Source organism: Lissotriton vulgaris, chromosome 12 (genome assembly GCF_964263255.1).
Source record: "Lissotriton vulgaris chromosome 12, aLisVul1.2, whole genome shotgun sequence".
Classification (NCBI taxonomy): Eukaryota; Metazoa; Chordata; class Amphibia; order Caudata; family Salamandridae; genus Lissotriton; species Lissotriton vulgaris.
In genome coordinates, this window is record NC_141700.1 from 726,769,390 (window position 1) to 726,913,568 (window position 144,179).

General features: G+C 46.4%; 1 protein-coding gene across 1 annotated transcript; it reads right to left on the reverse strand.

The window, feature by feature from the left end:
* Positions 1-6,672: 6,672 nt before the first annotated feature.
* On the reverse strand, positions 6,673-80,876 carry GPC2 (glypican 2). The gene is made up of 10 exons (XM_086945988.1): positions 80,447-80,876; positions 38,614-38,772; positions 37,661-37,971; positions 26,877-26,957; positions 24,885-25,050; positions 22,354-22,484; positions 21,875-22,015; positions 10,689-10,825; positions 9,298-9,476; positions 6,673-8,760 (listed from the first exon to the last, which is right to left on the reverse strand). Exons 1-10 carry the CDS (start codon positions 80,598-80,600, stop codon positions 8,540-8,542), a joined length of 1,680 nt encoding a protein of 559 aa, XP_086802114.1. The 5' UTR covers positions 80,601-80,876; the 3' UTR covers positions 6,673-8,539.
* Between the last annotated feature and the right edge of the window lie 63,303 nt (positions 80,877-144,179).

The following is a 144,179-nucleotide window of genomic DNA, read 5'->3' on the forward strand; positions in this document are numbered from 1 at the left end:
CCCAGGATTGAGCTAAAGGTTAAATCCTAAGGGTCCTAAAGGGGATGCTAAGTATATTACACAATAAGGTTGCACAACCACAGCATATAAAACACCCCATTTACTCACAGGCCTATTTGTAAGTAGTGACTCTGCACATTTCAATGTGTGCCTGTGATGGAGGATATCAAGCCCCAACCTGTGCAATGTCACATCTAATTCTGGAGGTATTGTTGGAACCTGTCTCTCTCTGGCAGAGTCAAGCGGAAAGCTCAATGGCGTCAGGTTTGTTTATTCTGATCATGAAAACAAGAGAACTGTCATTGTTAGATTAGCCTCTCGGCTGATTTTGTTCCCGGATGTAAGATGTCTGTGATTCATAGTTACATATAGCTCAATTTTAGCTTTGGTGTGTATGGTGCCTATGCCACTCGTGGAGAACATACTTTGCGGCATATTTACATGCCACATTCACCACTGGAGCGTCACTTTTTTTGACGCTCCGGTGGCTTAGTGCAATTTCACATATTTACAAAGTGGCCCCAAGTCACTTAACGTGGCTTAACGCCACCTTGTAAATAAGCCCCTTTTTGCCACACTCCTCTGCGGTAAAGCAGCTTACAGTTTGTGTTGCAGTTAATGTTCCACCGCAAAACCCGTTGCTTTTTGATGCTGCCTCAGATTTACAAGGCTGAAACAGCACCTAAAACTAACGCCAGGGAATGCCTGGTCTTAGCATAGCGATATGAGGAGAAATGAATAATTTGTCCTCACTTTTTGCTCTATGTGTGCTGCATTTTGTGAATACGGCGCATCTGTTTGTTTAAAAAAATGTTGAGTGTAGTGTAGCCGAATTTGGCTTAGCAGCGCAAGCTGAATTTTTTTGTAAATATGCCCCTATATTTCGTATTTACTTCGAAGGGCTTTGGGTTAGCCTCCTTCATCTAATGGCTTTTTTTCTCTCCAGAACATTCCGCCTCTGATTTGAGACATTGTAAAGCACACCTTGGTTTAACATACAAGAGTATTTGTGGCTGGGTGTCTTTCTGTTGTTGGCTTGGGTGTGTACTTCGATCGACAGAGGGCACTATCTTAGATTATGGACTAGGAGTGTGTACTTGCACCTCCATGAGGAAGTATTTTGGATCCTAAATTAGCTGGCAAGTTGCTCAGTAGCACTGAGGTAAGAGCCCTCACAAAAGCATCTGAAAAATTAATGCTACTGGAAAAAGCGTTGCTTTCTTTTTTGCAACATCATTTTTTCAGATGGTTTTCCTCTTCACTTGCTTCACATTGCTTCCACGCAACCAGCATTGATAAAGTCAATATGATGGTCGTACTATGAGCACATGCCATATCTGCAATCCATACAAATGTCAAAGCTATTTGCTTTGTCAACGCTTGTTTGAGTTTGCCACCTGTATTTCGGGTATGTCTTTCACCTTTGAAAAGCGCTTAGGGACCAACGATTTCTGTTTATCAGCGTTGAAGGCTTTGCAGGTGTCATGATCTTGGATCCTGAACATATTCTCTTCCTCAAAAGACATATCCATGGTTTTTCTTTAGACCACAGGAAGCAAGGTGGTGTTTGTGTGCCAGCCATTGCACTCTTTGATTGTCCTTTTCGCTTAAACTGGCCGTAGAGGAGTCCCTAGAAGGTCAATGAGTGCTGATGAGGTCAGTTCACCCTCTTTCAAAATATCTTTCACCTGAATTTTTTCCTCTTTACGGCTTCGCAGTAAATGGAGAGATGTCATGCCATAACTTTCATTGGTCAATAAAATGGCTGAAGGGTTGGTTATCATGACTGAAGTGACAACCAGGATCTTAACATGTTTGCCAAATGGATTCCCATTTACAACTTCTTTATCAGTTGAGACACTGCAAGGAGATAAAAGGTTCCTCAAAGGTCACTGGTCCATTGTTGAAATGTCAGACAGGAGTTTGGTCTAGAGCCTTCATTGTTTTATACAACCTGAAGAGAGTAGCTGAAGCTAAAGTTGGGCTTCTCATTTTTGTCTGGACAAGAATTAGGATCGCTTTAACATCTAAGAGACTGAAAACACGCTTCCTTAGTGGATGAGACGGGTAGGACGAATGTCTGCAACGCACTTCGGAGCAGATTATGGAAGAGACCAACATCATCGATGGCAAACCTCATAGGGATCGGTTAAAAACTGGCATCATTCAGAGCGAGGAACAGAGCTCTGTCAGAATACTTGGACCTCAGGTTGCGTTGAGCATCAGCACCTGCATTTTCTCCTTCATTGTTGTAAAATCTTCGTCCACATCCTACTAATCATGATCTGTGTCTTACCGCTTCTGGCGTGGAGAAGGAAGAGGTGCTACAGGATGATGTGGTGATGGAAGTGGAGGAAGAGGTGGTGGAGGAGGAAACACAGGTTGTGGCCATGTCTAGACAGGTATAAGTGCAACAACTAATAGTACTGAAGCCTGCTGTGCTGGACTAAAGGTATCTACCCTTAAGGTAAAGGAGAGGGTATTAGACGAAAAAAAGCTTGGGTATAGGTCTTTTATCATAGTCTGGAAGGAAGTCAATAAGTCGAGTGGAACCTGAATCATTGTAATCTATAGGCTGCTTGTCATGCCTGCTGTGTGGCTGGAGAGGTAGCTCATAAAAGTGCACTCTGTGTTCAAACCGCGGACGTAGCTCCTCCACCTCTGATTCAACTAGCACATACTGTTGTATGGCGTTTTAGGATTCGAGCGAAATTTACTGATTCATGCCCTTACATAGGTACAATTCACATTGCCCTTATATAGGCATAGAAATCCTAACCATATTTAGACATAGCCCATGCTGTCCAAATACAGGCATGGCTACTTCCACCCGATCCAAAAAGACACAACGATTTTTTGGGAAAATCCGCGTAAGCAGTCAGGGACATCCCCTTGCTTGAATATTGATTTGTCCTAGAATTCATGGAGTTTTCAAAGAACTACCATTCCCTTGGGGTTCTTTGATGACGTTATTATGCCCGACTTTACGTCAAACTAGGCACCTTCAAGGTATAAATATGCCTACACTTGCTCTAGCAAAGACACTGTGGTTCGGAGCAGCTCGACTATCTACTTGCCCGACGCAACTCGCTACAGCAAGTGCCGAAGGTAGCCGACCCTCCAGCTGACGCACTGATCGAGAGGCTGCATTTCTCTCAGCGAGAATCCAGCTCCAGTGTTTTCAAGTTCCCCTTGCGGGGTGTTGGGAAATCGGGTCCAAGACAGAGATACCAGACCTCCTTCATTCTAAAACCAAGGTACCGAGCTGATTAGACCCTAAGAGAAATCTTGGATAGATTCTTGGCAAAGAAACTAAACCTATGCTACACCACACTTACTTCTTCCCTCGTACTAGACTTAGGTTAGGTACATTGGGGTAGGCGTATTTTAGAAGCACCAGTTGAATACGTTTAGCCTTTGTTGTTTATGTATGTATTTATCTATGGTTTAGAAACCATACAATGCTTTTACAGTATTATTTTATAATACTCTTCTTGCTGTACGCATTATACTTTGCAGCCAGTATTACGATTGTAGCAGTTCACTTTACTTGCATGAGAAAGAGGACTGTTCAATAAATCCTTTTATTGAAAATGCCCGTCTCTCTATTTTCCCTGCACCTCTGATGAAACGAAGCATGCACGATTGACTGAGTAAAATATCTATCTATTGTTTCCACGACTCTGAAGTTACGTTTATTCTTGAGGAAAGAAAGTTGTCAAGTTTATGCGGTTGTCAGAAACTAATCCCTTCTTGTGAATTCGAGAACGTTTCTAGTGACTGCTGAGCTAGCTGGCACTCACAATTAAGTCTAATGTATTCAATAGAGACCTAGTCGACCCAAGTCCTACGTCAAACCTATTGGATATATTATTCCAATGTGCAGAGCCTACTGGGAATATAGGAACTAACTACAATACTTAAAACATTAAGTCTTCTGCTCCAGTGTCTCTTTGGTCACTAATATCCTATCATCCTCCACTTCACAAAAAAATAAAAGGGTCTGCGTATCCCAGATCCTGCTCCCCATCATCCTGGTCCAGGGCCTCCTCTTCCATTTCACCGGCCTGCACTGAGAAGAGGTCATCTGGAGGTCCGAAAGGTACGCTGATGGGGAAACATGTAATTAAAAATTTGACTAAACTGGTAAAATGACCATGGCAGAAGATGCTAAAAAGACTCGAGCAGCACATGAAACCACTGTTGATTGAAGCACCTTCAGTTTAGAGGCAGACGCTCAAAAGTCTCCAGAAGATGACAGCAGTGCAACATCTGACTATGAAGGAACCACAAACAATAAAGACACTGTTGATGGAGGAAGTACCAACAAGGGTTGGTCTGTAGATGCGGTTGTCAACTCAAGAGCTGACAGGTGAACAACTGACGGTGCGGCAAGTGACAATGCACGCTGAGCGAGTTTACAAGTACATCACAATTAAAACATTGACTAGAGAGGATCCTTTGTACGACGACCTGTAATAGTTCAAGCATGTGAATCTGTGAAAAGTTAAGTGCTGGAGGTAGCGTTTTAATTTTCGCTAATAGACTTCGGAAACCAATCTATGAATCAAACACTCCAGAGATTAAATATGTTCCATTATGAAAAATCTAAATCCAAATTTCATCAGAAGATCATAAAAAAGACTGTATAAAGATAAACATCAATTTGTCTTAATTTTGGATCCACATGGATTTATGATTATTTGGCTAAATACTAGCAATACTGTTCACTTAGCATTAAGAAATGGCATTCTGAATGTAGATAACCACATGCACTTAATATTGGGTGAACCAATAAGTTACTTAAAAAAAAAATACATTCAATTGTAACAAAATTATGTCAGAGAATAACATTCAAAATCTGTACAAAAAGATAGATGCGTGTTTTAAAATGCAAACACATACAGGGTGTAACTTAAAGTTGTTATTGCATGTACAATATAGACAGAACATGAATAAAGCACAATTACAAAACGTGAGACTACATTCCTCTTGAACATGTGTGCTTCATTCAGTCCTCTTCAGGAACCCTTTACATTTGTATAATAATTGTCCTGATTCCTAAAGATCACAGCAGTGCCTTATACCCCACAGCATTACAATATGTGGAAGAAATTCTTTACATTAAGTGGCTTGGTTGAAATCTTGAGACAGCTTTGTATATCCCCAAATACTAAGGTCTGGGATGAAGAAGAGATATCAAGGAATAATGGTTGGTTACTGATGAGTAATGTTTATTAACAGGAAACTATGAAACGGAACACGAGGTAAATATGTTGATGGCATAAATGCTTTTTTCCTCTGTTTCGGTATTCTTTTGTTGAGGCTTGCATGAATTTCATTGTTAGGCTTTCTTTTTTTGCTTTAGATATTATGCATGATGGATTCTGAGAAGTGACATAGTGATACACGTAACTATTGGTAACTGATGTTGGAGAGGCTTTTGAGAGAATTTGGAACGATTTATAGTTGTGTGTTGAAAAATTCTTAATAGTTGTGTGATGAAAAATTCTAACTAATCGGTAAGAGGGAATTTAGTCGGTAAGAGGGAATTTAGGACGTTGGAATTTAGGAATATTAAACCTGGAGATTATTGCTTTTTTGTGTTGTTTGACTATAGATTTCTTGCAGTTTTCTCGTGATTACTTGTCATCAGTGGTACTACACAGAGCATCAAGTACCCTAAGCCCCTCCAGTCAAACTAGTTATAAAATCTAATCTTATCAGAGGTTTAGCAATTAATATACAGATAAAAACGTTCCTAGCTAAGCCGATAATATAAATTCTCACTTTAATACTTTCCCTTCATTTCTCGGTTTCCTCTAATTCTAGTTGAGGAGGCCTCTCTTTGGGTTTATATTTACAAACAAGCATAAATGTTGTGTCGTAGCATAGTGCTGTACAGACATCCACTTTTATGTGGCTTCTTGAATATCAATATTATGTTATTTATTAGTCTAATGTGTTGTTTTATTCATTGAAAATAGTAGAGGTGCACAACTCAAGATGTTAATCTGTTATCTTACAGCCCTAAAGAAGCAGTGGTGTTAGCGCGAAATGCGTGTTGGCTGTTCTTGTGCTGTTATGCCTCTGAATATTTCATCTATTTTATATGAACAATGGACTTTACTACCAATACAGTCTGAAGAGACAAATAGAATCTGGAGCTTTGATAATTAATTGACATCATTGTTCAATTTTGGTTTTCATGAGTATTGATCTGATGAATGTTCCTTGTGTATAAAGACTTTTATTTGTCAGCCATTGATGAATAAATGAATCATCATGCTACATGAAATGTATTGTTGGTTGTGCAGAATTTAGCATTAAACTCCATGCTCAAGTATTCATTGTTAGAAATGTTTTAAGCCAGAGGGGTATCTAGTTTAGCAGGTGAGTGCACAGGGCCTATTGTTCGGTTGTCCCCAAATTAGGGGATATATTCAACAGGTGCCAAAGGCGAGACCTACTGGCTTTTTTTGTCTCCACAGTAGTGGGGTACATGCGTTACTAAATACTTCGCAATCTCAAAAAGTCAATCCTTTTTATTTGTCCTTCAATTGATTGGGACTGGACCTGGAATTAACCTGGGATGTAACTTAATGATGTGCTTATGTCTTATTCGTGAAGTGTACGGTTAGGAACATTTTTCGACACAAAAACACAAGGGAAGAGGTTTCAAAATCAATAAATTAATCTTTATTTATCGTGTATTTAAAAAAACACAAACGCACACTGACCCAAGGCCAACTTTCAATTATTCAAATAAAAACAGCACCTACTAGAGAAAGAGACATTACGTTGTGCTACTTAGAAAGTCTAAGGAGAGAAACAGAGAGAGAGAAAGACTGAATGAGACGCAGTGCTGAAAAAGGATAAAGAGCTGTGAGGCGACATAACAAGCAACAGAGGGAACAGATAAAACAACTCAACAGAGAAGACCTGCGGTCTATATATAATATTGGAGGAAGATACACGTGCAGACACAGAGCAAAAGAATAAGGGAAACACTGGAGGTGAGGAGGCTGTAATGTGATGTACTGAGGGTCTCCTTTGGTTCCAAATGAAATTCTGGAGACGATGAATGTGATGGGATCTCCCAATGAATCAGTAACTAACTATACAGGAGATAATTCATGAGAATGCAATGAATTGATCGACCAAATGTCAATACCTAATGTTAATGGCAACACTGTGATACATGGATGTGAAATGGTCTATCGAGTTTCACTTCCATGGATCAATTAGTGGATAGAAAGGGAATAATGGAGGAGATAACTGAAGTGATATCCCAAGTTTCCCCTCATGAGTCTGCGCACTGGCTATATCGGGGCCACTATGAGAGACGGTGATTTCCCAAGAGTCACCCCATGGGTCTATGAGTGGGCATAGTGGGGTTGATGGCACAGAGTGTATCTCCTAAGGGTCACCCATGTGTGTAACAGCCTAGAAATAATGGGACAATTCCTGCATGGTTCAGCCCTTGGGATTGTAATACTGAAGGAGGTGGCTGTATAACGACCTCCTGAGTGACCCCAACTGGTTGTAAGGGCAATACTGACAAAGATAGTTGGGAAACTACTCTTGTAAGTATCTTTCCCTACTGTGGCTACTGGATTTATTGAGAGACACTGGGGGGGGGGGGGGGGGGGGGTAACTGTTGGGATAAACTCCCCTTTGATCTCACAATCTCATGGATGATTTGGATGGCTACAGGGCCAAAAATGTTCTCACAGCCTGTCCCCAAAGCAGTCTCTCTGCACTCCCTTCTTAACATTACTGGAAGACATAAGATGCACTAATATAAGAAACATCCCACCCAACCCCTGGTATAAGACACTAAGCCAAGCTGGGCACAGCCCTGATTCAGCAGAAGTGAGCCCCAATCCCTATCCCACCCCTTAAAAGAAGCACCCCAAACCCCTCCATGGAACAGACACATTCTTGTAGTACGCTCCCTGTTCCTGCTTAAATGGGGGGGCAATCTCAAATATAAGCCCAGAATACTGAAAAAGAACCCTGACTGAGGTGGCAGAAAAGAGTCCAATGTGCTCCAGGCACGCATTGACCATGGTAAACATTCACACTGCCCTAGACGACAATCGTTGAACACCATCCCGCCTCCAACATTCTCAAAGTGCAGACCCCAAACCCACTTTCTTGCTAACTGAAATGCCCCTGGTGTAGTCCAAGGTCTGCTGGCAGGGTAGTGTCACTATAACGTAAGTTGCCCATGTGCTCTGATTTCTGAATGGGCTTCTCCAGCTGATATACAGGATATTGTGGCAAAGCCCCAGAGTAACTGGCTCTGTGAGCTTTATACCATTTAAATAAAGGAAGGTCCAGGATACAAGGGATAAGGGAGCAATGTTTCCAACTGGAGAGGCATCTGAGGCAGGAGAAAGGAAAATCCGACAAAGTCCATCCTCGAGGGGTCTTGCTGGAGATGGCCCCACTGGACAGTGCTGAAGGAAATGGTCCTCCGCCATTGTACCGTTTAGCGAGCTTGCGGTCTCCCTGTGGGGCAGAGATACCAGGGCTACCGCCAGCACCAGGTGAGCAGGAGGAACCCCATGAGCACTAACATAGGGGAAATCTCCACAGTGACGCCACAGTTAGCTTGGTTTTGCCTATTGCCCTTTCCTGGTCGCTCTTTGCGTGTAGTGCGGCCTTCGTCTTGCCGGACACCCGGCTTTGGTCCCAAGGGCCGGTCCTCGATATAACGCTCACCACCGCCAGATCCACCGCTGCCATCGTCATCTGTGAAAAGAAAACGGTAATTCATTATAAAGTCCACAAAGCAATGGCATAGCTGCTTTCTGCACTGCACTGTGCATTCAGTCACCGAGCTGCCTACTGCAATACCTACTGGAACATCAGACAAATCATTACGCTGCTTACTGCACAACCAATCTCTGAGGTGTTCAATAGACTTTTTTGGTTTCGACAAATACAAACAGACCCACACCTATCCCAAAGAAAGGCAGGCCAGACACATTGCACCTACTGCGCTTGCAGTGGCTCTACTCATGTTTTACTTATTCTATGTATGACAGAAGATTTCACTGTTACCAGTGATTTCACTTGTTGTCAGCGAGGGAAGCTTGCATTGAAATCCTGCATGTGACAGCACTGGTGTTGTACTGAATGCTATGGAATGGGGTGAAGTCACACTCTTATGTTCATTGTGATATTTATGTACAACTCCAGATTGTCAGTAATAAGTAGGGAACAGCCTGCATTTATGATAGGGAAGGACTGGAATGATTGACTACAGTAGCCGGCTTAAGCACTCACAGGCTCCATCCTGAAAGTCCACATCGTTGCCGCTGTAGGCGCTGCGTAGACGGTTGGTGGTAATGCGCAGTTGCATTATCTGCTGGCGAGTGCGAACATCCAACTGTTCAATGTTCACTTCCACCTCAGGGTTGTTTATCTGGTTCACCAGCCCATCCCCAGTCACATCTGGCAGATACCTGGCAGAGACATGAGAGACAGCAAATGAGAGAAACAGCAAGATAAAGTGAAAACTAGATGTGAAGCTCGGATCCCATGATTCCAGAGTTTGGGACAGGTAGACCCAATCAAACTGTTCAACACAGACATTCAGCATTACAGATGTAGAATTCAGCATTCTTGTATTTCCACCCAATCTCACCCACCTTGCCCATACTTCCCTGCATTACGACATCTATCCATCCACAAGACAATGTTGCTGTGATTTACTACTACGCGAAAAATGGGTCTCCTTCTGGTCCCCTGATTGGTGGCCAGTTGATCTTGGATCAGTTTCGACCCCAGTAACAAAGGTGAAGAATCTGGGGGTGACATTTGATAACCATCTGTCTTTTGACAAACCGGTAAATGCAATCACTTCTAATGCCTTTTTGACGCTAAAAATTCTGAGAAAGATTTTGCCTTTTATTCCACTGGAGCTGAGGAAATTAGTAGTAACCGCACTTCACCTGTCCAAAATAGATTACTGCAATGGTCTGTACATCAATCTAAAGAAACGGCTCCTCAATAAGTTACAGATCCTGCAGAATTCGTCGGCACACTTACTGCTCGGTATACCCAGACACAATTCAGTAATGAACGCATTATTGGAGCTTCATTGGCTGCCAGTAAAGCAGAGAATAGACTTTAAGGCGCTTTGCATAGTCTTTAAAGCCTTACATGATGATGCTTCCAACTACTTTAAAAAGAAATGTGTTCGATACACTCCTTCGAGGCCACTTCGATCCTCTTCAGCAGGCAAACTTACAGTGCTCAGTTTTAAACGAGTTTGCTGGGGGGAAGAAGTTTTTTTTAGGGCACAACTAAATGGTGGAATGCCCTACATCTTCACTTGCAGACCATTCCATCCCCGTCTGTTTTTAGAAAGAATCTCCAAACGTAGCTTTTTTATCTATAGTTTTCTAACCGGGCTCATAATCTTTATCCTTCCGTGTTATCCTAGCGCCAAGACGCACTCGGGCAATCGAGTGCTTTATAAAACTTATTTTCATTTCAGTTCATCTGCCTTGTGAATTTGTTGCAACTTATTTTTCTCTCCTTACCATGTCTTACTTGTTGTCTTAGTTTGCCTGGATCTATTGACTTGTCTTTGATCCTCAATCACCCCACCATTATGTGTCCCTGCAGTGGCCACCTCCCCATCTCCTCTTTCGCTTTTCCATTGCAGTTACCTGCCCCGGGCCTGACCGTTCCAGCACTTGTCTTCATTAGTCACATCGGCTGCCACCTTGTCATCGCTGCAGAGTGTGTGTGGAAGTGTTACCCAGAAGCGTTTCATGAGCTTCAGCTTCTCCTTGACGTCTGTGATCTGAGAAAGAAAGCGGCAGAGATATATACACTGATGGTCATCATCAGGGCATTTGTGGCATGTCAATACTTGGGCAAGCTTACAAGATAACGTTTCCTCTCAACATAAACAAAGTTAAACTTTGAAGCACTGTCTTTTGTACCAAGCATGTCCTCTTTAACAAACATAACTCGGATGAGGTAGGTGAGAGTAACTTTTAGAGAAAGGTGGACGAATGACTATCAGTATAATAGTCACTAAAATGTGCAACTTGTACTTACTAGTACTTCCTCGAGATTTTAGGAGGATTTTAAAGCAACAATTTAACCTCTTAAGCGCTGCTGACGGCCAACGGTCGTCACGAGCGCTACCTCCCCAGTGCTGTGCACGACCATTGGACGTCCATTCAGCACTTGTTCCAATGGACAGCGCAGCACTGGGGAGGGATATTTGAGAAGCAGCTAAGGTGATAAAGAGGTGGTTCACAACAAAGGCAATAATCTTATTACACTGCAGGAGAAAGACACAAGAGTCAAATACTGCTGCCCTGATTGACTCCCTGGAAATAGGAAGATTAACAAAACAAATAGACAAGAACAACAGAAAGCCACAAGAGTGCAGCTGACCCAGCCAAAAGGGTAATACACAGGAACATGTTGGCTACGCATTATCGAGATTGCTTGACTCTTGCAAGGGTTAGGATACACACAAGAAAAGTGAACTAGAACTATATGATGATAAACTCATGATGAATGTAGAATCAATACCAGAGTGGAGTAAATTCACAGGGCAGATCACACTGGGCCACAGAAACTCAAGTAGTTGAAGGGAATCTACAGACAAAAGCCAAGTCCTAAGTCGAAAAATTCCTCAGTCACAAAACTATTTGTGCATGATATAGGAAGGTCAGTTCACAAACCCTTCATTTACATTCTTAAAAGGATTTATTCACATGCAGTGTTAAACCAGGATAGTGCAAAATATTGCCTCAGCAAATCTCCTGCCAGAGGTGAAGAGCGGACTTTGCCTTGGAAAGTTGGTCAACAACCACAAACATGAATTTGTTGATATTCATAAACCTTTCCAAGGTACGTTCCCATTCTGGATATGGTTTAACCAAGTCAACAACAGAAGCAAAATCTATATCAAGGGTGGCAATGGGACTATGGACACATCCAAATTTGTTGGAAGTATAGGTGATGAGGTTAGTTCATGTGAAAACATTTGCATAAGAGAACAAACAGCAAGGGCAAATCCCTGTTCAAAAGCATTTACACATGTTTAAAAATATACAATATTGATCCCTAAAAATGCTTACAAACATGAGGACTCATGGACAGCTGCAACAATCGCAGCTACCCAGAAGTACCATGGAGTGTTTGTAAATTCAAAAATTATATTAAAGATAAATCTCTAGGAGGGGTGCGTGGCCAGGCACTGAAGATGGCGGACGCGTCTTACTAACGCTCCGCATCGTATCCCCTGGTTATCCTGCGCATCCGGCGTTTACGGGGCTCTGCTTGGCCCCTGTACACGCATGCTGAGGCAAGCCGAACCTGTGCTGCTGGGGAAGACCCGCCCGGGACCTGGAACTGCTCCGCAGCGGTCCCGAGCATTGCGGCCTGCTGCGTGGTTGTACTCCGGGCACGTTAGCGTGGCCGCGCTACAGCCCGTGTGGGGTGACTGTGCAGCCGAAGCACTCCTGACGTTGCCTGATGCCCCTGGCCCCTGCCCTAGTAATATTGCGGGCTGCGGGGGCGCCTCCTGCCCTGTGCAGCCCGGTGACGGTGGAGACAGCTGGGCAGCTTGCAGGAGAGACCTGGTCCCAGCGACGAGTGCTGCGGTTGCGGAAGGCTGCTGCTACGGCGCTGGAGTGAGGTGCACCCAACGGAGATAGGACTACAAGGGGAGCTTGGGGTTCCAGCTGGTGGTGGTGGGGGACCACGGGGGTCGGTCAGGCCTAGGGGCCCCCTGCCTGCCCAAGCGCGATTGCTACTGCTGACCTGCCGGCTGGTGTGAGCCACGAGGGCAAGTCGGGCCTATGGCTCTGTGGAAGTTCCTTGTGGGGGGATATCCCATTGCTTGATCGCATTCTGGGGCCCATGCAGATCTCTTGACATTGCGGCGCCAGTGTGCGGTGGGGGTCCACAAGGGTCGGCCGGGCCAAGGGGGCCCTCACCTCCATGCGGCTGGGGCTGAGTGGCTGCACTTGTTGTGGCTGCAGTGAGGTGGTTGCTGCCTGTATCCTGCTACTACTGGCGCACAGTTTCACCCTTACTGCTACAGCTGTCGTGGTCCACTGGGCCGTGGTGCCCTTTTCCGGGGCCTGGCCTTCTGGTGTGGAGGTTGGTGCAGGCCGCACTGGAGCCACTGGGTGTGACATACATCATTGAGGTGGGTCTGCGGGGAGCATTGGTGGTGCCGGCTGGTGGCAGTGGGGGGCCACGGGGTCGGTCAGCCCTAGGGGGGCCCCCTGCCAGATTGCAACGAGGCTGCTTAGGCGAGTCGGTCGGCTGGTGTGAGCCACGGGGGCTGGTCAGGCCTAGGGCTCATGTGGAGATTATTTGCGGGGAGGAGACCCCACTGCCTGGGCGCGTGCTGCGGCCTCTACAGGGTTCCTGGTGCTGCGGAGCCCGTGTGAGGTGGGGGCCCCCCGGGGGTCGGTTGGGCCCAGGGGCCCTCGTTACTGCGGGATTGGGACTGAGTGGGCGTGCTCGCTGTGACTCTGGAGGGGTGATCAGGTTTGTGCCTCGCTGCCCCTGAAGCTAATATTGGCGCTCAGTGTCGCCGACCGCTTCGGACCCTAGCCTTCTGGAAAGGCCGCTGTCGGAGTGTTTTAATCTTGCTGCCTATGAAGAGCGCTCAGCAGATCGCCATGGGCCGCTTGCACAACAACCCCTCTTGTGATACACCTTCTGGGGGGCCTGCTGAGGCATCACTAACGACCTCCGGGGCAGCGGCAGAGATGGGCCCGTCTGACATTGCCACCAAACTAGACTCTGTGCTGGCGGCGGTGGAGCGTATCGGCGGCACCCTGGACCTGACCCGTGCCTCCTTGGAGGGCCGCATGGACACTATTACTTCAGACTTTACACTTCTCCGGGCAGACCAGCACAAACTCTCAGACCGTGTGCGGGATGCGGAGGCCGCACTGGCAGACCTTCGACCCAGATCCCAGAATTGCTCCTCCGCGCTTCAAGATCTCCTGGATCGGGTGTGTACGCTGGAGGACAAGGTGGACGACGCGGAAGGTCGCTCGCGCCTGAACAATGTGCGCGGGGTGAATCTTCCTGAGGGTGAGGAGGGGCTGAACCCAGAGACCTTTACGGAGACCTGGATGAAGGAGCTCATGCCCCCCGGATTGCTTTCCCCACAGTTTGTGGTGGAGCAAGCCTGCCGAATACCTGCACGCAGACACCCTCCTGAGGCGCACTCCCGCCCCTTCCAGTTCAGGGTCATGAACTTCAGAGACAGGGATGCTATTCTGTGAGAGCTGGGCAAACATCCTGGTCCTAATGTGCAAAACGTATCTGTTTCTCGCTTTCCCGATTACACAGCTCAGGTGCAGAGGAGGCAAGTCACCTTTACAGCAGTGAAACAACAACTTTGGGATCTAGACCTCCGCTACTCCTTGCTCTTCCCGGCCCGTCTGAGAATCATCAAAGAGGGTGCTACTAAATACTTTGACTCCCCCGCTGAGGCATGGGAATGGCTCGAGGAAACGGGGTTGGCTACTGCGCCCAAATCATCCAATGAGTCCCGGCCTCGTGATGCGCTCTTGCGGCGGCAAGCGCAGAGGGGGAAGGGCCAGGAGCATGAGGCATGCAGTGACCATTCCCAGCCCGACCAAATCAGATTGGAACGTCAGGGGGCCCTGCGGGCGACGTCGGCCCTCCAGCCCCCCAGATATCTGTCCCCGACTTACCCTGTTGCCTCTCCGCTGGGATCCGGAGCCCCTGACACCACGCCAGAGTGGTCATTAGACACAGATTTCCCCCCGCTCCGGGGTATCACCCCACAAACGGCATTATCTGATGCTAACTTTGAGTACATGTTGGACTATCATACTACTTCAGGACTTGTTTGTTTCCTTCTGGCAGCTATGCGATGGCCCCCCTCACTCCCCTGACGTTTGGCGGGGTGTGGCATATATTGACTATTTCCTCTCTTAGGCCATTTTTCCCCCAGAGACCCCAACGATAATGGCCTTGGGCTGTATAAGCCTGCTAGGGCACTGTGGTGGCTCAGCCTATGTTTTCTCTTGTACCATTCTTTGCGATGCTCTACCTCCTGTCTTACTGGCGATAACTGAAGGGGAAGCTCTACACGTTGCCTCCTCTTACTCGCTGGTCTACCTTTTCCCCACAGTTGTACAACGAGGATAGTTCCATAACCATGCCTTGGATCGATAGTTTGGGTAGTTCCTCACGTTGGGGTTCCGCTCTTGTCCTGTTGGAACTTTCCATATTACCCCACCTTCTTAATTTTGTTCCCCTGTACGAGTCGCCGCCCATGCAGACCTGCCGCCTTCACGTCCTTTCCGCCCACATAGGGAGCCCTGCTGCCCTCGGGTTGGACGCACTGACCTTAGTAGCCCCGATGACCGACTTAAACGTCCTAACCTGGAATGTTAAGGGCATACAGACACCTTCTAAGCACTATGCCATTTATGCTTACTTAGAGCGTCACAAGACACATATAGCACTTTTACAGGAAACACACCTAGTAACTACTGAAGCCACCCGCTTGCGCCGGCACTGGCGTGGTCAGATATACAGCACCAATTAATCGTCCATGGCTAGAGGGGTGATGGTATGGTTTAAAGCTAGGGTCCCATGGGAAGAAAAGGAAGTTCTGGAAGACCCAATGGGGTGGTACGTCCTGATAAATCGCAGGTTGAACGGTCAACCGATACTGCTGGGCTCCCTATAGGCCCCAATGTTGCTCAGGGCACCTTTTTGGGTGGTCTCTCGGAGATATTGCTCCGGTGGAGGGACAACCCGTGGCTCCTGGGTGGGGATTTTAATGCAGTGCTTGATGTGTCCCTTGACCATTCCTTTACCCCCCTTACTAGTACTACAGCTTCCTCCAATGCTCACCTTTTAAAAACGTGGCTAGGACATTGGGCCCTTTCAGATGTTTGGCGGAAACGTCATCCTTGTTCCAGGGTATACTCCTTCCATTCCCCAGTCCATAAACTGCACTTACGCCTTGATCAAATACTCGTATCCACAGCCCTCCTCCCCTTGATACGAGCAACGGATTACCTTTGTCGGACACACTCCGATCATAACCCCTTATTGATGCAACGGGCCTGGGAGGCGCCGTCCCCGCCGGTTCGGACCTGGCGCCTGCAGACTGCAGCCCTGGAGAACTCCCTCTTCCGAGGGTCACTGGAGGGAGCAATAGCTAACTATTTTGCAGCAAATACCGGCTCCACAGACTCGATCCTCACTGAGTGGGAGGCCTTTAAGGTGGTGGTTAGGGTCCATTGTCTGGGACAGACTTGGAGTATTCATAGGCAACTAGACACCTCATTGACCCACATTGAAGGACAATTACTTCTACTCGAGTCTCAAGTTGTCACCGACCCGACTAGGCAGCGACACCTTGATGCGGCCCACGCCGAGGGCGTGGTACTTCTCGATCGCCTGCGCTGCCATAACTATTTAGAACACTGGATCCGCTCCCACTCGACTGCAGACAAAGCCGGGAGACTCCTGGCCTATTTGATTAGGCAGGAACACCCCCAGCGCCCCAAACACTTCTTACTTGATGACCATGGTAGGGACTTGTTAATATACGCCAGGGATCTTCATGATATTCCCCCTCCCTCGATCAAGCCCTTAGCCACTTTGCGCGAGCCTCCGGGCTGAGAGTTAATCCGGCAAAGTCCATACTCTCCCCGTTCCTGAGGAATACACCGAATCCGGCTTCACACTCGGAGGTACACTAGTGACCTGGTGCACCGACCCTTTTTGTTACTTAGGGGTTCAGATTTATTGCGCTAAAGCCGACCTCTTTGACGGGAATGTGGTCCGAGCAACCATGGCGACTCGATCTCAGATGAGTTCCTGGAAGACTCTCCCATTGGCAATCTCTGGTAGGGTTGCGCTGGTTAAAATGGTGATCCTTTCCGCCTCCTTTACTATTTTGCCATGCTACCCCTCATTAGCTCCCCCCCCTTCTTTAAGCAATGGGAGAGGGTAATACGAGATTTCATATGGGGGACTTCACGGCACAGAGTGTCCATGGGAAAGCTTTATCTACCTGCCGAACTGGGTGGACTTTCAGTGCCCAATTTTGAGCATTACTACCTGGCCTCCCAGCTGCAGTGGGTCGCCAGGTGGATGTCCTCTCGTTATCTACCCGATACGGCCTTTCTGCAACCCCCGCTACTACTACAAACCCTGCTTCAGATTTTCCATCCCTGCTCTGCATTTAGGCCTCCAGACATTTTCCTCCTCACTGAGGCACACAAATGCTTTCGCAGATGCCTTTTCCTCACTAGAGCCACCGTTCCATACGCACCTGCAATCCCTCTTCTGGGAACTCCAAGGGGGACACCTACACGACGGCAGCGGAGTTACATCACTGGACTTCAGACGGGGGAGGGGTCGGGGGGGGGGGTGCAAGACGGGGGGGGGGGGGGGGACTCTTTCAAGAAGGCGCTCTTATTCCATTCCAGGACCTCATAGTAGGAGAAAATATACCTCCGGGACAGTTCTTATTACACAGAGCACTCATAGCCTCATTAGGGTCCAAATGGGGTACACTCGTCCAGGAACCTCCCATACACCATACCTTGCAATACCTATACGTGATGGGGAGGGGGAAACACCTTACGCGCTGGTTCGCATCCTCTCTTCGACAACATACGGACATAGATCTCACTCGTCTTCGGCTTCACTGCGAGGGGGCTCTGGGCAGAGCATTTATTGCTAGGGAATGGCTTGCTGCCCGTGGTGGTCCGACCCGCATCCCACGGAATCAACGGTTCCGGCAGATACAATTTTTCATACTGCACCAGGCCTACCTTACCCCCGCTCACATAAACAGGTACTTACATCGCACAGATGCGGCTTGCCCCCGCTGTCGGCAATTAGACGCTGACTTGATACATATGCTCTGGAGATGCTCGCCCCTGACTGACTACTGGCGTGCTGTGACAAACGGCCTCATAAGCTGCGCAGCCCACACCATTCCTCCGACATGGGAAGCTCATATACCACATCTCTTTAGCAGGAACAAGAAATATAGAGGAGCGACACGTTTTTTTGACCTAGGCCTAATGACGGCCAAGCGCATACTCACTAAGTGCTGGAAGTCCCCCTACCACCACACCCTCTTGCTTGGCGCCAATCCTTCTCTAATTGGGCGAGGGCGTGGTGCTGAGCAGAGAGGATCTGCTTGGCATTTGTATGTTCCCCCCTGGCGCCTCAGTGGGATGCAATGGTCTCCAAACTCGCAGGGGTGGACAGAGACCCCTGCCTGCATCACCAAGGGCTATCACTCAGGGTGCCCCCAACCCCTCCGCCGACGCGGATCAAGACTGACACCACTTCCCAGTGTGCCATTAACCCTATGCCGTGGTACTCCGTTACTGCTGAGTCTTAGGGGTGTTTGAAGTCCTCCAGTGAATTTAGCTATGGCGGCAGGTCTTGCGCGACTCTATCCTATCCTTCAATTGCTTTTGTTGCCCTCATTTTGTTGTACTCTATGTCCCCGGTTACGTTTGAACTGCACTGCCCCTACATTGCTCGCACATTGCTTGATGCTGAGGCTTGTCAGTCCCACTCTGTCTTTCCTGCGATGTTTCCGCAAGCTTTGCTGTAATTACTGTGCACTGACTTTCTTATTGTCATTAAGCTATCAACTCAGCTGTACACTGTCACTGGCAATCTGTTTTCTTTCCTCCTTTTCTCCGCCTGTTGCATCAGTGATGCCCTACCTATATGCCCTGCTAATTATAGTCTTTGCGTATTACCTAAAGCCGCACCTTGGCAGCGCCATCCCGCTTTTGTTTAAGGCACTGTTGTAAAGTTGAATGTTCATCGCCATATTGTAATCAGTCCAAGAGTGCCTAACTGTTGGCAATTCATCGCTCTGTTACATGAGTATCATGCCGAATGCATGTTTTATTGACCAATGGGCACAAAAAAACAAAAGAAAAAATTAATAAAAATGATTTAAACAAAAAAAAGTTAAATCTCTAGGAGTAAATTAATGATTTCTTTGGAGGTTCCAGCCCTAAAAGGTGAAGATGAAATTGGAAAAGCTAGGTAAGTAAGGGCAAAAACACAGCCAGCCCTAAAATGGAAGAAACGATTTTCTTACCTGTACTAGTAGTTATTATCATGATGCTATTGAAGATTCACGTGTCATGCATTATTCAGCCGTCCAGTGAATGGGTCCAGAAATCACAGAAAATGGTTGAGCAATAAGTTACAAAATTACTACCTGAGAAGATCGTTTATTATTTTTTCAGCCTTTGGAGTCTCTACCTTAGCAGTGGCTCCTTCCTAAAAGCCCCCTTTCCTAGGGACAGAATGCTAAGTAGCAATGGAAGGTATGGGTTCTTCCTTTCACAAGGAATGAGTATTTCCAAGAGAAAACAGGATTTAGTTTCATCTTCCTCTAATTTTATGGCATAATTCTCTGCAGCTCTCTTTGTGAATATATGTGGCAATGTCCTCTGGTGGTGAAAGTCTTAAGGATAGCTGTCCCGACATTCTGCTATCCTTCTTCAATTGAGCTCTCTCTGCCAAAGAACACATTTAAACTGACCTTCACAGGACTGCCCTTCATATTCACAGATCTCCTAGTCTTCTGGCTCCTCTGTAGGTTCAGAGGTGCCTGATGCCTTCAGTTCTGGTTGCTCTATCTCTGGTTCGTTCTCTTGAAGACCTTTCCCTCGAGGAGGAAGGCTGAGATGTCTTGTATACGTTGAAGGAGTCATCAAACTCCTTTGCCAAAGCCTGCATTTCTGCTCTGGGTCACTGTTTCTTTCGCTCGACCTCGAGAGTCTTTAGTTTGATGTTGACAGTCACCTGTCTCTTCTTCAGGATTGAGGGTTCCACTTCATGGACTTCCTTCTCCCTTCCATGTTATTGATCACCTTTTGGAGTCAAGATCAAATTTGAGGGTTTGCCATCAGCAGTATCCCTGGTCTTTGATGATATGTGATGCTCTTAGTGTTTTAGTTTCACGTTGATTACTAAAAAGTTCGGTGACGGGTGGTTTTGGAGTGTTTTGACTCGATGCTCAAGTGAAGTTATGATGTTACCTGACACTTGTCCTCATTAATTGATTTCTTCAGTGCTTTCTCCTTTTTAATGTCGACCCTTTCTTATATGTCTAAAGATTCTCCCTGGGCCAGCCAGTCCCCTCTGGATTTTCTTTATCGCAGGAGAGTTCAAGTTCTTCCCTGGGAGTGTTTTTGTGCCTGGGCCATCGCGTGGTGAGCCCACCTTTGTTTCCCCCCTACCTTCAGCATCCTAGGTTAAAATTCAGCAAAAACGCCACAGTCCTACAACTGATGGTCCCAGCGCAAACAGAGTTTACACACCTCATGGCTATCTTTTTGGTAAAATTTGTGATGGCAGTTAGGGCAGAACTGTAAAGGTGTGTGCTCTATACCCTCTCTTCATTTTATGACCCATGTGGTCAAAATCCTTGTGGTAATTGTAGGTTCTTCGCCTAATCCAGTGTTTTTCAGTGCTTTTCCCCAACAAAGTTTATTTTTCTGCTTTTTGACCGAGAGGTCTCGCCCGTGATTGCAGATTCAACAGTGGAAAAAGGATCTAAAGATGGCGACCACGCAGAGCAGCTTCACGGGTGTACGGCTCATAGCACCCAAAGAGGAACACCGCATCGAATGGCTGACACCAATACCCACATTAAAATAAAAATAAAAAGAGTCTAAAAAGACTATTCAAGGCTCAACTAACAGATGACGGAATCATGCACAGCATGTGAAAACAGAAAAGATTTACACTCCAAAACACCTATTGCAAATGCTGCACAACTAACAAAAGCCACAGCCATAGAACAACCCTTTGACTGACATTATTGCCACAGGTCATCCTCTTTCTCCTAGTAGCCAAAATTTAGTTTTGGGAGTTCTGCGCAGGGTTCCCTTTGAGCTGGTTGTCTTTCAAATCTGTTTTTGTGGTAGATTGCCACTTACGGCAGAGGGCTAATGAGAATCAAGTCTCTCAAATTGGTCCTCAAGACAATGTTTTTTTTTAGGCAATTATTTTGCACAAATTAATTGCTAAACTTTTTTCAAGCAATCACAGTATCTCTGCCAGGCTCTTTATATGTCTCAGAATCTAAGACTGAGAAACTCCCTAGATGTGAAAGGGAACCCTTGTTTGTATCTTCAAGGTGCAGAATATATCAGGCATGAAGAAACCCTTTCTAGAGTCCACAATAGATGTCCCACACAGCAGTTATCAGATTTTCTGCCCACAGCATGACTTAGAGTAGCTAGAGAGCAAGGGGCAGAGGAATTGACATCATTTTAAAGGGACAAGTGAATTGTTCAATTTCTGGGTAAAGTATATTTCTAAATGTATCCCTCTATCTTCAGACTCCAGGTCCTGTACTTCTTATACAAGTCTCCACTCTTCAGAATGCACCTGCTTTGTTTGCTAGCTTGAACTAGTATGTGTTAAGAGTAAAAGGTTTGTGCTTTACATAAATCATCTAATCAGCCTTCTGGCCCAACAACTACTGCATAACATACAAGCACTGCCCTGTTTTTTAACCACATGCCAAAAATAACATCCTATTTTCTGGCTTCAGACAGAAAATCCTGAACATTTATGTTCTCCCTTAAGCTTTCATCTGACCCCAGGAGCTGTGGCCCTCATAGCCCAAAGACTTTGAATTTACATGTTATCCTTCTCTTATCTTCAGACTACAAGACCTGTATCTCACATATGATACCACTGTCTACCTTCCACTCCCCAGGCCTGTACATCACATGATATCCCATGCTTTGCCTTCAGACCACAAGCCTTGGCTCTCATTCATGCTCTGATGTCGAGCCCTTGCTTCCCTTACCAGTCTGTCCAGGTTTGTTCCAGCTGCAGTGGTGGGCTTCTCTTCAGGAGAATAGGTTCGAAACCTTCGTTTTGTTTCATCCTTGGGAGCCCGCTTGGTTCGGCCTGGGGCTGGTCGTGGATTTCCACATCCTTGGTATACCTGCAAAGAGAAACCAAAATCAAATTATCCTTATATTCTGTGACGAATTTCAGATGTTTGTTCGTCATGTTGTTAGATCTACGCACTACAAGAGCCATATTGTGAGTGGGGGCAGGATTTCTAAATAACTACTTTTGCCTACACTCCTGCAAATGCAGAGGTTCATCTTCTTGCCCTGTGCACTGATTCAAAACCCAAGACAAATGAACCAATGTGACACACCCGCACCCTAAATGCATCCATCCACATATTTCAATGACAGTCATCTCATGGAGTGACACACTCCTGTGCAAATGCAACTTTTTTCAGAACGCTGTTTTCAGTGTTTACTATCTCACCTTGGTTGACGTCTGCACTGTGTTTTCCTGCATGTACATTATCCCTTCTGAGATCTTCACTCCGATAGAGTCTGCAGCCAGCTCAAAGTTGAAAGGGCCTTCCAGTCTCTCCGCCACCTGAATCAGAGCATCTGGTGGAAAACACACACGCCGGTGAAACTTTACAGCTCAAGACCACATGGGCACCAAGCCCTTCCTACAGTCTTAAGACTACCTGTCACCTAAGAGTGAAACTAGATCTATAACCAATAATTACACACCCACTGTAGTCTCTGCCCTACCCCAGCAGCCTGCACTGCAAACTTATAAGATCTGGCTATTATCCACGTAGAGGTAGTAGGTACGCTATCTCTAAGGGGGCATTGTTGAAGACGAGGCATATGCAAGCAGTATTTTCCTCCCCTCACTGCTCCAGGGAGGAACTTCTCGCCTCCATTCTTGCCACTGTATCTGTTCTACCACCAGCCTAGAGAACAGTGGTGTGCACATGGCAGCTTCCACCCTCAGCACTCCCTGCTCCAACTCTCTCGTCAACGCTATATGAAAATATATTGTGCAGGCAGTGGGATCAGGGATGCCTTTTACACTCTTCCTATTTCATAGTATGCAACCAATTTAAAGAAAATATGATTCAATTATTTTATATACATTATTCTCTTAAACAAGTTTCTGTATTGCAGGCTAGTGTTTGACTTCTTGACATGGTTTTGGTTGCGCTTGCCAGACAGCGCAAGCCTCATGGTTGTGAAAGAGCTAATGTGGCCTTACCAAGAACTTACATTGGGGTTTCAACCCACCTATTTCTTTACCATTGGGTGACTTTATTGTCACTCTCATTTGCTTGCTTACTACTTGATGACTTTCCTGGTCAAGCTTGTGTTTTTCCCTCCCCAGAAGCATAGGCTCTTTACCATTCTCTTGCCTGGCTGACTTGTGTCATTCTAATGCTCACTTTTCGGAAACTAATATTTTGTTTTGGTTAAGTGCTCCATCAGAGTTCATTTGTTTTCCAGCTCTCTTCCTCTTATCTTTCTTCCCACTCCGTCAAATACCTGCCTCCCCATAGTTTGTGTGAGCTCTCACTCTCTCTTTCTCTCGTGGCTGCACACTCTCTTTCCTGTGCACTTCGTGTGTATCACCCCACGCCCCTTGTGTTTCCCTCATGTGCTTCTCTCTGAGCATTGCTGCCTCCGTCCTGTGCCTCTCCCCCTATATTGCTCTGTAAGCTGCTCCTCCATTGCCCCCCAACCTCTGCTATCCTTTTTTTAAAATACACTTTTAAAATAATTTTTTTGCAGAGCTTAGCTGCCAATAGCTGCTGGCCCCACACAAAAGCATGTTTTTCCCTCTTAATATTTTTTTTCAACTGACCGATCTAAGTGATGCCCGCAATGTTGAGTCAGTCAATAAAATAAAATGGCACCTGCGTCATTCTGTAGACTTGAAGTGCTGAGAATGTTAACTTTTAAAACTACATTTCATTCAGCGACATGTACTTGAAATTGTGGTGGTACATCAATTGAATATAAAATTTGGTTTCCTTATTTTCAGATTGTCTTAACTTTGTCTAAATGTATATCTAAATGCTTCAAGGTTTTAAGGTGAGAGACAGAAAACCCCCAAAATGCAGTGGTTTCAATGGCTCATCACCCCCTTGTCTTATGTTCCCATTTTCTTCTACAAGTCCCATGACCAAACCCTTAAAATGGATCTACAGTATGAAAACCCATATCCCTTTAATTCTTTGACTCATCTGTTTTGCAAAATCTGCTTCTCTAAATGAATCTTTCAAATTCATAGAGTCCTTAATTTAAAATATACCTATATAATCAGACTAGAGCGGTGCGGAGTGGTAAAATAATTTGGAAAGCCCAACCTTATATGACACTTTTAGGAAAGACCCACTTCCTCCATGGGGCCAAATCCATCGGAAGCCTTATAACCAACAAGTGCAACTCAGCTAATTAAGACAACCAACATCTCCAAAGATAGGCATAACAACACAAGGCTCTTCCTCTGCAAAGTCAGTACTTCGGAGCGCCCATCAAATTGACTTCTGCCACATGGATGTTGGGGTTCTCGCAAGATGAAACATTTCTACAAGGCTCCTGTAGCGAAACCTAAAAACTGTAGGTATCACTTTACTAAGTGAAACTGCCAACCATGACAAGAAGACAGACATTATGGTGTTGCAAGACCAGACAACACCTTAAAGGGCTCTGACTTTGGGAATCCCTCAGTACGACATTGCTCAGTTAACTAAGACACCCACCAGCACAAAGTGATACAGGCCTGACCACTAGGTTCCTCTGCACAGGAACCTTAATCAGACATCCCCAGACATGAATGCCATTGCGGTTGGGGATGACCGCAAACCCAAACCTGAATGCCCGCCCCCCTTACTGGCAAACACACAATAAGTAGGTCAATCTGCCAGTCTGAGACAATCAACCATGGCAAGTTGGTTTACAGGACAGTCAAACTAAACAAGAACCACTAATGTGACATAATCACAGCCACAGAACACTCACCTATGAAGTTGTTCCATTCTATGTCCAGATCGGCCAAGTTAGCCAGGCAGCCCTTCATGACGTTAAGACAGAAACCATTGCAGGGCTTGAGGCTAGGCATACCCCGACAAAGAGGGCAGTAGGTCATCCTCATGACAGCACGGAGGCACTCACCCGTTGGGCTGATCTGTAGAGAGTGAGAGAGAAAAGATGTGGAGCTGGAGTATATAATAAGATGCAGACTAAGTATCATAATGAAACCCTGGGGTGGGTGGTAAAAAAGAAGAGCTTCTCAGTTGCTGTGTGAGCCCCCTCTGACAACTGCTAAAACAGAATTCGACTTTGAGCAGAGAGGACAGAGATAGCAAAAGATATAGCTCCACACTTGCCTCACCTCAATTCTTGTTGATTACATTGATGAATGTAATGATACACACTTTGATGTGTCCGAAGAACATTAAAACTAAACACATGGATGTCTGTGGCATGTGCTCCTCTTTCTCTTGCTTAGAGGGAGAGATTCCAACCTATCAAGCACACCACTGTTGTTCAAAATATGAAAACAACAGCAGACTAGAAAGATTGCACCTCAATCATAATTGTTTAGTGTATAATGTTCTGTGCACAATTTCTCCGGCACCTGCAGCTGTTTTGTGCCATTGTCCAGCAGATCAAAGATTATAGCACATAGGAAGGTGCACGAGGAACTAGTCGAACTCCAATGTGTATTCAAAGTATAACCTTTATTCTCTTTTCTTCAATGAAAAAGGTTAAAATCCAGCCATTGCGTTTCGTTCCAAATGCTCCTGGAACTTCATCAGGGCTCTAAATAGTGACCTCAGGTATGAGATCTTCTAAGACAGATGAGCGCATGAGATACTTATTATGGAATCGAAAAGAGTGTTCCACACATTTCCTCGGTACTATCCGAAAGCCATTAATCCGGCTGATGAACTTATGTGGAGGACTTTCAATCTATAAAGCGTGAATGGACTTTCATGTTATAGGATCTAAGGAAACACTTGCTTGACACTATTTAGGGTCCTGATGAAGCTCCAGGAGCATTTAGAACGAAACACGTTGGCTGGATTTTAACCTTTTTCAATGAAGAAAAGAGAATAAAGGATATACTTTGAATACACATTGGAGTTCGACTATTTCCTTGTGCACCTTCCTATGTGCTATAATCTTTGACACAACTTTAGTTCAACTGGTTTAAGGGTGACACCATACATTGGGAAGGGAGAAGTGGTACAGAGAAAGGGTGAAATGTATGCTGAAGGCTTAGGTGAAACTAAATGAAACCCATTGGATAAATGACAAACAATCATATTCAGTAAATTAATGAATGTGCTTAACTATTCCTGATGGTGGCCTTATAGTACAATCTAGATCAGTAGTGGTGGATCCATGGAAAAACCCTCACATGTGTGCAGGTTAAAGGAACAGTCTACCGCAGCATGGGTGGATACATAGAGGAACCCCCAAAAGAGATCGAGAATCCACCGAACACGCCCAGACGGTAGAAGTAGATACACAGAGAAGCCTCTAGCGGAGACTTTGGATTAAAGGGACATTCTTTGCAGAGGAGGTACATCCAGGAGTGGCAAATGAAGTACATCTAACAAACAGTAGAAAAAGGTGAATCTATAAATGGCTCCAGCCGTTGTGTTCCCAAGACACAAAAGAAAATAGAGGTGGTGTATAAAGAAAACGAGGCAGATATATACAGAAAAAAACTCAGAGTCAGAGTATCAATGGAAAAGGCCCAGACAGTGAAGGTAGACTTGTCAATACACCTCTGACACCTCTGGATGGATGGAACAGCCTCCAGTGAGTTGGTGGATCAGTGGGCCATCTCAGCTACAGGTGGTGAACACCACACGGATGTGGTGGATCCATCCACAGCACAAGTGGGGATCCAATTGAAGCGTAGCTCCACAGAGCTAGATATTCTGCCTCTGCATCAAATCTACTCCCTGAAAGCGTCTTGTTCTAAAAAAAGTTCCTCACCTTGGAAGCCTTGGTGACAATATCGCGCCCCGTTGCAAGTCCTTGCATGAATGCCCTGGCTGCAATGAATGCCCGAGTCACCTGGGGGTAAAGGAACAAAACCATTAGACTTTATTATGCACTTCATTTATGTCTGCCATCATTAGCTCTTTGATTCAGTATTAAACATCATGAATAGTGAGTATTCAATAAAATTCATAATCTATGTTTATTCCCCCTCATTATGTGATATTATTTACATTCAATATTGTTGGCTATTACTTTCTGACAAGAATGAGGGTCATAGTTAAATATTATTCAGCAACATAAAATGTGTGTTTAATAATAGTCATCATTCTATGAAATGCCAATAATATTGATTCTTCTTTAATATTGTTCAAATAAGTCTTTTATCAATCCTAAATCATATTAAGGGCAATAACTGTTATTACCTGACATTGTTAACATTTCAATACCATTTTATTATCCCTGATTCAAACATACAGTTCTCAGCCATAAGATAAACCGTGTTTACTTAGCACAACCTACTCATCCCAGATGATCTCACCTGTGCAAGATTCTATCCTCACATCACAAATACAACAGGAAGAAGAAGAAGCAGCATCACATTAACTGCTCCTGAAGCTGCACTTCCTGCTGCCTTCCAACTACGGAAATAAAATTGTTTGAATTCATCGCTAAACCAAAGGGGATGATGGACGGAGTGTGGAACATTGCAAGCACTCACCCCCCTTCAACTGATCTGGGTTTAATCCATCATCATTCTTTAGCTCACTCCGCCACCCCAGTTCAGACACGGCCATTTACAAATCAGTCTGACCCTGTGTCTCATGGGAACAGTCCAGCCCGAACATCGCTGCCATAATGCAGGATGCCCATATACTCTCGCCACCAACACCATCAAAAGGCTTGTAACCCAAACTCTTCGTTCATAGAAGAAAATCCTAGGCACTAGGACACTGTTAATTATATAGGCAATAAAAACATTATAGCAGGTAACTTTAATATATGGTTGAAGTTAAAAAAACTCTACTGAGTCCTCAAAGTCTTCCACAATGCCAACACCTGAGTTTAGCTATCAAGGCCTACACAGACCAAAGGACATTCTTTCATAGGATTTCAAATCAGCATTCGACAACCTGCAACAGACTGCTTCCACAGCATGTCAAATGAAATGAAAAAAAGACAACCCATCTTTTACAAACCCTGATCCAAAGTATCAAAGGATACCTTGTTATACATGTTTAACTGACTCAACAACTCAAACGTTTATCCACTACAACATAAACTGACAAACACTTAGTTTATGATTAAGAAACTGGTTTCTTATTATAAGAGAACTGAAAACCCCAATGCCCACTGCAAAAACAAATGGTTTAACTAAAAACTTTTCAAAGCCAAGCCGGTTTGCAGGCACATAGTTGGAAAATGTGGAAATCTGGATATGTTAAGGATTGACTTGGCTGCTAAATTTAAGAAAGACCTGAAGAGTGCCAACACAGTGGCAAAACAAGCTGTCGAATTACATGCAACAGAATCATCTGAAGAACACAACACATAATGTCTCTACCAGCCAAATATACAGACTGAACACAGTATGTTTGCACATGATTCTGGGCCTTTTCTTACAAATATAATCTAACTTTTCTAAAAACGGAACCAACACCTTTTATATCTTTGCTGATATTCACCCACTCTATGTTCCATTAGTTTCTAAAACATCTTCATCTAATTCTGAAAGCAGCTCGTTCAATGGCGACTCACCTCACCCCCCCTACCAACAGCAGATAGCCACCTGTCAGGGTTTTCAACAGGACTCCAGAGATGGACATTCTCTAGATAATTCATTAACTGTTTGAAGAGGGCACAGTTCCATCTACCTTGAAACACTCCGTAATCACCTTGCCTCTCAAAAATCCCTGTTTGGGCTCAACTCACAAGCCAGTGGGGACCCATCTGAAATCTTCCTCACATCACCGGGATATGGGCATATTATCTTTAATATAAATTCAAGACGGCATCAGAAATAACACACTATTGAGCATCAATCATGATTTTGACCTAAACATGGAATCAAGTCAACACTATGTGACATCAATGAATACGTTCTATAAATCCTAGATGAGGGCCAGCTTACTATCTTCATCCTGCTTGTGCCCTTCAATATGTCCTACCACAATACCTTTATTTTGGTTCACCCGCTCAAACACTTTCCTACAGTCCTAGATTGGATCTGCTTCTTTCCCTCCAACAACCACCAAATAGCCAATTTAAGCTGCTATTGCTCGCCAAGCAAAATGCTGACATACGAAGTTCTACACAGCTAACCACATTTTCCTGCACTGAATACTTTTTCTGTTTTTTTAAAACAACGTAGCAGGATTTTTATAGAGTACAGCAATCCCACGTGGCACACATGTTAAGAAATAATTTGCGGTCACTAGACATTTTCATGAGGGAAAGGGCAGCGTCTGAGGGAATAAACCGAGCCAGGAATGGCTCTTAAACAAGATGAATAAGAAAAAGAGTGCTCCTTTCCAAATGTACTTAGCTGTGTGGAGCTCCAAATCTTGCTGCTGTATCTACAGATCATGGTTCTAAACCCTCATAATTATCAAGCCTTGCTGATTAAGCTGTAACATAGTACCTATGCCGCCCTCGCAGAACAGGCCCCAGCCAAATAAAGATAAATAAAACAAGGCATCAAACCCACAAACAAATAATTCAATATGGACCTAGCAGAGTGGAAAGGCACCAACCATAGGTTTAATCATAGAGCATGTACTTTCATTTTGGTAGAAGACAACCTCCTCTGTAAGAGACACATGAGAAACTACCACAGAACCATCAGGAGAGCCAAAAAAGCCTACTTTTCAAATGCACCTACAAGGTCCCTAACAAAACAAGAAGAAAATCATCATCTATTAAGAAATGGCTAAGCCAGATGACCTCAAAAGTACCTCAAACACCTCTCTACCATATTATAAAGATAGACACCCTTGATAGTTCCCTTATGTCTGCACACACTTCTTTTAAGAAGAAGAAACTTTATTGCATGATTTGTTAGAACCCTTGCAAACAATACAAATAAAAATGTTACAATATGTAAAATTGATAATAAATCCCAGGTTTCTGTAGCTAAAATCACCCAACATATTAACATAATAAAACTCTACTATAAGTACACTATCCATAACTCCTATAGTGGTGTTACATTAAGGAGACTACAGTCCTTGTTTAAAATAGCGTTTAAGACCTGTGGGCTACTCCCCTTCTGATGAGAATTTTATTTTGTTTTTTGTCCAGAAACTGTCCGTGTGCCTGTCCGCTCCGCACGAGGAGTTTGTTCAGCAACTAATATGGTAAGCAAGGGGTCTAGGTCTAAGGCCTAGGAAGCGTTGAGCCTCTCCCCTCTGCTATTTTTTTTCAAATCAATTGATTAACCTAACCAATGCGCAGTTTAGGATGATGTTCCGGGGATCAAAGCATGCCAACACTGCACCTCTGCCTTGTCGATCCAACCCCTTCGTAGAAAAGCCCTTAGATCCTTCAAGAGGTTAGGACACAAACACAGTAAATGCAACAGATCTTCCTTGTGTTGGCCGCAAAGCCGGCATGTTTCTAGGGCACCGTCTATTTTCCATTTGGGAACATGGCAGGTCAATGGAATCACCCCCATTCTCAGATTTAAGAAGCGGAGCTTGGTGCGAGCATTCAAAGTGAGAGTTAGATAACTCTGAGGTTTCAACTGTGTGTAAGTGCTAAGAGACATCTAACCGTGACTTCTAGCAGAGAGGCTAGCCCTGTCTTATGCTGAGGAAAGGCTTTTCACGTTGAGATTTGCTAGCCTCTTGAATTCATTTTGGCTTGCATGTAAGTCCCAGAGCTCGCTCAGGCTGAGGATTCTAAGCCAACAGGACCAATAGCGGTGCCCCGCTGGCCATTGTCTTGTGCTCAGCTGGGCTCATAAGTGGCAAGCCAGACTGCTCTTCTTTGACGCCCTCAGCTTGTGACAGCTCATTAGAAAAGTTGCAATTTGGCCCATTGACTGTCTACAGATACCGAATTCCAGCCTAATTTGTGCTGGAGAAGTGTGGGAAGGTAGCTGGAAGATTGTTCTAAAAATATTTGCGACTAATGTGTCTAGTTGGCCACTGTCTAGCCCTTTTAGCACCTCACTTCCATAGGTTAGAGTTGGAATAACTTTTGCCCGGGCCGCCCGAAGGGTTGGTGCGAAAGTTGGGCCAACTAATTTCTTGTGAATGGAGCTGAGTGCAAATGCTAACGCAGTTCCTTTCTTTTTTTTGTTCACCCAATTGACTCTTGTATCTGCCGTTATTATTAGAGAAGACTCCTAAGTGCTTCTGGCAGCTGGTTTCTTCTATTCTTTTCGAGTTTAAGACCCATGCCAGCTTCTTGGGCCTTCCTGAGGGAACCGCCAGGATTTTAGTTTTCTTGTTATTGATCTGAAGCCCGTTCTTGTTTGAATATATGGCGGTTGCATCCTAGAGCCGTTGTAGTCCTATCTTTGAGTGGCTTAAAAGAACCACATCAGGGGCATACAATAGGTTTGATAGGTGAAGACTACCTATTTTGGGTAGGTGCGAGTTAGCTAGATTAAGAGATCAGATGAATATGAATTAAAAAGCGTGGGGGCCAGAAGCACAATTTACTACTTGTGTAACCATATATCTGTAAGAGACATTAGTTAGTGATAGATTCCTTACCTTAGAATATCCCCAGGCGTCAGAATGGATCCGGAAAGTTTTGCTAGCAGTAATCCTGCGCGTCTGTAGGTGGTGTCATGCGGCTCTGCGTCCGTTGCTGGCGTCGTAAGCGCCGAGATGACGTCATGGAGACTACTTAGGCGCCACCCATGCGCGCTGGCGTCAGTTCTGTGCATGACTTTCTGTGCCAGGAACGCAGAGCCATGCAAGAAATCAACTACTTGTGCCATGAAACTAGGGCACTGAAAGGGATGTCCTTAACCCTAGTAATCAGTTCGCAGAACGGGGAGGATGGGTGGGGCGGTAAAGAATCTATCACTAACTAATGTCTCTTACAGATATATTGTTACACAAGTAGTAACTTGTGCATCTGAAAGAGACACGTTAGTGATAGATTCCTTACCTTAGAATAGATACCCCAGCAATACCAACCCGGGTGGTGGGTTTGCGAACAAAATTACACCAGGAAGTCACGGAGGATAGAACGACCATAGAAGCCGTCTCTTCGGACCTGACTGTCAAGGCAGTAATGCTTGGTAAACGTGTGCAGCGAGGCCCAGGTAGCTGCCTGACAAATGTCCTGCAAGGGAACGCCGTGTCCCAAGGCAGTAGTGGCTGCAGTTGCCCTGCTCGCATCGGCACGCAGCCCCACAGGAGGCTCCTTTTTAGCCAACGAGAAACAGGTCTTAATGCAGTGAACAACCACCGAGAGATGGTCCTTTTGTGCATGGCCCGACCTTTTTTGGCACCCACGTAGCCAACAAAGAGCTAGTCATCCACCTGGAACTGTTGTGTGCGGCTCAGGTAGAAGGAGATCACACGTTTTGGGTCCAGACGGTGGAGCCTCTCTTCCTCTCTGGAAGGATGCAGAGGCGGAAAGAAGGTGGGCAAAGTGATGGTCTGCCCGATGTGGAAGGACGTAACAACCTTTGTCAAGAAATAAGGTCAGGTCCTCAGAACCACTTTGTCCGATGAACAGAGCTCACTCACTCTTCTGGCAGGGGTGATAGCAACCAGGAAAGCAGTCTTTAAGGAGGTGAGAAGACGCGAAGGACAGTTATGAAGGGGCTCGAAGGGAGCGCACATCAGAAACGTCAAGACAAGGTTCAAGTGACATTGAGGCATGATGAACGGCACGGGAGGGAACGTGTGCGTAATGCCTTTCAGAAAACAGTTAACAACCGGGGACTTAAAAAGAGAAGGCTGATCAGGAAGCCGGAGAAAGGCTGAAACGGCCGAAAGATAACCCTTGATAGTGCCCAGAGCAGAGCCCTGCTGGGCCAAAGAAAGAAAGAACAAAAGAACCTCGGAAAGAGAGGCAGAAAGGCAATCCACAGCCTTCGCTGTGCACCATGCTACAAACTTGTTCCACCTGAAGGCGTATACCGTTTTTGTGAGGGACGCCTGACTGCCAGAATTACATCACAGACTTCGGGAGGAAGATCAAAAGCTGTCAACTGTTGCCACTCAATCGCCACACATGGAGGTGGAGGCTGGACAGGTTGAAGGACCGTCCCCTGCTGCTGCGACAGAAGACCCTCCCGAAGAGGAAGTCCGATCGGGGGATCGATCGCCATGCTGAGTAGCTCGGGATACCAGTATCTTCATGCCCAATCCTGAGCCACAAGGATGGCTTGGGCCCGGTCACACCGGATCTTCTTCAGCACTCTGGGCAGAAGTGGTATAGGCGGAAAGGCGTACAACAGACCACAAATCCACTCACGATGAAAAGCGTCACTCAGCGAGTGCCGCCTTGGAATTCCAACACGCAAAACTGATGACATTGCGCGTTCTCTTCGGGGCGAATGGATCTAACCAAGGGTCTCCCCACTGCAGAAAGAGACCTTGCACCACGTTCGAGTTCAGACGCCATTCGTGATCCATCAAGCACCGACGGCAGAGTTTGTCCGCTCTGCCGTTCAGAGAACCTACCAGATGTTGAACCATCAAGGAAATGCATTGATGTTCCAGCCATGTCCAGAGGCGCAGAGCTTCCTGACATAGGGTCCAGGACCCCACCCCACCCTGTTTGTTGCAATAACACATGGCGGTGGTGTTGTCCGTAAACAACTGCACCACTCTTCCCTGGACAGAGGGGAGGAATGCTTTCAGTGCAAGTCGGATAGCTCAAAGCTCCAAAAGGTTGATATGGAGGCGGGACTCCGCCGGAGACAGAGGCCTCTGATCTCCGCCTCTCCCAAGTGTCCACCCCATCAAAGGAAGGACGCAACCGTCACCACTGTGTGCTCCAGTTGGGGAAGGGAGATGGATCTGCCATTGACCTAATCGCGATTCGTGAGCCAACACTGCAATTGGCATGCAGTGCCCTCTGAGATCTGGACATGATCGGACAGATTGCCCTGATGCTGTGCCCGCTGGAACTTCAGGTCCCACTGCAAAGCCCGCATGTGCCATCTGGCATGTTGCACTAGCAGGATGCAGAAGGCCATCAGGCCCAGGAACCTGAGGGTCATCCTGCCTGAAACCCAGGATGGAGGCTAAAAAATCGGAATCATAGCCTGAATATCCCAGACTCGCTGCTCGGGAGGATAAACCCGAAACTGCGCCGAATCCAGAGCAGGGAAGCTTCTGAGAGAGACTCAGTGCGACTTCAGCACATTGATGGAGAACCCTAGCAAATACAGGAGGTCGGCTGTAGTCTGAAGGTGGGTGACGACTGCCTGGGGCGAACCCGCCTTCAACAACCAGTCGTCGAGGTAGGGGAAGACTAATGCCCCTTACCTGCGCAGATGGGCTGCGACCACCGGCATCACTTTCGTGAACAGGGGCGCTGGTAAGGCCGAAGGGGAGCCCGGCAAACTGAAAATGCTCCTGGCCTTCCGTGAACCGCAGGTAACGCGGTGGGCCGGAAGGACGGGAATGTGATAATATGCGTCCTGCAAGTCCAAAGTTACAATCCAGTCTCCAGAGTTGAGGGCAGCCAGGACCTGAGCCAGAGTCAGCATTTTGAATTTCTCCTCCCGGAGGAAGCAATTGACGTTCCGGAGGTCCACGATGAGGCGCAGACCCCCCTTGTCCTTCTTGGGGACCAGAAAGTAGTCGGAATAACAACCACTCCCTACTTCCGGCCCGGGAACGCACTCGATGGCCCCCTTGGCCAAGAGGGCTGTGACTTCCTGCTGGAGAAGCGCCAAGTGATCCCCCCCCCTTGCGATGGTACCGAGGTGGCATGCCTGGAGGGAAGTACTGAAAGGGAAGGGAGTAACCCCCCCGGATAATCTGCAACGCCCACTTGTCTGATGTGATATCACGCCAGTGGGGGAGGTGGAGGTGGACTCTGCCACCCACCGGCGTGGGGTGCTCCATAAAGCTCGGATTAGGAAGGTTTGGAGGTAGAAGCAGCAGGGGCGGAGGTGGACTGACCCCCACGCTAATTCCCAGACGTCCGCGCTGAGGCTAGTTCTGCACAGGCTTGCTGGAGGAAATTGCCTGGGCGCCCATGCCGTGGCCACGAAAGGAACGAAAACCAGGAGAGGCCTGGCTCTTGGCAGAAAGGCCCATGGACTAGGCAGTGGCCCTCAAGTACTAAAAACGCTCCAGTGTACTGTCAGCCTTTTCGACAAACAGGCGAGTGCCATCAAAGGGCATGTCCCTGGGCGAACTCTGGACATCGTGCGAGAACCCACTAGAACGCAACCAGGCCTTGCGACGCAGCACCAGTCGTAGAAATCGCCCTGCCCAACGAGTCAGCGGTGTCCAAACCACACCGAATGGCGAACTTAGCCATATCCTGCCCCTCAGCCACTGCTTGGAAAAGAACAACCTGAACTTCCTCAGGACACTGAGGCAATACCTGCATCCCTACGTGCACCAGGAGAAAAGAGGGGGGAAAAATGTCTCAAAAGAGTAGTCAAAAAGTGACTAAGGTACGTGCTCTATCCGGATCTGAGCCTGCTGGCGCGGAAAAAGAAAGAACGGACGTCAGCGCGCATGGGTGGCGCCTAATTAGTCTCCGTGATGTCATCTTGGCGCTAACGACGCCAGCGACGCCAGCGACGGACGCGGAGCCGCAGGACGCCACCTACTGACGGGCAGGGGTACTGCTAGCAAAACTTTCCAGATCCAGTCTGATGCCTGGGGATATTCTAAGGTAAGGAATCTATCACTAACGTGTCTCTTTCAGATCGCACCCTTGCTTGAAACCTTTCGTTGTCGAAATTTGTTGTGACAGTCTTGAGCGGTCTCCAATCTTGATCCTGACCCACGTGCCCTGATGCAAAAGCTGCACAGCTCTCAATAAGCTGTTTGGAATGTTCAATAAGGAAAGCTTCTGCCACAGCTGTGGCCTGTTGACCTTGTCAAAAGTCGATTTATAATCTAAAAACCCCATATAAATGGGGCTAGTACTGATCTCTGCCTGGTCGATTAAAAGGGAAAGTGCCATAAGATTATTGACCGTAGTGCCAGTATTGCTTGTGAATCCGGTTTGGTTTGGTGGAATTATAGAACATGCTTCGGCCCATGCCCGTAGGGAGTTTAGCAGTATCCCTACGAAATACTTTGCTTTGTTGTCGATTAAGGCAACCAACCGATAGTTGCCTGGGTATTTTTTATCTCCTCCTTTGAAGATTAGGACGAGGATCGATCCTTGCCATGAGGGCGTAAAGATGTTCCTTTGTAGGATGGTAGAATAGAGCGGAGCTAGCTGAGAAGCCCAGAAAGCTTATGTCTGCACATGACTCGGAAGACTATAACGTCTTGACTTCCTAGACCAATAAGCAATGTGTGTCGAATGGGTGGCTGCGGCGAAGCTCACTATAGCTATCCGTTGAGTGGGTCCATTAAACTATACCCAACTGAGAACGTTAGGCAGAGGCAGGAGTTCGGGGGGGATAGAGGTGGTGAGGCTAAAAGATTGTTGAAGTGAGGGGCAGAATTCCAAGTGATGATTCGTATTATACAGTTAAATGTGAAAACACGGTCATATTCGTAACTGAATAGATATTAATGTACAACATATGTGGGTCTCTGTGTAACTTGGTCTTTTGTCCTGGACTTCTAATGTTTTTATGGATGACGCAAACCAATACAATTCTGTATACAGAAAAAAACAATATTCCAAAGATCTCCTAGATGTCCTCTGATGCATTGGTATTACATTCTCTAACAGTGCTTCACTATCTTGCTACTAACTAACCATTCCACCTCTACTCAAGACACTTTTAAAACTTTTAGTTAGCTGGAAACCGAGGCCATGTGGGACGTAGCAATCCATGACTCAAGCATCTAACTAAACAACTGATCTATGCCTGGCTGAATGTATCAAACATTTTTTTACCTTCTTATTCGATGTATCAATAATGTAATAAACAACTTTCTTTTCCACGGAGCAGTTGCTGGCCCTCTACAACATGCCTCATCACCCCGGTTTTGAAACAAACATCCTGCAAATGTACTGACTAATCTCTAACAAGTCATATCCAAGCAAGCTCTTGGAAAGGGAAGTTACAAGAAACCTGTATGAAGATATGGAAAAGAGAAACCACCTCCATGATCACCAGTCAAGATTTAGTCACTCCAAAGACAAAGAATCAGACTTAGTCAATATCAGAGACTCTATTTCCGCCCTTACGGACAAAGACAAAAAAGGTGACTAAAAACTCCTCACACTCTCTGCAGCCTCTTGGTGGCCAATAGAATATTTCTGGTAAAAGTTGATGAACTGGAGGGATTGTCTGGAACTGCCTTGTCCTCCAATACAATTCTTCTTGTCCAATCACACTCAGAAAACAAGAATCGCTTCAGTGGGCTCACCTTTATTCTGCTAATTTCAGCGTTTGTGATCGCAATTTAGCTTGATACATCAGGCCTTACAATCTTAATTTGCACTGCTTAGAAGTTTTAACCGCAGAGAGAGCAAATTACTAATCGCTGTGGATCTGAGACAGCGGGCCTCTGTGTTTAGTGGGCTCACTCACGTTATAAGCATTGACTCAATATTTTCAAAGTATGGGTCACTGGCATCTTAATCACCCAAAACAACCGGCCCTATCTTTATGTTTATGACCCTAGAGTGCAAGTAAGCGTTGTCCTCACCTGGACCTTCAGCCTGCGCGGTACGTCCCCAAAAGGGCGCAGCTGCTCGGAGTGCTTGCTGACGCACTCCAGGTAGTCCTCTGTGAACTGGTACTGGGGGTTGACGAGCTGGAACATGCGCTCCAGGAGGCGGGTCCAGAAGTCCCCCAGGGTGTCCTCCAGGTGCACCTTCCCCCCCAGGTAGTATTGGTGCAGCTCCTTGAAGAGCTCGTCGAAGACCTGGGCGTTCTGCGTGTACAGGCGCCCGTAGGTCTGCGTGAACATCTGGCTCATGGACTTCTCTGAGATGTAGATCAGCTCGCGGAAGAACTCTGCAAAGAGGAGGAGGGCATGGGACAGGGAGTTAGAGAACATCTGGATGGTCTGAAGGGTAGGAAAAACAATCTGCAGGTGGAGAGAGAAAGGGAACTTTCAAGCAGGTACAAAGGGCAATGAGGCAGGCAGAAGGGCCAAAACGGACATTTATCTGACGTAAAACGGAGCCCAAACAACAAGCATCATTGATAATCCTCATGTCGCAAATATTAAAAGTTTGTCACTTGGACTATTGTAATCTTACAGACTTTGGCCTCAGACAGAAGAACTTCTCTTCAGATTATACAAAGCTCAGAGGCTCAGGCCTCAGACATCTGAGCCATCCCTCAAGCTTTGAAGATTTAACAGTCTTAGGCTTCAGAAAGGAGCGCTGCTAATCAGATTATCCGTTCATCTAAGGCTCTGGCCTGACATAGCAGGGCCATCCCTTGTGCACCTGCTTCTACAGTAAGACATGGTCCCCTTCCTTTATTCCCTAAGCACACCTAACCCATGCCCTCTGCCTCTGAAACATATGGTTTCAGGAGCAGGATAAAGCAGATATTGCCCACTTTCCAGACATTTTATGCTGTCGCTGAGCACACTCCACCCCTCACTCCCCCACTGAGTGACAGGCGCTAAAGCTGTGTCCCCCTCACCGTGAAACTTGCGGTGACGCTCTGTGAATACAGTGAGGAGGAAGCTGCTGCTGTCCTCCACCAGCGCCTTGAAGTCCATCTCGCTCTGCCAGTTGAGGCGCTCCTCCGTCTCGCTAGCGCAGCAGGTGTAGTCCTGAGGACAGATGCGCAGGTGCTCACCTGGAGGAGGCAGAGAAGAAAATGCAGTGTGAGGACCATGCTTCAAGCACAAACATTCATCAACTCAAGAAAAGTAGGACCTCTGCCAGCATTATCGGCACCAAGAACAGTCAGACTAGATAAAAACCACCCTGAGAGGCCAACAAGGAAGATCTTTCTGTTTTCAGTATATTCAGATGACAGGGAGCGGTGACGCTAACAAACTATGTAATGTTTCTTATAGATTCAGCTTGCTCACATATGCTATGACCTGAAGATGATCTCAAGTCACTGAGATGGAAACGCCGTCAACCCCCTACAACAAAAACTCCATATTCCCTTGTGTGTTGTCAATGTGACGCATATATTTTAAAAGTCACCCTCACTTCCCACATCACGCTTGTCACTTTTTTATATGAGCACCTGAACTATTGTTTGCATATTGTTGTAAATAAATGACAAATGTTATTCTGATTTGAAGATGTCCCTGACTACACATTTCATTGCTCCCGCTGGCATTACTTGCCTATCCTAACTCAGACCTAGTGTTCTCATTTCTGACGCAACCCTGACGTCCTCCTCTTGGACCATTTTGGCCACATAGTAACCTTTGTCTTCTAAAATACTATTTCACCCCAGGTTCCAATATTGGGATACCCTTGTTCACCATACTATGGAGGCAATAACATTGCCACAAATGGAGCACAAGATGACGTTTTCTACACCTGACACGCCTCTGCAAAATCCCTTGTCGCTAACGGCCCAATGTTATCAGGTGCTCCTGCAGCGGCTGAAGCTGTTTGTACATCACATTGTTTTCGACTGAGATGTTGCTGGATTCAAACCAAGAGGCTTGATACTGCTTTTGGTCAAACCTTGCAAAGAGCACAGCACGACCTGTTGTTCATAGAGGGTCCCATTTTAGTCAATTTGGATTAGTGAGGGTGTGATCATGAAAGGAGCTGGACAAATGTGATTTCTATGTGCTCTTCGGAGCCATGACTTACCAAGATTACACTAAAGTAATCCAGTTGGTTACGAGACACAAAACAAGCAAAGGTAAAAAAAAACACATCTTTCCTCTACAGAAAAGAATGATAACGAAGCCCTAGATGTAAGACGACAGCTGGGAATGCAACTCTCTAAGCTGGTGCCCACCCAGGTTACGGGGAGACCATCACAGAAGGGTTTTTGAAAGCGCCTTCTATGAGGGGCATAGGTTGTGGGGGGCAGTGGAGAGGGCCAAGTTCTAGGGCACAATCTGGTGCTGTAGGACAACCAGTGGGACAATGACGGCACTGGTCCACCGGGGGCATAAGGGAGGCCCCTCATTTCAGGGTGGCCCCTAGGTTTTCTTATTTTGAAGAGGGCCCCTAACCCTCTAAGCCGTCCCATTGCACGCCTTGCAGAGTGCGTGCAATGACATGGAATAAGAAATAGTTAAACGCTTGGGAAATCCACTCTGCTTTACCCTAGCAGGCCCCTGCGGTGTAGAGGGGCCAAACCGCTCAGGGGCCCCCACTGGGCCCATTCTGCAAGGGGGGCATCATTTTGTGTTATGCCACTGTGGTTCGAAAGAGAAAAACAGACCGCCAAGGAGAGCTGGGGCCAGGCAGTGCTGATTTGCACAGCGATAACTCGAAGGAGTTGAAGCATACAAGGAGCAGTGCCCTCGCTGGCTTGTGGTTCATGAGCGCAGAACATGCTGTTACTGTGTGGTGAAGAGGTGGAGACCTGGCATCCTCTGCCGTCAGCTCAGATGGGGGAGCAAGAAGAGATGCCTGTTGGCATGCAGAAAGGGTGCAGTGAGGGCTGGCAGAAGAAACCCAGGACAGGGTTTGGAGGCTGCTTTGGTGCCTGGAAGGGGTTTCATCTAGCAAGGCTGGCTGGGGCGAGCGCTGACACTTGGAGGCGAACAGAGGAGCTAGGGAGCCACAAGACAGAGGAGGCTCTGGCAATACTACACCGGCCATGGGGGGGCTGGAATGGAGGGAGATGGAGTCAAAGCATTTGGAACTGGCAGAAGGAACAGGGGTAGATGATGCAAACTGCCGAGGCGGCCTGACGACGACCCTGGCACTTATGTTTTTACAAATTAAGCACTGTTGCGGAGAAAGATTAGTTAGCCAGTATTCGAGAGAGCTAATAATTTGACGCTAATCAAGAAGCAAGATACACTGAGGTGGGGGCGGTTTTTCATTAAGTAGCAATGGCAACAATTAGAAAAGTGTAATACTCGAGTCCAGACTTACTTGAAAAAACTTCAGCTAATTTCCAAATCCAACCCAGGCTCCACATTGATTTAGAGCTCGGAGAACAGACGTCTAACAATAAACCGAACTCATGAGCACAAAAAATTCCCTGGCAACAGACACATTTCTGGAAATGACAGTGGTGAGAAATTCCAGTCGTGGGTGACTCAGGAGGTACACAGGCCCTGGGAGTGTAAATGAGACCAGCAACGAGGGAAGAAGGCCTCAGTGGTATATCTGACTTAGATCTCCCATCACACTGCAGGTCACTGGAGTTGGAAAAACACCAGCCTCCAACTAAAGATCACTAGGACAGTGAAAGTTTTCTGCCATACCAACTTCTCGTCCCTCCTAGTCCTCTGAAATAGTGCCACAGTAGCCCCCATAAAAATGAAATAAAAAAATACAGATGCAAAATAAATCCATCAAATGAGGAAAACCAACCACATAACACCCACTTCGAAACTGCTCCTGGAAAAGCAGAAAATAAAACTCAAAATCCTCTGTCTTGTGTATAAAGCCTGCGGGGAAAAGGGACAAAGTTTCCATGGAAATTGCCCCCCTGTTACAATCCTCCCAGTCTTGCCTCTCCGGGGCAGGTTAACTGAGCGAAAATCAAGCACAGGGGTGGTGCATACATGTGCAAGACAGTGTCACTGGGAACTCTGGAAGCCTGAGAACACCGCCGATGACTGAAGAAAGCTCATGGTCCGGCAGTGTGAAGTCTGAGACACAGGGTTTTAAGTGAACAGTGTGTTGGTGTGTTTGTAATATACCTAACTTTGGAGGCAGGACACATTGTTGACAGTGCAGGTGGTGTAAGGTAGTGGGCACTAGAGTTTTGCTGGTCCTGCAGGAGAGGTGCAGGGACTACATACACGCCCTGCGGAGGTTAGAGAGTTGGAGGCCTTGTGAGGCCAAGGACTAAGAGAGCCAGAAAGGCCTTGTTCGCAGCGGAGAGCTGTGAGAAATGGGCCAATGACGGCTGTAATGCCAGAAACCGGTCCCCGGAAGCTTGTTTCCTTCCCAGTGAAAGAATTGGCTTGGTAGTTTGGTTTGCCCTGTACCCATGATGCACTGGGACAGGGACAGACTAATTTGCATGTAGCCAGGTTCTGAGCTGGGATGGTGCAGTGAGCTAAAAAACGGTGATTGATCAAGCCCTGATCTGTTGACTGGGTAGGAGTATTCTGCTTAATTCAGAAACTCTGTCCATCACCACCCCCTTTTCTGAATCGTGAGAAATGTACAGACATACATGTATGTTTGTTTGTATGTATGCAGTATTTCTCCAGCGCAAACTTAGCCAAAAGGCAGCGGCGCGCTGTACAAGGTCAAAGACAAGCATAAAGTCAACGAGTGGTAGAAGAGGAAGCGGGTCTTTGGACAGTTGATGCATTGTGATGTAGTGTTCTTTAGAGAGGCGAGTCTTGAAGCCTTTCCTAAATTGAAGCAGCATTAAGGTGGTCCTGTTGGGTACGGGATGCTCTTTCAGATCCTTGGTGCATATATGGAAACGGGCAGCTGCTTTGTTTTTTTTACACTGTTTAGTCTGCAGTCTGATGGTGTCCATGCTGTATGTGTGCCGAGAGCCGTCAGTGATCGTGAGCACTTTAGGGCCGTGGTCTCAGAGGGCTGGCGAGGACCAAGGCCGGGGTGTGGCTGCTTCCGGTACAAGGTTGAAGGTGCTGCAGACTATGCAAGTGCCAGGAGATGAGAGCACCTGAGAAATGCATGAAGTGCATGCCCCCCAAACAATGTCAATGTGCCCGAGGGGTAGGGTTGAAGAAATGCAGGCAGTGTAGTCCTCTCGAGCCTCTTCTCAAACTGCAACTTCTAGTATGGTTTGCAGAACTTCAATAGTACTACAAACATACTGCAAATTGCTATTCACAAACTATGCGCTGAGGTTTCCGCCTCCGCCTGTCCTATCTATTTGCGTGCGAAATCTCTGCCCCAAATGCAAAGTCTTCGCACACATAGGTATTAGAAGACTGGAATGTTCTTCCAACCAAGACAGACCACCACCCAGCCCTTTGGATTCCTAGAACTATTGGAAATTAGCTTCACAAGCTCCAGGGAAAGCACTCAGTGCAGAATGAGTGCCAGAGTTTACAGGTGGGGGGCATTGGCATCATTGGATGGTACAGGGTGTAAGGTAAAGAGAGACCTCCCCCCTCTTCTTTCAGTCATCATATCACCTTCTGTCGTAGAAGCCTGGGATAAATTGCTGCAACACTGATCACAGGCCCTTGTACAGCATGTGCCAAGGGGAAGACATCTTGGAGATGGCAGGGTGGTGAAACCCTTTCACTGAGACATGGACTGGGGCTGACACAAAGGGCAAGAAGCTGAGACTTGAGGTTGTGTCTCGGTTTGCTCCCACATCAGGTACCGCAGTCTTTTCATTGGAGAAAGCGGGACATTCTTCCCGAAGCAATGCTGAGGCCGCTAAATGCCCAGAACATTATGACCAGAGGTGTAGAGCGCCATTTTAAAGGGTGGGCATATCTCAGCAAGTAGCCAATCAGAAGGAGGGAAAAGCAGTGAATGGGTGTCAGGTGTGTAATCAGGTGCTCAGAAGTCAATCACCAGTGAGCGGGGATACCAGGAGAACGGGGCGCATCCGGCCTATAAAAAACCAAGAGGGGAACATCCTCTGGAAGCCCCGGCACTGGGAGACTGAATCCGGATGGATATTCTTTATTCTTCTGTTTACAGTCATGTGTGTATGTAGAAGGACCAGGCAAGAACCCAGAGCTATGAGAGAGAGCGAGAGAGAGAGAGAGAGAGAAAGAGAGAGAGAGAGAGAGAGAACCTGATACTAGTTCCCTTTCTTCTATTACAGAACAATGTTCAGATACCTTAATGCTTCCTTTGGGAAAGCATCTATAGATATACCTGTACATCCTGATAAGAGACTTGAATGGACAAAGACTAGTTTTGGGGTTATTAAACTCCAGTGAAGCATGAAGCTAAAACCTAATCAGTGCCTAGGCGATAAAATTATCCAAGTAATGATCATATCTTGTAGACTGTTTTTGGCCTAGATGTCCATCCTTATTCCACCAAGGTACAGAGGGACCCAAAAGCTGGAGTTTGTTTTTGAAAAAGGAAAAACAAATGACCCCAACACCCTAGGAGTTTTCAGCGAGGGTGTGGCGGTCAAAAAAAAATGTTCTGTCCTCTACTGCCATGTTTTTCTTTCCGGTGATGGACATTAAAAATCCCATAAGACAGTCCACTCTAATTAGAGCGGGCAATGGGATAGCTTTACTCTGACGTCCGCGACTCCATCAGAAGTAGCTTTCCGTCTATGGTGTCCTCGTCTGGTTACCAGCAGAAAGCTGGCGGTCCGCTAGTTTTTAAATTAGACGGAGGGCATCTGTATGATGGACAAGGTACTCTGTCACGTTCGCAACACATTACACTGTCCACCAAAGTCTAAATCAACCTCTTAGTTTTTATAATCAGACTTTGACCCACAAAAAATAGAGAATGGCAGAAAAGAGAGATAGGAGTAATAAAAAGGTAGGAAATCAATAAAGAAGCAGAAAACAGGGGTGAAAAAGAACCTGTAAGAGTGAGACAAAGACAGGAAGTGAAGAGAGGTGGAAAAAATAGGCATGATGAGAATGTCTTGGTGTATGGTAATCCAATCATCCCATAGCATTGTTGGGGAGTTCCTCAGAACAACTGTGGGGGCCCTGTACTTCTATTTTTACAAAGTAAGCTCTGGATCCAGCACAGGACGAGGTGCAAGGCTGTAGCTGTGCCCCAGTGATAAGTTATAACCCAGAGAGAGGTGCAAGTGTGGGGATCTCTGGAGGCTTCCTGACCACAGAAGGAAGACAGTTTCTAGAACCCCCAACAATGCTACTGAAAAACTTCATGGTGATGGACCTGAAGCTTTGTCGAGATGTTCACCAGGTCTGGTGTGTAACCATAAAATATAAAAGCCACTCAAAAATAAACTAAGTAAAAGTCGAGATGTGAAGAAAACATATGAGTTGGATGTGCAAAGGAGATGGAGGAGTCAAGAAACGCAAAGCCTTCCCAGCAAGACTCACTAGTTTTGCATGCTCTGAGAAAACTGTAGAGAACCTCAAGAAAGATGTAAAGACAGTGGAAAAGCACTCAGAACAAATAATGCAGGATTGATGGGTTGTATGCAGGAGTAGGGTAGGGGTAGATAAAGAGATCACCACAGCTCAGGAGACAGAAAATGACCTTAACAACGGTTAGACATCCGCCACTGCTCAGCTAGAAGCAAACGTTGACCCCGCTAAAATGTGACAAGTGTATATAATATACCGTTGTTGTAATGCCAGCGCTGCCCGATGAAATCAAACTGATGGGCTGGGCACAGAATAATCTCAAATCAGTTGCCACCATGACAGCCGCCATCCTTCACACAGTCATACAGAATGTGTTTTGAATAGCAATCATAGATCTGTTTTGATGCCTGCAAGTTAAGAGGGCAGGTACAGGCGTTGAGGAGGCTGTAAAAATGGAAGGCCCCGCTAAGAACAATCTCTAATGAGACCAATTTAAATATTGGGAAAGGAGCACTCCTGATATTTCTAGACCGAAGAAAATCAACAACTCCTACATCAAGAACTACAAGCTGCTACAAAAGTGTGTCTAAACTACAAGTAGAGTCCTGATTATGACATCCTACCAATCTGTTTCTTACAGATTATCAAAAAGCCCTTGTGTTCTCTACTGAATTATTCAACATATGTCTAGGAGACCCAGATCAATGCCTGATTTTCAGGATCTTTATATAAGATACATCTGCATACAATGGAACTACATTGGCAATCTTTTACACAGTGGTTATTCTGAAAATAAATGTACACACAGTGAAACTAAATGTAAACAGATACTGATAGCCTTGCTTCTCGTAAGCAAAGACTATAAGTACAAAGTGAGTGTTTACGCACCGCTTGCAGGTTTTCAAAACATAAATGAAAGGCATTGTAATTTACAATGCCAATAGCTCAAACTCTCGCAAATGCGAGACCTATTGCATTGCAAATGCTTGTTGTGCTTTTGTTCACACCCTAACTTGTCTAATAAACACAATATAAAATTAAAATAATTAAATAGATAATTACACAATTTTCGCACTGTGGCACCCAGCGCAGCCAAAAGTGGGTTGAAACCGAATATGTTAAAACCATACAGAGTTAAAACACTGTAAATTGAGATCCTGCAAAATGAGTTAAATTACACAACTCTGCAAAGTTAACAAGCACTGGCAAAGCCAATAGGTCTGGGCATAACATGCATGTTTTTAATTATGAAAAAAACGTAGCAAAAATAAAGCAGTGGCCAACAGCCCAGACATGCCAGCCATGGTACGGAAGTACGCTCTTTTTAAGACGGGTGGGCATATGTGATCCGAAAAAATGCTGTCACAGGTCAAGACAGACATTGGGTGAAGTGCTCTAAACCACTGGCCCATGCTGTATGATGTAGTGGGCAGAAGTAAATAAGAATGACAGCAGAACAGACCAATGGATGAGGAAGTGTGACCCCCTCCCCAGTTTGTATAAATGTATTTAAATATACATTTTGGGACTACACTAGGTTTCCAAGAAAGCTCCAGATGTCCACAATGAGCGATCATGAATAAGATAATAAGAGACTCTGAGTAGGACGCCTGAATCCATGGACAGAGGGCGGGCTGGTGATGACCAGTATGGTGGTTGAATATGTGGATAGATGAGTAGCATGCTGATAGGAGCAGGTAAATGAATCTATGCATTGAGATTGAAGGCAGAGGGGCATCTAGCAGAAAGCAGGCGTATACACCCGGGATGGTTTGTAGATCAATGGAACTCTAAAAACAAGAATACAAATAGTAAGAACATTAAATATGAAATTAAGTCGCAGAGTATATATGAAGACAACTACCCCAGTGCTTGTCAATATTTACGCTTGCGGTGTAAACAAATCAACTCAAAGAAAAAGGCTGTCTCTGAATTTAAACTATCCTTAATTACGATTGATTTAGTGATTCTTCTATGCCTTCTTTCGTTCCTCGCTGAAACTTAATGCACACTAATTACTCTTGGTAACAGACAACACAGCAATGGGTGACCATATGAAGATGGTCGGGTGTCTGTGTGCTGTGCATGCCCATGTTTACTTCCTTGGGTGGCCGAGCTATACGGAGTCCAATGGGACAGGATTACTTAGTTTTTCCCCAGTGAGAGAAGGGTGGCTCCACAGACTGTATGAGCATGGTCAGACTGACTAGGTAGATGGTTGGTGTGCCTGGTGAGACTGAGTCCACCTGTAGAGTGCGTGCACAGGAAGAGGAAGGCTCCAGGACTGTGTTAATTCAGCTCTTCGCCAGAACTACAGTGGGAGATTGCACGCACTGCTATCCTTGGGTGTGTCCTGCTGCCTCCTCCGCGGGCTGAAGAAATCCCTTGAAAGTTCGGAAAATACTGCTTCACAGCTCCCCAACTCAGGAAATTCCTACTAGACAGCTTAAAAATTCCAAAGATAATGAAGGAGGTATTTGCACAGCTGAAGGTGATCTGTAGTTACAACAGGTAACGATGTGTTGCGTGCAACCAGGGATGAACGCTGTCTGCGCCGGTCAGCGTATATTGGTGGAGCGATTTGTCTGGTTAATTCCGATAACGAACGAGACTCCTCCATGCTAACTAGTTACGCGACCCCTAGCGGGATCGTTGATTATTGAAATTTAATTCTGTGGATGATATCTATTACCAATGTTTGGAACATGATGACTTATACATGGAGCAGAATGTATATTCATTAAAAATACGAAGAATCAGTGAATCTTGTGGATTGAACTTTTATATGAAGTGGAATTCAAATCTTTAGACCTCTGTGTCATTTTCAAGCAGTGCATTGGGGAGTCTACCCCTCATCGGGGGTGGCCTTGTATTAGCTTATAAAGTCCACCTTCTCCACTGCCCACTGCTGATGTTACTGGCCTCTCTGCTCTTCTGGTGTGATAATCACTCACTCCTCACCCTCTTGCAGAAGCATTCTATCTTCTGTCGCCTAAGGCTGGCTCTTTGGACATCAAGTACAATTAGATGAAAGAATTCATTCCTACGATAGTTTTTCGAAAATTGCATTCCTTGTAAATGTAGGACAAATAAAAAGGTTTTTAATGTATGCAGGATCAACTCGCCTACCTGGAGGAATGAGATAGTAGGCAGAAGGCACATAGATGTCATGCCTCAACCTACACCAATCGTACACATCAGAAACAACATCTGGAACCATCATGTCCTAAATAAGCACTACACGTTTAGTTGACAAAATGTTCACACCTAAACAGCACATCATCCATATCTTCTAACTAATCTAACTACCAACCACCCAGAAGATGTCAATTTCAATTTACAACTCCCACATGCACACAACAATTGTAAAAGACATAACAGCCACCCCAATCCAACAAGTGGGCCACTGTGCCCCTCTTCAGAGTCTACGTGTTTGCCGGCACTTTGTTTCCTGGTTCTCGTGCTGCATTCCTATGTACACTAGTGTCTCAGTGGACGCACCGCACCGACTTTGCAGCACGGAGTTATTGACAAAACATTAAGATGGCTGCTACATCAGTCCGATCAATGGGGCTGTGGGGTAACGGCTAGAGCGGCTGACTTTTAAACTGGGGAACTGAGTTTGACTCTCTGCGGTATGCTTAACATGTTTATTGTTAAGAAAAAAATAAAAGTAAAAATGTGACTAAAAGTTTGATATGTCAGGAGAGGCAAGCAGCGATGAGGCGGTGGGGCATGAACAGGCGCCTTCTGGCATTCAATCTCGGCCTTTGAATGCTGAGAAAATATGACCGAGATAACAGCATGATTTACAGTCCTGTTTACAGAAACAGCATTGGAGAGAAGCTAAGCTCAGAGCGAGAATGCTATGAAAATGAAAGGGAAGCTTCCCAAACACCAGCAGGAAACTAAGAAAAAGAGTCCCCCAAAGTACAGAAAAGCAACCAAAGCGTAATGATGCAGTACTTAGTTCCTGCTCCGGTGGAAGGAAACAAAGACAAATGGAGGGACAAAGAGGCAGGACTGACCACTAGCAAGCAATGATTTATAAAGGTTTTAAAGGACACTGAAACAAACAAATGAAAAGCAGTGGGTAGAGTTTAAGCCCACACAGAAGTGTATACTAAAGTACATACAAGAGATCAAAAGCTCAACCTAAAAATCATTACTACAAATATTTTTAAAAAAATTGCATTCCTTATAAATGTATGACTAAATAAAAGTTTTTTTCCGATGACAAGATCAACTCGCCTACCTGGAGGAACGAGATCACAAGCAGCAGGCACACAGATGTCATGCCTCAACCTACACCAATCATACATATCAGAAACAACCTCTGTAACCATCATGTCCTAAATAAGCACTATCCGTATAGTTGGCAAAGTTTTCACTGCTAAACAGCACACCATCCAAATCTTCTAACCAATCTACCTATCAACCATCCAGAAGATGCCAATTAAAATGTACAACTCCCACATGCACACAACAATCGCGAAAGATGTAACAGCCACCCCAATCCAATAAGTGTGCACATACGGCTCCACACATAATTTGATGTTGCCAGCACTTTTCATCATAATCTATTACGAAGCAAAACACTGGTCAGTTGTAAACTTGTTGGCCACAAGCCGACATCAAACAATAAGAAACACAACCAAAGACAATAATAACGGATAACACTGACGCAGATTAACGAGAATCACAGAATACGAAAGGACATCCTGAATTCAAAAGTACTACAGAACAATGCAAATAGTAGAAAGGTACCTAACAAAGGCACACAACCTACCATGCTAAAGGCACTTCTGCCTAATCAAAGAGGACTTGATAGCTGCAGAAGACAACACTTCTCAAGCTCTTTCCAAAGAGATCATTCAGTACCCTATGGTAACATCTACTGAGTTAAAAAAAACGGGTGATCAAGATGTGAAATTTTGACCACTCCAACCTTGCAGTTTATTTTAAACTTTGTGGACTTTATTAAACTGTGAGGGTAAATACAAAATTCTAGTAATAGAACTGGAGGGAAAAGCACAACAAAACCTGCTGTTCGTGTGAGAAATGAACATCAAAAAGGTTTTTAGACTCAAAATGTTCCTGCAATTTCTTTTTAGCTGGAAAGCTTCGCCCAACATCAAATATACACATTTCCCAATGCCACGAAGAGCAAAAGTTGTGTACTTTGCTGGTGAAATTTTAATCTCACTTACTCGTACCGCCACCAGCCCTCATCCCTTTGATCCTCACTAGGCCACTGTCTCTCAGCTCCACGGTGGAACAGAATCTGAGGAGCCAACCTGTTCAGGTCCCAACCTGTTTGCAGCTGTCACTATAAGGCTAGGGAAAGGAACTTCCATCCTGGGTGATATCCGCTTCGCCACCCATCTTACACGTAGCTTCGAAAGGAGGCAGAGAAATGAAGCTTCTGGCTGCAGGAGACGAGGGTTTTCCCTCAGCCTCACCCTGAGTTTTAACCACCACATAATGATGCAAGCAGTGAGCCCCCCTTATAACACTGGGTAGTGTAGCTTTCTGGCTATCCTACACTTTTTCCGGGTTGCCTCACACTCTCCTCCAATTGCGAATGATTCTAAATGACCTACGAATTGAAGCTGCCAGAACTCTTTTCACAGCACCAGTGTTCAATAATATATGCCTTTTCTTTACACGGTCCTGCTGATCGACAATTAATAGCTTCTTCATACAAACATAGGTTTCAATAATCTTTTTGATGAACAAGATATGGCAAATAATATTCCGGTTCTGGAAAGTAATAGGGAGGTAAAGTGTACCGAAGCAGTGGCCCAAATTTTTAAGTTTACAACGGGTCATGACTTGAGAGCGTGTAATGGGCTTTTACCTTCGGATAGGCCGAATGCATATACATTTTGCAGAGGCAGCTCATGGAGCAATATAGACTATATACTGGTTTCTGTAGAGTTCTGGTCATATGTTGTAGATTTTAAAATTGACTCAGGAACTGAGAGTGACACTCGGTCTTTATAGCTGACCATAATATTGCAACTCTTTTTATCGACTCCAGTGGGTGAAAGAGAAAATGGTATCACTGAGGATGAGCTTATAACAAGCAATAATAGGCGAGCTGTACAGTGGTCCTATATTCTAAGTAATATTCAAGCTATGACAAACATTTAGAGTACCTTCGCTGAGATAATTACCCCCTTCCTAGTTTTATCAGTAGAAAAAATCCCAGCACTGGATCTACACAATAATTTGATAAATACCCTAGCTCCGATTATAAGTAATATACCTAAAGAGAAGAACGGAGGTGGTAATGGGGAGATTGAGATGGGAAATCCCTGGTATAACAAAGATTGCCGGGTAGCCAAGAAAGAACTAATCCAGGCAATCAAAAGTAACAATATACTAGTAGTAAGGGAAAAGCGATACAATTATAAAAGATCACTTGCAAAATCGAAAAAAGAATGGGATGAAGATATTTGGACAGATTTAATACATGCAGCTAAATCCAAAGATAAAGTTGGCTTTTGGAGATTAATAGCGAAAGGGAACAAAATGGGTAGGTCTAATAAAGACCTTTTCCTACATGAGAAAACATGGGTCGAACATTTTTCTAGTTTGTACTCAGATACTACTTGGGACCAGTTGATCTTAACTAAAGATTTGGAGCTTGCTGCTAAGGCTGCTAATATGCAGTTTAAAGTGGTACAAAAGGGGGTGGTGATGGACGGAGCATCTGAACCAATCAAACACTCACACCCAGTCAACAGATCTGGGTTTAATTCATCACCGTTCTTTAGCCCACATTGCCACCCCAGTTCAGACATGGCCATATGCAAATCAGTCTGACCCTGTGCCTCATAGGAACAGTCCAGCCCGGACTGCCAAGCCATGCCTTCCCTGGACCGGAAACAAGCTTCCGAGGACCGGTTTCTGGCATTTCAGCCGTCTTCAGTCGGGCTTGCTTGAATCCAGTGGCAAAGTGAGCAAGGGACTCACATCTGAGCATACCCTGCCAACTTATGGCGAAAAAGCGGTACAAAAGGGGGTGGTGATGGACAGAGCATCTGAACAAATCAAACACTCACATCCAGTCTACAGATCTGGGTTTAATCCATCACCGCTCTTTAGCCCACTCTGCCACCCCAGTTCAGACATGGCCATATGCAAATCAGTCTGACCCTATGCCTCATGGGAACAGTCCAGCCCGAACTGCCAAGCCATGCCTTCCCTGGACCGGAAACAAGCTTCCGAGGACCGGTTTCTGGCATTTCAGCCGTCTTCAGCCCGGCTTGCTTGAATCCAGTGGCAAAGTGAGCAAGGGACTCACGTCTGAGCATACCCTGCCAACTTATGGCGAACAAAGCGGTTCAAAAGGGGGTGGTGATGGACGGAGAATCTGTTTGCCATAAGTTGGCAGGGTATGCTCAGACGTGAGTCCCTTGCTCACTTTGCCACTGGATTCAAGCAAGCTGGGCTGAAGACGGCTAAAATGCCAGAAACCGATCCTCAGAAGCTTGTTTCCGGTCCAGGGAAGGCATGGCTTGGCAGTTCGGGCTGGACTGTTCCCATGAGGCACAGGGTCAGACTGATTTGCAAATGGCCATGTCTGAACTGGGATGGCAGAGTGGGCTAAGGAACGGTGATGGATTAAACCCAGATCTGTTGCCTGGGTTTGAGTGTTTGATTGGTTCAGATGCTACGTCCATCACCACCCCCTTTTGTACCAATATGCAGTTTAGCCTGAAAGAAACAAATTAGGCAATTGAGGCTGTTAAACCAGGGAAAGCCCCGGGGCCTGATAAGGTATCAGGTGATTTACTGAAACACGACACTGAGGTTTGGGGACCATATATAAACTTTTTATGCAATTCAACAGTCGCAGGCACACCAATACCTGAAAAGTGGAAAGGGGCAGAGATTGTAACGATTTTTAAGAAGGGTAATCGACATGACCCGGCAAATTACCGCCCAATTAGTTTAATTGATATTTTACAAAATGTTTTTGTTAGGCATATTTTAAACAGATTAACTGAGTGGATAGAGGATAACAAAGTTATGTCAAAGTACCAGGCACGGTTTAGAATTAAAACCAGCACGCTAGACCATGTTTTTAGATTGACATGTATATGCTGGAAATATATCAATGTAAGAAAAGGCAGTTTATATATTGCCTTCGTAGATTTAAAGGCAGCGTTTGATCTGGTACCCAGGCACCTATTGTGGAATTCGTTAAAAGGTTTAGGGGTGCCGGCTGAACTACTTGTACAATTAATTAGGCTCCATGAAGGGAATTTTGCCAAAGTAAGATAGGGACACAGGGGGAATTCAATAGGCAATACCAGAGATTAGGGGAGTACGCCAGGGGTGCGTATTGGCACCCACACTCTTCTCACTGTATGTAAATGATATCCCAAAATACTTGGGAATTTGCAAAAATGATTCTCCCAAGCTGGGGGTGGGGGTGGGGGGGGGGTTGGGGGGGGGGAGTAATACCAGCACAATTGTTCGCTGATGATACCATCTTAATTTCTCAAACCCCTAAGGGACTGCCATGCCACGTGGATTCCTTCTATACATATTGTACTATGAAAGGCCTGGAAATAAATTCCAGCAAAACAAAATACATGTCTATAAACCCACACAAATCTTTTTTTTAAATGTATTATTAAAAAATCAAAAACTAGAAGACGTGCAAAGTTTTAATTATTTAGGGATAACACTGGATAGATAACTGTCTTGGAGGCCGAAGCTGGAAAAGAATAAAATAATTCTGCTCCAAAATGAATTGCCAATCTTAAAAAAATATTGGGCTAGCACTTCAAAAGCAATTTCTCCTGCACTGGAGGTCTTTAAATATAAAGTTCAGTCAGCCTCCCTTTATGGAACGGAAATATGGGGGCCTCATTGTAAAGACAATTTTGAACTGGAAGAAAATAATTTAATTCGGAAATTATTAAGCATCCCTACTAGAACACCACTAATCCCAGAGGTCATGGATCTTAATATTAAACGGACTGACCACGAAGCACTATTAAGACCTCTCTTATTTTGGGTGAGGATATGGGCAACACCAGAGTTTTTACATTAAAGAGAGGGCTTAGAAGAGATTATGAAGATTGGTCAATGTAAGGAGATCCCTTGGTTCAAACATGTGGCAGCATTGTTGACAAAGTTGGGTTTATCCCATTATTGGGAGGATCCTCTTCAATTGACTCCGGCCTGTAAGAACCAATTAAAATCACCCTTCTGGGCCTAAATTAGTGATAGTGTACTACATGGTTCCTCTGTGGGGTCCCTAACATTAAAATGTTTATCTTTTAAAGATGTAGCGCAGTTTGAACCCTTTTTAGATGAGGTGCGTCCCCAGCTAGCGAAATCCCTGTTTTTTTTACATTTAGATATGGGGTTCTGCAGACAAATGTTAACAAATCAAGATGGGGCAAAAATCTGTATGACAATAGTTGTGATTGGTGCACTTTATGTATAAAAGAGGCTCAGGAAAATGACTTACATATACTGTTTTTTTGTCCTGCTTATGGTACTGCTAGGAAAAAATGGATAAGACCACTTTGCAAAATGTGAATATTAGGCACTGTAGTGAAGACGAGCGTATATTTAAGACAGACATGTCACAAATAGTCGACTACCGTGTAAGTAGGTTCCTATTTAATGTACATCTTATAAGGAACAAAGTGGGACTGAAACTCTAGTTACTAGGGGGTTAGTGACCTTAAACTGTTAAAAATCCCTGCACTTGCACTTTAGGAAAAGTGGCTGCTCCATCGAGCAATTGTGTTCTCTTCTGTTGGCACTAATATTGCTCTGTTACCTATTTGCTAACTAAAAAACAAAATTCAACTCAATATACAAAATTGCATGTTTGGATAAAAGTCATGATTTTGTATGTTCCTTTTCTTTTAAATGCCTAGCTTTTATATGGTTTTTAAAATATTTCTTGATGTAGTTAGGTTTTATAGGCATATTTGAATCGGATCATGTATATTGCCACGGATTTAAACTGCCCCACCATGTTGCTCTGAAACTATTGGATTTACCAAGAATATATCTTATTGCAAAAGTTTTAATTGTACCTTTTATGTTTGGAATTAACCGAAATAAAGATTTGAATGAATGAATCAGAGGAGCCAACCTGTTCAGGTCCCAGCCTGTTTGCAGCTGTCACTATAAGGCTAGGGAAAGGAACTTCCATCCTGGGTGATATCCGCTTCGCCACCCATCTTACACGTAGCTTCGAAAGAAGGCAGAGAAATGAAGCTTCTGGCTGCAGGAGACGAGGGCTTTCCCTCAGCCTCATCCCGAGTTTTAACCAGCACATAACGATGCAAGCAGTGAGCCCCCCTTATAACACTGAGTAGTGTAGCTTTCTGGCTAGTCTCCACCTTTTCCGGGTTGCCTCACACTCTCCTCCAATTGCGAATGATTCTAAATGCCCTACGAATTGATGCTGCCAGAACTCTTTTCACAGCACCAGTGTTCAATATATGCCTTTTCTTTACACGGTCCTGCTGATCGACAGTTAATAGCTTCTTCATACAAACATTTCTCTTTTCCGAGTAAGTAATGCCCACAAGCCGGTTGACCCGGAAGGAGTTCTCCTAAACAGCTGTTCTGGTCAGTCCATGCTCCACCTGCTGATCGACAGTTAATAGCTTCTTCATACAAACATTTCTCTTTTCGGAGTAGATAATACCCACAAGCCAGTTGACCCGGAAGGAGTTCTCCTAAACAGCTGTTCTGGTCAGACCACGCTCCACCTTTGTGGGATTCCTCCATAGATGGACCTGGACACAGAGATGGCCTCCGCTGGTGCCTCTGTAAGGCGCACAGGCACTTTCTGTCGAATCGCTTCTCATTGAGTAGGGACAATAACATTTCTCATGGTGCCAGTGCACCTCAAAAGGGTTCTCGCCAAAACTGGAACTCTGATTGACCCGAAGGTGCAAGTTGGATGGATGGCTTCCTTCACCCGATGCCACTCTGTACAGATCCCACCCTGTGAATACAAAGCCAGCCAGATACCCACCCAGTACAGATGCCCACCCTGTGAACAGAAAGCCAGCCAGATGCCCACCCTGTGAACAGAAAGCCAGCCAGATGCCCACCCTGTGAACAGAAAGCCAGCCAGATGCCTACCCTGTGACCAGAAAGCAAGCCAGATGACCACCCAGTACAGATGCCCACCCTGTGAACAGAAAGCCAGCCAATCACGAAGCAGGAAGCGGAGGATCAAGAGGACAGAAGGTTGGGAGAGAAGTCACATGGCTGGTCCAGAGGAAGCCTGACTCTGGGTATCTGCACTGAAGCAATGTGGGACTTTGCATGGCACGAGAGTTGACTGGCTGGTGACTGCACTCCTACATAACTTACACCTTCTTCCTGGCCTTACCAGCAAAATACCAGATTTCTATTTATAATGAAGTGACGGGAGCAGAGGCATAGTAGGGCATTGAGGCAAATCGATGAGGCACCCATACTATCTAAAAGGGCAAATCAATGAGGCAATTCATACAAATCGATTAGGCAATGCCTTCTCCCTAAAAGAGCATGTTGGATGGTGAGGAGCCCAGATTGTGCAGGACAACACGGAGAGTGACACTGGTCACTTTTGTGCACACAGACGACGGCCTTTACTGTACGTAGTCTACGAGTAGGCCTCTCTTAGTCGCTCACATCGCAAGAGATGCTCACTCTATGTTGTTCCTTGTCAGAGGCACTCGGTCTGCCTCCTTTAGAGACTGTCTCATTTGATGTACACACATCTATCTGCTCACTGGACCGTCTCGTCTGCGGTGCTCAGCAGTCTGCATTTCGTAAGCTGCTCTAACTGACCGGTACATATATAAAGGGTCGGAGTCTGATATAAACAAATAGGAAAAATCTCAAAATAACACTTAATTTCTCAGTGAAATACTTTCATTCTATCAAGGGCATCAATGTTGCTCAACAGACGAAAAAAGTCAATACATTCGGTGCATATTTATTTAGCACATCTTATGTTTATAAACTGCACGAATTTCAACCCAGAAGGTAGATGATATTGCAATTAATGCATTAACAATATAAGTTTAGAATCCGGTCCGTGGTGGAACGCCGTGTGTCTCTGATCGTAGCGCTAGTCTATCTCTTTCCTCTCCTCTGGCTGTCAGCAGTAAAAGCTTTACTGCTGACAGCCAGAGGAGAGGAAACACACGGCGTTCCACCACGGACCGGCCGGTCCAGTGGACGACAGAACCCCACATGTTTGAACAACTTTAAGAAAAGCTACCAACCTCACGTATCACTAAGGAACCTTGGAAGGTCCCCAGGCTGTAGGCCCAAACGGGCCTTATGCGAAGCGCTCCTGTTATATTTCAACGTCCTGATGAAGACCCCATCCTGAGGTTCTGAATCACCCGCACCTTTCAGGGGTCGAAACGTCGACTAGCATTACTCTTCGCGTTTCCAAACATAGGACTAAATAATGGACAATTACGGAACCTATGTTTGAGATTGTTTTTGGAACCTTCAGATCTATATATAGGCTGTAAAGGCTTTTCATTTTTCACTGTGATTTTTACTCAGTCACACCACCTTTACCCGGTCCCCACCTTCACCCCCACTTACCCATCCCTTCTAATTAATCCTTTTTCTCTATGCACCTCGAGCGCATTGACATGTTTTTGAGTTGATTTAATAACATAGAAATGTGCTGATTCTAAACTTATATTGTTAATGCATTAATTGCAATATCATCTACCTTCTGGGTTGAAATTCGTGCAGTTTATAAACATAAGATGTGCTAAATAAATATGCACCGAATGTATTGACTTTTTTCGTCTGTTGAGCAACATTGATGCCCTTGATAGAATGAAAGTATTTCACTGAGAAATTAAGTGTTATTTTGAGATTTTTCCTATTTGTTTATATCAGACTCCGACCCTTTATATATGTACCTGCTTTAACTGACCTAGGTCAAGGAGTTCTCAGGGTCTACCCCGTTGTAACTCACCGCTCTAACTGACCGGCCTGCCTTTGCAAAATGAAGACTAAAACATCAAATCTTAAAATAGGAAAGCTGTGAAACGCCTGGGAGATTTTCACACTCTAGCAGAACTGGAGTGAGAAGAAGAGCGAACACCCACAGGGACTTGACAGGTTCCCGCTCTCCCACCAGCAGGCTGCTGCAGCACAGCTGAGCTGGAGGGGGGGTGCACCGAACCATGATCTGGCCTAGGCCCCTCCGAGCTCAGCTCCTGAGACACACCCACGGGGACATGGCGGGTTCCCGCTCTCACACCAGCAGGGTGCACCGTACCATGATCTGGCCTAGGCCCCTCCAAGCTCAGCTCCTGAGGCAGACCCACAGGACAGGAACTTGACCGGTTCCCGCTCTCCCACGTGCAGGCTGCTGCAGCACTGCCGAGCTGGGGGCGGGGTGCACCGAACCATGCTCTGGTCTAGGCCCCTCCAAGCTCAGCTCCTGAGACACACCCACGGGGACTTGACGGGTTCCCGCTCTCACACCAGCAGGGTGCAACGTACCATGCTCTGGTCTAGGCCCCTCCAAGCTCAGCTCCTGAGACACACCCACGGGGACTTGACGGGTTCCCGCTCTCACACCAGCAGGGTGCACCGTACCATGATCTGGCCTAGGCCCCTCCAAGCTCAGCTCCTGAGGCAGACCCACAGGACAGGAACTTGACGGGTTCTCGCTCTCCCACGTGCAGGCTGCTGCAGCACTGCCGAGCTGGGGGCGGGGTGCACCGGACCATGCTCTGGTCTAGGCCCCTTCAAAATTTAGTTTTCTTATATAGCGCTTACCACCCCTGACAAGACATCGAATCGCTTTTCGGCAAGTAGCACGGGTAGGAGTGTGTATGTGTGTGTTTTTTGTATCTGTGGTGGATTAAATCCATATCAACACTTCAACAACAGTTTTAGACACGAGCTTCTCTTTTTACTGGAATTGTTTTTCTCATAAATCACGTTTCTAACATAACTGATCTTAATAACCTCATCTTCACTTCTTGAATTCGCAAGAACCCGATGACATGCCTTTGAGAGTCGTCACTCTAGGCCCTAGGTTTGGGTAGACTCACACCTGCTCAGTGCCAGAATACCCTCCCAGGTGATAGTGCATTCTGCATATCTACATAACTTAACAGTGCAGAGAGTGGGGGGCTCAATTAGTGCACATTTATACAACCGAGCATGAAATCCATGATACACTTAAGCTTGTCAAATCCTTTGTATTCATGGGGAATCTGCCAATATTTTATCAGATTTCCATGTAGAGCAAATCAAGTTACATCCTAAGGTGTGTCAACGACGTTTCGACCCAATGTTTAACGGGTCTCATCAGGGCTTCGACAATCTATCTATAGATCACCAATCACCTCTTTAATGACATGTTACTCAAGGGGACAATGTCAGGAAAGTCAGTTTCCTAAATGTCATCAATATTCCCATTTCCCTATAGTGGATGCAGTAATCTCTCCTACACAGTAAAACAGCACAAACTGCGTCTTTAACAACTATCTCAAAACAAAGGGGGGAAGGCGGTGTTGTTAACATCATCCAGCGCATGTGCTCATTTGTGATCAAGTTTCATGCAATTAGTGACTCGCGTTCATGAGTCAACGGCGGGCGCGCGCTGCCCAGAACAGGGACAGATACATTGTGGCCACTGGTGTCTGGTTTACTGACCCTGGTCCCAGGTGGGTTTAAGGGTCAGGCCTTTTTCTCATACACTCTTCCAGGACTACTCTGTGCCCTACCCCCATGCACCCCTCCTGAGCTTGGGAGGGGACCCAGCTGCAGAAGACCATTATCAGACCCAGGCTCATCCGCCGAGGAACTGCTGGTCTCTTAAAGGGGGCGGAGGGGGAATCTACTGTTGAAGATCAAAGACAGACAGGACATTGTATTGTATAGTACTGTAATTGCATTTATATAGCGCTTACTACCCCTGACCAGGCGTCAAAGCGCTTTTTTGGCGAGTAGTACGCTACTTTGGAACCTATAAAGGATCAGTGGGGAAATTAGTATAGTGAAATATGAAATTAATTTGAGCGGTGGATATGTTAGTTTATTATTTGGATTGAGAAGGATAGTGGAGGGATAGAGGGAAAGGTTTGCATTTATACAGTTTGCCAGCCCCAATAAGGCGTCAAAGCACTTCTAGGCGAGCAGCGCGCTACTCTCGAACCAAGAAGGATTAGTAGTGAATTAGTAATTGTCGAATTTATTTTTCATTTGTTTAAATCTGTTTATTGCTTTTCGTACTAGTTACAAGTAGAGAAGGATGACAGGTAGAGAAGGATGACAGGAGCACAGTATATATTCATTGCATACTAGTAGCTTGCAATAATATTAACAATATGAAAAAGTACATGAACAATGATACTGATCAGAGGCAGCAAGATCATTACAGATAAAAGTTACTTATGCAAGCCATAAGAAGCGTTTTTTCAACTGATTACTCCCAACATTAGCTGGACTCTTCCTACATACAGTAAGCAATGGTAAATAAACAGTAGTAGAAATAGGCGGTTGAGAACGTCAGCCTGCCAACAGTGGGAACACAGATGAAAGGAAAGAAAATTTAAGAACAACCATCATGCCAGCACCGACCACCCCCATCCCCTCACAGGCGAAAGTTGTTGGCCGAGTAAATTATCTGTGCTCCCCTTCAGAGGTCCTAGCGTTAGGGTCACTGCAGGACATTGTCAACTTATGACAGGCTCAAGGATGCAACATGTGGCAACACAGCCTCAGTGATGGGCATTTAAGCACAAAAGCTAAAAAAGACCCAGGTAAGCACATTTGCTTGAACACATACACACACACACATATCGCCCAAGCGATATGGCAGTATACCGCTAGACTGTTAATATTCATATTTTTGGGTGATCATCACTGGATTTAATAGCCCCATACACATGAAACTTTACACAACAAAGCACGCATCTCAGACTGCATAGCAAAATCAGTCCTCAATGCTAACTTCTTTGTTAGAGAGCCTTCGCTTGACTGAGGTATGGAACAGTCGTAGCCGCAACCAGACACCAGACCACAATCTAAAAATAAACCCTGCACACAGCCTGATTTAGTCTGTGAAAAGCGAATGATATAAGCAGTTGATAACCACACATAAATAATATTGTGGATCTGACACACTGATAAAGGCCTGAATGGTGACCATGAACGATACACTTTTCCAATACTGCTAACACGTGCTACTCCCACCACCCAGGCCTACTACGTAGGATGTTGTGCACAGCTGAGTCACCCTATGCCGGGCTAGGACAGTCCTGTCAGTGTGGTATTCTTAGTTTTTTGCCCTCAGTTGGACCCTCAAGACAGCAGAGACAATGCTGCCAATGAGTGGCTAACTTACTTTGGAAATTGCTCAAAAAAGCTTGCACGGACCATGAGTGCCAATGCTGGAACCATCTTGTACTTTTCCAAGGATGGCTTCTGTAATGCTGCCCCTATGGGAGGTCAGTCAAACCTAGCGGTGGGGGAGAGCTAACAACTGCCCGTTCTCTGTACTCTCCCATGACCCCTACTCGAGGCAGACAAGCTCGCACTGGCAGTCTTTACCGAGTACCTTTAGGCACAAAGAAGTAGAAATCCCTTATACCTCAGCGACAAACTCTTCCATCAAGAGTGAATTCTCAAGGGGCAGCTAAGCAAATTTATCAGGTGGCTAATGAACATTGTGGAGTCTAGTTATTGACGTGGCCCCGTAGCCCACAATCAGATCAAACTGTAGAGTGGTACAATGAGACCTGCATTGAAGAGCAAAGCTGAGCCCTGCTAATTAAGAACGTACAACGTACGAATCTAGGCAACAACCCCCCCCCCCCCCACACACACACACACACCACCCACCACAAACTGGACGCTTGCTGTTAGAACTGGTAGTAGAACATAGGACATTCTCAGTACCATCTACCACAACACCATTAAAGGAATGGAAGATCCTTCCCTTACATATTCTTCTAGTACAAATTCAAGTCAAGGTGTACCGAAAAAATAAACAGCATCTCTAGCAAAGTCAACAGGCAGCCCTTGCATTACTGTTTTAGATCATTTGCATCACCAAAGAGATCTGTGCTCACTCTGGGGGGTTCCAGTACCCAAATCAGCATCAGTTTCCAGCCCCTAAAAGTGGTAAAGACTCGTCCTGTGCTTCTGACCCTTAGGTTCTAAAGAGGGGAAAATCAAAGACCTCGCTACTCCCATGAAGGTGAGGTGTGCGCACAGCAAACTGACCAGATTGGAACGATTCTTTTGAAGTCTTATCCTGTAACCAAACACACAGGGGAAGAAGGGAGCAAGATAACAGGGGAGAGGGGAGACAGATACGTGCAAATGAAGTAAGGGGTGGAGGCAAATTGGTCAGTGAGGACAAGGGGCAAAAAGATGTGAAAATGAAACACACACCGGGAAGGGGGGGGAAGATGTTGTCATAGGCCATTTCTTTCACTCCTGGAGTTCCTGGCCGAGGGATAGCTCTTCAGGTGAGGGAGGTGCTACTATTGGTCTAGGGAGTGAATCCGGATCAAGCAACTGTAGCTTCTCACAAATTCATCTCCCTCATACCCTTGGGGTAGCATGATTTCTAAAAATGTTTTACCTAACTAAACAATATACACTTTATCAGCCCTAAGAAAAATGCTGAATGGTGCTGCAGGTAGTCAATCATGTGACTGATAGGACACAATAAGTCATTAAACCGTCTAAGCTTTCCTACCACCTCAGGGGTCTGATACATGGGCTCTCTGAGCCGTTAGAGGTTATATTGGGAGGGAAGCTATGAGAGACCCTGCCGTAAGTCCTTTCTATGAGTATGGAGAATCCCATGACCACCATTTCACTGACAGAAAATGGTGGCAGAGACAAAAATCTGTTATGGACTTCTGCTCTGAGAACACATGGAGGAAGGCTTACAGAAAGTAAACAAGAATTAGCCAAGCCAACAGGTCTCTGAAATGCCAGAGGTATTGGCCATGTCAGTGTGAATGTCTTTTAGCCATGTTGTTTAGCAGCACATCTGCTATTCAGTACGGTTAAGAGTCACTGAAAGAAGCGCTATGATTCGGACATCACAGGCCACGTTGTAGCGCTTTTTTGTGTGTCAGGAGGGACGGGACAATGAACTCAACATGGGGGAAGAGACTTGGAGTCGGCTCAACATACTGTGATTCTGGGCAAATCATTTACTCTTCCCCCTGCCTATGACAATGAATGTGTCGTTGTGTAAAGTAACTGGTGAGCACATGAAGCACTCCAATACCTTTGGATCGTGTTTATGCTATTGAAAACGGCAAAGCCCCAAAAATTAAGGCAGCAGTGACGAGGGAGGTAGTGGTGGGACGGGCCAAGCAGGGAAGTAGGAGCGGAAGGGGAGTAGGGCAATCAATGACAGGAGAGGGCGAGAGAAAGCAACAATGAAGGGAAAAAAACCAAAATAAATGCCTCAATCGAAAATGTATGTGTCATTGTGTAATGTAGTTGGTGAGCACATGAAGCGCTCCAATATCATTGGATTGTGTTCGTGCTATTGCAAACTACAAAGCAAAAAAAAAAAAACTACAAAACAAAAGATAAATGTAAAAAAATATTTTTTCAATAGCAGCGATGAGGGAGGTAGTGGGGGTACAGGTGAAGTGTGAGGGGATGAGGAGATAAGCAAGCAAACAACAGGGGAAGATGGGGAGAAGCAACAATACATTCATGGGAAACAAAAAGATGGTGATCCTCTGAAGCAATGGTTAGTGGAGAAGCGTTTAAGGGGCAATAACAGTGTAAAAACAAAACATTGTTTGCCTTTACTTTCAGCATAGCTAAAAGCAGCAATTTTCTAAAGCAATGGTTAGGGAAGAGGTTGCGGCGTAATGGCCAGAACTGCTGACATTGGAGCTGGGAAACTAGGTTTGAGCCTCAACGTCAGCTCAACACCCTGTGATTCTTGGCAAATCACTTACCCTTCCCCCTGCCTACGAAAATGAAGGTTTCATTGTGTAATGTAACTGGTGAGCACGTAAAGCGCTCCGGTATCTTCTGATTTTGTTTGTGGTATGGAAAACTGCAAAGCAAATGCCAAAACATAAAAGCAGCAGCCATGAGAGAGGTAGTGGAGGGATGGGTCAAGCAGGGAAGCAGGAGGGGATGGGCAAGCAACAATGGGGAGGGCGGGGGGAAGCAACAATAAAGGAGAAACAAACATAAAAACATGACACCGGCTGAAGAATAAAAGCAAGAAAAAAGAATATGTCGTTCAGATGTGAGGGTGATCTGAATGGGGTTGGGATGGGGTGGGTGGGAAGGGAACAGAGGCAACAGAAGTAAGAGAATGGAGCGAGTGAAAAACACAATCACTTGTATGGAGTGCTCAAACACAAAGTAAAAAAGTAGCTCCAAAAACGGGAGCAGTGGATGAACACAAGTACTTGGTTTGTTCACTGGGGGAGGGCTAAACATAAGAAGAGGCATGAGGCATGCATGCCTTGGTCAAACAGGGACAATGGATATGAGAGAGACGATGGAGCGAGCAAATGGCAAGCCACTGGGCAGGCTGAAGCCCACAGATTGAACACAACATGTCTCCTTTAGACAACGCCATGCGCTGTCTAGCCAAGACCTAAACACAATGAGAAGGCACAGTTCTCAGATTATACACCCCCTGTAGCCCAGCAGCTCCCAAGTACACTGCTAGCTTAGTTTGGACACGCACTACCAAAGCAATTCTAGACTGAAGCATAGATGCTGCACCTCCCTCGTCCTCTGTGGACTAAGCTGGGACAACCCCTGTCAACAAAGGGCAAGCGTAGCACCCACAGCTTTCTGGGACACCCCCAGCCAACAAAGATCGAAGCCTAGCACCCACAGCTCCCTCACCCCCTATGGACTTAGCCGAGACAGCCCTGTCAACAAAGGTCAAGCCCAGCACCCACAGCTTCCTCATCCTCTATGGACTTAGCCGAGACAGCCCTGTCAACAAAGGTCAAGCCTAGCACCCACAGCTCCCTCGTTCTCTATGGACTTAGCCGAGACAACCCATGTCAACAAAAGTCAAGCCTAGCACCCACAGATCCCTCATCCTCTATGGACTTAGCCGAGACAACCCATGTCAACAAAAGTCAAGCCTAGCACCCACAGCTCCCTCGTCTTCTATGGATTTAGCCGAGACAACCCCTGTCAACAAAGATCAAGTCTAGTACCCACAGCTCCCTCATCCTCTCTGGACTTAGCCGAGATAACCCATGTCAGCAAAAGTCAAGACTAGCACCCACAGATCCGTCTTCTATGGTTTTAGCCGAGACACCGCTGTCAACAAAGATCAAGTCTAGCACCCACAGCTCCCTCATCCTTTATGGACTTAGCAGGGACACCCCATCAACAAAAGTCAAGCCTAGCACTTTGCGCTCTCTCGTCCTCTAGTGCAAGCTAAATTCACAGAACGACTGTCTGATGAACCCAGCTCTACTGTGATTACGTACAGTCACACTAGTGCTTTCATCAGGAATGAACTGAGCACATCTATGTGCAGTGTAACACCACATGCATTGACTATGAATAGTGACAATACACCATGCAAATGTACCAGGTTATTAAAGTTAGTAAACATTAATTGGTGCTATTTCTACCCTGATGGCACAAGGCAACATTTTCTAAAAAGATTTCATGCATTTATGGCATCATTTTAACGGCTCTGGCATGAGTCATGTACATTTATCACCCCACTGCAAGCTAACGCGTAAATGCGGGAATGTTTGTCAATGAGGGAAGTCTCATGCACCAAGAAGAGGCGACTACTTTGATGTTCCACATCACACGAGGAGCATGTATCCTGCTTTACAAAGAGTTAAGTGGACAAAAACAGACTGTGGTAGCCAAGGTGGTCTTTTAAGATTAACACATAAGGAACGTACGGCAATCACTGCAAAAATCCTTCAAATTCCAGCAATATCCGGAATATGTGATATTCAGAAACCAAAAATCATGCAAGCTAGGGACTAACTCATACAAATAAACCCATTTTGCGAACCTCCTTACAATATGAATCTAGATATTGTTTTCACTAAAACTCGGACTGTTCCTCTGATATTTTACGTGACCCAATCATCAATTTCTTACACCATGACTTCTGGGGGGCAGAGACCCCTAAAGACGCACTATCTTTTGTCTCAAGTGTCCTCAATAATGTTTAATGTGCAGATACATATACTGTGAATAGATCACCTTTCAGCCACAAGGGAGAAGTGTGGTTGCATGGTCCTTCCAAACTGGACCCTGGTTCCGGAAAGCTTCGTCAGACCAGTATGGCACTTGCACAGAGGGTGGCAGGCTGATCAAGTGGTATTACTACATTTCGCCCCAGATGACGTCAGCCAGTTGGTAATACCATCAATACATAGGCACCAGCGTACCGCAATGATAGAAATAGGTGAACTTATAACCTTCAACTTTAACCTTCTTCACTGCATTTTCTAAACACAAAAGCATAATATAAACAAGCATTGGCATAGCCAACAGGCTTGCCTTTGTGATCTGTTGGCTTTGCCATTGGTTTTAGCCATGGGGGTACAGCATCCTAGTTGGATTAGTAACTAAAAAGAAGAAAAAAACACAAAAGCTTATTTTTTTTTAAGTGGGTGGGGTGAAGCAACAAAGGGGACAAAGAGTGGAAGCATCAAGAGTGGCGTGGGTGGGGGCACAAGCAAAACAAGGGGATAGGTGGAGGGTATCAAACGAAAGACAGCAACCTGGAACTGGCGGGGAGAAAACACCCGGGCAAGAGGGCAAAGCAGGGAGACTGAGGGAGAGGAACACAGTGCACAGCGGGGAAGAGAAGCACAAAAGGAAGACAACAGGAAAACACATGAACTCTTGTAGAGTGCTTAAACGAAAAGAAAAAAAGCAATGCCTAAAAAAGTGAGCAGTGGAACGACACAGGAATATATCCATGCTCTAATGAAGGGACAAATACAAGAAGACAAAGGAAAGCCCGCGTGCGCTAACCAATAACAAGCAAGCAAACGAGAGTAACAAGGAAGCCCACCAATGGTAAGCAAATGTCTCGCACAAGCCCAAAACAGCCTCCAAGAAAAAAATCTCCCCAGAAGGATCCCTTAAGCCGTGTGCAAAGACAAAAAGAAAAGTTCACAATAACACGGATGTTAATGCCCTTGGGTTGCAACCATGTCCTCATTACTCATTCAGGGTGAAAAGCAGGAAATGAAATTATTTTCCTGTTGGTGAAACACCCAGTCATCTCGCTCATCAATTAAACCACGATATTTATATCACAGATTAGGGTTAGCTTATTATTTTTTACTACTTTTATCAGGGAATTCCCTCCCCCAAAAAATTTAAACCTAATTCACAACCTACATCGCCTTTTTAACCATCCCTTGAACCTTCTCTGGTATCAACTAAACTAAAATAATTCCTCCATTATCTTCGGGTTCCAGAACAGCTAGTCCGTCTCACCCCAAAACATCCTCTGCTTGGCCATATACAGAAGGCCTGCCTGGACACTCTTTTCTAGGAAGCCGTTTCTTTAGCATTTAGTCTGGCTCTTTGTAATTGTCTATGGGGCTCAGTTATGATAGATGCTAATTTGATGTTGGCAATCAAACATTGAGAGAGTTTCTCCCTTTAAAGGCTTTCAAAATTCAATCTCTCTCTAGAGTCTACAATTCTAAATATCGGCCCGACCCTCTTCCTTTTAGGAGGTGCGTTTATCAGAACTAATTCTGTGATCCAAGGGAGTAGCCAGAAAATTAAAATACCCCCCACTTGAAACATATCTCAAATTCTATCTATCCATCCATATATCTTTCTATTTATTTCTCCATACATTTGTCCGTACTTTCACCTTTACATGTACCCACCCATCCATCTTTTCACCCATACACTAATCAATATGTTCATGTATCCATCTATCTTTTAACCATCCATTCATTCACTCTTCTTCATCTGTGCATTTTTCAATAATCAGCAAATCAAAACGGAGAGAGAGGACTAGATAGGCCAGTCCGCATCCCCAAATTAATATATAACTATCAAAAGAGGACTAGCTTGATTGTGTTCATAGGGAGACTCAGTACGTATGATGGCAAACCATTTGGTTTGGTTGTTAAGCCCTCACCCACCGACCTAGTCGGTGGCATGCTTCATCATCGGGCCCACCACAGTGACACCGAATGTGTCCCGGGTGTGCTTCGACTCCAGATTACTGAGGAGCTGGTATACTTCTCTGAGTGTGCTGTGAGGGGGTGTATAAGAAAGTGAATTAAAAGCTATGCAGTGGGTCCCAGTGCCCAAGGGTATAAAGAACTTTATTAGCTGGGCCCACGCTAGCAAATAAAAAGGCAAACGGACGCGGAGGAGCGAATTATGAACTCCTGCGTCCTATGTGGTCGACATGTTTCAGCCAGGCCTTTTATGTTTTAAAACTGGCTTTCCTCAGGACCAATGAGAGTGTTGGTGGAAAATATAAATAATATTAAGTGAAGTGAGTTTAGAATGTGTCGCACACGCTAAGGTGCTATACGTGTGTGGAGGGGGATTCCCTCCGCTTTACTGTACACAAAACAAAAAGGACGAAGACAGACGTACATGGTGTGTACAGTAAAGCGGAGGGAATCCCCCTCCACACACGTATAGCACCTTAGCGTGTGCGACACATTCTAAACTCACTTTACTTAATATTATTTATATTTTCCACCAACACTCTCATTGGTCCTGAGGAAAGCCAGTTTTAAAACATAAAAGGCCTGGCTGAAACATGTCGACCACATAGGACGCGGGAGTTCATAATTCGCTCCTCCGCGTCCGTTTGCCTTTTTATTTGCTAGCGTGGGCCCAGCTAATAAAGTTCTTTATACCCTCGGGCACTGGGACCCACTGCATAGCTTTTAATTCACTTTCTTATACACCCCCTCACAGCACACTCAGAGAAGTATACCAGCTCCTCAGTAATCTGGAGTCGAAGCACACCCGGGACACATTCGGTGTCACTGTGGTGGGCCCGATGATGAAGCATGCCACCGACTAGGTCGGTGGGTGAGGGCTTAACAACCAAACCAAATGGTTTGCCATCATACGTACTGAGTCTCCCTATGAACACAATCAAGCTAGTCCTCTTTTGATAGTTATACATTTTTCAATAATACCATCCATGCACACTTTCGCCATTCAATCCTCTCACTGCATCCAGTCATTAATTTACCCTTTCATCCTACCTTTCACTTTTCTTCCATCTTTCCCTTCATGTTTCCTTCCTTTCAGTTACCCTTCCTTTTGCCTTGTTATTTTTTCCCTTTGTATCTACCCATCTTTTTTCTCGCATCTTTACTTTTTCTTTCATATCTTTCTCTGTCATGATCATTGTTTTCCAATGTGTTCCTCTCTCTGCGTTTTCTACTGTTCAACTTTTTTTCTTTATGTGTTCCCTTCCCTGAGCATGCCATCTGAAAGCTCACAACCTTCTCTCATGGTATTTGGTAGCAGTGCTGTTTATCTGCATGTTGTCTGCAGACATAAGAGGCCCATAAACAATGAATTCATGTTTATGAGAACTCAGCTCACCAGTTTATCAGGCCCAGTGGGAGCCCCTGCTTTAGCTGCTAAAGCGGGGGATTCCCTAAACTCCTCCTCGGATCTATGGATCAATGGAGAGATGGTTCTTCGCAATGTCCACTGTCTTCAAGAGACAATTCTGTCTCTTTATTGATCTCACAGATTCTTCCTTAATTGGCTCCAGATTTTCTTTCCCAGGTAACCACACCTACATTCAAATCTTTAATTTGGACTGCAATCTGGAGATGGCAGATTCTATCCTCTGCAAGGCACCGACGACAAGACCGCAGGTGCGAGGAGGTCCTCTGGCCATGTCTCTCTCTCAGGTTACCTCGCTTTGTCATTTGTAGGAGCAGGAAAAAAAACAGTTCTGGTCCGCTTTCTTGCTCTACTATTTTCTCTGCATAGTGCTGCAGCACACCATAAAAACAACATTAGGGGATCATCTCCACAAAATGCATCTGTCAAACAAGTCTCCAATGAACTTAGACAGGAAGAATGGCAGGTCCCTTAAAGCCCTCGCTTGGCAACCCTGAAGCAGTGCCTTTTTCATCCACCCTGGTATCCAGTGCAGCAGCAGATACAGATTTCATGCAGTGCCTATGTCCATTCACAGGAGACAATAGCTGATGACTGGTTTCTGATGCAGAGGAGAAGGAGGGGAGGGTATTCGGGAGCAATAATGACCTCCTAACAAGGATCGGATCCATACCGGTTAGTCCTCCACTGCTAGCAGCTTTCCTCGCCTATTTCGTCCAACAAGTCCAGGCTTGGAACACAGCAAGTCATGGACCACAACATTGTTCAGCTGCCAGGTCAGGGCCCAGGACATTCTAGTCCATCGCTTCACATGATCAAAACACATGTCTTCAATTGTGAGGAAGATAAAACCTCAGTCCAGCTCAAAATGAGTTCACAGATCAAAAGCGCCAAAGAAAAGTGGCCATTTTGGAAAGTAGTCTGCAACAACCCCAGCCTTGGTGTATTTTGCGCAATGAAACTATCAGTGTTCACTAATCCTGGAAACACTGACTTCCCCTAAGTAAAAACCATGCGAAATCACTTGATCTAAAGTAACAATTTTCTAAGTAGGCAAACCCCTCTGAGTTCCCCAGTCTTTCTTCTAAGTACACAGTGACACTAGGAACATTCAGTCTTTCCCTTCACTGCACTCTTAGTTGAGGTGCTCAATATTTCCTCTCAGAGCTTTGCATAACTTGTGATGCTCAGTCTTTTCCCTGTCACTCTATCACTAAAGATGCTCTGTAGACTGCCTTGCACGAGGCGTTCAAAAGTAATTTGCATCTATTTTCGAAAATCCCTGTGTTCAGTAAAGTTTTAAAATTGGAAAAGCTGAGAAAAGTCTCCGGCAATATTCACACCTGAGCACCGAAGAGGTGTGAGGAGATAACTGAACACCTAAGAGCGCGTGCTAGGTTTCCGCTCCCCTCCTACTCCGCAAAGACTTCTACACAGCTGAACTCGAGGCAGGCGGCTCCAAACTAAGCCCAGGCAGATCTTCTGAGCTCAGCTGCTATGGCTGCCTGGGATGGATCATGGAGCGGTCCTCCCATGGCTGGTCTACCCACAAAGAGCCACCCCAACTAGAGCCACCCCAACTATAAAGAGGTTGCATATACATCAGAGTATCATGTAATATATATGGGTGCTTGTTTGTAAAAAGGTTTATTGGCAGAGAGGACCAGAGATCCCTTAAAGAAACCGGATGATTACCCAGAATGCATTTCCGCAGCTGTGCTTCCTCAGCCCTAAAGTGGCGTGAGGGTGCAGCCTGTGGTCGCAAGTCACTGCTCCAAGACGTGTCTGAGTAATTATGATTGTTTTAGTAACCCAACCCCCAATGAGCTCCCTTGTGGAGGGGAAGGGCACAGCTGCTGCAGGCCATTATCAGAGGCAGGCTCATCTGCTCCGAGGGCGGGGGGGGGGGGGGGGGGGGACTGGTGAAAGACAAAGACAGGCAGGACAGCGGTGTGACTGATGACAGGAGCACAGGCGCATGCGCACAAACACACACACAGCTGGGCGAACACAACAAACCTGGCAATATCCGTTTATGACAATTCTATTATAATTTGGATAAGAAGGCACATATCTCACATAGGGTTTCAGAGCTGCTGCTCTGTGCTGACGTTGCTGCTCTCGAACTGCTCATTATGGACCAGTCTGCAGCCACAATCGCTGACTCTGAGCCAATCTCAAACTAGAGCAGATGTTGCCCGCAGCCTAGTTCAGGGGATATAGCAACCCATAAAATGTCAAACTGGGCCTCTTTCGATGGATCGAACAGAGGGGGTCCACCAGAAACCTTATTCTCCTCTTGGGTAATGATGCTCCAGATGGGGTCATGGAGAAAAGTTTGAGGGGCAGCGACACTTGGGGAAGAGGGAGATGCCAGCTTCACAGCCTCGTTTCTGCTTCCAATGAATCGCCAGTTCTCCTTTACAATCTCCAGGATATGACCTAAGGAGTAGTTGCTCACTACCCACCGCCAGCACAACTGGCGTTCAATGGTAAAGAGGCCCTCGGGGCAACTTAGGCAGAGAGGAGGAAGAAGGAAGTCTTGACATGTAGACTCCATCACCAAGCAGGACCCTCTTTCAAGTGGGGAAAATATATTTATTGGCTGGCCAAGTTTTGACAATCCAGTTCACTGTGCTGTGGGACCGACATAAGGGTGTATGGTTGAAAGACACAAAAACATACATGTTGGTAGCCAGTCGTCACCCAGAGAAAACCTCGACATCATCATCCCCAAATGGAGTGTACTGACTGTCAAAAACAGTGTTAAGGAAATCTCAAGACTAGCTAGTAGATAATAGGGACCTCCTGAGGACTATAAAATATTTCAATCACCTCCAGTCTACAGATCATTGTAATTACTAGTAAACCCTGAGCCCATGTGACTGTCCAACTCCTGTGCATCGCCCATCTACCTCTCATCAGACAAATTATTGAGTAAAAGATGTCTATTCAATTATAAAATCAGATGAGCAAACAATCTCATCGAAGAATACCAATCCGACATCAGACCATGCTATCTCAAAAAAGCCACCCTTTAGGTGGTCAACAACGCCATCTTAATCACTGACAATAATCACGCTGGACTCATGATCCAACGCAGCCTCTCAAGAATCTTTGACACAGTCAACCACCAACTACTGGGAAAACACTTTAGAAACAGGTTATGGGTTTCTCTGACAGTCTTCCAATGGTTCGCATCCTACTTTATCAACCTCCCCCTACCTTATCAACCACCACCAACTCATTCAGAAGGGAGTCTCAGTGGTGCAGAAACTCTGTCTTCTGTGGTTTGCCAATGGTTACAACCTGTTCAACACTGACATTAATTTCCAGATGACACATATGTCTACCTGAAAATCATATTGGCTCACAAAATCCAGAGGCTCGAAACCTAAGTTCGATCACTTCCAGAAATTGGTGCAAAGCACCTACCTAAAGCTCAATCCAACTGAGAGAAAACTCTTCATGTTTGCCTAGACCAACAACATTGCATTCTTACTATTAATTAACCTTAACTTCCCCCTAAACACCCTTCTAGACGACCGTGAATGCATCATCACCGGATTCACCCTCAAAAAGATCACTCACTGTAAGACTACACTGCAAAAACACATAGACAGCAGGCATAAAAACAGTAAAATCTTTCCTACCTAAAACCGATTTCAGAAGAACAAAAGGTAAAACTTCTCTCACCTCACATAGGTGGAAGCAACGTGCCTCCATGCCCCATGACATCACACTGGTGACCAGAAAGGCATCTCACAGACTGCAGTATATCACTTCAAAAGTCTGACGAAGTTTGACTACTTGACCCCAATAATGAGTGAACTACACTGGCTTCCCTTCAAGTCACATCATCTCCAAGAGCAGCAGTATCACTTAAAGGCATCAGAAATACCACCCACGTGTAACCAAGCAAGAAAATACCCATCCCAGGTGAACAACGCAACATTGGAGCGAGGATATAGCTAGACTGGAAGCAAATACAACAAGCATTTACAAATACAATAGGACTCGTATTTATACGAGACCTATTGCATTGTAAACAAAAGTGCCGGCGTCCAAGAACGTACGAGAGGGGTGGTGGTGGTGGGCAGAGAAGTTACAAACTGCGGGAGGTAACCGGGGAGACAGGGGAACAAAATATTTTTTTAAGTAAAGGGGCCGATAGCCATGGAAGGAGAAAAATGACGACATGGCTATCAGGAGGAGGGACTAACAAGCAGAAAACCAATGAGAATGCAGCATTTACAATTTGAGACAATTAAAAAGATGCTCGGAAAGTGGGCCGAGCTTCCCTCCACTACACTGTATACTGCATGCCTCGCAATGCGAGCAGCGAGTTGCACTGCAACACTATGCGAGACCTAAAAAAGAAAAACCAGAAGGCAGTCCTCCTCTGTCTGCACACCCAGGTTGTGGAAGGACATCCGCATCAACACCAGGAGAGGTGGGATCTTCCTGCAATTCAGGAAAAAACTGAAGACACACCACTTCAAAGGACACCACCCCTGTGCATGGGAGGAAAAACCACCCCCTGAATATTCTGCCCCACTATAACCGAACATGAATGGTAACGTAAACCTTACAGCCCATGTTCAGCGCTCCACTGCTCTCTAGCTGGGTTTGTGCTTTACAAATACCATTGCATATACACATGACGGGCTCAGTTTCCACCAGAACGGTCTTTTGAGTAAGACGAGGGAAGAAAAGCCTAGCTGTATGCAGCAGTGGGTGATTACACAGGATGGCAGAGCATTTACTAGAAATGTGCTTGTGCAGATGGTTCCATTCATTATTTCCATATTCCATCATTTACCACATGCCCTCAAAATCTACCATGCGGATAATCTTCAATTATTCACAACAAAATGAGATGACCTGGGGCCTGTACTGCCAACTGTGAGGTGAATCAGCCTTGAGGTGCCAATGCAAGGTTCCAGTTTTCTGCCCTTACACCCAACAAGTTCTCGACTTTCAGGAACAATAATGAAAAGGTTATTTGTACAGACAATAAAAATGTTCTTAAGTGCAAAAAGTGCCTTAAATGCACCTAAACGGAAGACACCATCACACACCTTTCTAGAAAATGTGCACCTATGGGGTAGCTTCTTTTTCTAGGAATAACCTGCCAGAAGATACATTAAGGAGGAGTAACCAACCCGGACATCGTGTTTGGAAGCGTGCCACTGGAGGCCCAGTCACAAGTCCACCAACGGGCAAGGAACCTCCAAAAACAATGACAGAGGGGGCAAAATGACAGCTCACCGCCAAGAGCACATGGAGGAAGTCTAACGGAAGAAAAACGAAACACCATCAATGGGCAAGGAACCTCTAAAAAACAATGACGGATAGGCAAAAAGACAGATAACCACCAAGAACACAGGGAGAAAGTCTAAGAGAAGAAAACCCATCAATGGACAAAAAATCTACAAAAACAATCACAGAGGGAGCAAAAAGATAGCTCACAGCAAGAATACATAGAGGAAGTCTAAGGGAAGAAAAACCACAGCTCACCACCAAGAACACATGAAGGAAATCTAAGTGAAGAAAAACCAATGAACGGGCAAGAAAACTCCAGAAACAATGACAAGGGTGGCAAAACGACAGCTCACCACCAAGAACACATGGAGGAAGTCTAAGGTAGGAAAAACCATTTATGGGCTGAGCCTCCAAAAACAATGACACAGGGGGCAAAACGACAGCTCTCCGCTAAGAACACATTGAGAAAGTCTAAGGGAAGAAAAACGAAAAACCATCAATGGGCAAGAAACCTCCAAAAACAATGACAGAGGGGCAAAATGACAGCTCACCACCAAGAACACATAGGGAAGTCTAAGGGAAGAAAAAACAATCATTAGCAGGGTAAACCCCGCCAACCCACATTCAGACTAGCACCCGCAGCACCTATGTCAACTTTGTGAAATAAATCCAGCCCCTCAACAGAAGGATTGTATCATTTTTGGAACAGGTGGGGCCAATTCCATTGTAATCAGTGCCCACTCTCAGACATGCACCTGTGCTGTGCGCGCGCACACACACACACACACACACATCTATGATCTTTCTGGTACTGGTGACAGCCAATCACCCCACGTTACTGTGAAAAAGAATGCACCAATCAAGCTGTGTAAAAAAATATATATAATAATTACATGAAAAATTAGTACTGCCCCAGTGGCATCTTTGCCACCCCCGCAATAAGAGCTCAACAACTCATTGCTAGTATGCTGGGCAGCAGGAGTACCATCTGATAAATGGCAAGGGATCTGGCACTGGGAAGATACAGGGCTCAACCATGCCTTTGGTGTTGTCTCTTTTTCTAGACACATCAATCCTAGAAACTGTGAACAGAAGCAGGTGCTTCCTACAGAGATCCTACAGAGATCCCCAAATTTCTACAGAAGACAGTTACAAAGATTTCTGAAGGATGGGGTCCGGAGTTTGGGCCAGCAATAGTTCTACAGTCTTGTTTTGACAGGCTAGGAGCAGGCAGGGCTCCAGCAGTGCAGCTTGACAGCAATGAGAAACCAGGCCAGCTCGGTTAGCCCACAGCAACAACTAGCTCTGGCATCTATGGGAGATGCCAGAGAGGCATTGGTTCGGTGATGGGTGGAGGCAAAGCCCGGCCTTGGTCATTCACCAGAGAGAACCTGGAACAGGCACAACCTTGTGTAGGAGAGGACACGTGGTGCAGGGTGCAGCGGCTTGGACAAAGCACCACCTTGGAACGCCACCTCAGTCTAACGTTAAGGACATGTCTGCTGCGGTACCAAAGCACTGGAGCAGGACAACCACAGAAACCCAAGGCTGCCCCAAAATGTCTCAAACGACCATCCCAGCCCAGGTGCTACCTAGTGGTTTGGGTGCTACTACTACCAAACACATTGCTAACCTCTGAGAGCAGATGTACAGCCACTCACAGAGCAACAGCATTAAGAAACTGCTAGTGAGAAAACGGCAAGAAGGCTGTCTTGTGAAAAACCCTGCGTTTACCACTGTCCATGACCTCAACGTGTCACGTCCTCGGGATCTCGACGCTTGCTTTCTGTTTTGTCTTTTCTTTCCCTGCTTGGTCTCCAGTCTGATCCCTTTAAAGCAGGCAACACTCCCACCCTTTTCATATGTATCTGCATCTATTTTTATAACATCTGGTCTTCTAACTTTATGCGTACTGTGTAATTTTACTTCCCTGTGTGACCCCATTCCTGTACTTTAAAAGGAGAGGCTACTCCCTCTGGCAGGGTAACAAAGAGGCATGATGCCCGCTCAACAGATGCCTGTGTAATTTCACCAGATGAGTGAGGCTAATCTAAACCAGGCTTTCGTCCTAGAACCGGACTGTAGGCAACATTACAAGTACCCCATGCCTTGAGCTCTGGATAAACCTCACATGGTTGTATTGCACGGTATCTGGGTCAACAATACTGATCTACAGTCCTACCGCTTCCAGTACATGTACCTAGCACCTCGTCTACCTGACCTTACTCGCAAGTCTGTTTATCCATTACATTCACCTATACGTACGTTGCGATGTAGTAATATGAAGATGTAGGCCGTGCAATATAACTTGCCTGGGATCTAATAACTGGTCAGTGCTATAATGTGACATAGTGGGTGCACAACCTTAACACCCGCCTTGTTCTAGGGCAGTGAAGTCCAGAGGGGTGGTCCCTAACATCTTGTATCAGCACCTCCTATGTCACCCTACCCCGCCTAGTCAGCCATGGCTCAATGTGCCCAACTCCGGAATATTAAATGCCATGTCTTTCAGCGGGTGCAGAAGCTGAAGCCATCTGTACTACCTCAGCCATCAGGCATGTGGCCCTGTCTGCAGCCAGACTCCGAGAGCCTTCAGCGTGTGGCACCTTTATGTAGGTGAAGTCTAAAAAAGGCAACTCGAGCTGCAGCGGTGCTTGGCTATGGAGACTCACCAGTGTACTGCACCTGTGACCTAACGTATTGCACCAGTGACCTAGGGTACTGCACCCGTGGACTAGGGTACTGTGCCTATGGCCTAGGGTACTGCACCAGTGGCATAGGATACTGCACTTGTGGTCTAGGATACTGCTCCCATGGCCTAGCGTAATGCACCCATGGTCAAGGATACTTCACCCATGACCTAGGGTACTGCACCCATGACCTAGGGTACTGCACCCATGGCCTAGGGTACTGCACCCATTGCCTAGCATACTGCACCCATGATCTAGGTTACTTAACCCATGGCCTAGGGTACTGCACCCATGGCCTAGGGTACTGCACCAAAGGCCAAGGATACTTCACTCATAGCCTGGGATACTGCACCAAGGGCCTAGGATACTTCACCCATAGCCTAGAGTACTTCACCCATGGCCTAGGGTACTGCACCCAGGACCTAAGGTACTGCACCCATGGCCTAGGATACTTCACCCATGGCCTAGGTTACTTCACCCATGACCTAGGGTACTGTACCCATGGCCTAGGGTACTGCACCCACGGCCTAGGGTACTGCACCCACTGCCTAGGGTACTTCACCTGCGGGCTAGGGTACTGCACCCACGGCTTAGGGTACTTCACCCGCGGGCTAGGGTACTTCACCCACGGCTTAGGGTACTTCACCCGCGGGCTAGGGTACTTCACCCGCGGCCTAGGGACTGCATCCAGGGCCTGGGGATGCTGCACTCATGGCCTAGGACACTTCACCCATGAACCAGGGATGCAGCAATAGTCCGAATAATCAACAGGCGCTGTACTAACAGCATCACTCAGACACCCCCCCCCCCCCCCACCCCCCTCCTCCGCAAACACCCCTTCTTCTTCTTGAAAGCACTCAATAAAAAATACGTGACAGCGTCGGTGGCACCGGAAGGGTAGGTGCTGCAGTACCCTCGCTAAACTTGAAAGAGTTAAGATGGATACAAATAATAGAGGGGCCCCTCAAATATTCAGCATGTTTGTGTTTTCTGTGACATATCAGCGACGTCACTGGCCAACACCCCCCCCTCTAAAAACGGTTCCAGCACCTCTGAAACCCCCCCACCCTAATACAACTAAGAGTGGCGGTGTCGAGAGGGGAACGTCAGCCTTCGGCTGCGCATTGCAAGATCACTTCTCGCGGGCACGCGGCCGTGCCTTCCATCGAGCACTGGTAGCGGCTTCAGACACGGCTCGGTGAGCAGGCCTGCACCGGCTCCAGCGCGGAGGGGGGCCTGGCAGTGCTGCCAGTGCACAGTCCGGGGGAGGTGGAGGGCAGGCGCTGTCGCCACTAACTCCAGAGCACCCGTGTGCACCCACGTGCAGTCTGCTTGCAGTGAACAGCTAGCTCACTCTCTCAGAAGCACTGCAAGAGTTAATGCACTGTGCAGGCAGTTAGGGCCCTCTGGCTGCTGCACTGCTACTGCTTGGCTGCTCTCCAAGGCCACACCACAGATTGAATGCTCGGCTCGACTGTAAAGAGCCACTTCCGGCACTGCACACCTGGAAACTGCGCTCCCTGGTTGGGCTCCCCTGCCCCGCGTGACTCTCTGATTGCATAACACCTCTGCAACCCCGTGGCTGCAGTGCACACCTGGAGTCTCGGCTGCACTGCTGGATCCATTGGCTAGACAGGCTCCCAGGCGAGAGCACTGCACGGACGGATCTCTCAGTTTCCAGGGCATGGCTGCGCCCCCCACCTGCAATGTCTGAGTATTCTGGCTGCAGTGCACACCTGTATCCTTTGGCTGCACTGCACAGTCAGATTCCCTGCTACACTGCAAGGCTGGCTTCCCGAGATACACTCCAACGCGCCTTCGCTTAATTACCGCCAGCAACTGAATTCCGGAGTCCTAGGTTATCGCGCAGCACTGGGTCTCCAAACTGCACCGCACTGCTGGGCTCCCTCGTTGCGCTGCAAACCTGACTGAATTACTTTGCACATCTGGAGTGCCTCACTCCAGAGATAAAACAACCGAGCGCCCCGTTTGCCCTGCCTGCACCACCAGCTGGATTCCCGCGCTACACCATCCACATATCCCGAGACCCGACTGCACTGGACTCCACTGTCACGCTGGATTCCCTGACTGCACCGCGCAGCTGTACCCACCCCCTCGTGCTCTTATGCTTTAAAGATCCACTGACCGGCATTGAGCCCCGGTCTGCGCTGCACGGACAGATCACCACACTGCACTACGAAGATCACCCCCCTACGCACACTGGATGCACTCATTTTATAAAGATCCCCTGTTCACACTGTACAGCAAGATTCCCTCACTGGCTGTACATATCCCTGACTGCACATGACCTCACCGACACTGATTCCACATTGCACACCTGGATCCCTTCATTCTGTAAAGCTCTCTGACTACCTTGTCTTCCCTGTCTGAGTGGCACATCTGGATTCCCCAAACGGGGTATACATATCCAATGACTGCACTGGATCCCCCGGACAGCAACACTGGATTCCCTGCCTGCACAGCTGGATCCCTTCAGTTTCTAACGAGCCACTCACTGCCTTGGGATGCCAGTCCACGACGCACATCTGGATTCTCCCACACCACTACAAAGTCCCCTGAACGCACTGGAGTCCGTGCAGAGCTGCTTCGAAGCACTGTACAGTGGAATGCCTCACTGCATTACAAAGTTGGAGTACGTGGCTGCACCTCTGAAGATGCCGCGATGTGCACAGCTGGATCTGCCCATACACTACAGGGTTTGATTCCCTGGAAGCCCTGCGTGCCCCGGCACCTCTCACGGACACAGCCATGCCCTCTCCCCCACTCGCTCACGCGCCCCCCTACTTACCCGAGATGAGGCTGGGCGGCACCATGCTGAGGCTGAAGCCTTTGCCCCCCAGCACCTGGCGGCTGTCGGCGCAGCTCCGGCCCCGGGCCTCCCAGAAACAAAGGCTCAGCACGGCGGCCAAGAAGAGGCAGCAGCCTGGGCCGGAGGGGCCCATCGCGACCGGCGCAGGTCGGGGGAAGTCAGGCTGGAGCGGGGGAGCCGGGCTCGGGCCGCGCGGATGAGCAGACCCTGAGAAGGGCAGGGAGAGCCCGGGTGAGCCCTGGAGCCACAGCCGGCGAGCAGAGGACAGAGAGGGAGCGCAGACAAAGGGGCGGAGGTAGCCCGCGGGGTCCAAACGCGCACCATGTACTGCCAGCCCTACCCATAGGAGATCACGGGGAGAAGGCAAGCCCGGCGCAGACAATGAGGCGGAGGGCGCCCGCGGGGTCCAGGTGCACACCCTGTATCCGGCCGCCTCACACTGGAGCGCATGGGACCAGGGGAGGACCCGAGGAGACAAAGGGGCAGAAAGAGCCCGCGGGGTCCTTGTGCCGACCGCGTTCACTGCCAGCCACGGATAGGGGTAACGAGGAAACGGGGCAGGAGCCGCACAGGCATGCTCATGTACAATGCCATTGGACCGAGCTCATGCGACATAAAACTGCACAAATAAACAATAACAAGCGCCAATGGCACCAGGCAAGTTTGGGCCATGATGGACAAGGGCCCTGAGGTAGACATTACAAAGGTTTACTTGCGAAAACAGCTTTGTATGTGCCATAAGTATTCTTTGGCCACGAATCCAGCACTGTAAGCACTTTATGTACATCCCTTTGTATATCAAACGTGTCTGTCTTTTTATGGTTAAAAAGCCGAATAAAAGTATTCTGACCAACTGGGTGAAAGGCAGGTTGTGGTGGAGTCAGGCGCGTCTTATTCTTTGGGCTTTTCAAAAGATGTCCTTGGTAGACAGACGCACTCCCGGTGCTCGAGCCGCCAGCAGCCCGAGGCTGTCTGCGAGGCTGAGCCTTGGCCAGTACGAGAGCCTTCGGGGTAAACGAACGCATTGTATTGTAAGTGCAATTATAAAACGCTTACTGTCCCTGGCGAGGCGCTTTAGGCGGGGCAGCAAGCTGCCCCGGGAACCCAAGGCCAGCTCATTGTTTATTGCCTATTGTTGGTTACTGAGAGCGGGATTGCATATTTTGCTGTTAAAGAAACCAATCTATGCATTTATTCCACGTTCTTTGTGGTAAGGTAAATACATAGGAGGTGTGTGATTCGTAGGGAGTCTGTGAGTTCATGCACATGGTTTATTAGGATTAATAAATGGGCAGGAGGGGACGCAGGGTATTACAAATTAGTTCGTTGTGATCTTTGACATCATGTGTGGGCAGTTTGCAGAAATATAATAACAGAGATCAAGGCAAACACACATGTGACAGGGTAGGCTGTGTTTGGAGAGAGAAGGTGTGCAGGGATGTAAAGTAGGAGTGTGTTACTTAAAGCAAACATTTTAAGTCAAGGACAGTTTCCATACATAGTTTTGGGACTATACAGGAGGTTTCTGGAATAGCATGCAATCCAAGGATGCAACACTGTAGAAAGAAACAACATTATTTGCATGATATATAGGGCACCACTAGTTATTTTTGGCAGGCACCAGATCCAGGTGAACAGTTTGGAGGCTGGTCGGCTACCATTATGCACTGCAAAGTAGAAACCCATAGAAACTTCTCCTATCTTCAAAGGCAGAACTGGCTATAAAAATAGGGCCCTCAGACCCACTCTTTAATTCACTGCTGAATGTGGAAGGACTCTGAGGACTGCCTTCGGCTCTGACCTGCTGTGCACTCTGCAAGACTGCTCTGCTGTACCTGTAAGAATTGCTTTGCTGCCTGGAGCCTGACTTGAACCCTCAGAGGCCAGCCCTGCTGTTTGAGGCCTGCATATTCAACTGCATCCAGGACTACCAGAGTGACTCCAAGGGCTTGTTTACTGGCCTTCAGTTTAGAGCCACAGGGACATAAAAGGCTTACACCATGATCCAGCCTGAGTGAGTCTAGAGATCACAAATGGAGTCCCACAAGCCCTGAACCCTTGGTTGTGAGACTAAAGATGCCCAGATAGCCAACATCCAAAACTGAGGGCTTAAAACATGTTGGCTAAAAACTGCTGTGAGAACTGAGGTGAGATGGAATCAACCTGCTCGTCTATCCGCCGAGGTGCATCGCTGGTCAGCCTTGACTTTGCAGTTGCTCTGGCTATGTTTTTCCACAGCAATAAATCCCGTTTAGCCGTCCTTCGCCAAAGGGGTATCCAAGCCCATGGAAGTCTCTTCAGCTACAGCTGCCTACCTTGCCCCACTGAAGATTTTCCACTTCCATAAGAATGATTAAGTCCAAACACAGAAATCTTCACCGCTGCTTCAACCCAAGGCTCCCCAACGATGACGCTCACTTCTTAAACACCCCTGCCACCTTACCCCGCTGAACTTTACCTCCTCAGAACATTTTTCTCAAAATGACTTTTAAGTCCAAAACAAGCGCTGGTCTGCCCAATCCACTTCTTGTATTCAACCTTCACTTCATTGTGGTTGGACATATTTTTCGACTTTGACTCGGTCGTGTTCAACTAAATGTCTTTGGTTGGCACTTTGATCTTTTAGGCACTAGTTTTGACTAAAAACTTTAAAAAAACATATAACTCTGATGCACCAAATTAGATTTTTTTTTTGTTTGGGGGTCAAATAATTTATTAAAAGGTACTCGTTCTTTCTAAATTGATGTGGGAATTTTCTTATATTGTGTTTTCACTTTAGCACTGTTTGTGTGCTGCATAAATACTCTGCATTGACTCTGACTGCTTTTTGAGCCAAGGTACCAAGGGTTAATGTTTGTGGTTCATGCTGCAAGGGATTGTGGCTGTTGCTTGACCAGGGCTCACACCCCTGTCAACCAATAGACCAATTTCTCACACCAGACTCTACACCATCCTTGAGTAAGTACAACCCAGATAATGGTCCTGTGACACAATTTATAATCAAGTAGTGCACCTGTTTTCTCTTAAAATTAAATGTGACTCAGCACCCACACTCAATACATTTTTTAGTTCATAAAAGCAGTATACATTCGCAACTGGTCAGCAAAATGCTCTGACTTCCAGAATCTTTTTTTGATAAAAAGAGTTTCTTTCTTTAGTCAGGACTTTCTTCCTCAGTTAGACCTTCTCTGGACAGTTTCCTTTGTTTCACTCCACTTGCTTGTTGCCTCTCCAGAATCTTCAGTGACACCACTGCTTTGGTCTATTTCAGAATGAGGTGCTCCACTGTCAACTTCTCAACTCCGCATCCATCGTCTCAAGGTTGTCTGGTCAGTTGTTCCCATTTCCGCTCGCTCCCTCTGGATTCCTTCTGATGCTCCTCCACTTTCTCCTTACCTTTGCCTTCCTCTCCCGACAACCATTTCACCAGAAAGAAGTGTCTTAAAATATTCTGTCCCCAGCAGATGTCCGTCTATCAAAGGTTCAATTTCCGGGTCAGTTTTTAATGCGATTTCCTGAGATCTTCAGACCATGTCCACTTGCTGGATATGTTCTCTGTTGATGTTTAACTCTGTTAATGGATGCTCAGACCCGGTACGTACTGGTCACTGGTGGGGGGAACTCCTGTCACGAGCACCATCTCATAAAAAAAAAAGGTGGGGGGAGTGGGCCCTGTGGGGTCCACGACCCCAAAATGTATGCTGCCAGTTGCATATAGGAAACATGGTCCCACGCAAGGACTGGCATAGTCAATGGGTTGGAGGGAGTTACCAGGTCCGAACGCACAAGTAACATGGGTGTGATGTAAGACCAACCCAGACAATAGAGCAGAGGGAGTGCATGGGGCACTAAAGCACACACTGTACACAAGACAGCACTATAATTATTAACATGCAGCCATGGCAACAGCAACGTCTACAAAAGGAGAACGCATGTGTTCAAAAGCTACTACATTTTACAGGCAGAGACTCATCAGGTGACATGTGGCTAAAGCCAAAACTGTCAGCACTGTATGGAGTAAGCAGGCTGCAGGGTAACTTGAAACCAAGGCAGAAGCATCCCAGGGGCGGGGTGCAGAGCTCCTCCAGGATACTAGTGCAAACCATGTTTAGACAGGATTGCCTACTGAATAACAAAGAAAGAGACTTGAGCATCATCAACCTGAAAGCAGAAACGTGAGGCCCTAAAGCCAGTACTGTTTTTAAAAGTGGCTAGTGAAGAACATGGGAGAGAGACAGCAGTAGCAACGACAATGAGATGGAAGGAGCATGTGGACTCTGGTAGCCTGTAATGTATACGAACACTGGTTCTAAGGTGACATGGGATCAGTCCACGATTAGTGCGAACAATGGGGTTGTGGAAGCCCGCAGTGGCTTGGGATCAAAGTGCGGCTTCAGCCCACTCATTTCCCTGCCTTAACTGAACTTACTTGCAGAAGGAGCTGACATTTTAACCTCATTCCCCTTCCCTGCACGTGACTGTGCTTTTTCACTTACATGTCACTTATATTTTACAGAAAGATCTTCTGACATAAATATTGTGTCTTAAATGCAATTTACTATAAACTATGGTCACATTGGTGTAGAGTTTCTATTAATAACTCCAATGGGGCAATATGTATGTAAAGGATATTTTGGACACAATATATGTCGGTCTGTATGCTGAAAATTGTATTTTTGGAATCATACTATGCTTCATCTGCTTGTGACGTGACCACTCGGCCTCCCAGCGTGATCAACACTATAGCCATGTGCTGCCTAATCCCTTTTACCATGCAGTGTTGGTAAAGGCTGGCAAGGTTAGGGGTTTTTCCTTGTGGGGTCTTCTCTGTTTGGCCCTGTTATGACCAGGAAGAACTTAAAGCCACAACTCCTGCCTTTATCCGCTCTCACAGTCTTCCCATAAATATATCTGCCTGCTCCTTCTCATCTTCTGCAATATAACTATAGTCCCTCTACATGAACACTGAGGCTACCGACCCTTTGTTTTTTAATGTCACCTGCAGAACTGGGCTCTGTCTTCAAAGCTCCTGGGTTTACCCCACAGACCAATTTACTGTTGGTGTATGTGGTGCAACTGCATGGGCACGATGGAACGATTTAGTTGTGGTATCTCTGGTTTACCAAGTAACCACTTCTTAGTGGACCCATTACACACATTTATGGGTGGTATCTGTGGTTTACTTGGGAAGCGCCAAGGACCCAACTACTGATGCTATATGTTTATAGGGGTTGCACCATCACCTCTTCATTTACTTGGACCAGGCCTTCGCCACTTCCTGGTGGAAACTATAGAGCCATTTACTGGTGGTGTCTGTGATTTAATTCGGTACACCTTCTCCACTTCCTGAGGTACCATATACACCCTTTCGAGGGGGCCCCTTGTGGTGGCCCTCACAGACCAAACTAGTTGTTGTGTCTCTGGCTTACACAAGGTCTCTGGACCACAAGGCCAATTTACTGGTTGTGTCTGTGGTTTATCTGGGTGGGTTGCACATTTACCTATTTTATATGTGCCCAGTACTCCCGTTTATGGATGGTGCATGTATTTGTGACGGATCCCAGAGAACCATTAGTTATGGTGTCTGTGGTTTACATGTCTTAATCCTCTGCCAAATCTAGGTAGACCCCATAGACACATGTATGCATTTGTCTACCCCCTTGGGTCACACTATCCACTGTTAACCGTGCAAGAAAAACATACACCCATTCCATACACAATTATCTTTATAAACATTAGCACATATACCAGCAGCATCAGGTTTGCTGTGATGCAACCAGGCCATGTGTCAGAACCTCTTGCGTCAAAAACCTCACAGAAGTCATGCTATAACCGCACACTGTTCCAACCAAACATACAGGTCAGTTTGTAAATGTGCTAGACATTAAAAGAGCCATGATGGCACACTAAGGGAAGTGTGCACTATATACATTTGATATAACATAACGTAAAGCATTGCTGGTAGGACTTGACAGAGATGTACAACGATATTAGACAATGAAACAAAGTGAACCTGTGAGGTATCAAAGCCTGCATGTTATCCAGCATGCTCCAGTGGAAATATGGCCCTAGAGCAGCACCAGAGCAGACAAGAATGTGGAGGAGCCCAGAGAGTCTAAAGCCTGAACACTACATAGCTGCTGGCTGCGACAAGGTGGGAGAAGCACAGCTAATGGGCAGAGAGAGAATACAGCAGTGGTAGTATCAGTCCTGTAAACAGCCAGCACACATAGGAGAGTATGAGACCAAGGCAGAAGCATCAAAGATCATGTGGTGCAGGTAGCTTGTAGGATCTCACAATTACTATACATACCATAACACAAGTCTAATAGTCTAATATGATGGAAAGGTAGTTCGAGCACAAACAATGTGGCAAAAGGGGGCAGCCGGGTCCCAGAGCCTGTACTTTAAGTATCCAGCCTTCAGTAGGTTAAAGCGGTAGAAGAGAAACACAACGAGTAGGTTAGAAAGATCCTGTTGGATTCGAAACCCTGCATAGTACTGAGTCAGACTTCCATATATTATAAAGATCTTGTACTAAATAAGCACAAGTGTAGTGGTGGAACCTCAGAGTAGTCCTTGAGAAGCATTTATCTACAGCCATGGAGAAAGAGAATGACAGCACCTGCAGAGACAAAAGGGTGAAAGAAGCCTTTGAGGTCCTAGAACACATGTAATGTAATGTAATGTAATGTAATGTAATGTAAGGACACACTTATATAGCGCTACTACCACTCCAAGGAGCATCTTGGCGCTCAAGACCAACCCAGCTGGAATAGGTTGGTGGACTGGAGGCAACTCAGAACACATTACAAACTTTACACCATTGCCCTACAGGCCGCGTCAGTGAGGGAGAAAATCATGATGTATCTACATCTATAACCTCGTCCATCGTCTAACATGGTTCGCGTAACATGGGCCAGAGAAGGAACAGGCCCTATAAAAGGGGAAGGGAGGCCCGAAACTCTGTGGAAACTGCCCTTTATCAGCCCATATTGTATTGTATTGTAATTGGTATTATAGTGCTTACTACCCCGGATGAAGCCTTGAAGAGCTTTACAGATAGTAGCCTGCTACTCCGGAACCCACGATTTATACTTATTCCGTTGGTTATTGATTATTTTTGGTTATTGGCATTTGTCTTGTGCTCCAATAGAGATCATAATATTTCCTCCCGATTAGATTAACAGGTATTAGGTGTGATCGTTACTGGGGGCTATGTGAGTTCTTGTAAATCGTTGGCGAGATGAATAGACATACTCAAGAAGGTTAGGTATTGTTAGGCCACATAGATATGGTTCAAAGAAGGGAAGGTTGTGATCTATGAGGCAATCTGCAGAAACACACTAAAGGAGGTTAAGGGAGACAAGCATGCGATTTTGAGTGGGTTACACCCAGGGAGACGAGACTTGTTATTCAAAAGAAAGAACGATAAGGGAACAATTAAAAGTTTCAAAGTCAGATATTCAAGCAGGGTTTTAGAATTTAAATGGAAGGAGGCTTTTGGCATAGCATACAATCTGAGGATGTAAAACTGTAGAAAGAAAAAAGCATTCAATAAGATAACATACAACCGAGGCAGAAGCAGCACAAACAAAACTGCTGAGGAGGCCAAAAGGGTGCTGGGGGATAAGGTCTAAACGGCCAGCCTCCAACCCATCCTATGACATGGGACTGGGTCAGGAGCAGCACAGACCCAGACATGGAGGAGGTGGAAGTCTGCGAGGTTGTAATGCCTGCAGTGAAAACACCCACACCCACACCCTGCCCACGGTATAACATGGAGTAAAGGTGAGAGGAGCAGAGATACCGACGAGTGGAAGGTTGGGCTAATGTGAGGAAGCAGCAGCAGCTGCAGCAATGTGGTGTAGTCATAAGTTACGGGCTCAAATCTCAAACAACTCTGCTATCCCTCAGGTTAGAGAGCTCAAACAGCCTCCGAGCTACCCATGGGATTATGTTGTTCCCACAGGCTCAGAGCAGTGGTATCCCTAATGCCACAGCTCAATTGTGACAGCAGAGCTTCCCCTCAAGTTACCTAAATCAGACAGGATCTGGCTTCAGAATGCAGATGTAGTCCTCAAGTTATAGATTTTAAAGGTGCAGATGTCATACCGAAGATATAGTACCCGGTTTATTGGCCGCACTAGGACCATACGGCGCTCAGACTTTACACAGCAGAAGTATAAACCACTAAGCGTATCTTAAAGGTGCAGGTGCCAGACTGATGAGATATCTCTTATGTTACCGACCCAACTGGATAAGGCTCCAGAGCAGAGCGGTCACCTAGGATGACACAGGTTCAGGCCATACGCAGCAGATGTACTTACCACTTTACAGATCCTAAAAGTGCCTATGTGATACAGATACACAATACATATCACTCAGTTTAGTGGCCCTACATGCCTGGAGCAGACTGCAGGATCCTGCAGCCTCAGGCCTTGCGCAGCAGGTGTATCGGACACTTAACTGAACTTACAGTTGGGATGCTTGTCCGAAGAGATATTCATCATTTTAATGACCGTACATCTTAAGACCTCAGAACATAGCTATCCCTAGGAACAGGCGGGCTCGGGTCTTGCACAGTAGATGTGTTGGCCATGTTATAGATCTTCAATGTGCAAATGAGAGATATCATATAGTTTAGACACTACATCTTAAGGCCTCTGACCGTTGCTGTCTCTAAGACCTAAGGGCCTCAGGTCTTACACAGCAGACGTATCGGACAACTTAACCGACGCTAAAAGGAAATGCCACCCACGTTACTGGCTCTAAGGTCTCACAGATACGTCCCTCGGACCTTCCTGTGAGCTGCTCTACATCTTACAGAGGTTTTGTCAGGGTTACTGTTGCTGGTGCTTGCTGAACCCGCTTTGTGCTCGGGTGAAGAACCGGCATCAACGGCTGACGGAGCGTGCATCCCTCCAATCGATGGGCCTCCTATGCCCAAGGGCAGGAAGCTGTGGCGGGCAGGCTGCCTGCCTGCGAGGCACCGGCTGGTGGCCGCTCTGGGCACATCTGGTGCTCACACGCTCTGCTGTGAAGGGTCTTTTAAGCTGTCATTGATCTCCTGGGCGGAAGAGGGGGGGGGGGGGGGGAGCGGAGCAGGAGGAGGCCGGGGGGGGGCAGCCCAGGGCCTGCACAGCTGCCGGCTCAGAGGACGCTGTGGATCGCGAGGCTCCTGGTGCACTGACCGCATCCGGCGGGCGCTGGAGACAGGAGACGTGCGGCCGTGGAGGGACGGACACAAATCAAACACGTCCAAGGAGCGTCTGCAGAAGGCTGAGTGACAAGGGCTCAGCCTGGAGCGTCGCACGGGCACCGAGTACGGACTCTTTAACCCGCGGCGCTGCGCGGGTGTGATGTTTGGTACCACACCTCTGGCGGCCAAAGGGAGATTCCAAATGTCAGAAAAAAAATGTTTTTAAATAAAACTCTGTAGCTGGCGGAACATGGTGGAAAAGGGGGTTGAAAAGCAACTCTCCACAGAGCTTACAGCAGTAACGATGCAGAGGGCGCGGCCTACAGAATCCACGCTGGAAACAAGCCGGGCAGTCACAGATCCCTTCAAAGCGCAGTGACGTAAAGACAGGCGCGTGGCGGAAAGGGCCCCCTGCAGGTCACAGTGGCAGTGAGAGGGACCAGTGTGCATGAAACCCCCCATGCGAGCTCCCCGCAGACGTCGCACCGCTCACGGGATGATCATGAGTGGGCTCACAGCCACACATGCTCCATACATAGGCACCGCGGTGGCGGCTGGCTGGGCCCTGCTGTAACACTCACTGTATATGTGTGAGAGGAAGGGCCTACAGAAACATCCGTAGCAGAGTCATACAGGCACCAGGGAGTACGAGAGAGAGGCCTGCCGCGCTTACAGTAATAACGACTCTACAGGCGTGTGCTGGGAAAATTGAGCTCAAGGGCCTCTGGTTCTGCAGTAACTCGGGCAATATAGTTATGCGAGCAGATCATATATGGTGATGGCTCATACACGCGTATGGGAACAGTAAGCTCTCTCTGCAGCACTTACAGTAACACATCCTATACAAGCATTAGGGAGGAGTGAGCTCTCTGCAAAGTGTACAGTGATATCACATGATTTCTAACCGCAGACCCCTCACCTTCTGAATAGACAGCTAAGTAAAACCTCAGAAATGGGGGTACATGAAATAGCTCATACCTAAAACTGCTGAAGGACTAAGCAGGAAAAGGGCTCTCATCACGGATCTGGCTACCCAGACAATAGTGCATGGTGAATGTATGGAGTGACGCCCATGTAGCGGCCTGGCAAATGCCTAGGGCCAACACAGCGATGTCAGCCTTGGCCCTGGTAGAATGAGCTAGCCAATCCTCAGAAGGCTGCGTTTTGGCAAGAGTGTGGCAGATCTTAAAGCAGAGTGTGATCCAGCGCAAGACGGTTATTTCCTGCACAGCCTTTCTTCGCTCGAGGGAACCAGATGAAGAACTGATCGTCCCCCTATGGTCTTATGTAACAAAATCATTATAGAAACTGAAGGCTCTTTTCGGATGAAGGAAGGAAGAGCGAGTCCAGAGGACCAGCTTGTCCGGATATAGCATGGTATAAGGCAGTCAACAGAGAGTGCTCTGTAGCTCATGGACCCGTAGCGCAGATGTTATGGCAACACCAAAGATTGTCTAGAAAGTAAGGAGTCTGAGAGAACAAATGTGGAGGTGCTCAAAAGGTGTGCACATTAGGCATGTGAGGGCAAAATTCACATTCTCAGTAGCAACAAGAGAGGGAGGAATAGACATTGGTGCTTGTCCTTTTCCCCAAATACATATGTAAGAACAACGAGGACAAGACCTCAAGCAGGTACAGGTCAGAGATGTTACCCTTGTTCCTGATCAATAGGCATTAACAACAAAATGTTGTTGTTAAGAAACCCCTCACCCATCTACCTAGTAGATGGCATGCTTCATCATCGGGGCCCAGCTGGATCACCGAGTGCAATCCAGCTGTGCTGCAACGCCCATCTACAGCGGAGCGGGATTTCGTTTGGAAAGTGAAACTTGCTATGTAAGGTGAATTATGTGTTAAAAATGCCTATAGGAAATACCCTTTTAAAAGTTTTAATGGAAGGGTCCTATGGCATGAGTAAAAACATACATGGGATATAATTGAGGTGAAAAATGTCCCTCTATATCCCTGTCAGAAAAGTGTAGGTCTACTAGTTTCAGCCTTCTACGGTAGTCGTGAGACTTTCTTCAGGAACATCGGTGTGCGTGGACAAAACGCTTATAATGACCACGGCAATGTGTAGATATATCAACGCGCACCCTAAAGCGCGTTGTGTATGTGGTGGATCGGTATACTCACGGATCCAGGGCGTTAAGTACCTGTAAAGGAAGCAATAGTAAAAGAAGCAATGCAAAGGCATATCTTATCATCGTAATCAAGATCGCTAGTATGGTGCCTATGGTGAGCAGGTGATGCCCAGATGAAAGTACCTGCTTCATTCAAGCGTAGTGCATATCAGGATCTAAAAAACATGCAAAAAACACCGACTTATCTCAAAGACACCCGTGATCTACTCATCCAAATATCAGATAAACCATTTGATTCTGATACCATGATATTAGTCGGCTTGGATGTAGAACAACTCTATACCAGCCTCCCACAGGGAGAAACCCTTCAGATGTTGGAAGATCAACTGTTCATGGATGAATGGACCCACAAGACACCCAGACACTTCGTCCTGGAGTGCTGTCGCCTGGCACTTACAGAATTTTTTTTTGAATATAACGGAGACCTATACCTTCAATGCCATGGAACATCTATGGGCAGTGCTTTTGCTCCATCAGTAGCGGGCCTCTATGTGAGCCAATTTGAGAGTAAGTTTGTTCTCAACGAGGCCAACCCGTTCGTTTCCAGTATATTATACTGGAAACGATATATAGATGACATTCTATTAATCTGGCACACGAATCAGGACCTGAGACTTTTCATGGAATGGTTAAATGAGAGGGACAAGTGGCTTAAATTCACTTACACTATGAGCAAAACTCATTTGGACTTTCTAGATCTCACGATCTTTGTAGAAAATGGTAAGCTGGAAACGAAGACATACACCAAGCCCACAGCAAAGAATAGCCTTTTATCTTACAAAAGTTACCACCCAAAAGCCCTCCGAGACAATTTACTGTATAGCCAGTTTTTAAGACTTAAGCGAAATTGTAGTAAAAGAACTGACTATGAAGTCCAAGCAAAGGAATTGTGTACTAAACTGAAATCAAGAGACTATACACCTACCACTATTGCAAAATGTTGCAAGAGAGCAAAAAACCAACCCAGAGATTGCCTCTTACAGATTAACAACAAAGAACCCAACCGGGAACTGGTTACTTGTGTGACAACCTTTTGCCCTGCAACATACGAAGTACAAAAACTCATCAACAAGAACTGGTCTATCTTAAATACCGGAAAACATAACTGGCCAAAGCCTCGCTTTGCAAATAAACGAACAAAAAATCTAAAAGATTTACTTGTACACACCCGCCCAGCTGCACCGAGGACAATCCCTAACAACTTGAGAAATATGGAAATGTTACCTATCACCGGCCACCACCCCTGCGGCTCATGCCTAGTATGTAAATTAACAACAACTACACAATCTCTACAATTGACAGACTCCTTCAAATGGACTCAGAAACATCACACAAATTGTAATTCGACTCATGTCATATACATGATCTGGTGCCCCTGCGAGAAGAAGTACATAGGAATGACCTGTAGAAAAATCAAGACTCGCATAGGGGAACACAAGAGTAACATTAGACTAAAAAAAACAATACGAAACTGTGTTCCCATTTTGTCGACCAAGGACATGACTGTGAAGAATTAAGATGGACAGACCTTGAAAACCTAATAGACAGACCCTGGAATGCCGAAAAAATCTTATTTGAGAAGGAGCAGCGATGGGTGGACCGCTTACAAACTCATTTGTCTGGGCTCAATGACAATATCCCGTGGCACCAGTTCTCATAAAAACTAAAAATATCCCTTTATCTGATCATGACTGCCCGGGTCCGCAGTTCTTGTTTAATGTGGCTTTTATTAAGTCGCATTGCATGTGACTCCGCACAAATTAATATGTGTGTATACTTCTCAACTCCCTTGTAAATGCTTTATTTTCAGACAGGAGAAAACAAAATGTGATTTCCAACAAAAATTACACTATATTTTCCATACATGTGCTGTGGATATCACCATTCTTAAGAACACACAGCTTATAAATAATACCTCAATTTAATGCCCAAATTCTAATGCAAACATAAACTGGGTATATCGAACATAGAAAGCGCAGTCTGTCTTCTAGCTTAATCACTCTTCCCGTCTTAATAGTAACAGGAAACCAGCACCTAGTATCCAGGGGCAGAGACAGCACAAGTCCCGGGAACTCCCCACACGCTGGTAAGAATGGCGGACGAAAGTCCGGGTTTAGCGTCTTCAACTATCGGGTAAGACGAACGCCTAAAACTCCACCTTGTACCCTTCCCTTTCAGTCTGGGACCAGAGAGTCCCTTAGCCACCTGTTGAAGCTGAATTCAGCTACCAAATGAGGTAAGAACATAACGAGATAACGCATTTTGTTTTCAACTACACCACAGCGTATTTGAGATATCACGTGTCTTTTTCGAAGCCACTCTGCTTTCAAAAAGTACCGTTTACCATTATGTGCTACTCACTTCCAGAGGCCTTATCCTCCGACAGTTTAGCACATTATTTTCACCCTAATACCAGCAGATAGGTTGAATATTATTAATACACTCAATTAAGCACCTGCTTAGGCTATTTTCCACCCTTAGTCCTCAAAGTGAAGCCCTATTTACGTCTGTCCACAGAGCACATCTTAGTGCTCGCCTACTTGTTTGTATTTACCTTTCATTAAAATCCTCCACAAAGCTGAGAAATTGTATTAGTGCTATACACGCACCCACTATAATAAATGCTTTTCTGCCTTTTTTCAGAAAATTTCCAAAAGGCAACTTTGGATACAACTTTTGAAATCATATTACTACACAAATCGTGCAAGTAATTTCCTTGTTGTCTGTTGTTCATTTGTTATGTTCTGTCCTGACGAATGCTCCGTAGACCCGGCTGGGCCACATGGAGCAGAAACATGTTGACACTGTAGTTCATAAGGTATAAGGAGATTCATTAACACGACCTCCAGGAATACCGCAATCCTTAATTTTAATAACAATACTTCACCTTTTTTCATTAAAACTCACCACTGGTGTAGTATATGTTTTTTATAAACTTTTTCTGGGTGCCCTTTTCATGCATTTTTTATCTCTGGACACTGCTACTTGCGCCAGAGGTTGCCTCTGGTTGAGGCTTGGCATATAGCACGTTGTTGGAACACTCAAATGCCACAACGCGAGTGAGGGGCGGAAGAAAGATATACACCGCACGAACAACACCGCGTTTATGAGAGTGTCCCAACTTAACCAATGGTTAAGTAGTACCAAGTGTCCATTCTTCTTTTGATCAATTAAACTACTGATACTGAGGTGATGAATGGACTTTCTACCCTCCTCCCTACATTTTGATTATCGCATTTAAAGCAGCGCACAGCTGCGGGAGCAATTTTGTCGCAAGTGTGAAACTCTAGATAGTGTACACACTTTTTTTGAACCGTTTTAATACAAATAAAATGGAAGACAATGTGGGCCTCAGCTTCACTGGAGAGGACATTGATGAAATTCTGGCAGGTCAATCTTTACTACAAAATACAGACTTAACAAAAGCCTTAGCCCAAACCGATGACTGGGAAAACCTCAGCGAGAAGAAGAGAGAACAAATACGTACTGCCATCCATGGCATAATAATGACAGAGTACCTGCGGTCCAAATCAGCCCCAAGAGGATTGTGGGTTAATAATGCCCCTAGAATTTTTTTGCACGACCTAGCATTCCGGCGTGATTGGTCATCCATCTCGTGGAAATGCACCCTGGACTACTTGGTCATAATAGTCAAGACAGCGAAGAGACTGTCAGATGCCCTCCTGGTCCAAATACAAGCATGTGAAGAAGAACTAAAGAAGGGCATAAATCCGTCCATATACCAAAAAAGGTTGGAAGAGATCACAAAAGAAATGAATGAAACTCACGAATATCTTATGCAAAATAAACTTCAAAAACTTGCAAAAGACCTTAAGAAGTTCAGCCAGGAACGCATGCATCCATACACAAAAGAAGATTACACAGGCCCAAATCCGGGATCCGATAATGAATCTTCAGATAGAAATACTTCAGATGGCTCCGAATCGGGTTCTGAGGTTTCCACACCCAGAAGAGGACGTCAAAATTACCGGTACCAACGACCCAGAAGAAGTAACAGATGGCAGAGACCGTATTTCCAAGGAAACCAAATGCCATTTTTTCAGCCCTTTATACCACCATATGCAGGCTGGATGAACCCTTACAATCACAACATGCAACCTCCTCAAATGGGTAATCAACACACAGCCGGTAATGATAACGGACACCCACAACAGCCTTTTTTAGGGAGAGGCCAGAACCAATCGCGCGGAAGAAAAAAGAATATCAACTGGCAGGACCAGCAACGCAATATGCTAACGAGGAGCATGGCAACAGCCAAACCCAGCACGAGCACGAACAATCCCTAATTGTCAACTTGACCAACGAAGTCCTATCGGATGACCAAACCAAAGTCTTAAATAAAGGCCTGGGATTTGTCCCTACCCCCCCACTGGATACCTTCAAACTAAAAAGCGAACTTTCTGAATTCTGCAGAACGCTAAAATTAAAATCGTTCTTCTCCGGTACAGAATACCAACACAATGAAGGAGATACGTCCCTAAAGAAAAAATCTAAATTTAATCCACCGAACAGCGCCATCCCAGTGGAAATACAGACGTTTGAACAAGCGTTAATAAAAGGAATTGATGATTTGGATAAAACCAAAAAACATGCCTTCCAAAACCTGACTAAGAAGGAACGTCTAGCCCTGGAAGAACTAAAAACAAATGACAAAATAATAATCAAACCTGCAGACAAGGGGGGAGGAATTGTTATCCTAACAAAACAGGGATACAATGAACAATGCCTCAAACTTCTATCAGACACAAAATTCTACAAAAGAATATTGACAGACCCAACTCCCAGACTTCAGAATACCATTGCGATAATGGTCTATGAGGCCGAAAGCAACTCTTGGATTTCCAAAAAAGAAGCAGAGTACTTACTAACTAAGGAACCAAAAACACCGTTCTTTTATTCACTTCCAAAAATCCATAAAAACAAAGTCCCCCCTCCAGGGCGCCCCATAGTCTCGGGGATCGGTTCATTGTTAGAACCTTTATCAAAGTTTGCCGATGAGCGATGAGTACCTGAAACCGATGGTGCAAAAAACACCGACTTATCTCAAAGACACCCGTGATCTACTCATCCAAATATCAGATAAACCATTTGATTCTGATACCATGATATTAGTCGGCTTGGATGTAGAACAACTCTATACCAGCCTCCCACAGGGAGAAACCCTTCAGATGTTGGAAGATCAACTGTTCATGGATGAATGGACCCACAAGACACCCAGACACTTCGTCCTGGAGTGCTGTCGCCTGGCTCTTACAGAATTGTTTTTTGAATATAACGGAGACCTATACCTTCAATGCCATGGAACATCTATGGGCAGTGCTTTTGCTCCATCAGTAGCGGGCCTCTATGTGAGCCAATTTGAGAGTAAGTTTGTTCTCAACGAGGCCAACCCGTTCGTTTCCAGTATATTATACTGGAAACGATATATAGATGACATTCTATTAATCTGGCACACGAATCAGGACCTGAGACTTTTCATGGAATGGTTAAATGAGAGGGACAAGTGGCTTAAATTCACTTACACTATCAGCAAAACTCATTTGGACTTTCTAGATCTCACGATCTTTGTAGAAAATGGTAAGCTGGAAACGAAGACATACACCAAGCCCACAGCAAAGAATAGCCTTTTATCTTACAAAAGTTACCACCCAAAAGCCCTCCGAGACAATTTACCTTATAGCCAGTTTTTAAGACTTAAGCGAAATTGTAGTAAAAGAACTGACTATGAAGTCCAAGCAAAGGAATTGTGTACTAAACTGAAATCAAGAGACTATACACCTACCACTATTGCAAAATGTTGCAAGAGAGCAAAAAACCAACCCAGAGATTGCCTCTTACAGATTAACTACAAAGAACCCAACCGGGAACTGGTTACTTGTGTGACAACCTTTTGCCCTGCAACATACGAAATACAAAAACTCATCAACAAGAACTGGTCTATCTTAAATACCGGAAAACATAACTGGCCAAAGCCTCGCTTTGCAAATAAACGAACAAAAAATCTAAAAGATTTACTTGTACACACCCGCCCAGCTGCACCGAGGACAATCCCTAACAACTTGAGAAATATGGAAATGTTACCTATCACCGGCCACCACCCCTGCGGCTCATGCCTAGTATGTAAATTAACAACAACTACACAATCTCTACAATTGACAAACTCCTTCAAATGGACTCAGAAACATCACACAAATTGTAATTCGACTCATGTCATATACATGATCTGGTGCCCCTGCGAGAAGAAGTACATAGGAATGACCTGTAGAAAAATCAAGACTCGCATAGGGGAACACAAGAGTAACATTAGACTGAAAAAAAACAATACGAAACTGTGTTCACATTTTGTCGACCAAGGACATGACTGTGAAGAATTAAGATGGACAGTCCTTGAAAAACTAATAGACAGACCCTGGAATGCCGAAAAAATCTTATTTGAGAAGGAGCAGCGATGGGTGGACCGCTTACAAACTCATTTGTCTGGGCTCAATGACAATATCCCGTGGCACCAGTTCTCATGAAAACTAAAAATATCCCTTTATCTGATCATGACTGCCCGGGTCCGCAGTTCTTGTTTAATGTGGCTTTTATTAAGTCGCATTGCATGTGACTCCGCACAAATTAATATGTGTGTATACTTCTCAACTCCCTTGTAAATGCTTTATTTTCAGACAGGAGAAAACAAAATGTGATTTCCAACAAAAATTACACTATATTTTCCATACATGTGCTGTGGATATCACCATTCTTAAGAACACACAGCTTATAAATAATACCTCAATTTAATGCCCAAATTCTAATGCAAACATAAACTGGGTATATCGAACATAGAAAGCGCAGTCTGTCTTCTAGCTTAATCACTCTTCCCGTCTTAATAGTAACAGGAAACCAGCACCTAGTATCCAGGGGCAGAGACAGCACAAGTCCCGGGAACTCCCTACACGCTGGTAAGAATGGCGGACGAAAGTCCGGGTTTAGCGTCTTCAACTATCGGGTAAGACGAACGCCTAAAACTCCACCTTGTACCCTTCCCTTTCAGTCTGGGACCAGAGAGTCCCTTAGCCACCTGTTGAAGCTGAATTCAGCTACCAAATGAGGTAAGAACATAACGAGATAACGCATTTTGTTTTCAACTACACCACAGCGTATTTGAGATATCACGTGTCTTTTTCGAAGCCACTCTGCTTTCAAAAAGTACCGTTTACCATTATGTGCTACTCACTTCCAGAGGCCTTATCCTCCGACAGTTTAGCACATTATTTTCACCCTAATACCAGCAGATAGGTTGAATATTATTAATACACTCAATTAAGCACCTGCTTAGCCTATTTTCCACCCTTAGTCCTCAAAGTGAAGCCCTATTTACGTCTGTCCACAGAGCACATCTTAGTGCTCGCCTACTTGTTTGTATTTACCTTTTATTAAAATCCTCCACAAAGCTGAGAAATTGTATTAGTGCTATACACGCACCCACTATAATAAATGCTTTTCTGCCTTTTTTCAGAAAATTTCCAAAAGGCAACTTTGGATACAACTTTTGAAATCATATTACTACACAAATCGTGCAAGTAATTTCCTTGTTGTCTGTTGTTCATTTGTTATGTTCTGTCCTGACGAATGCTCCGTAGACCCGGCTGGGCCACATGGAGCAGAAACATGTTGACACTGTAGTTCATAAGGTATAAGGAGATTCATTAACATGACCTCCAGGAATACCGCAATCCTTAATTTTAATAACAATACTTCACCTTTTTTCATTAAAACTCACCACTGGTGTAGTATATGTTTTTTATAAACTTTTTCTGGGTGCCCTTTTCATGCATTTTTTATCTCTGGACACTGCTACTTGCGCCAGAGGTTGCCTCTGGTTGAGGCTTGGCATATAGCACGTTGTTGGAACACTCAATGATAAATGCCACAACGCGAGTGAGGGGCGGAAGAAAGATATACACCGCACGAACAACACCGCGTTTATGAGAGTGTCCCAACTTAACCAATGGTTAAGTAGTACCAAGTGTCCATTCTTCTTTTGATCAATTAAACTACTGATACTGGGGTGATGAATGGACTTTCTACCCTCCTCCCTACATTTTGATTATCGTATCAGGATCTAATGCAGCATGCACAGGAACACTACAAACACTATAAATTAAAACTTGCGTGGCTACGATGTGCCAAGGTGGCGTACATATCGGGGGGCGTGGCTAGCCGAGCAGCGAGATGGCCGCTCTTTGAGTGAGCTCCGCCGGCTACTCCGATTGATCCTCGAATAATCCTGTTCCTGGGAGCTGCGGACCCCCAGACCTCCCGAGTTCTGCTGCCTATGCCCAGGGGATCCTCCGGTCCGAGTTTGGAGCGTGGGGACGGTTCCCCTTCAAAGCGGAGACGGACTTCTTTTTTGCCGGCTGGCGGGCTGGTCCTGACCCGCGCCGGAAGTGCTGCTTGCTGGGAGCCGCGAACCACTGTGGGCCGTGGCTGTGGGGGCCCACGCTGCTGGGGCGGTGCTTGCCGAGGACACCCCGCTGGTACACCCCCGCTACTGCCGACGGAGAGTCACCGTGGCGGAAGGCTGCGGGAAGATAGCGGAGACCGGCGCGGATTGACAGAGCAGCCGCGCCGTGGTGCAGAGATCCTGCGGCCGCCGCAGGAGGCGCTGGCCGGTGTCGAGCCTGGTGGGGATCGGAGCGGTTGAGCCTGCGCCAGCTGTGTCACGGCGGAGACCGGAGAGGAGGTGAGAAGGCGCTCAGGAGGGTCGAGGTGCCCTGTCGATTCTGCCGTCCCACAGCAGCGCCGAGGCCTCCCGCTGTCATTCAGCTCGGCGGGGCACACCATTACACACGCGAAGAAGCGCCTTGCAGCCCAGAACCCCCTGAACCCCTGAGCTGCGATTTTCTAGTGCTGAGAGCAAATCCCTACTTGCACTGTGGGAGCCCGCCATTTTGACTCCGGGGAAGGCCCTAGCTACACATTGAAGTTTGCTGAGCTCTCCAAGCACCTACAGAGGGCACTATCGCGGCGGGCGCACACGGGCACCACCTGGACAGTCGCGCTCATACGTGACATTTGCTAGCGGTGGCGCAGAGAGGTGCTGCCCCACTGTGTAACCGGTGAATATCCCTAGCCTACTAAGATGGGGAAAAATGACGCCAAACAACCTAAGCTGACTTTTGACAGTAGGAAGCCACCAAAGAACGCGACGATGGAGTCGGATGTTGGTGCATCGTCATCGCAAGGTGCTGCCCCGGACATAGACTTTGGGGCCCTCCTCATGGAGGTGAGGACTAGCCTGAAGAGCATAGATGCAAAACTTGATAACATGGCGGCGCAACTCGAAACCGTGAAGACTAAGGTGGACACACACGAGAAGAGGCTTGACTGTCTCGAAAATAGGCAGACTGAATGTTGCGAATTCCAGCAACAGGCTAAGCGGCACATCACGACGCTGGAGCGGGAACTCGACAATCTGCGCGCCAAGTCGGACGATTTGGAAGCGCGCTCCAGAAGATCCAACATCCGCATTACGGGCATTCCAGAGACTACAAACACAGGGAAGATGGAATCGTTTGTGTCAAACCTCCTACATGAACTGTTCGACCCAGATTTGTCCCCTGTGTTCACGGTGGAGAGGGCACACAGGTCCCTAGGGAAAAAACCCCCGGTGGGAGCCCCACCCCGTCCGATCCTGGCCAAACTACTTAACTACCAAGATAGAGACGTCATTCTACGCTTGGCGAGGGAGAAGGGTAAGGTCACGCATCAGGGTAATCAAATCTCCTTCTATCCAGATTTCACACCTCTGGTGCAGGCGGCCCGGAAGGAATTCTTACCAGCGAAGAAAGTTCTACTACAAGCCGGCGTGCCCTACTCCCTCCTATACCCGGCGAAGCTGAAGGTACACCACGAAAACACCTCTCATTTCTTTACTGACGCCAAATCAGCCCTCAAGTTCGCTAAACACATTTGTGCTGGGGCCAGAAGGAAATCGCCAAGACTTGAGGAGGCTTCGGAACACCTGAGTGACAATGACTGAGGTCTCTACCATGCTCTCCCTGCAAGGCTGCAAATTTACCCTGTGTGTCGAAATTGGGAGCCAGATTGATCTCTAGCACAGGTTTGCTCCTCCCGAACTGATTGCGTGGGGGTAAGTTACTGGGACACTATTGTGCACCGGCTTGTGCTGCCGACTCCGCGCTCCCACTGAGACACTTGTTGGCTGCAGGCTTTGAGGACCACGGGATGGGGGACTCTGTCAGTACCCAGGAACACTAAAGTTTGATTGTAGCCACCCCGCGTATACGGGGGTGTTTGCCGAGCGCACCACGCCTCATGGGGTGCCTCCCTTTGTTGTTGATGTTGGGGTATTTTCACGCATTGCGTACATGTTACTGGGATATGTCACGACCTGATTGGGGGGTTGCTGAGGGAGGGGGGTGGAGGGGGGGTTTACATATGTTGCGAGTTTTGGTTCGTATTGGGTGCAATGTACTACTACACATGCTTATATTTCTTTGCGCTGGGTCTGCAATTATAGCGTCGAAGTGTCAGGATTGCTTCCAGGGGCGGGGATGCGAGATGGGAGTCTGGTGCTGTCAAATGCTTTAATGGGAGGTATCAAACTCTGGACTTGGAACATTAGAGGCCTTGGGGACTTCAAGAAAGCCCGTTTGTTGCATGGCGTGTTGTCAAGACACAATGTAGATATATGCTTCTTACAAGAAACACATCTGAATGCCACACCCTCGGCTAGATTGAAGAATTCAAGATGGGCGCACGTTTATTCTTCCATTTACTCAAATTACGCGAGGGGCGTGGCTATACTCATTCGCAGAGGGTTGGATTGGCGGGAGTATTCTCATGTGAGGGATACGGAGGGAAGGTATGTCCTGCTCCATGGTTCTTTACAGGGGCGACCCATTGTACTAGCTGCAATCTATGGCCCAAATGTGGATGATCCTGACTTTTTTAGAAATGTTTGGGCGAAAATTGTGATGCTGGATTGCCAGACGGTTGTGTTGGGGGGGGACTTCAACATAGTGTTAAATGATGACATGGATCGCAGGGGTGTGAGCAGACCGCAACACACTAGAGCGCGTCAAGCGATCTCTGAAATCATGAGTGAGGGTCTACTTTCAGATGTGTGGCGAGTTAGAAATCCGGGGGCAAAAGTAGGGACCTGCTACACCCACCATAAGGCTGCTTGGTCGCGCTTAGACTTCTGGTTGGTGTCTCCCGAGGTTGCGACATGGGTCTCGAATGTTGAAATCATGGCTAGATCACTATCAGACCATGCTCCATGTATGTTGATATTGCATCCCCCTGACACTACACATAGAGCGTTCCAATGGCGCCTCCCCCCACACGCGCTCACTGACCCTGTGTTTGTGGAGGAGATAAGAGAGGACATCACTAACTATTTTGGTGAGAATGCTGGATCTGCCACATCTGAAGCCATTGTGTGGGATGCATTTAAAGCTGTCATCAGGGGTCAATGTATTGCACGAAAAGCAGGGGTCCTACGCACCATAAGAGACGCGCTGGCTAAGCTTGAGGGGGAACTACGGGACCTAGATGTTGCTTTTAGCTCCGACCCATCTGCGGCGAATGCTGGAGCTCTGAAAGCTAAACTGTTAGCATTTAATGAGGAGGCGGAGCGAGAGGTGCGGTTTCTAGGGAAGCAGGCGGAGGCGCGCAGATATGGGGAGGGAGATAGGCCTAGCAGGACTCTTGCCAGACTGATTGCTCCTCGCACACAATCGACCTATGTACACACTATTTATGACAACACCGGCAATCTAGTGATAGGCCAAGAGGCGGTGTTGGGCGCCTTCGCAGACTTCTATGCTACCTTGTACACCTCAAGACAACCCACTACACCGGCGTCACTGCGAGACTTCCTTGACTCCATAGCACTCGTGTGGTTCAACAACAACCACAGACAATACATGGACCTCACCGTCACAGTACAAGATATCGCCCAGGTGATTAAAAGCATGCCGGCAAATAAAGCGCCTGGCCCAGATGGCCTGACCACCTCCTTTTATAAAACCTACGTTGCTGAACTAGCGCCGAGACTACACTCTGTTTTTGTCGAGGCTCTCGAGTTGAATTCCCTCCCTGACTCCATGCGAGAGGCTCTCATTGTCACGCTCCTCAAGCCAGATAAAGATGAACAGCAGCTGGACTCCTACAGACCCCTGTCCCTTATCAATGTAGATGCCAAGATATACGCAAAAGTAATTGCCGATAGATTACAGCCGATGTTGCCGATGATAGCGCTCCCAGATCAATCAGGATTCATTCCTGGCCGAGCAACGTCACATAATCTCAGGACGATCTTTTCGGTCCTTCACTACCTACACCCGTCAGTACAGGCAGCGGTGGTGTTTCTGGATGCCACCAAAGCCTTTGACTCCTTAGAATGGCCCTACCTCTTCGGTGTACTGAGGCGGATGGGATTCAGCCAGAACTTCATGACCCTGATCAAGCTCCTCTACACGAACCCCAGAGCCCGAGTGAGCGTTAACGGTCTCGTCTCCAAACCATTCGATATCTCAAGGGGTACTAGGCAGGGCTGCCCTCTGTCCCCGCTCCTCTTTGCGATTGCGATGGAGCCTCTTGCAGCTCGAATTCGGCAGCACCACACTGCTAGGGGCATAGGATTTAGTGCCAGAAGCTTGCTTATATCGCTGTACGCGGACGATGTCACCCTGTACGTCCTGAACCCTAAAGACAACCTGAGCCCACTACTTCGGGAATTTGTGCGATTTGAGGGATTGGCGGGAATATCCATTAATTGGTCGAAGTCAGTGGCCTTCCCCCTGACGGAAAGCACTGATCGTCCTGCCCCTGACTACCCCCTCAGGTGGGAGACGGAAGCTGTCAAGTATTTGGGCATCTGGATCAGCCGAGATGTGCAAGAGTTGTGGACGCTAAATTTTGGTAGGGCGGTGGACTGGTTGGAAGGAAAGGTCGAAGTCTGGAATAAGCTACCGCTATCCCTGGTCGCTAGAATTGCACTGGCCAAAATGGTGGTCCTTCCCAAATTCTTATACTTGTTCGTCAATGTACCACTACCTATGACAACACACTTCCACACCCGGGTCCGCTCACTGCTGCTAAAACTGGTGTGGGCTGGCGGTCAAGCCAGAGTCTCCTGGGACCTACTCACACTTCCGCTCCGACAGGGAGGCTTGGGGGCCCCGGACTTAAAGCTCTATTCACTCTGTGCGCAAGCTCAGTTCCTGCACTTCTGGGCATACCCCACCCCCTACCAGCCACATGTGGCGGTGGAGCTGGCAGTAATCGCCCCCCTGCCATTACGAGTGGCACTATATGGTAAGGTTACTTGCCCGTCGCGTGAGGTAGACACAGTGGAAATGGTCCGCTGGGCATGGCGAGAACTACAGAAACGAGCTGGTCTCTCCCTGCTCTATGCGCCGGCGGTCCCTTTGAGGGGCAACCCGTTGTTGCCTTGTTTGACAGCAAGGGGGGACGTCCTCACTATCCGTGGGAATCGACTTCTCACCTTTGCTGACCTATATCCAGATGGCTCATTTTTCGAGATGCCTGCAGATGGGGATGACCGGCCCTGCACATTTGCTGACAAATTACTATATCATTCCCTTAGGGAATCTTGCAAGAAGATAGGACCGCGCTTTCCGGAAGAACCTTGCACGCTAGCTGCCCTCCAAAACTTGCTCTCACGGCCTTCCCCTAAGAAGCTGGTGTCCAGATTATATAACTGCATGCAGGAACAAGCCCCGGTGACAGTGGCCACGGCTAGGGCCGCCTGGGCTGGGGACCTGGGGGACCTGCTGCCGGAGGACGCATGGGAGTATTGCTGCGCGCAACTCACAGCTCTATCCCCAAGTTATCGATTGCGGCTCATCCACTTCAAATTCCTACACAGATACTACCGCACTCCGGCACTACTACGCCGAATGGGTATCCGTGAGGATGCCTCTTGCTGGAAATGTGGAGGTGAAGATGCAACCTTTATTCATGTGGCTTGGAGCTGCCCCAAGCTGGGGGCATACTGGTCAGAGATCTTCAATGCCATCAATCAAATCACACACAGGAGGGACTCACCGACCCCACTGCTGGGTCTGCTTGGGTACGTTAAGAACACTGAGCCCTGCGACAGGAAACTGCATGCATTACTCCTTTTATATGCCAAACGACAGATCGCTCTGCACTGGGGCAGGCCGGCCCTCCCCAACCTCGAAAGCTGGATCAGGGACGTGACTTACGGCCACACACAACTGACGCACTACTGGGAGACCATGCCCACCGCTTCCAGACCCACTGACATATGGGGCCCGTTTGTACAATGGACTACAGAACGCGCGAGCTCTGACTCCCCGGGTGCCTCACGTGCGACGAGTATTTCAGACGACATGGGCTAAGGATGCGAGCTAAGTAGGTTATTGGTTGTGACCCCGCAGTCCCGCGCCCACACTGACAGAAAATGCCCAGACGCAAGTTCTGCATATGCTGCTTCCACTGACCCGGAGGGTGTCCCCTGCCCCCCCCCCCCCCCCCGGCCTGCCGGTCCTGCTGTGGCCAATTCACTACACCTCCCCGCCTCCCCCACACCCCGCATGCCCTTCACTAACTCGTGCACAGCCGAGATGCCTTTCCACACCCGCCCTGACCATGGCTGGCCCCTTATCTAAACAACTTGTGGCAGGCCCACGCGACCCGTTTGTGTACTGGAGTGTTGTATGGATGCTGTTTTCACGTACTTGCACCTATGTTTGAAGTTCCTGGTTTAGCTTGTTGGGGGGTCCTGTTGGGAGAAAAATGGTGCTGGCAGGCACATCCTTTTTATAGGCTGCTGCAGCGGGTGGTCGAATGCTGCTTACTCAAGGGCGGCCTCATTGTTTTTCCGCTATTTTCAATTGTCAGCAGCACTATGAGAAAAGTAAGTCCATTTACTTGCTGAAGATGCACTGCAAACACTGAGGATTTTATTGAATCTTAAGTTTACCTCTAAATGATACACCCGGCCGGATGATGGCCTCTGAGCTATTTCTGTGTATGTTTTGTATAATCCTACCTGATAGCGGCCTGCCTCCGGGTTGTTGGCGTGACGCAGTGTGCATCTTCTTTTGCATTTGTTCATAATAAATGTCTTACACCAAAAAAAAAAAAAAAAAAAAAAGGTGGCGTACATATCAATTATTAGTGTGCAGTTCTTATTGTGTCTAAAAGTATATAACTACTGGCACATCTCGTGCAGTCATACGTCTGTAATAAAAATATTCTTGCGCGTTAAATGTGATATTGAGAATCAATATAATATATGCAAAGACAAACATGGGACAGACCAACACATAACATAAAGCAGCGGAGCTCACGTTGTCTTAACGAGTAATTGGCTACATGGATCCTGCCTCACGTTAGGGACCCTGGAAAAAGATGGCGATATCGTGAGTAAAAAGAGGTAGAGATCTAACTGCAGGCGGTCGCCTACCTGGAAGAAATGCTCGTCTAATTGAAGGATTTACTCACGTTCGTCACCTCTAGCATTACATCCAAACCTAATTTACGGAGGGGGACCCGGCAACCGAGCTGCTCCGAGAACACATCATAAATAGGAAGTAGGAAGTAGGAACTACCCACGCGATCGCAGGAGCCGATTACGTGCTACTGAAAACTAGAATGCTAACTGTATGGAGCGTGGCGGCCACTAAGGAGGAAGGTGCGCATGCGTGGAAGTGTTGATACTTAGTTTATATGCACAACAAGCGTGTTAAATACACACACGCTATAGGGGGGCATGCAAAGTGCCGCACTAGACTACTAGTCGTTAGGAGCGTAGCGGGCACTAAGAAGGCTTGATTTGTAACTGAGTGTATGCACAAAAAGCGTGTTCTGTGGCGTACAGCCTGATAGGATACTGGGGGCCTGCACAGTTCAATGAATACAAACACGCTATAGCGGGGAGACCACGGTAGTGGCATGAGAAAGTGCCGTACTACCGAACTGGAGTTAGACACATATGCTCGTAGGTCTGTATGGTGAAAAAGTTACTGTCACCGCATAAAAGGATATTGCATGCCTGACCTAAAGTGATAGAAAGGACAAAAGGAGTCTTAGGCGCCGTCTAATAGGACCTCTTTCAGAACATGTGTTCCCTGCAAACCTATGTATGGTCACTACGGGTGGCGATAGGCATTGACAAATGACCAAAGATCGGATCTGGAGATGTATATCAGTTTCTTGGTAGGCAAATGAATGAACAGTACCCAAGGCTCAGGGTCTTTGTATTGCGTTCCAAGGAACATTGTCATTCAAGCCAGTCACGTGGGTCTGGAGTCTATACACCCATCGTTGTTCCTTCTCCAAGAGGGCATTTTGTAGATTATGTCTATTGCTCTCTAGTTGTTCAATGACCACCCATGTCATGTCGTTTGTGGTGTGCTCTATGGTAAGGAAATGGTCAGTGAGTTTGGTGGTATTGCGTTTGCATCAAATATTACTTCTGTGCTCGCAAATTCTGGTCTTGCATTTCCTAGAAGTCATGCCGATATATATCAGGTTGCACGGACATGTGATCATGTAAACAACGTTAGCTGAATTGCAGTTCGTATGTTTTCGAATCCGCCATGTTTTGCCAGGCTCGAAGTTAAAAAAATTTGTAGTCATGGTCAAATGACACACGCTGCAGTTACCGCAGGCGAAATGTCAGGTAATGTTAGGTAAACCCCAGGAGTTGAGGACTGTCTGTTCTCTGTTAGGGTTTTGTCTTGGGCGGGTGGTTACCAAACTGTTGCGTAGGTTCTGTGATCTTTTATAGGAAAAAAGTGTTTTTTCCCACTGCAATTTTCCGGTAGTCAGTATCCGCCAGTTACTCTGGATGATTTTCGCAACTTTGGTAGATATGGAGTTATATGTTGTTACACAGGTAAGTGGGATGGTTGTTTCTTGCTTGACAGAGGGTTCAAGTAGAGCATCCCTGTTTTAGTTTGTCGCCCGTTTTCTTGCAGTTGGTTTAAAGTGTGTTTTCGTGGTCAAGGTGCCATCATGTGCTGATATATCCAGATCTAGGAAAGTGATACTTTCCCTGCTCACGCAGTACGTGAATCTCAAATTCCCTCCTCCGGTATGAGAGCTTCCACCCGAGACCTCTACACGAGAATCTTCTATACGGACAATATTTAAGGTTGAGGCGAAACTGCAGCGAGGTCTCTGACTACAAAACACAATCACAAGCTCTCACAAAGAAACTAACTATGAGAGGCTACCCCAAAATACAGGACCAAAGGTTCTTCAACTATTGCCAATTGTCTACCATCACATGTCTAGACTTTGTTTTTGCAAACATATGCTCAACACATCATGTAAGTCATATTGCTTTGCCACATTTCTTCAACCTATTACTGTTCTTAATCTATATTAGCCAGAGCATGCATGGTTTGGGCACATCTCATATTAACAGTTCTTTTCATCCATCTATGTCCAATGCTAATATGTGGGCTTCAAGACTCGCATTTAAGGTCACATTTTGGAAAGTCCTCACATCCTCCTTACTGGATGGTTGATTAAGAAAATATCCCGCTTATATTCTGGCATCGTCTCATATGATTGCCAAGATTGAGGTGTTGACTTATATACTCTCAAATATTATGATGATTTACCTTATTTCATGTACTTTTCACACTGCTCTGCATTTATTAATATTTGCATCCTAGTTTGGGATAGGTCTGCAGTATAAGTTGGTTTAAAAGTTAACGATATTTGATCTATCTACTTTCAGTTAATTTCTACATGTGTTATGTTGTTTAATTACCTGAGGGTCTTATTGTTCACTCTATAGCACCCTCGCGACTTCCTTTGAAATTCGCACGGTAAAATATCTATAGGAAGATGTGCAATTACCTCTGTTTTGTTATGTTTAAAATGTAGCCTACATTAGACCTTTTTACATCAAATGGTCCTACTATTTCGTATTAAAACTATACCTACTTAAAACGGTAACTCTTCCGTTCTGTCTGTTGTTTAACCGGACAATGGGGCACACCATCTACACCTCAAAGGTCGTTAGGCCTCCACCTTTACTGCACTTGACTCTTTACCGAAGTGGGGAAAAAAACGCTAAGTAATTGCCATCGGGGAAGACTGTTCTCCACCTCTACAAATGCCGTTCTGTGTACCTACCTAGTATCGCGGCACGCTGGTCCTCACTGGGGTGGTTATTATTTACCGCTTGTAGTCTTTAAACTGCCTGAAAGTGAAAGAATTTAGGGGCTGTGTTATCTTAATGTCCCTGGACCATAGATCCTACCTATCATCTAGTTTCAAACAAACGGGGATTAGGTCTCCTTACCATGCGATATCCAAGCTTCCGTTTCTCCACACCCATAACACGCCTGCCTGCCAAGGCCGTATCCTTCCGGAAGTACTGCTATCTTAGTTCTTTCTCTGAAACATTTTTAAATCGATTGTACTCGCCGCTATTGGACATCCTCTAATGGATTCAGCTGTTTGTCATTACTTTAAAGTAATCTAGCCCATTCGAGCTGGAGCGCTGTGTTTCTTCCGCGTTCCAAGCCTCGATTTCGCTTCATATAGCACAGCCGATTCCAAGCCTCCCTCTGAGTCTACCGAAGCGTATTTCACGCCTCGTTTCCAGTTTTGTTGTTACCCATAGTTACGGTAACATGTTTCCATAGTCTGGCGGTTTTATTTCACTTATATTAAATTTCATTTTTGGATGTACATTCTGCCGCATTTGAACAGCACAAATAGATGCCGATACACCATATTTAATTATTTCCAGGCTTTTACCAAAACTTGTTCTTTTTGATCAAAGACACATTTTCTTGTCGTTACTAATGCAGTTTTTACATCGACATCTCTCTTAACTTTCAGAGTCAATCTGGTGTTTAATTAAGATTGCCTGTTTATGGGATAAGGGTTCCAGGATGGTAACATGAGATATCTTTTGAATATTTTTTACTTTATTTTCTATCAGTTTTTGAGATTCACAGAGACTAGATTCCATAGCTAGCTCTTTTTCAGTGGCTGGCTACTAACTTCATCCATTCCTCTCTTGAGTTCAGGCCCTTTTCTATAGTGTCCAGATAACACATGAACCACTGTTCATGTGTTTTTCTTCTTGCTTCCAGGTTCCCACCTCTCCTGTTTACACTTATTTTTCCAAAATAAACCAAGTAAAATCATTACAGTCATGATTACATTTTTGGAAATGGTGCGTGAGGGACGCGTTTTCTTTTTTATTTTTGACTGATGATCTATGCTCTAGTAGTCTGATTCGGAGCTCCCTCCCCGTCTCCCCTACGTAGCCTAGACCACAGGGGCAGACGAGCAAGTAGATAACATTTTTACTCCTACAGTTATTTAAACTCTTAGGAACCAATGTTTTCCCATTGAAAGTCAGTTTCTTTGTTATAATGCAGTTCGAGCAGATGGAACATGAACCACACTTATGGTTTCCTATTGCCCTTTTGTTTTCAGTCATGGTTGTTTGGACACTACTGGCAGGATTTTTGTATGTGCTCACTAAAGCATTTTTAATTGTTTTATTCCGCCGGAATGAAAAAAGCGGTTTTGGTAATGGTGTGATTAAACCATTGTTGATAATCTTCCAGTTACGGTTGACTATATTTTTGATTTTATTGTTTAAACCAGAGTATTGGCATACAAAAACAATCCTATCCTGAACTCTGTTTGTTTTCTTTTTTTCCATATCCAACAGATGGTCTCTGTCGTAGAATCTTGCCCGTTTCAGAGATTGTTTTACTAGTTTCTTCAGATACCCTCTCTCACGTAACTTTTTTTCCATGATCTCTGCATGATGATAAAAGTCAGTCAGACTGGTGCAGTTACGCCGTAACCTCAAAAATTCCCCAAAGGGGATGTTGTCTTTTTGAGATCGCGGATGATTGCTCTGATATTGCAGGAGTTTATTTTTGTCCTGCGGTTTAATGAAGAGTTCAACCTCTAGTAGCCCATTTGATTCTTTGATCTACACTATTAGCACTGTAGTGTGCCGTGAACTTTAGGTTCCTGTTGCCCAAATTTAGCCACTCTAGAAAGAATATTAAATCCTCACTGGCACCGTTCCAGATAAAAATGATATCATCAATGAAACGGTGCCAGTGAGAGACATTCTCAAAATAACAACATATAACTCCATATCTATCAAAGTTGCGAAAATCATCCAGAGTAACTGGCGGATACTGACTACCGGAAAATTGCAGTAGGAAAAACCACTTTTTTCCTATAAAAGATCACAGAACCTACGCGACACTTTGGTAACCACCTGCCCAAGACAAAACCCTAACAGAGAACAGACAGTCCTTAACTCCTGGGGTTTACCTAACATTGCCGGACATTTCGCCTGCGGTAACTGCAGCGTGTGTCATTTGACCATGACTACAAAAAATTTGAACTTAGAGCCTGGCAAAACATGGCAGATTCGAAAACATACGAACTGCAATTCAGCTAACGTTGTTTACATGATCACATGTCCGTGCAACCTGAGATATATCGGCATGACTTCCAGGAAAGTCAAGACCAGAATTTGCGAGCACAGAAGTAATATTCGATGCAAACGCAATACCACCAAACTCACTGACCATTTCCTTACCATAGGGCACACCACAAACGACATGACATTGTTGGTCATTGAAGAACTAGAGAGCAATAGACATAATGTACAAAATGCCCTCTTGGAGAAGGAACGACGATGGGTGTATAGATTCCAGACCCACATGACTGGCTTGAATGACAATGTTCCTTGGAACTCAATACTAAGACCCTGAGCCTTGGGTACTGTTCATTCATTTGCCTACCAAGAAACTGATATACATCTCCAGATCCGATCTTTGGTCATTTGTCAATACCTATCGCCACCCGTAGTGACCATACATATATTTGCAGGGAACACATGTTCTGAAAGAGGTCCTATTAGACAGCTCCTCCTTTTGTCTTTTCTATCACTTTAGGTCACGCATGCAATATCCTTTTATGCGGTGACAGGACCTTTTTCACCATACAGACCTACGAGCATATGTGTCTAACTCCAGTTCATTAGTACGGCACTTTCTCATGCCACTACCGTTGTCTCCCCACTATAGCGTGTTTGTGTTCATTGAACTGTGCAGACCCCCAGTATCCTACCAGGCTGTACGCCACAGAACACACTTTTTGTGCATACACTCAGTTACAAATCAAGCCTTCTTAGTGGCCGCTACGCTCCTAACGGCTAGTAGTCTAGTGCGGCACTTTGCATGCACCGCTATAGCGTGTGTGTATTTAACACGCTTGTTGTGCATACAAACTAAGTATCAACACTTCCACGCATGCACACCTTCCTCCTTAGTGGCCGCCACGCTCCATACGGTTAGCGTTCTAGTCTTCAGTAGCACGTAATCGGCTCCCACAATCCCTTGGGTAGTTCCTACTTCCTACTTCCTATTTATGATGTGTTCTCGGAGCAGCTTGGTTGTCGGGTCCCCCTCCGTAAATTAGGTTTGGATGCAATGATAAAGGTGACGAACGTGAGTAAATCCTTCAATTAGACGAGCATTTCTTCCAGGTAGGTGACTGCCTGCAGTTAGATCTCTACCTCTTTTTACTCACGATATCGCCATCTTTTTCCAGGGTCCCCTAGCACTCCAACGTGAGGCAGGATCCATGTATCCAATTACTTGTTAAGACAACGTGAGCTCCGATGCTTTAGGTTATGTGTTGGTCTGTCCCGTGTTTGTCTTTGCATATATTATATTGATTCTCAATATCACATTTCACGCGCAAGAATATTTTTATTACAGACGTATGACTGCACGAGATGTGCCAGCAGTTATATACTTTTAGGCACATTAAGAACTGCACACTAATAATTGATATGTACCCCACCTTGGCACACCGTAGCCACGCAAGTTTTAATTTATAGTGTTTGTAGTGTTTCTGTGCATGCTGCATTAGATCCCGATATGCACTACGCTTGAATGAAGCAGGTACTTTCATCTGGGTATTACCCGCTCACCATAGGCACCATACTAGCGATCATGATTACGATGATAAGATATGCCTTTGCATTGCTTCTTTTACTATTGCTTCCTTTACAGGTACTTAACGCCCTGGATCCGTGAGTATACCGATCAACGACATACACAACACGCTTTAGGGTGCGCGTTGATATATCTACACATTGCCGTGGTCATTATAAGCTTTTTGTCCACGCACACCGATGGTCCTGAAGAAAGCCTCACGACTACCGTAGAAGGCTGAAACTAGTAGACCTACACTTTTCTGACAGAGTAGAGGGACATTTTTCACCTCAATTATATCCCACGTATGTTTTTACTCATGCCATAGGACCCTTCCATTAAAACCTTTAAAAGGGTATTTCCTATAGGCATTTTTAACACATAATTCTCCTCACATAGCACGTTTCACTTTCCACACGAAATACCGCTCCGCTGTAGAGGCGTTGCAGCACAGCTGGATTCCACTCGGTGATCCAGCTGGGCCCCGATGATGAAGCATGCCATCTACTAGGTAGATGGGTGAGGGGTTTCTTAACCCCTTCCCTGCCTGGCACATTCCCCTGTTGTGCTGGGGGGAATGGGGGCGGCGCGCGCAGCGCTCCCATGCTCATGACGAGCTTGTCATGAGCTACAGTACTCCTGTGCTCATGACGAGCTGAGCTCGTCACGGCCGCACCCGTTTCTTTAGAACGCTCAGCACAGTAGGCGAATTAGCCCAGCGTGCGAGCGTTCTAATGGCCATGACGAGCTCAGCTCGTCATGAGCACCGGAGCACTGTAGCTCATGACGAGCTCAGCTCGTCATGAGCATGCAAGGGGTTGACAACAACATTTTGTTGTTAATGCCTATTGATCAGGAACAAGGGTAACATCCCTGACCTGTACCTGCTTGAGGTCTTGTCCTCGTCGGCAAAATTCACATCCCATCTGGGCATAACAAAAAGGAAACAAGCATTTGCAATGCAATAGGTCTCGCATTAATTACGTTTCTATTATTAGCATTGCTAAATATTGCAACACCAATTGCAACAAAAGTCTATAAATTGTAGGCCAAAAAAAGTGAATTTATTTTTGTTGCAATGGTGTCATGCTGCGCTATAGATGAATATGTTTAAAAGTAAAGTGGGCCATACTGCGATTGCTACAATAGTTAATTGTGGATGCGTTAACAATTGATGTGCGTACTGATGGCTGGCGGTGTGTGTGCCAGTAGAAATTGTGCATTGATGGCTGGTGGTGTGTGTGCCTGGTGGAAGTGTGCACTGCCGGCGGGTGGTGTGTGTGCCTGGTGAAAGCGTGCACTGACGACTGGTGGTGTGTGCCTGATGAAAGCCTGCACTGACCGCTGGTGGTGTGTGCCTGGTGAAAGCGTGCAATGACGGTTGGTGGTGTGTGGGTGCCTGGTGAAAGCATGCACTGACGGCTGGTGGTGTGTGGGTGCTTGGTGGAAGCGTGCACTGACGGCTGGTGGTGTTTGTGCCCGGTGAAAGCGCTCACTGACGACTGATGGTGTCTGTGCCTGGTGAAGCGTGAACTGACGGCTGGTAGTGTGTGCCTGGTGAAAGCGTGCACTGACGGCTGGTGGTGTGCGTGTGCCTGGTGAAAGCGTGCACTGACGGCTAGTGGTGTGTGCCTGGTGAAAGCGTGCACTGACGAATGATGGTGTCTGTGCCTGGTGAAAGTGTGCACTGACGGTGTGGTTGTGTGTGTGGTGGTATGTGTGGTTGTGGTTGTGTGTGTGACAGGAATCCACTGTAATGCTTAAATACTGTGAAAGCGTGCACTGACGGCTGGTAGTGTCTGTGCCTGATGAAAGTGTGCACTGACGGCTGGTGGTGTGTGCCTGATAAAAGCCTGCCCTGACGACTGGTGGTGTATGCCTGGTGAAAGCGTGCACTGACGGCTGGTGGTGTGGGTGCCTGGTGAAAGCGTGCACTGATGGTTGGTGGTGTGTGGGTGCCTGGTGAAAGCATGCACTGACGGCTGGTGGTGTGTGGGTGCTTGGTGGAAGCATGCACTGACGGCTGGTGGTGTTTGTGCCCGGTGAAAGCGTGCACTGACGAATGATGGTGTCTGTGCCTGTTGAAAGTGTGCACTGACTACTGATGGTGTCTGTGCCTGGTGAAGAGTGCACTGACGGCTGGTGGTGTTTGTGCCAGGTAAAAGCGTGCACTGACGAATGATGGTGTCTGTGCCTGGTGAAAGTGTGCACTGACGGTGTGGTTGTGTGTGCCCGGTGAAAGAGTGCACTGACGACTGATGGTGTCTGTGCCTGGTGAAGCGTGCACTGACAGCTGGTGGTGTGTGCCTGGTGAAAGCGTGCACTGATGGCTGGTGGTGTGTGCCTGGTGAAAGCGTGCACTGACGACTGGTGGTGTGAACCTCATGAAAGCGTGCACTGACGGCTGGTGGTGTGTGCCTGGTGGAAGCATGCACTGACGGTTGGTGGTGTGCGTGTGCCTGGTGAAAGCATGCACTGACGAATGATGGTGTTTGTGCCTGGTGAAAGTGTGCACAGACAGTGTGGTTGTGTGTGCCTGGTGAAAGTGTGCACTGACGTCTGATGGTGTTTGTGCCCGGTGAAAGCGTGCACTGACGACTGATGGTGTCTGTGCCTGGTGAAAGTGTGCACTGATGGTGTGGTTGTATGTGTGGTTGCGGTTGTGTGTGTGACAGGAATCCACTGTAATGCTTAAATACGGTGAAAGCGTGCACTGACGGCTGGTAGTGTTTGTGCCCGGTGAAAGTGTGCACTGACGACTGATGGTGTCTGTGCCTGGTGAAAGTGTGCACTGACGGCTGGTGGTGTGTGTGTGCCTGGTGAAAGCGTGCACTGACGGCTGGGGGTGGGTGTGTGTGCCTGGTGGAAGCGTGCCCTGACGGCTGGTGGTGTTTGTGCCTGGTCAAAGCGTGCACTGACATCTGATGGTGTCTGTGCCTGGTGAAAGTGTGCACTGATGGCTGGTTGTGTGTGCCTGGTGAACGCGTACACTGACGGCTGGTGGTGTGTGTGCCTGGTGAAAGTGTGCACTGACTGCTGGTGGTGTGTGTGTGTGTGCCTGGTGAAAGCGTGCACTGACATCTGGTGGTGTGTGCTGTCATATAGCTAATTCTTTTCTATATACTGTGTTAAGTTAGCATGAGCTTATTAAATGTTTAAATGCCATTTTACCTTTCTGCCTCATTTTGCACACAACACATAATTGTTGTTTTAGCTTGCAACCCAGAAGAGCTTTGTGATTTACTTGAGAAATAATATGTTATTGCTCTGATATCAGTTTTGCTCGGTACCCTGTCTGCACAGTGAGTGCTGAAGGCTGCAAGGATAACTCGACACGATGTTGTTGTGAGGTCTGATCGTCGAACTTCCATAGACATAACACACATGGTGCTGCCAAGACCTGGTTCTAGGCAGGTTTTAAATTGTTGTGCTGAACACACATGAAACACACTTGATGGTGCTTCGCATGCAGAGAGCTGGTGGAAGATGATGTGATCCTCTGCCACTGAGATTTTGAGGTATGGGCCCGCCCTGCTAAAACCCAAATGAGACCTTCATAGATATAAAATACTATGCTAAATAGGGAGGGTGTGAATTAGGTGTTGTTAATTCCTATTCATTTCAGCATCTTAGTATGCTGTCACCCTTCGCCTTTTATGGACTAATAACTATGCTGATAACTTTGTTGCTTATAATATGTTTGCTAGTATTGTACAAGATACTGCGTTTGAGAACCATGCATTAGTAAATAAATATTTCAAACATGCACGTGTCCTCATTTACTTCATGTTCTGGTTTGCAATGATTATATAACGAAAGAGTGTTCATGTGTTCCACGATACCTGAGGTAATCTAAGTTCATGTTCTGGTCTGTCTAAGCATTGGGAGTTTGTTATGACCAATGAGACACTGTAGCTAGCTCGGTAAGGGGATTTTGGGTACTGAGGTGAGTTTTGGGCCATCCTAATTCACCGAGGTTCCAGGTCTCTATGCATAGTTCTGTAGGAGAACGGAATTCCCGCTACATGGCGCCCATACGTTGTTGGCCTTATATCATGACACTCGAGTAGTATATCATTCATTCCTTAACCCCTTTGCTGCCGTTTCCGGAAAACGGTGGTGTCAGAAAAACCTACCTATTTTGACATAGGTCTTTTCAAGCTTGATTCTTACTAAAACGGTTTCCTTGAATTACTACCCAGTTGTGCTACAAAGTTTACTTTGTTTTTCATATTTCCTGTGCTGTCATGGCTGCCGTGGACATTCCGCAGCATAGGCGCACTGCGGTGCGAGATCATTTGCGGATGTTCAACGTGCCTTTGGAAGGCTTAGCTGTGATAATGGTGGTGAGTGCGGATGCTGCTTACCCGTACAAACTATTTTATTCGTGGGTGACATTTCCGGAGGTGGACGCGAATTCTGGTGTGTTCCACACATACACTCTCATGGCTGTACCTAATGAGTATACTCCGTACAGAGCACAGGAAGTTCCTATTGACGTTTGGCAGCATCGAGTTTGGTTTGGTGGCGCCCTACCCCATTCTTTGAACGCTCCGAGGTTAGGTCCTTTGTCCATTCCAGGCGCGAGTTGGCCTGTTTTGGCTGCATTTACTCCTCATCCTCTACACGGCAATTGTAACGTGGCTGAACTTCGACGACTACATGTAGTCGCGATTGCCGTGATTAGAGCATTAGTGCATTACATAATCTTCCGGGTGGAGCCCCGGGGGGTCCGGCGCTTCCGGCCGGACAGGGTGGTTTGAAACTCAGTCCCGTCATGGTCAATGCTGTAATGGGCAAGAAGCCCCAGGATAAGGATGATTTTCCTTTCTGGCTTGCCGAGAAATTTGACCAGCTGGAAGCTGTATTTCCTAAAACGACTCCTGGTGAAAAACACTGGATTCTTACGCTAAGTTTGCCGAAGGATTTGACCCCTGAGCTTGTTGACTGTGAGACCCGGGGGTAAGACTTTTGCAGCGGTCTATGCTAGGTGCTACGGCACCCTGTCTATGTCCGTGCTGTCTACGGTCCTTAAACGTGTTCAAGATGATCACGGACCGGAGTCTGCGATGGCACCTTTGATGTAGTTTGTGATCTAATCCTTGCTAATGTCAAGGGGGATGCGGTGAACTTTCAGGTTGCTAACGCGTTGGCGGCGCTTCCCGTTGCCGAGAAACCCCAACAGTTAGCGAAAATTATTGTGGCGGCTTATAAAACCGTGGGTCGCAATAGTAAGGGTCTTAAGCCTTTTTCTGTTAAGGAGAAAAAGCAGCCCCAGGGACAGACTTCGTACATAGATTTTTCAGCCCAAGTCCAAAAAACAAAATTGGCCTACAAAAAAGAAACAGGGAAAGCAACAGCAACAACAACAAACCCAGGCTTCTCGTCCTGCGTCTCGTTGCCTGCGCAGTCGGAACGTGTTTATGACTTGCGAGATCACGCGACGATTAAAACTCCTGATCGATTTCAGGCTTCTGACCAACGCTCTCCTCGTTCCTTTCAGGACTCATCGGCCCCGACAACCGGTGGTGGAGGGGGCGGCAGGGGTTGGGTGGCCAGCAAGGACGTGACCAGCCCCGCCCGAGGAACGGTGCAGAAAAGCATGAGGGCTCAACGCCTAAGAGACCGCAGTTTGCCAAGAAGAAAGTCGCAGCCTTAACAGCGCATCGATATGCCACAGATAGTGAGAACGCGGCTTCGGAATCTGACATGGGCTCTGACCTTGCTGGACAGCGCGGCGGAGATTACCATAGTGAGAGAGGCCCTGCGTCCACTACTGAAGGTGACAGCGACTGATACTTATGTTGAGATTGAAACAGCTGATACAAGAGTTGCTCCCCCTGATAGACTTTTTGAAATTGTCCTGTTAATCGAAGGTGACAAGGTGACATACAGCGAACCATAAAAGGGGTATTTTGGGAAAATCTTTCGTCTACATATGAAATTTTGCTTTCGGAGGCTGACTGGCCCCCACCTTTTGTGCTCGCAGCTCCGCGAGGGGAGGAGGTAATCCTCCCCAGTTTCGCGAACACAGTCTCGAAAGAGGATGCGCTGCATTTTGTAGAAGAGTGGGCTCTGGCTCTAGCGCCGGCTGTGTACCGCAATCAATGTGGTTGAGATAAATTGTCCCCGTGCCACGAGATTCCTTTACGGTCTCAGCCACAACCTCAACCTCAATATCCCATCCGGCGTGAAGCAAAGGCTTCCGTCGTGGCTATCCTTGAACAATTAGAATATCAAGGTGTAATTGAAACATGTGTGTCACCGATGAATAACCCTCTTTTTACTGTAAACAAGTCAGACGGTCCATATCGTTTGGTATTGGATTACCGGCATTTAAACTCGCATTGCCGTAACTGTGCAGTACAGAATAGACACGGCTCTGCTCTAGTGAATAGTCTTGTGCGTAAGCGGTTTAAAACCACCATTTGACATTTCCAATGGTTTTTATGCCCATCAATTGGATGGTCTAAGTTCCCAATGGACCTCCTTTACTTGCGGCAGTGTAGAGTAACAAATTCGGCGTTTGCCTATGGGCTATAAGAGTAGTCCTGGGATTTTCACTGCCCGCATTGTCTCTCTTTTGGAGAGAATCGACCCAGATACTTGTTCGTATGTGGATGACATATATCTCACAGACGCCGAAATTTGGGAGCATCTGTGTCGAGTCAACGGGATTATTTGTACCTTTGCAAACTTGGGTTACAAATTCAACTTTGCAAAATCGCACATTGCAGAGGACACAGTGTTGTTTCTGGGCTACGAGCTCAACAATGAAGGAAAGGGATTGGCTCCTCACTTCCTGGAGAAATGCGCACAACTGCGCGCTCCGACAACACTGAAAAAATGACAATCTTTACTGGGCTTCTTGAATTTCGGGAGGACATACATTCCGGAATATGCCCAGCGTATCAAGCCGTTGTATGCTTTGATACAACCATATTTTTCCAAATCATGCTGGCTGCCTGAGCATTCAGCTATTCTGCAGTCTTTGCAAGCTGATCTGCTTGCTTCTAAATTCTTACTGACTCGTGATAACCAGACCAACCTGGTGATAAGAATTATCCCTGGGACGGTGGGTTTCACGTACCTGACTTTTAATGAAGGAGACACAGTTCCTATTGCTTACCAGTCACACTTGTACACTTCGGCTGAATTGCGCTTTTCCACTGTGGAGAAAGTTTTGACGGCTGTGCAGATGGCAAATCTTAAGGAACGTGCTCTGTCACAGGGAAAGCGCATGTTGGTTGTTACACCGTGTCCTGCCTTGGAGGCAGTTACGAAGGCCAGTGTACCAAATTCCAAAGCTTTGCACCCTCGGTGGATTCAATGGGCTGCATCCTTGACGTCTCAGGATGTCACGTTTATTTTTGACGCCTCATTACGGTCGCAGGAGTACTTACAGTATGAATTCGTTCATCCAGCTCCTTTAGCAATGCGACCCCTGGAGGATTTCCATTGCATCATTTACACTGATGGTTCGGCGCAGGTTGCGCATGGCTCTAAACATGCCTACGTTTCCGCATGCGCCATTGTGGTCGGTGCCATGGTGAACGATGAGTTCAAGTCCAGTGTCGTGCACACGCAGACACTAGGAGACTGCACTGCACAATTAGCAGAGCTTCGTGCTCTGATGCTTGCATTGGAGTACGCAGATCCGAGTGTAACAACTCTAATTGTAAGTGATTCTTACTACTGTGTCCAGTCTTACAATGAGAACTTGTTCTTTTGGATTCAGAATGACTTTCGTGATTCCAAGGGTAGCACAATAAAACATAAAACGATCTGGGTCCGAGTGGCTGAGCTTAAAGAGCAGTTGCCACTTGTGTTTGTGATTCATACTCTCGGTCATCAGCGTGTAGGAGTCCACGCTGTCGGTAACTCGCTTGCTGATGAACCGGCAAAATCTGCAGTATCAAAATATTTAGTTGGAGCAGTTACACGGTCCAAAAGTAAAATAGATGATGACATCTTGGCAGCTGTTGCTGCCTCTGTGAAGGGATGTAAATATCCTGCGGGGTACCCTTTGAAATACACATACCACTTAACTCCCGATAAGGTTCCTTATGTGAAAATTCCTGATGTTGGGGAACGGTTGCTTCCCAACTCGGATCGCAGAGCTACGTTGATTACAGCGGTGCATGAAGGTGTGGCGTCTGCGCACGCGGGCGTCTCGGCCACTGTAACTCAGCTACAACAAAGGTTCTGGTGGCTGGGACTGTACAAACAGACGTGCGATTATGTCCTTCAATGTGACATTTGCCAGCCGATTAAGCCTTCGACTGCTGCGCGTCCGCCACAGACACAGTTGTACATATCTAATAAACCACTAGGATGTGTTTATTTGGATCACTGCGGTCCTTTTTCTTCTGATACTGCGTATAAGTACATCTTAGTTGCAGTTGATTCATGCACACGCTTTGTGTGGGTACGGCCCCATCGCAGCGCTGATTCATGAACTGTCATAAGAGATTTGCGTGTCTTTGTAGGGATTTTTGCCTGTGGTACCTTCCATTCAGATCAGGGTCCGGCTTTCGCCTCTAAGGCGTATAAGGATGCTATGATTTCGTTGTGGGTCCAAGTCAAGTTTTCGTTTCCATACAGACCTGAGGGTAATAGTGTAGTGGAGCGAATGAACCGTGACTTAAAGCAATCTTTGACAGCTCGAGTTATAGGCACTGGCAGAAACTGGTTGGCCCACCTTAATGGCGTGCAGCGTGCACTAAACAATCTCCCTAGAAGGTCTCTGGGTGGGCGGACCCCGTACGAAATGCTCTTTGGTATCAAGATGTATGTCCCTGACCTCGACGGTTTAGACAGCGTGGCTCAGGCCACGGCCTTTGACGTAGATGAACACTGCAATGTTTTACAGGATCTACAAAAGACCAGAGACAGTCTTGCAAAGGAACATTTGCCCTCCACATCGGATGATGCGTTGCAGATACCGGTAGTTGGCTGGCTACCCAAAGTTGGAGAACTGGTTCGAGAGAAGATCGATAACAAGAAAGAATTTGGTCCTTCCTATCGAGCACCGGTTCCCGTTCTTGGAGTGAAGGGCACAAGAACAGTCATTTTACCACCACTTCCAGGTCGTAAGGAAAACAGGGTTATCTCAATTGACAATGTCAAGATACACAGGGTGGCCGATTCTTCATAGTATGAGACCGGCGGTCTCCTGTCCTTCGATTGTGAGAAATTCTGTGTTGGCCACTACTTCTAATGCTGAGCCAGAAGTGGCCCTCGAGATGCCTGCCATTTCCAATCCTTTATTAAATACTTATCACGTTAATAACATTGATGACATAGACTATGCCTATCCTGCTGATTTGTCGATGCCTGATTTACAGACACGTTTGACAACAGAATCCCGATTCTCATTTGACTCTGTTTCAGTGAATTCGAAAAAACCCTCACGTCTAGCAACATATGCCACATTATTTAAAAAACATTTTTTGGTCCCTCCATGGACGTATATTTGGCTGGTGCTTTTTTCAGTATATCTTTTTATGTCAATTGGTTTTGTGTTTTATTTTTTCCGTCTGATCGATGGACACTATGTCGAGGAGAGAACATGCATTGAGCATCTTAATGGAACTTTGGCCCCCCTTTCCTCGTCCCATTCTGCACACAGACTGAAGAGAGACTTGAATTTTGTAAACATCACTGCTTGGCCGGTTCTTGATGGGATTGTGTGAGATGCAGTTAAATTTCAAATCCATGGCCCAACTGAAGTGGTTAATGTCCCTAATGAACTCCGAGAGAACATGGGAGATGTTGTGAAACAAAACATACGTTCTGATGATTGGGATGTTCAGGCCGTAGAATCATTATTTTCTGATTTGAAATATTATGCTGCCTTTGATGCTGAAGATTTGTATTTAGAATCTGCTAATTATGGTGATTTATTTTGCTTTCAACATTTTAGTAACCATTTCCTGCATAAAACGAGTTCCAGAAGGGGTAAGGTAAATTACACACAGTGGGAACATTGCCCAGCACCATTACAAGGCAGCTCCAGTACATTTTTGAAAAAGTACACTTATTTTACCGACTTTAATTAATCAAGTCCTGAGTCCTTTTATTTTAAGATGACACAAAAGTCCATGTCCAAAGTTAGACTTACCAATACTAAATTGTTGTATTCGAAGTCCTTTCTAGACAAATTAGCTGTAGAGGGCTACGAGCTATGGAAGGAAACCATTGACCTTAAATCGGTTTGGGGTTCTAAAAGTTGGCAGGTACAAGGCACTGAGGCTTTGCACCGTGCATGTCTCATCCCAAATCATATGTTATTTTTAAATTCTAGCATTTTGCAGACAACATGCTTTGGATTGGCTACTTCAAAAAAATTAAGTACCCCTTCTATTCCTGATTTAGAAGAATATTCCGGTTGGAATAATTTCACACAGTTTTCCACTCGAGAATCGCAAACGTTAATGCACAATTCATCCTTCAATGTATCCAGTTTGGATCCGAAGGGTTGGCTGATGTGGCACAGAAGCTCTGATTCTTGCCAACGTCGCTTTTTGGGTTTAACTGAAGGTTTTACACAAGTCAGGCCTGATCCGCGTTTTGATACTGACCATACTGTCACCACTTACTCAGTTGGCAAATTATGTCAGAATTGGCTACAACATTCTACATTAGCTGCTGTTAAATTACATCTATCCAAGCTGGCTGATGATGTGGATTTAAATGATTTCATAAAGGGCCCGGCTAATGGTAGATCTAAAAGATGGATTTATGCAATTTACAATGAAATCTGGAAAACTTCACAGGTTGAGGCTGCTAAGCGCCTAAGGGCAATAGATCAAGCTAATTTAGAAAAGGTGCTTGCAGTTGTTGATAACAGTATTAACATGCTTTCTTCCCGCATTTATACTTTGAATAATATTGTATCTTCTGTTGTTGACATTGTACATGATGAAGTGTCTGTTTTATACCATGGTCAAAATCAATTGCGTTCTATTACGCAATTTGCATGGACCCTGCAGACGCTTAAGGCTGGTAAAGTGCCTTGGAGTTACATGAACATTTCCTCTCTTTTTGCCCCTTTTAATTTAACTGACAAACAACGCATGCTTTCAATGCGTGATGCATCATTTTCCATGTTACACATTGAAAGGTTGGAATCTTTACCGTTCTCTGTAGCTGAGGCCACTGCTGCAACGTGGCCTATCCACGGATTAATCACATTTGCGCTTGCCTTGTACAAGTTTACTAATTGTATGCGTTACATAGCGATAGGGAGATATGAACCATTAGGGAGCTCATTCCTCCACGAGGCGTGGTCTCTTCCGTTCACTTATAGATGCCTGAAAGACGAGAAAGAAGTTTATCTTAATGGGGAAGAATGCACTGAGTCCCCTGACCATTCATTGATATGCAGGCACATCCAGTTACATGGTTCCAGTAATCAGGACGGCCCTAATTTGGCCTGTTTTTTAAAAGGCACTCCGGTTCCCACAATTGTTCCCACATTCACATTACTGGCGAATGGTAGTTATTTGCTGTTGAATAACGAAGAGTGTTGTGGTTTAATTAACCCTTTCGATGCTGATGACGAGCTCAGCTCGTCATCACCCACGGGTGTCGTGTGCGGATGACGAGCTGAGGTCGTCATGAACAAATGGCACTAGGGATTTTCCAGCACAGGAGGGGGAAAACGCCTAGCAGCCAAGGTGTTAAAGGTGTCGCTTATGTGGTAACTGTATCAGAACGTGTCGTCTGTTGCAAAAACGTTCTGTATCCCCCTACGCATGGGAATTCAGCTGTATCCATCTGGCCGCGCATCCCAACCTTGAAAGAAGAGTTCAATGGTATGAGTAGAATAAGAGCCCTTTTGTCTCAAAAAGAAGTGGCCCTGAGTTCGGCCCGAGAAACATTTGTCCTTCACATAGCTAACACGCGCACGGAGGTGCAGGCCCTTTTGAATACTGATTTACCAATACATTTCAGCGAGCTGGTTCATCAAATCTTTAATGCCTCCTCCACTTCTGGCCTGGCTCACTTTTTTAAATTAGTTAGCAGTGGTCTCGTGACTTCATTCGAGAAGATATTTGGAGTCATCCCTAGCTTTTTCCATTCTATATTTTCAAGTCTGTTTGGTGGCTTCCCGGTTTTGCTGGCATTAGCTGCAGGAGTTTTGGTGATATTTTGTTTTATTAAACATGGATGCCCGTCCTGCGTTAGAAGCTGCAGAGCCCCTCCTACTGCTGTTTCGCAACCGGATGCTTGATTACTATGGCACCCTGCCGCTTGCGACTTTAAGCACGGAATTTGGATTATCGTTTCGATTTTCCTATTTCACATGTGTCCAGCCTGTGTTTCATTGCCTGAGCTGCGATTTCGAATGGGCCCTTGATTTGTGTCTCTGCTGAGCCCCGTAGTTGCTCACGAGTTGGTTTGTTCTGGCGAAAGGATTATGGCCTTGGCAGCGATGCATGGACTAATGGGTCATTGGGACATACTCGCAGCGGCGCATGAGTTCTTCGCACAGAGCATTCTTGAAAAACCACCGAGTTGTCCTCTGATGATGCTAGAGGATCCAGTGCTGGAGGAGCACGTATGTTCTTTTCCGCTGCTTAATTGGATGGCTGAACTGTTTTCGGATGATGACAGTGATTTCATGCTGGAGGCTGTTGCCTCATATTTTGCGTATACAGTCCTACTCTGAGATGCCTCGGAGACTTTTTATTATTTAGGCACGTACCCGTTTGTATTTTTTGAGGGTGCCTTTTTCTTACAATCAATTCTTTTTATACGCCCCAGGCCTATTGACATTAACTTTAGGGGCCTTGTGTTGAAGAGTTTGAACAATTTATTTTGGCCGCTATAGGCCATCATGTATGCCTTTTCAGATTAGCTTAGCTCATAATTATTGAACTTTGCTTTCATGTTATGCCCCTGTTCTGGTTTTACCTTGCCTTGGTTTTGTCTGTGCTCGGATCATTGGGGGGGTGTCATATAGCTAATTCTTTTCTATATACTGTGTTGAGTTAGCATGAGCTTATTAAATGTTTAAACTCCATTTTACCTTTCTGCCTCATTTTGCACACGACACATAATTGTTGTTTTAGCTTTCAACCCAGAAGAGCTTCGTGATTTACTTGAGAAATAATATGTTATTGCTCTGATATCAGTTTTGCTCGGTACACTGTCTGCACAGTGAGTGCTGAAGGCTGCAAGGATAACTCGACACAATGTTGTTGTGAGGTCTGATCTTCGCACTTCCATAGACATAACACACATGCTGCTGCCAAGATCTGGCTCTAGGCGGGTTTTATATTGTTGTGCTGAACACACATGAAACACACTTGATGGTGCTTCGCATGCAGAGAGCTGGTGGAAGATGATGTGATCCTCTGCCACTGAGATTTTGAGGTATGGGCCCGCCCTGCAAAAACCCAAATGAGACCTTCATAGATATAAAATACTATGCTAAATAGGGAGGGTGTGAATTAGGTGTTGTTATTTCCTATTCATTTCAGCATCTTAGTATGCTGTCACCATTCGCCTTTTATGGACTAATAACTATGCTGATAACTTTGTTGCTTATAATATGTTTGCTAGTATTGTACAAGATACTGCGTTTGAGAACCATGCATTAGTAAATAAATATTTCAAACATGCACGTGTCCTCATTTACTTCATGTTCTGGTTTGCAATGATTATATAACGAAAGAGTGTTCATGTGTTCCACGATACCTGAGGTAATCTAAGTTCATGTTCTGGTCTGTCTAAGCATTGGGAGTTTGTTATGACCAATGAGACACTGTAGCTAGCTCAGTGAGGGGATTTTGGTACTGAGGTGAGTTTTGGGCCATCCTAATTCACAGAGGTTCCAGGTCTCTATGCACAGTTCTGTAGGAGAACGGAATTCGCGCAACAGTGCCTGGTGGAAGCGTGCACTGACGGCTGGTGGCGTTTGTGCCTGGTAAAAGCGTGCACTGGCGGCTGGTGGCATTTGTTTCCTGTGAAAGCGTGTACTGACGGCTGGTGGTGTGTGTGTGCCTGGTGAAAGCGTGCACTGAAGTCTGGAGGTGTGTGCCCGGTGAAAGCGCGCACTGATGACTGATGGTGTCTGTGTCAGGAGAAAGTGTTCACTGACGGTGTGGTTGTGTATGCCTGGTGAAAGTGTGCACTGACAGCTGGTGGTATTTATGCCCGGTGAAAGCGTGCACTGACGACTTATGGTGTCTGTGCCTGGTGAAAGTGTGCACTGATGGTGTGTTTATATGTGTGGTTGTGGTTGTGTGTGTGACAGGAATCCACTGTAATGCTTAAATACGGTGAAAGCGTGCACTGACGGCTGGTAGTGTTTGTGCCCGGTGAAAGTGTGCACTGACGACTGATGGTGTCTGTGCCTGGTGAAAGTGTGCACTGACGGCTGGTGGTGTGTGTGTGCCTGGTGAAAGCGTGCACTGACGGCTGGGGGTGGGTATGTGTGCCTGGTGAAAGCGTGCACTGACGGTGTGGTTGTGTGTGCCTGGTGGAAGCGTGCACTGACGGTGTGGGTGTGTGTGCCTGGTGAAAGCGTGCACTGACGGCTGGTGGTGTTTGTGCCTGGTCAAAGCGTGCACTGACATCTGATGGTGTCTGTGCCTGGTGAAAGTGTGCACTGACGGCTGGTGGTGTGTGCCTGGTCAAAGCGTGCACTGACGGCTGGTGGTGTGTGTGTGTGCCTGGTGAAAGTGTGCACTGACTGCTGGTGGTGTGTGTGTGTGCCTGGTGAAAGCATGCACTGACATCTCGTGGTGTGTGCCTGGTGGAAGCGTGCACTGACGGCTGGTGGCGTTTGTGCCTGGTAAAAGCATGCACTGGCGGCGTTTGTGCCCTGTGAAAGCGTGCACTGACGGCTGGTGGTGTGTGTGTGTGCCTGGTGAAAGCGTGCACTGACGTCTGGAATTGTGTGCCCGGTGAAAGCGTGCACTGATGACTGATGGTGTCTGTGCCAGGTGAAAGTGTTCACTGACGGTGTGGTTGTGCATGTGTGGTTGTATGTGTGGTTGTATGTGCGGTTGAATGTGTGGTTGAAAGTGTGGTTGTGTGTGTGACAGGAATCCACTGTAATGCTTAAATATGGTGGATTCCTGCCCTTTCCCTTTGGGGTAGGGCAGCACAGTGGCTCACTGGTTAGAGGAGGCAGACCCTGATGCACAGGTCAGACCCGGGACCAGGGTTCAATTCCCGACGCGGCAGGGTCTTGAGCTCAAAATGTCCACGGACTCGATAATTCTCGCCTCGGTGCCTACTGGAATCATGGGTTCACACTCTTCAACTCTGGGAAATAGCTTGCTTAATCTCCACTACGGCCCCACCGCGATGGGATGCCTGGTCTTCACCTTGGGGATGCCCAGTAGGGGTTATCTCGCAGGGAAAGCCAGGACGGGTTCCCTAAGCAAGCGCTAAGAGACCTGTCGGTGATTTGGCGCTATATAAATCGAAATTAACATAACATAACATCAGGGTGCCTTGCTGCACTGCCCTCCGCCAAAATCCCACAATGAGGCGCTCAGTTTGAACCTGTAGTTGGAGGTGAGGTTCAGCAGAAATCATTTTTGTGGACTGGCACTTATATTCCCTCATCAGAGTCTGACTCCGAGCAAGAAAAATAACCAGATGTGCCGATCGTGAAGTAGTGATGGGGGGTAGGGGAGGGGGCGGCAGGGGGACGGGTGAGTCACGAGCGCGGCAAGGGAGGGTGTGACTGGAAGAAAGTCGGGTGGATCTGATGAATGAAAGGTGGTGGCAATGAGAAGGGGGGACGGAGTATGCCTGGTGAAAGCATGCACTGACGTCTGGTGATGTGAGCCTGGTGGAAACGTGCACTGACGGCTGGTGGTGTTTGTGCCCGGTGAAAGCGTGCACTGACGGCTGGTGGTGTGCACCTGGTGAAAGCGTGCACTGACGGCTGTGTGGTGTACGTGTGTGTGTGTGTGTGTGCCTGGTGAAAGCGGGCACTGACGGCTGGTGGTGTGTGTGTGCCTGGTCAGAACAAGGATAATTCACAAATTACTTACAGGGTGTTAAACAAAAGAAAAACAGGCCACTACTAATAGTCGTGTTCATTATAGGCCACATTGGATCCAAAAGCACAGGAAAGCAAGATAAAAGTATGTAAAATTGTAGCATCCTTCTGAAAATGCCCATATGTAAATGAGAACAGTGATCCCGGACACAGATAGACTCCACTGATTTAAAAAAAATGTTGAAGCATTTAACTATCACAGGACACTCCTGTTTGAAGCAATCATCTGAGAAATGTGGGATTGGTTGCGAAAGCCATTTCTTCTGCAGGTGTCCAGCATCAAGACTGAAAAGACCTCATTACAGCAGTAATGGACATCTAAGAAGTGGCAGTAGGTAACCACAAGGGAAGCGGAAGACAAAAGGAGGCTCTGTCCCTAAAACAAGAACCGACAGAATGGTGGCTGACATATGCTGGAAGAGTGGAGTGGCAAGCTAAGTAGGGGCTGCGGACTGGCAGGGGAGAGATAAGGTGAATTAGAAGGAAGAAATTAAAAACATGTGATTTGCGGTTAAATGGCAGCTGCAGTGAGTAGCAAAAGATAAAGACCTAGGCCCTAATTACGATGGCAGGCAGACCGCCACAGACAGGCAATTGGTGGTGGTCTGTCCGACATGCAGGCGGCGGTTGGACTCCTATCGCTACAGTGGAGGTGGTGCGTGCGGAGGCACCACCGTAGGGATTAGGTTGTCCCTTTCCGACTGCATTGTCATGGTGGTCCGAACACCATGCAAAGGAAGACAGAAACTGACTTTGAGGACCCCAAGCAGGGCCCTTGTGCCCTGTGGGCTACTGCTAAGTGGCCTGGGGAGGGGGAAGGGGGGGAGGGGAGGAGTGGGGCACATGCTGTGTTCTCCCACACACCCATGCACTGTGTGCCAAGAACCACATGGTGCCTGGCACAAAGTGCATGGATGCCCACAAACGATTCAGAAAAGGGGGTGGTGATGAACAGAGTGTCTGAATTAAGCAGACCACTCTTACCCAGTCCAAAGATCAGGGCTTGATCCATCACCGTTATTTATCTCACTGCACCATCCCAGCTCAGAACCTGGCTATATGCAAATCAGTCTGTCCCTGGCCCAGTGCATCATGGGAACAGGGCAGACTAAACTACCAAGCCAATTCTTCACCAGAAAGGAGACAAGCTACCGGGGACCGGTTTCTGGCATTTCAGCCGTCTTCGGCCCGGCTTGCTTGAATCCTGATGGTGCAGTGAGAAAGGGACTCATGTCTGAGTATACCCTGCCACACCTATAGTGGCCAAAAACGATTCAGAAAAGGGGGTGGTGATGAACAGAGTGTCTGAATTAAGCAGACCACTCTTACCCAGTCCAAAGATCTGGGCTTGATCCATCACCGTTATTTATCTCACTGCACCATCCCAGCTCAGAACCTGGCTATATGCAAATCAGTCTGTCCCTGGCCCAGTGCATCATGGGAACAGGGCAGACTAAACTACCAAGCCAATTCTTCACCAGAAAGGAGACAAGCTACCGGGGACCGGTTTCTGGCATTTCAGCCGTCTTCGGCCCGCTTGCTTGAATCCTGATGGTGCAGTGAGAAAGGGACTCATGTCTGAGTATACCCTGCCACACCTATAGTGGCCAAAAACGATTCAGAAAAGGGGGTGGTGATGAACAGAGTGTCTGAATTAAGCAGACCACTCTTACCCAGTCCAAAGATCAGGGCTTGATCCATCACCGTTATTTATCTCACTGCACCATCCCAGCTCAGAACCTGGCTATATGCAAATCAGTCTGTCCCTGGCCCAGTGCATCATGGGAACAGGGCAGACTAAACTACCAAGCCAATTCTTCACCAGAAAGGAGACAAGCTACCGGGGACCGGTTTCTGGCATTTCCATCACCACCCCTTGTTGTTTAATTATTTTGGCCACCATAAGCGTGGAAGGGTATACTCAGATGTGAGTCCCTTGCTCATTGCACCATCAGAATTCAAGCAAGCCGGTCCGACGACGGCTGTAATGCCAGAAACCGGTCCCCGGAAGCTTGTTTCCTTCCCAGTGAAAGAATTGGCTTTGTAGTTTGGTTTGCCCTGTTCCCATCATGCACTGGGACAGGAACAGACTAATTTGCATATAGCCAGGTTCTGAGCTGGGATGGTGCAGTGAGCTAAAAAACGGTGTTGGATCTAGCCCTGATCTCTTGACTGGGTGAGAGTATTCTGCTTAATTCAGAAACTCTGTCCATCACCACCCCTTGTTGTTTAATTATTTTGTCCACCATAAGCGTGGAAGGGTATACTCAGATGTGAGTCCCTTGCTCATTGCACCATCAGGATTCAAGCAAGCCGGGCCGAAGACGGCTGTAATGCCAGAAACCGGTCCCCGGAAGCTTGTTTCCTTCCCAGTGAAAGAATTGGCTTTGTAGTTTGGTTTGCCCTGTTCCCATCATGCACTGGGACAGGAACAGACTAATTTGCATATAGCCAGGTTCTGAGCTGGGATGGTGCAGTGAGCTAAAAAACGGTGTTGGATCTAGCCCTGATCTCTTGACTGGGTGAGAGTATTCTGCTTAATTCAGAAACTCTGTCCATCACCACCCCTTGTTGTTTAATTATGGATGCCCACAAAGCGTATTTTTTGTGCGTCACTTTTCTTAGGCCGCAGCACATGTCGCAGTAGTAAAAAGCAATTTCTGACCACTGAGCAGGCGGTCTCATCATAATTGGGTGGACGAGACTGCAGACTCTTTCTCGGACAGTCTCCTGCATGATACGATGACGGTCTGACTGATTACCATCGTAATAATGTGCTATGTATGCTGAGGGTATGGATTAAAGAGGGCAACGGAGGAAAACATTATCCAATCACAGTAAAGCGGCTGAAGTTTTAAGTCACAAGCAACCTATGCATAAGATACACAATGGCTAAAAATAGAGGAAGAAAAGAATGCCAGCAGAAAAGAATAGGCCGCAATTGTTAACATGGCGTCTGCAGAAAAAAAATAGTAGTGGCAAAGCCAATAAGTCTAACAGTTTGGTAACAATGCAGACCTACTGGCTTTGATGTTGCTTTTTTGCTGATGCTGTTCACCACTAGAAGAAAATAAATTCCTTTTGCCAATTTTGTCCAGCATTAAAAAAAGGGTGTGCTAGCATGAATACGCTTTATCAGTATTCAGGCATGTGCATCCAGTAAGATGTGGCCACTATTTACATACAGAGTAACAAAATAATAAACTATATTAAAGATCTTTGGGGACACTGCAAAAGGAATACATCTCTGCACTGTCAAGCACAATGAGGGAGGCAGGGTGGCAAATTGTGTAACTAGTGGTGCTTCCCAAGCACAGTACAGGGTCTAAAGCACTAAAACTGTTGAGTACGTCACAGAAAACTATACTGCCCTACATAGTCATCTGCGTTCAATCTGTAGTGCAGACTCACGTCCTCCAACAAACGGAGCCACTGTTCATAATAGATGAACCATAATGCATGTACATCTTGTGATCCCTGGAAAACACCTACTCCGGTAACCAGCTTTGGATCTTTAGGTCATCCCAATCATTAGTCCCATCCAACCTTTAAAAAAAATATTCAAGCGGATGAGTCATTAGGCTGGTATTCTCCTATGGCTCAGGCCTTAGTCGGTAATGTGAGGGATGCGTCCGTCAGGCTATTATGCACTGTACTTTGAATCCCAAGCATATTCCCATAAAACTGCAGATTCTTACCTACTTTGCTTCTGTGATACAGCTGCGCTAGAAGCATTTCACAAAACATCAATTTCAAGTGTATGTCTTCAGCACGTACCCGACTTCCTTCATTTTTAATCTTTAGGCCTACAACAAATCACGTAACTGAAAAGTAACTATAAAATAAATAACAGAGCAGAACCAAGCAAAAGAGCAGCGACAAGAAACTCAGCTGTTAGCCTACTGAAAGTACTTCTGCTAGGAGAAACCTACTTCTTTAGGGATTAAGGTCATGTGTCTGACACCAGAAACAACTGGAAATTGTACACAAGCAATATGTTTATCAAGTTAGTAGGGAATAGCATTAAAAGGAAGTGAAAGAATACCACTTGTAGAGTAGGAGAGCTACACATTATTAAGAGCAATTAAGATGCATTAGCGGGTTGCGTTTCCGCTGCAGAGATCTATGTGCAAACAGCAGCTACTGGGTACGATCCCCAAGAACGCTGTCACAAAACACGCTTCTAAAGAGTAACGAATGAGCAAGTTGTGTTAAAGCTCAGCAAGTTCTTTGCAGAGCAGACTGGTGTTAACGGTCACAAGATGAATCAAACCGAAGTTGGGCAAGTAATGCGCTTAAGCGTAGGCGGGTGCACGGACACATACTGAATGGTATCACTGGTTGACTTTTTACCCCAGCGTAGTTTACTAACATTACAAAGTCAAATCCAAGAACGGCTCTGAGTTGCTAGACAAGTTGTTCATTCATCTACTTGGCCACAACCACAGTGAACTATTCTGGCTGGGTGGGAGGAGAAAGGGAGCGAGTGAAAGCACAACAATTGTTGTGCATTTGAAGCTCTCGGCATTGCTGTGGCGGGGCGGGGGAGCGCATCCCTTTGAAGTCGGATGGGTGGGGGAGCGGATTTCTTTGAAGTCTGATGCCGAGGCTGGCTGGCGATGTGCACGCGCCCAGCTCACATGAACTGTACCTAATCCGCAGTTTGGGGAGACTTTTCGAAAGGCTTAGACGAGACCTAAAAAGGAAACATATGCTGCAAACTTTTGAAGAATGGCATAACAACAGGAGTTTTAAATACCAATAGCTGCCCGGCAACTGTAAAATGGCCAAAAGAGCCAAAAGGTACCCTGTGACAGTGACCAAAGCAAGGAACAACGCAAACAAGAAAGCTCTGGACAGTTTGGTCTGGAGTGAGTCAATCAGTTTAACTACGCACCAGCCCACAAACATATCCCAATGGCCAGCTTATACAGATTTGATCTGGGAATGCCTGGCAGCCAAGAGGAAATCCATGGCTTCAGAAAGAAGTACTTACGCACTGAACTGTTGCAACTCAATCTCCAAGCATGGAGGAGTAGGATTTGCCGGTCCGGGTGCAGGTCCCTGCCTTGCTGCTGAGATAGGAGATCCTCCTGAAGGGGCAGCCTGATCAGAAGACAGATACTCTTGGCCATAGGTTTGGGATACCATACTCTTCATGCCCAATCTGGAGCCACTTGGATGACTTGGGCCTGGCAGGTCATTATTTTCTTCAGAACTTGGGTCCGGAGAGGTATCGGCAGAAAGTCATGCAGGAGTCCTGAGTTCCACTCTATGTGGAATGTGTCTCAGAGCAAGAGACACTTTAGAAATACCAACGTGCAAAAAGGCTGACATTGCATGTTCTCAGTGGAGACAAAAAGATTAAGCCTAGGTATTTCTCGTTTGCGAAGGAGGCCCTGCACCTCCTCCATGTGTAACTGGCATTTTTGATTCATAAGGCATTGACATCTTAGTTAATCTGCTTTGTTGTTCAGGGAACCCACCAGGAGGTGATTCCTCACAAAACTCCATTGATGGTGCAACAACGTCCAGAGACACAAACCTCCTGGAACTTGGTCCACAACCCCACCCCAGTTTGCTTGTTGCAGTACCACATGGTGGTGGTGTTATCCGTGAGCAACCGCACCAGCTTCCATTTGATGGAGTTCAGAAAGTGGATGTCACTTAGCTCCAGAAGGTTGATATGAAGTTGGGCTTCTGCTAGAGAACAGACTCCTCTGATCTCTACCGCTCACAAATGGCCTCTCCAGCCCGGAAGAGATGCATTGGTCACCACTGTGAGCTCTAGATGGGATACAGAGAGGATTCTGCTGCTGACCCAATCACGGTCTGCAGGTGCAACCGCCGATATTTTGCAGTTTCTTCCCAAATCTACACTCAATAGGAAAGATTTGGCTGGTGCTGTGCTCACTGGGACCTCAGATCCCCCTGCGGAGCCTGCATATGCCACATGGTGTACTTGACCAGCAGGATGTAGGCGGCTATCAGTCCCAGCAGCCTCAGAGTCATCCTCACTGAGATTCAGATCAGAGATTGGATCACCAGGATCATATACTAAATGTCCTGGATTTTCCACTAAGGGGGTGAAAGGTAGGAAACAGCATTGTGTCCAGAATGGCTCAAATAAAAGGAAGCAGCTGTGTAGGAGTGAGATAAGACTTCGGCACATTGACAGTGAACCCCAATAGTTTTAGGAGGTTCGCCATAGTTTGGAAGTAGGTGATCACTGCCTGGGACAACCTGATCCACGTCTCCTGGGGTGGAAGGGAAGAACTGAGGTCAGCACGCATGGGTGGAGCCTATATAATCTCACACACTTCACTCTGGTGCACAACAATGGCAAAGCAGAGTCAACAGCACCGCCTGCTGGTGAGCAGGAATATAGCTATGAATTTTCCAGATCCAGTCTGACGCCTTGGGAGTATTCAAAAGTTGAGGAATTTGCAGTTAGAAGTCTCTATCAGAAACAATGTGTAGGAGAGTAGAATCTGCTTCCTATGGTTACCCCCACTTTTTGCTATGTTTCACTGGTTTTTCGACTTTAGTCTGGCTGTGGCCCTGGTAATCAGGACCACAGCCTAGCTGTTCTCTCTCTAAATTAATTGCATGTACTTTAGGTACATACCAGATTGGTTACTGGGTCACCCTTATGAGTCCCTAGTATATGGTACCTTAGGTACCAAGAGCATGGGTACCCCAGAGGCCTACCAGGGGCTGAAGCATGTATTATGCCACCCCTGGGAAGCCTTTCAAAATGGCACCACAGGTCTGCACTTGCAGCCTGGGTAAGGTGGTGTAAGCACCCCTTACTTAGATATAGTATACATATATCTATCTATATATATATAGACACATATTTACCCATAAGTCACTCTTATGGCAGGCCTTGACAATCCTGAAAGCAGAGTGCTTGGTTTTGTGTGAGAGGGTGCCCTAGCATGAGCTGAGCCCCTCTGCATCTTTCGGAATCCCTTCCTTATAGCTGTTCTATGATATAGCCATACCATATACTCTTAAGTGCATTATAATCCTCGCGGTTAATGCTAACTTTGGTTTGGCTTTACCTAAACATGTTGTGTTTGGTGTCAAACACTTTAGAATACTACCCCCCGCCAGTCCTGGCGACGGGGGTAGCATTCCACCCATTCTAGAGGGAGAAGACATGTACAAACTGGTATACCCGGTAGAAGTTTTAAAGAGCCTCAGCATCACAAAATGGATGCCGCTGCCACAGACACGAGTCTGACCTCCAGCTGCCGGACGAAACTCCGTTGGGGGGAACCTGGACAATAGGTTTCCTGTCAAGGGAGGTTCCAGAACCTCCCTTGACAGGTTTTAGTGTATTGGGGCAGGGTGGGTTGCATTCGGTGAATGCTTTTCAGACACTGCCTGGGGCATACAAGGTGCTTCATGCATTTCCCAGTTCAAACCTGTTGCTGGGGCACTCAGCCCAAGCTCTGGCGCGAAACTGGAAAAAGGGGAAGGGGTGTTAGTCCATCCCCTAAACTTAGTAGAAGTATAGGACCCCAGTCCCTAGGACTTTATATTACCCTGGACGAAACTCTGAAGACGAAATCTTGGACCTTTGACATTCCATATTGACTGGAAGACAGAAGAAATCTCCCTTGGGGTCAAGGAGTGACCTTCCTGTTCAAACAGGCATCTAAGAACCATCTTGCCGGTCTACATTTTTGAGGCTCCTGCCGGATCCCGAAGAATATGCGACACAGGACACAGACTTCCAGACATCTCTGAGGCCGACACGAGATCCCAGCAAAGCTGAGACCCGCAGCCAACAAAAGAGACGTGGGACCGAAACTCCTGGACATCCTGCAATTTTGCAAGTGCACCTACTTCCCGAAGTTTCCCGAAGTTGTGCATTGGGCTATTTGTTGCCCTTGCCCTGAGCACCTTCTGCACCGAAGCTGAGAGGCTTACACTCCACGAGTGTTCCGTGGGCCCGCTTTCTTCACTGCAGCTCAAGGCTCCTTCGCAATCTCTAGTCCGTTGGCTAGTGGGTCCCCACGAAGGAAAATCCTTTGTTTCTTGGGCTTTTCTAGCTGCTCCAGATGTGCCCTGACTTCCCTCCAAAGGGTGAGTCCCTCAGACCTTGCTGGTCTGCACCAAAGCCAATCTTGTCATCTTGCGTGGGTTGCTGTTGCCAAGGCTTGTTGGGTCCAATCCGGATACCGACGCCGCAGCACTCGACATCCGACGTGGGACAGTTCGAATCCAGCTCCTGGTTGTCGTCGACGCCTCCTGGACCTTGTGGCTGAAGAGTCAAGCTTCACCTACTTCACCTTACAGCACCCAACATTGTCTGGCATCTTCCTGTCGCCATCCTGGTCACTGGCTAGTGACCCAGAGTCTGTCCCCTCTGCTTTCAGGTTCTTCTGATCTCCGATCCACCCTTGGATCCATCTAGACACTTTTTCCCTCTGGTCGCCTGCAGCACTTCTTTGCAGCTCTCCATTGGAATCGACGACGAAACCCGACATGAAAAGACACCTATGCACTGCTTCCCTTGGTGAGGTAACACGAGTACTTCGGTGCTCCCGTGGGTCTTGACTCTCGAAGTGTCTAGTTCTAAAGGGGTTTCACCGCAGTCCACTCCTAAGTGTCTAAAACGTTAAAACTGTAACTTGAATTTCCTCCGTAGAAGTCAATGGTGATTCGCGGCTGTGTTTAGACACTGCACGCATCCCCGTGGGTCTCCTGCGTCCCTACCTTGGGTGGTTCCTGGTTGCCCCAGTGGTTCTACAGGCCCTAGGCCTCACTTCTATCCCTCAAGTGGTTCTTATACCACTATTTTAGTATATAGTTTTGTTTGTGAGGCCCCTAGGGCAAAACGTATACTGTGCAAGTTTACTGTGTGCTATTTAAGTTCTTGTATTGTACTTTTGCCTCTAGCCTCATACAGAGACTAGAGGGGTTGTGTTTAGAATAAATACATATATTTTATATACATACCTTGTGCGGTGTACTTTCATTTGATCATTCAAGAGACTATAGACTGGTAAAACAAGCTGCTTTACATTCTTTCAAGACTTAGCCTGAAGGCTGCTCTCCACAGCTACCACTAGGATAGTTTTCTATAAAGGTGGTCTTAAACCTACCATCAATAAGGGTAGTTTGGACTGGTGCAAGGGGCCCACTAGAATAGTAGACATCATATGCCAGGCCAACTTCTCACACAATGTATACCGGCATATTGGAAGAGGAAGCTCTCCACAGAGCGTATAGTAACTTGTGCCATTCAAATATATAGAATGGCTGATCTCTCTGCAGAGTGTAGCATCAGGTTATGCAGGCAGATGAGATGAGCAAGCTCTCTGTACAGCTTACAGTGACATGTCATTAAAGCATATGGGATGAGTGACCTTTGTCCAGATCATATAGTAGCATGTCACACAGACAAATGAGATCAGCGACCTCTCTGCAAAGCATACAGTGACATGTCACAGGCATATGAGATGAGTTATGTTATGTTATGTTAAGGGGGTGCTTGTAAAGCGCACTGTCACCGTGGGTTTCCTGGCGCTGATTGGATGCTGAGAGAACAGAGGGATTTTAGCTAGATTGAGGGAAAAGCCAGGTTTTTAATGATTTACGGAATTGGATGAGAGTATTGGAAGTCTTGACTGGGGAAGGGAAAGAGTTCCAGAGTTTAGGGCCAAGGTATGCAAATCTCCGACCACCAGATCTACAAAGTTTGATGGAGGGGACAGCCAGGAGGTGTAGGTGTGATGATCTGAGATTGCGAGGGGGACAGTAGGGCCGGATGAGAGATTTCAAGAAAGCAGGACAAGAACCGGAAAGAGATTTGAAAATAAGACAGCCAAGCTTAAAGGCTGCCCTCAGCCTGACAGGGAGCCAGTGCAATTTGATAAGGAGGGGTTTGGCAGACTGCCATTTCGGTATCCCGAGGGCCAGTCTCGCCGCCTGGTTTTGAATGATTTGCAGCCTATGGATGGAAGATTTAGGCAAACCGTAGTAGATGGAATTTGAGAAATCCAGGCGGGAGAGGACGAGGGCCATGATGACTTGCAGCAGGGCATCGGGGGTGAGAAGGTAAGCCACCTTCCTGATCCTGCGCAGCTGGAACATACAGGAGGAGACCACCGTCCCCACCTGAGGCCCAAGAGATAGTCCGGCGTCAATGGTGACCCCAAGACTTTTCACCGCGGCCACCGGGATAGGAGGGGGACCAAGTTCTGCCGGCCAAAAATGCGAACCCCAGTGGGCAGAGCTCCTACCAGGAAGGAGGAGCTCCGTCTTTCCTGGGTTCAGTTTTAGTTGGTTCTGACACATCCACTGAAGGATATGGGACATAACTGCCTGGAAGTTAGAAATAGCAGAGGGGGAGTTTAAAGGAAAGATGAGTTGCAGGTCGTCCGCGTAATTAAAAACGCTGACGTCCCACTGCCTCAGAGAAAGAAGAAGGGGGCGAAGATAGAGATTGAAAAGAAGAGGGGATAGAGAGGAGCCCTGGGGGACCCCACATGGCAGGTGCTCCCTAGGAGCCCTGAAAGTGCCTAGGCTGAGGGTCTGGGATCTCCCGGTAAGAAAGGATTTGACCCATGCCTGCTCGACACGGCGGAGAAGGATGTTGTGATCCACCGTGTCGAAGGCGGCCGACAGATCTAATAATACCAAGGCCTGGGGGGTACCCTTGTCAGCTCCGTCTCTCAAGGCATCCAGGACGGCCAGGATCACCGTCTCGTAGAGTGGCCGGGACGGAAGCCGGCCTGGTTAGCCTCGAGGAAGTTGGAGCTCTCGATGAACCTTGAGAGACAGGCGGTGACATGGGCTTCCAAAATTTTAGAGAAAAAAGGCAAGAGAGAAATAGGACGATAGTTCGCCGGGACGGCAGGATCTGCTCCCGGCTTCTTCAACAGAGGCACCAGGACGGCCTCCTTGAAGGAACTGGGTACCGTCCCGGAAGAGAGAGAAGAGTTCAGCAAAGGAAGGATGCAGTCAGGTAAAGAGTGGCAGATGTCCCGAAGTATGGAAGGCGGACAGCGATCGTCAGGAGAACCAGACTTAACGCGGACGGCCAGAGTGCTTAGGGATGTGGGGTCTAAAAGAGGGAATTGAGTGAAGGAAAGAGCGTTGTGAGGGGGAGTGACAGAATCAGCGCCAGGAAGGGTGACCGGAATGGTATCCTTAATCAAAACAATTTTTTGAATAAAGAAAGTGCTAAGTGCATTACAGGATTCCTGTGTGGGGACCTGGATCGGGAGTGTCCTGGGGTCAGAGGTGAATTCGTCGAGGACTTTGAAGATTTCCTTCGACTTACAAGGGGCTAAAAGAATTTTCTCTGAGGCATAGGCTTTTTTGGCTGCAGAGATGGCTGATTTATACTTGTTGCGGACTGCTACATAAGTATCTCTGCTTGACGAGCAGTAGTCTCTTCTCCACTTGCGTTCTGATTGGCGGACTTCTCTGCTGAGCATGCAGTGACTTGTCACGCAGGCATAAGGGAAGAACAAGCTCTGTGCAGTGCTTACAGTAACACAAGTCAAACAGGCATATGGGAAGGATACGTTTTCAGCACAATCTATGGTAAACTGGCCAAACAGGCAAGTGAGCTCTCAGCAGAGCACACAGTAACACAAGCGATATAGGTATAGGGGAAAAAATAAATTCAGCAAATGTGCAGTGACACAAGTCCTAATTGAAAAGAGTGACATCTCTACTGTGCCGATAATAACACACGACATACAAGCATGCAGAAAGAGCAAACTAGCTGCAGAGCATGCAGTAGCAAAATCCACATATATATAAGCCTAAATCCATCGTTTTTATGCACTCCACACCACCCCATCCACTGTGGTTTTTGCATTTGTTAACCCGAGTGGGATGGGTATGCTCAGACGTGAGTCCCATGCTCTCCACACCACTGGATTCAAGCAAGCTGGGCTGAAGACGGCTGGAATGCCAGAAACCGGCCCTCGGAAGCTTGTTTCTGGTCCAGGAAAGGCATGGCTTGGCAGTTCGGGCTGGACTGTTCCCATGAAGCACAGGGTCAGACTGATTTGCATATGGTCATGTCTGAACTGGGGTGGTGTGGAGTGCAAAAAAAATGATGGATTTAGGCCCAGATCTCTGTACTGGTGTGAATGTATGACATTGGGCTGCATTCTGTCCATCAACTGTGGTTTTTGCCTTTAAGGACCGCATCATCTGCGTATAAAAGTAAATGGATAGGTTTCCTATTCATTTTGGGGACATCTTGGGTGGCTGTTTTCAGGAAACTATTCAACCCATTAATATAAATGATGAAGAGAAGGGGGGCCAGAACACAGCCCTGTCTGACCCCCCCTTCCTACATCAATAGCCCCCGAAACCTCCCGTACCATACCGATCCTCACCTGTGCCTGGAGATCTTAATGAAGATACGCTAAAAAGTGGACCAAAGGCTCATCCAGCCCGCCTGCCAGAAAGATTGTCCACAGCTTCGCCCTGTTAACAAGGTCGAAAGCTGTGGACAAATCCATAAATGCCATATAGATTGGTGACCTCAGTGCAATGGTGTATTTCCCAATAACCAAATTAAGGTTAAGGCATTGTTCGACTGTTTCCACCTTGCTACAGAAGCCTAACTGGCATGGTTCTAAGATATCATTTTCCTCTGTCCAGGTTAAAATTTTGTTATACAGAACTCTCCCCAATATTTTTAGGATATTGTCTATTAGGGATATAGGTCTGTAATTACACGGCTGGGACCTGTCTCCTTTCTTAAAGATCGGTACTATGATACTCTTGGCCCATGTGACGGGTAAATTGGCAAGAGTCAGGCTATTAAAAACATTCAGAAGCAGTGGGGCCCAGAAATTGGGAATCCATTTAATTAAGTCAATTGGGAACCCGTCTGGTCCCGGGGCTTTGTTCCCTAAACTCTGCTGAATGGCCTCTTGTACTTCTGAAATAGTTATCTCTATGGGGCTAAGATGCCAGGTACATACGTTTCTGCCCCCGATAATGGGGTGGCATATATTACAGAGAAATGGTTTATCCAGGCATCAGTAGAAACATTACAATTGATCGGGGTTGATAACTGACCCATTGATCGAAGATCCTTTACTGTTGCCCAAAAAATGTTGCCTTTTTTGTACTGGCCGCCTCAGAAAGAACTTACTAACATTCAGTCAGGTGGGCCTTCTTTCTGTTAGCAATTGCCACGTTATATTCCTTTCTGGCCAGTTGAACGTCTGTTGCACGCCTTAGGTTGACTGATAGTGCCCTACGTGGGTTTCTATTTGCCAATGTGCATTCATGGTCGAACCACCTTGGGCTACTTTCTGCTTGGGGTGCGGGTTTCGATAGAAGTGTTCCTATGGCTTGCCATAAGAAGGTAAAATCCTGGATTATCTCTTTATGTGGGGATTGCAGTGACAGGCAGGAATCAATAAGATGCATGTTGCTCTTAATTAATTCCCCAAATACTTTACCAGTATCAGCCCCCTTCCAGTGTAATCTTAACTTATCAGTCGATCGCGTCAGATTCAAAGCTTCGCATTCAATCTGGAATTCGGGTCTTGGGGTGGAATTCAACAATATTCTGATGGGGTTATGATCCCCCTGATCCGATGGAATGACTTTTGCTGCTTTTAGTTGGTCTTCAAGTAAAGGGGGAAAAAAAACAAAGTCTATTGTGGAGCAACAGCCCCTACCCCTAAACGTTGGTGGCATATGGTCAGTTGTGTTTGACCCGCCCACCAAATCCATAACATTGACCAGGTTATATGATCTTAGGAGCAGAGCAAGTTCGTCACCCCTACCAGCTGATTGCACGGAATAGCCCGACCCTCCATCGAGCCCCCTGCTAATTATTTTGGCCCCCCTTATTGGACTGTGTATCCAAATTTGAAATAAAGTCAAAGAGCCCAATACATTTTTCATTTGGGACAGAGTGAAAATCATTATTATAAAAATTCACCAGATAGAAACAAACTCGCCTTTTAGAAAGCACAGCTTGATAATTTTGGCTGCGGGTTGGAATAACCTTAAAACTCCCGCCAGCAGCCACGTTAATCCCTATAAATAGGCCTCCCGACGGTCTGCCTATCTTGGGTGTTAAGGCTATCACACTAAAACAGTATAACACTTCGATGTTCAAATCTTCTGTGGCCCAGGTTCCCTGGAACATGACAATGTCATGTTTCTTTATCAAGCTTAGCCAATTTCGGTCATCAAGCCTTGATCGTAGTCCCGCCACGTTCCAGCTTAGGACACTTAAGTCAGCCCCACTGCTACCTCTGGGTATAGCTGTCCTGTCTGTAGTTTTGTT

Excerpts from the sequence above, each read along its gene's own strand:
- GPC2 (XM_086945988.1), bottom strand. The coding sequence starts at position 80,600 with ATGGGCCCCTCCGGCCCAGGCTGCTGCCTCTTCTTGGCCGCCGTGCTG. Across the intron at positions 38,773-80,446 it reads GCCGCCCAGCCTCATCTCGG|GTGAGCACCTGCGCATCTGT; the intron begins GTAAGTAGGGGG and ends TGCCTCCTCCAG. Across the intron at positions 25,051-26,876 it reads TTGTCACCAAGGCTTCCAAG|ATCAGCCCAACGGGTGAGTG; the intron begins GTGAGGAACTTT and ends CACTCTCTACAG.